Source organism: Zootoca vivipara, chromosome 3 (genome assembly GCF_963506605.1).
Source record: "Zootoca vivipara chromosome 3, rZooViv1.1, whole genome shotgun sequence".
In the NCBI taxonomy this organism is placed as follows: Eukaryota; Metazoa; Chordata; class Lepidosauria; order Squamata; family Lacertidae; genus Zootoca; species Zootoca vivipara.
Window position 1 is genome coordinate 63,801,742 of NC_083278.1, and position 121,896 is coordinate 63,923,637.

Sequence of the window (121,896 nt, forward strand, 5' to 3'; positions counted from 1 at the left end):
CAACAGCAACACCACCAACACAAAGATCTCTAGTTTGAGAAGGAAAAATAGTATCTCCGACCATCAGCAGCAGTCAATATTTTATGAAAATCGGCTGCAAAATCATCATCATCATCAATCAATCAATCAATCAATCATCATCACCCCTGGTTCTTAAAGCATTACTCCTTGGTTCTCGGCTGTTTGAAAATGTGTAACTGTCCAAGGATCTCAAAGCACTGGGTTTAATACCCTTTTGTGAACAACTTTGGGCTATTTCATCTTTAATAGAAGAATCCTAAAAACGTCTACTAGGAAGAAAGTCTGAATGAAAATGGAACTTACTCCCAGGTCACTAGGTATAGGCCTTTAAGGATACTTTCATTCATAACCAGAAAATTATGCTTGAAAAATCAAGAATACCAAGTCCATGACTGCATGTGTCTCCTGAGAAGTCAGTAAATTGAGGCAAGGGATGGATTCAGTTTATTACTTTTTACTATGGTTATTTCTCATTATGCACATGGTAGTTTAAACCAATTAGGTTAATTATACTGCAACGCTGCAACGTTGAAAGGCATAGCTTGCATTACAAAAGCACCATTTCATATTGTTTTCTCTTAATCGTTAAGGCAACCAAGAGAAGACTACAGTTATATACATTCAGGTGTTCCCTTTCAATTACCACATAAACTACCATTAGGATAATTGTCCAAAACCACTATGTGAGTAATCAGTTACCTATGGAGAAAGGTCATTGTGGGGAGCTTGCATTTTATTCCTTTAAAGTGCAGTATTTAACCTGGTCTGTTTCTGTGCAAGGTAGTTTTTTAAAGACCCACTGGTTTCAGTGAGTCAGACTAACCTCAGTACCATCCTATGCATGTCTGCTCAGAGAAGGAAGTCCCATTTTCACTGAAACTTACTTCCACGTAAGTGAGTATAGGATTGCAGCCTGAAGTATATCCTTGAAATCTCCTATTGTAAAGAAGGGGATTTAAAAGCCACAGTCCCACACATACCTCCTGGGGGGGGGGAAACCCCATTGACTCTGCAAGGCTTACATTCAAGTACTGTAAACCTCTGCAGAAAATTGTGCTGAAAAGCAGTTTACTTTGTTTGGCACTGTTCAAATGTTACAAACGTGCAGGCAATTTATCCATATTTATGCAGAAGTTTTGTCTTTTTATCTTTGTTGACAAGGCCCCCTTCCTGACCAATTTCCCCACTCCTCTTGCCTTCATCACTTTGGGAGCATATAGCTAATGTTCCTTTCCTACGGAAGGGTTTTGGCTGTGAGGAAACCCTCACTGCTTGGCATGGGACCATGAAGTTTGTCGTTGGAGAGGATATAAGTGTGCACATAGGATTACAGCAGTGGAGCCTGATCCTATGTGTGTTTGCTTGAAAACAAGGCTACCTGAATTCAATGAAGCAGACACCTAGTAAGTTGATAGAGGATTGTGGCTCTACTCTCACTTCAGGTCCACTAGCTAGTTCCAATCCCTGACACATTTAGCCAGGTGGACACATTCCCAATTTTGGAGAAGGGCAGTACCTTAGTGGTAGAGAATCTATGCATGCAGGAACTCCCAGGTTCAATCCCTGCCATCACCAGATGGGACCAAGATGAATGTTTCCTGTTTGAAAGGAAGAGCCAGTCAGTGTCTGACTCAGTAAAAGGCAGCTTCCTATGTTCCCATGGGTGTAGTCGGGGGGGGGGGGCAGCTGCCCTCCCTAAATCAAGTAAACCAATAAAATTACTTAACTAACTGAGGTTCTGCCCCCCCCCCCAACATGAAGCCAGCAGCCACCCCAACATAAATCCTGGCTACGCCCATGTCTGTTCCTATTATGTTCACATAGCTGAAGGCTGTACAAATGTGTAACTGACAGCAGGTTGCCCTACACTAGTGTTTCCCAAACTTGAGCCTTGAGCTGTTTTTGGATTACAACTCCCATCATCTCCAGCTACCGTAGCAGGACCAGTGGTCATGGATGATGGGAATTGTAGTCCAATAACAGCTGGAGACCCAAGTTTGAGAAACACTGCCCTACACTGTTAACTTAAGCATTATTGTTTTAATTTCTATAAAAAGCTCCTTTCTTGGGTTGTGTCTATAATATTCAAGGGGAAAACATTTATCAACGAAAAAACATGCTTCTGAGGCAGCACGTGGCTCAATAACATATGTTAATTTTACTTTTTCTCTCTGGCTCTTATCTGATTATCCTAATTTTCACTATTTCCAAGCTTCAGAGGGAGAGTGCCCTCATCACTTACGTAGACGAGGTATGCATATGTATACAACATGCCTGAAATGGAAAGAGGAAAGGGAAATGAATGGGGAGTGATTGCAGAGGTGAGAAGGCTGGTTTGCAAAGTTGCCTTCTCACAGCAGAAGCCCAGTTTGACTATAAAAGTTCCTGACTATGTGTGCAACATATTTCCCTGGGGAGGGTATTCAGGGGGTATGTGGCCACCCTAGAAAAGGCCCAGTCGCTGGAATTCACCAAACTAATAGATCTTACAGGTATGTAAACCAGAGAAAAGGGCTTCAGAGCAGAGGTGTAGCGCTTTTTTCTGGCCCCCAAGACTCTTCACCCACTGTGTGTATGTGCCAGAGATGTCCGTTGCTGAGACAGTAACTTCAACATAGAAGTCTAGCACTTTGTAATAACCTAGGTAGACTGGTAGGATACATTTCAGTGTTTCGCCAAGGTGTCTTTATACCCAGTGTCACATTGGACAACACAGCAGCTTATAAAAACCCAGCTGTTTGAGTCAGGTAACTTGAAGTGAAGCACCACTTCAACAGAGTCGCCTTTTGAGAATAGCTCTGTATTGGAAAAAGTCCGACTTGGCGCTATTGGCCTTGTTATCTAAGGAAAAGGAAACAGGCGGGTGCCTTGACATCTTGCTAGCTGGATCTTGTTTTCTTTCTTTCTTTCTTACTTGCTTTAAGTATTACCAGCTGGTAATCAAAGGTCCACAGAAGTTTTATAGCAAAAGTCCTCTGCTTTTAAAAATGTAAAACCAATTCTCTTACTCTGGCCAAGCTACATTTACCATGTATAACAAAACTTCCCAGAATAGGCCATGTGGTTCCCTCTAGATTTGCTAGATGTTGCTGAACTCCAAGGCCCTTCAGCCCCAGCCAGCAGGGCCAATGATCGGAGATGCACTCCAACAACATCTGGAGGGCACCAGATTGGGTATCCTGGTCTAGACAATGTGTTGAACAGCTCCTTAAAAAGCAATGTGTCACTCTTTTCAGAAGTGAACTTTACATTAAAAATTTGCCAGCACCACCTGGATAACAATAGCAGGGATGGGCAGGCACCTAAGCCTAATATTTAGTTGTCAGGCCTTGATAGTGCAACTTTTAAGAGAGCCAGTGTGGTGTAGTGGTTAAGAGTGGTGGACTCGTAATCTAGTGAATCGGGTTCGCTTCCCCGCTCCTCCACATGCAGCTGCTGGGTGACCTTGGCTTGGGCTAGTCACACTTCTGTGAAGTCTCTCAGCCTCACTCACCTCACAGAGTGATTGTTGTGGGGGAGGAAAGGAAAGGAGATTGTTAGCTGCTTTGAGACTCCTTAGGGTAGTGATAAAGTGGGATATCAAATCCAAACTCCTCTTCTTCTTCTAAGAAAAGCTTGTCCCACCAGTTTAGTTCTATCATAGGAAAGGCTATAGCAGTGATGTAGTACAAAGCACCCAGAGGGCACCAGGATAGCAAGGGCTGGCATAATGATTTGTACAAAAAAAGAGAGAGAAAAACCCTACCTGCACTCAGACTGAGTGTACTCATTCAGGAAATTAAATCCTTCCAGCTCATGTGCCGATAGAAATTCAGCCTGAACTGGATCCTGCAGAGCAGAGCAGAGAGCAAGAAAGCCAGCAGTGGGGCAATAATATTTGCACAAGCAAATGTGTGGTGATACTGTGGTGGGCATGCCATGCCAGGCCTTCCTTTGTGTGGGACCTATGTGAGCAGCACATTGCAAAGGTTTAATTTTATCCATTTTCTCCCGCCTCTCTCTAAAACTTTAGGTGGCAATCTTACACCTTTTTAATATATATAAAAAATACTTGATTCATGTGCTAAGCAACAATTAACAAAAACAAAATATCAGGGGGGAAAGAATCAGAGCATGAGACCCAACCATAGAGTGTCTAGCACAGGGGTCGGGAAACCTGCAATCCTGTTGGGATACAACTTTCATCATCTCCTGCCATTAACCACAGGCCGGCCCATCCATGAGGCAACATGAAGCAACCACTTGAGGCGCAGGACCTGCAGGGGCAGCAGGTCCTGATGTAAATTGTTATTCAAGGCCACCCATGAGGTGAGGTGACCACCTCAGGTAGCAGGATTCACCAGGCCAGCAGATCCCAATGTTGACCCCCCCATTCCTGATCTACATTCCCTCACCCCTTATTCTCACGTCAGGGAGGGGGTGCATTTTGGGGTCAAAATTGTCAATAATTCAGGGAGGGGGTGCATTTTGGGGGTCAAAATTGACCACTCTGGCTGGGGTTGATGGGAGTTGTAGCTCAACAACATCTGGAGAGCCACAGGTCCCCCATTCCTGCTCTAGCCTCAAAGTTTTTCACAAATCAGTTAGCTTTATTGTAATAACAAGCAATAATAATAATAATAATAATTTCAAAACAAACAAATAGGAGAGCCTTGCACTGCTTTTGAAAGATTAAAAAGGAGGTACAACACTGAACTTAAGAAAATTCACCTTTGCTCTGGAGCCATTCTAATCTCATGGAACCGGGCCCATTCTGCATGGTTCCAATATTTTCATCGGCATATTGCTGCCGACCATTCAGTGTATGATAGAAACCTGAATACTTGGATTTATTTCTATTGATAAGGAACTAGGAAGCTGCCCTATACTCTTCCATGTAGCTCAACACTGTCCGTGTGGCAGTAGCTCTCAAGTCTTTCAGGCCCACCTATCAATGTGGGGGATTGAACATGGGATGTATGTAAAGCACTGAGTTGGAGTCCTCACTCTCCTTGTCTGCTTGTTTATCCCTAAAGTCTCAGGCACTGTCTTTTTCTCCCCATCCTGCTACTTAAACTGAAGTGAAAAGAAACAGGAATGGAACCTGGGTTTTATGCACTGTACAGTTAAGTCCACTCCTCCACTTAGGAAACTACCTTGTACCAGGTCAGACTATTTGTCCATCAAGCCAAGTTACAGGCAGCAATGTTCTAGTGTCTATGTCGGGTCTTTACATCTAATGGATTGAATCTGGGAACTTCTGCATATAACGCATGTGCTAGGGCCCCTCCCACCTTTTTTCTAGAAGCAAAGTACTTTGAGTTTGTCAAGTTGCATGTAAACATGAATTGCAAGCTATGTACAGCTGTTTGCCTTCCAAGTTGTTATAGCATAAGTACCAAACGCTGTGTATCCAAATCTGTATCTATGTCTATATTTCTAGCCAATGGTTCAGATATTGCCAGTATACAATGAATGAGAATGATGGCTTCACAAACCTGCTTGACCATCAATCCAACAGAGAAAATAAATGTACCTCCACATGCCAAGTAGCTAATGTGAGAAATGAAGCCATTACCTCATGTGCTAGGAACACAGCATGTTGCACAGGATGATTACTGTAGTGATGGAGTCTGTGTTGCAACTCTGTAAATACAGGGAGGTAGCCTGAATATTCACTGAATAATTCAGCAGACTGAGCAAACCTGTAGAAGAATTTGATGGATATCATTAAGATTTTGGATAAATCTTTTCTGGAGCCATGTTAATGGCTTCATTTGGAGTTAAGCCTTCATCACTACAGCATAAGCTGTCCATAAGATTAATAGATGCCAAAGCACACTTAATTGGAAACGGATTGCCTTAACAGAGTTAACTAGGAGTATAGTAAGCTCCCATGTCCCAAGTCATATCATTGATCTTTCTAGCTCAGAATTGTTTCTCACTGACTAACACAGGCACTTAGCAGGAGATGCATGCAACACTAATGCTCTAGCACTAATAAGGGCTCTTCCACACTTCCGCTTGTCCTGTACAGTCATACCTCGGTTTAAGTATGCCTCGGTTTGAGTATTTTCAGTTTAAGTACTCTGCGGACCTGTCTGGAACGGATTAATCCACTTTCCATTACTTTCAATGGGAAAGTTCGCTTCAGGTTAAGTACGCTTCAGGTTAAGTACGGACTTCTGGAACCAATTACACTCATACATCGGGTTAAGTACACTTCAGTTTAAGTACTCCACAGACCGTCTGGAACGGATTAATCCACTTTCCATTACTTTCAATGGGAAAGTTCGCTTCAGGTTAAGTACAGACTTCTGGAACCAATTGTGTTTGTAAACCAAGGTACCACTGTATTTAGAAAGCACAAGTCCAAGTGGTTTTCTGCTTGTCTGGCCCTTTCTACGTATGAGTCCCAGTGGTTTTGCCTTTGTCTCACTGCTTTTCCCCAGAAAACCCGCTCTTTAGAGGTAAATCTGAACAAATGGCAATCTGCGAAAAACTGTATTGATGTTTGGTCCGATTCAGTGCTAAAGATCGTGTTATCCCAGGGAAAGACAGTGGAGCATATGGTGGTGTGGCTCAGCTACAACACTTCCCCAACACATACTGCCCTTCCTCATCCTGGAAATAATAGGCTTACCTGGGGGTTAGCCCCATTGAACTCAGTGAGACTGACTTATGAGTAGACCTGCAAACTATTGCAGTTCTTCACTGCCAACTGATCCAGGGTACTATGCTCCTGGAGCTGAAGCAACATCAAAAATTCACTTTCAGCAGTACTGTCAGAAGGGGTGGGGGGGTGGGAATGAGTGATCATTACCTCCAACCCAAATTAACAATGTAGTTTATATGCTTTAAGAAATGCATTCAATAAAAAGCTTAGATTAATGGATGTGGACCAAATATAATGATGGCCTGAGCTCATTAGTGAGCTATTCCATCAGTTTCAATGCTGCTGATTTGTAAACAAGACCTTTGGACAGTGCTTAATTGGCAAAGTGGGCCTGTAAGCCACGTCCTCAAAGGGCTACTTAGTATGTTTTAGTAAAAGGCAGACAATTTATTTGATGTAGAGCCTGAATCGCATTGACGTGGTTAACATGCAGAATGAAAATAACAGATAGAAGATGTTTGATTTCAAACCAAGGAAGCAATGTGCAGCCACTGCCAATCAGCTGACTTGCAAATGCAACTCCTGCTTTTGGCAGGAATCAGCTTCACTCAGGTCTTGGGAGATCCAATTGGGACCTCCTGAGCAGAACCATTCCTAGCAGGGCTTGCATTAACTTACACCTTTAGTTGTCTTGTCACCCAACAATCCATCCACTTCCGTAGCTAGTACCCCACTTCTTCTTTTTAATTATTTTCGAATTATTGAGTGTTTATTTGTTTTTAGTAATATGCACCTCAATTTGTTTCCATCCCTTATTTTCTGCTTGCACACGTGTGGATAAGATTTCCATTTTCTAAAGTGCTAATCATGAGGGTGAAAGAGGAGAGCGCAAAATATGGTCTGAAGCTCAACATCAAAAAAACCAAGATCATGGCCACTGGTCCCATCACCTCCTGGCAAATAGAAGGGGAAGAAATGGAGGCAGTGAGAGATTTTACTTTCTTGGGCTCCTTGATCACTGCAGATGGTGACAGCAGTCACGAAATTAAAAGACGCCTGCTTCTTGGGAGAAAAGCAATGACAAACCTAGATAGCATCTTAAAAAGCAGAGGCATCACCTTGCCTACAAAGGTCTGTATAGTTAAAGCTATGATTTTCCCAGTAGTGATGTATGGAAGTGAGAGCCGAAGAATTGATGCTTTTGAATTATGGTGCTGGAGGAGACTCTTGAGAGTCCCATGGACTGCAAGAAGATCAAACCTATCCATTCTTAAAGAAATCAGCCCTGAGTGCTCACTGGAAGGACAGATCGTGAAGCTGAGGCTCCAATACTTTGGCCACCTCATGAGAAGAGAAGAATCCTTGGGAAAGACCCTGATGTTGGGAAAGATTGAGGGCACTAGGAGAAGGGGATGACAGAGGAGGAGATGGTTAGACAGTGTTCTCGAAGCTACGAACATGAGTTTGACCAAACTGCGGGAGGCAGTGCAAGACAGGAGTACCTGGCGTGCTATGGTCCATGGGGTCACGAAGAGTCGGACACGACTAAACAACTAAACAACAACAATCATGATAATAATGACAATAACAATAACCACCTCAGGAAACTTGAGGTATTATAAGTTTTGCCTTTCCCCACATATCAAGAGCATGTGCTTCTGCTCTTTCTTAGAAGCCTTTAGGTACAGAGAACAGGAGGAAGTAATTTTGCCATCTGAGCACATCTCCAGGGTCACTCCCTCTCCTCTCCTCAATTATCATGTAATCTGCTGAGTCACAATGGTAGGGAGTTAAGGCTAGAATTAAGCGGGTGATGTCACACCCTTCGGTCCTGAAGGATTTCAATAGTGTATGGAAGCACTTGGTTCCCTAGTCTTTCAGCCATCATCATCAACACCAAGAAAGCATCAAAGATATCTACAGTTTTAAAATCACAAACAGCAGTTGCAACAAATCAGACCATGCATGCAGCTTTGTGGAAAATATCTTAACCATTCATCACAAGCCAATCCCTTTATGTCAGCTGAATGCCAGTTAGGAGTCAGTGCATGTAGCATTTTCAATAGTTTTGTTTATATCATTTTTATTGTAAAATTGCTTTGTAGGGATGCCTTTAAGATCTGGGTATCCCATCAGGTCCACTGGCTTTGTTGTTTTTCATTTGGCTAATACTGTAGCTGTACACAACTCTCCCAGATTTGGAGATACTGCAAGCTCATCTCTAACTTGTTTTTGGATCGCCAAAGAAGAAGACGGTCTGGGGCATAAAAAGAAAATACATTTCTATATTTGAGCTGTTGTGGTTTCAGAATATATTCATATTTTGCTGTGTCAGTAAACATTTAGCTTCAGAGACTTAAGTATTTGAGGTTCCTATAGGCTAGGAAACCTCAGGCCAGGGGCCAAATGAGGCCCTCCAGGTCTCTCTATCTCAGGCATCCCCAAACTGCGGCCCTCCAGATGTTTTGGCCTACAACTCCCATGATCCCTAGCTAACAGGATCAATGGTCGGGGAAGATGGGAATTGTAGTCCAAAACATCTGGAGGGCCAAAGTTTGGGGATGCCTGCTCTATCTGGACCCCAGGACTCTGCTCAAGCTACATTTCATGTCTAGGCGGCACCTCTAGCTCACCCTGATCTGCATCCATCTCAAGTGCTTTTGCATGGCTTTGAACAATGAATCTTTTAGAGGCATGCTTCACCCTACCTCCTCAAGTGGCTTCCATTATAATAAAGTGGAATGCACTCTAGTATTAACAAACCCTCACAACTAAAAGGACAGAGAAATCTTCATACAGTCATGTGAGGGAATGAACCACAAAAGACAACAATCTATATATTAAAAAAATGTAAAAATCGTGAAACTGCAGGTTCCACTTTTCTCCGTAACCGCTTGACCGATCGTCCTGAAATTTTGACACAACGATCCAGGCCTCTCCCTGTGCGTTGTTGGGGACAAAAATCCCTCAAATCACACACCTGGGCAGGTATAGACCTGGATTTCCATCAAGTCAAACAGTGCCCTCAAGTGGTGTTATACCCTCCTCCACCCCTCCCTTCCTGTGAAATCTAAGCCACACCCACAAACCAAATGACATCATCCACCAAGCAACTGAAACCACCAAGGCGGCCATTATCAGACCCCTAAGACTCTGCCAGGCTCCTAGGGAGAGGACAAGTGCATGGATCACAGGACGCAGCACGGCCTTTGATTTATGTAGGCCCCTGTACGGCAAGGGTTTTTTACTTTACCATTTAGCACCACTACACCCCCCAAAAAAAATCCCCCACAAAAGAACCAACATTGCCAAGTGGAGGTAGAGGCCTGCCTGGGGGTGGGTGAGGGCCGAATAGGGAGCAAGGATACGTAATGGGTCAGAACAGGGTGGGGGGGAGACACAGGGATGAAACCTGCCATCTCCACAGTATCTCGCCTCAACTCAGGAGGACTCTGAGGCTCAGAGGGATCTGAAGGGGGGCTATTACCCTCCATTTCACATATACTACGACTGAATGCAACCCTCTGCGTCTTTTTCAAAAACATCAACCACGTCCTCAGATATTTGCAGTGCCCAATCCCCCCCCCATTTACAATCCCCTACCTTACCCTTGCCACTTCCTGGGATTTTTATGGAACTGAACAACTTGGGTGCTTCAGAACGCGCCTTCTGTTGCCAGGCCCTTGCAGGGCCTGGGCCAGGTAGATAATGTGGCCCTGTTTTTAACCTGTTACTTTTTTCATTTTACTGATGTTGAATATGCTGACCGAGGCCCCCTTTGGATTCGGAGGCCCACGCCAAGTGGCCCATATGACCCCCCCTCCTTCTGTCTGGGCCTGTCTGTTGCTACGGGGCTATGGGGCTTCGCTATTTGATCCCCCCCGTCAGGATTTTTTAAGTAGTTCTCTGCGTCCCAGGGCACATCATCACCCCCGATCCTTAATCTAAATATATAGAAATGTTCACAATGCATGCGCAGGGGCCAATGTATGGAGATACAGGGGGGAGGGAACAACAGAGGGCTCAGACAAAAGTTAATACTGTGAAATGGAACCCAGAAACTGACATTTCCTTCTCCAAGGGTGGGGGCCAATGTAGGAAGATACTGGGGGTAGGGGCCAACACTCCCCAAGGACAACACAAGGCTCAGACAAAAGTGCATGCTGGGAAATAGAACCTAGAAGCTGACAGTTCCTTCTCCAAGGGTGGGGGCCAAGGTATGGAGATACATGGGGGAGGGGCCAACACTCCCCAGGGACAACAGAGGGAAGGGTATCCTACCGAAACACTGGGATTAGCTGGGGTGGAGGGAGGAGGGGCAGGATACGTCATGGATCGGGACAGGCGGGGGGGATCACCGGAAAGAACCACAGCAACGCGTGGCCAGGTCAGCTAGTGTTCCAATAATAATAATAATAATAATAATAATAATAATTTATTATTCATACCCCACCCATCTGGCGGTTATATCTTTATAAGATGTGCAGAAGTTGGAATTTAGGCCACAACTTATCTTCATGGTTGTTGTTTTTTTAAGCATTTAGGGCTATGTGGCATGTGACCAGTCTAATAAAAATCAAAGCTATAAGGCCACAAGATCTAAGGGGAAAGTCTTTACATTGTGAGCTTAAAAAGTATAAAGGACTTAACACAAGCAGCAAGCATGGTGATTAACCTTGTGTAATAAGGATTACATAAATAGGCACCAAGTTAAGTCAATGAAACTGAGTGGGTATAAGTGCTTCCAACATGCTTGTAAGTGTTCATGGAGCAAGATTGTACTGTTAGCCAGGAGGAAAAGAACCATATTTGCTAATATGAAAAGGCACGATTAATAAATCACAAAAGCTGGCACAAGAAGACTATACCTGCATATACTGAATTAAAACAATTGAGTCACAGCAATTCCCCACTAGCTCCAACAGGACAGCTCCACTGTGACTAACCCTATCCTCAGTCTGCACTCAGCCAGCCCCGCCTTTCCAAGTTGCAACCAGTCTAGAGGGTGGTAGCACTACCTGTCACTCCCCTTCTTAGTTTCAGTGTTCATGGAATCATAGAATTGTAGCGTTAGAAGGGACCCCAATGGTTATCTAGTCCAACCACCTGCAATTCAGGATTCTTTTGCCCAACATGGGACTCAAACCTACAACCCTGAGATTAAGAATCTTATGCTCTACTGACTCAGTAAAGAGGAGGATGGAGACAAAGCTATAATTATTTGGCTCCGCCTATTTGGCTCTACTTTTATCTATTGTTGAATTCCCTGCCTTTGGCCCCACCAATGAGCACCAGCCACCACTGAATATGCACTCAGTGAAACATGAATGAGCTTCAACTAATTCATAGTACAGTACTTGCATGAGATAAACTGATGTTAGTAAAGAAATCAATTTATACTACTAAATGAAGAGATGAATTTGATTAATATGGATTTAAAAATCCTGCCAATTTCTGCTCATATGTTAATCATATCCTTGTTGTAAGCTTTCTATTAAAACATCCAAAACTCTAGGCAATTCTATTTGTATTAATACTCTGAGGCTGCAATCTTTTACACATCTGCCTGGGAGTAAGTCACACTGAACTAAGTGGGGTTTACTTCTAAGTAAACATGTATAGGATAGTAATGTAAAATGCTGCATTTTGGTTCAGATGCTCATTTTAAAGACAGCTTTTCCTAGCATATGACTATATGAAGCTGCCTTGTATTGTTTCAAGTGATGGGTCTATCTCTAACCCTAACCCCTAATGGCCCAATAAAGAATTAAGAGAAGAAACACAAATAGATACAAATGTTTTTAAGGCAACAATTTAATAATACATTGCAATTATGTGCCATAATTGAAGACAGGAGTGCCTGGCGTGCTATGGTCCATGGGGTCACGAAGAGTCGGACACGACTAAACGACTAAACAACAACATGTGCCATAAATGTCTCAAACAGCTATCCCATGAGGACAGAACTGGCCCTAAGTAGCCATTTTTATAGGTATATTAAATCTTGTTTTGCTGTAATTATTTATAAAAGGTGCATTAAAAAAAATAAGGATGCTCCCCCAGAATATTGTTATAGATCTTGGGTAACAGAGAGTGGGGGTGCAAGGACACCCATAACTGCTAGAGTTAATGAATGTTATAAATTAATAAATGGTAGAATTTAGATAATATTTGGAGTATTGAAGGGGAGATGAGAGGCCATTGGAAAAATACAGGCTAAGCTACCTTCTTAGGCCAGGCTTCACTTGAGATAGAAGTCATTAAGCCTGACAAAATGTGTTGATGGCGCATCACAGGGAATCCTTGGGTCTGTGCCAGCAGAGGTTGCCAAGGTTATGCTGAGCAATGACGTGTTACAGGAAAGTTGTCACCTTTTAAAACTAGGCTTGGAATAGTGGGGAGAATGGGACAAGTGGGCAGAAGGGGAGGAGTTGCTTGGCAAAGGGTTTTCTGGGAAGGAGGGGGCATTGGAAAGGCCTGGAATCAATGACCCTCAGGGTCACTTCCCACTCTACAAATCTATGATTCTATGAAGTGAGGGGAACTTCATGCAGGGGGCCGTGGGCACACCAGAGGTGGATTTGGGGGAGTGTGACTGGTTTGGCTGCACTGGGGGCCGAGCTGAGAGGGCACCACAGGGGGTGCCGCAGCAATGACAAACTATGGAAGGCGAAAGGTGGGAATTTTGGTGTCACACATGGCACTGCTGAAATTTCAAAGCCCAAACTCTGCCACTGGGGCAGATACCACGAGGGCTGGCTGGAGACAAGTGGGGCAGAAAGCTATGAAGGACATGCTCCTCTAGATGTGAATGCTGTAAACTCTTCAGTCCTTTCATCTGCACCTAGGTTGCAAATATGTGTTAATAAACCATATTTCTTAAAAACATACCGTAATAGTCTCTGAGCATCCTGATTCCCAACGGAATCTCCTGGATCTTGCTGCTGCTCAGCAGATTTGGGGTGTGTGTGTGTGTGTGTGTGCAACATTTGTAACAATATAAATTTAAGTGTCTGTGTTTCTTTTTTCATTGTGAACACTGCTACTCCCCAGTGCAGTGAGTGACCTACTTTTATGACATTTTATTAATTTTTTGAAGGTGTGCACTCTTGTATAGTGTGGGAAAGAGCACATTTGCTAGCTTTGAAAAGCAGACTGTGTGTGTCCATGGCAGGAAGGCAAGAACAGCTATCCCTGGGAGAGAGGAACCTCAGGTCTGGGAGTGAAATGTAACCCTCCAATCCTCTCTGCCTGGCCCTTGGGACCCTCCCCAGCCACACCCTCTTTCCCCAGGCCACACCCCTCAATGGCCTTACTTCAAATAATCCTTGAACTCTGGAAAGGCATTTTGCTCATCTGGATGGGGGATAGAGAGGGGTGTGTGATATTTAGAACCGAGCCTATTGCACAAAAGTAACCCTATTGCTTGTGATGGTTTTTACATTCCTGTATCCCACTTTGATGTTTTACAACAGGGTGGTATAAATACTTTCATAAATCAAAATAATAAATGAAGGTAAGACTTATATTCATTGCTCTGCCAACACCTGGGATGTGGCCCTCCAGAAAGTTGTCCAGAAGAGAATGTTGCCCTCTGGCCAAACTTCCCACCCCTGAGAAAATAGATGGGATAGCAGGATTTCTCCCTTATAAAAAACGATTGGCTTTTAACTTTGGGCAGTGCTTTTCAGCATCCTCTTACCAGCCAGAAATTATTCAGCTGGTCTAGTTTCCCCATTCATCTGGCTAGGAAACTACACCTGTTAAATAATTTCTGGCTATTACACGGAGAAACCATAATGAGTAAGTGAGGAGAAAAACTAACAACTTTACGTTGAGACGGGCAAAGGTGAACAGCTTAATTCCGGAAGTGAGTTACATTGGTTTCAATGGGAGGATTGCACGCTAGTTGGGGAGGTTTTTAGAAAATGAATGAAAGAAAGATACTGTAGAAGCAAAAGTTGTCGGGCTAAAACAGGGGTCAGCAAACTGTTTCAGCAGGGGGGGCCCGGTCCACTGCCTCTCAGACCTTGTGGGGGGCCGGACTATATTTTTTTGGGGGGGGAAACGAATTCTTATGCCCCACAAATAGCCCAGAGATGCATTTCAAATAAAAGCACACATTCTACTCATGTAAAAACACGCTGATTCCCGGACCGTCCGCGGGCTGGATTTAGAAGGCGATTGGGCCGGATCCTGCCCCCGGGCCTTCGTTTGCCTACCCATTGGCTAAAACAAGGGCTCGCTGCGCGTATTAACAGTGGCCGGGCTGTTGGCGGTTTTGTTTTTGTTTTGATTTCTGCGGCGCCTGCGATTCGCTCTTCTCGTTGGCTTTGCTCGACAGCCAAGTGACGAACTCCGCGCCCTCCCTCCTCCCTCGAGGGAAACTCCAGCTGCAGCCCGAGGAGAAGCCAGGCCTCCCTCCGCGAGGAGGGGCCAAGCCCTCGAAGGCGAGCGCCGGAGAGGAGTTTTCCTAGCGGCCTCACGAGGAACTCCGGCTTTCTTCCTACGCGAGAGAGGGAGGAGGCAGTCGGGGAGGAGAGGAGGCTGAGGCGGCTGCTGCAGTTACTGCCGCCCGCCTCTAAAGCGCGCCCACTCGGGTTCCTCAGCAGTCGCCGGAGCAGCGCACTGAGGTGGGACGAACCGCTTGGCACCTCGGAATGAATTAAGGAGCGGGAGCCGGGAGCCGCTTTCCTCGCCTGCTGCGCCTGGATTTCGCAGCCTCGGCTAGCCGGGCTCCGAAGCGGCGGAGTCTGGGCGACCCTCGCGCCTGCTCGGAGCTGCCGCCCGCCTCTCCAGTAAGAGCCGCCGCTTTGTTTCTCTCCCCTCTCCACGCCCCGGACTTCTCGGAGTGGGCGAGAGAGTCTGGCGAGCTTTCCTTCTTCTTCGGGCTCCCTGCCTCCTTCCCTTTAAATCTCTTTATCGCCGAAACCGGCGGGCGGGGGGGTAGCAGTGGAAGGTCGCGCGCGGGTGATCTGGCGCCACCTGATTCTCCCTCGCTCGCCCACCCCTCTCTTTTTGGTTAAATGTCCTGCGCGCGAGGTATGTTGTATCATGATCGCCCCATTGTTTCATGACTTGCGGAGACTCTACTGTATATTGTTCCCTCGGCTGCTTTGAAAGGGGAGGGGGGCTCTGTTGGAGAAGGGGGCCGAACATGGATGTACTTGAGGAAAGCTCATACCTATGACAAACTTAGTTGGTCTCTAAGGTGCTACTGGAATGATTTTTTGTTTGTTTCGACCACGTCAGACCAACACGGCTACCTACCTGTAACTAGTACTTGAGGAGTATAGCTGATGGGGGCGAGCGACTGGGGAAGCCCCTCTTTCTGTATATACCTGAGGTTCCCCCCCCCTCGTTCTTCTCTCTCCCCCGAAAGCAACAGCATCATTCCTTCCTTTAGGTTCCCAGGAACCCTGTGGCTTATCAGTTTGGAAACAGTACATCCCGCTAAAGAGGTGAACGGTAAAAGTCAATCTGCACACGCCCATGTAAAGTGCTCTCAGGTTGCAGGCAGAAACAAAAAGCTGGGCTAGTTCAGAAAGTGCCCATAGTATCCTTATCTGTTGTTACCTGAAAGGACTTGGCAACAGACACTGTACAGCAGCAAAGGAGGGGTGTTTTTAAAGCTCTTGTAACTCTTTCTTTCTTTCTTTCTTTCTTTTCTCTCTCTCTCTCTCCCTCTTTCTCTCTGTGTGCGTGTGTGTGCCTGCTGCTCTCCCATTACAGCATACATATTTTTCCTGCATGGAATTGCATTGGCATTGGGCTGTGTGTGTAAATTTATTTTAAAGCTGCCTCTCTGGCACTGGAGGTGGCTTGTGTATCTGAATAATGTGGGGTTTGTTTGGTTTTTGTCTGTCTTACATCCATCCATTGCAAAGCTTACACTTAGCTACACTGGGTGTCTGAAGTTAGTGTGCATGGCTAAATAGACAGGTGTGCATTCCTGACCTATGACTGCTTACATGGCTGTGCACATCTCACCCATACACATCTGTATGTTGAATGTTCCATATGAAGTAGCTGTAAGAGAAAGAACCCTGGATGTTTGTAGAGTCAGATCTCTGGGCAAATGTTATATTTTTGATAACACCTCCCTTTCTCTTTGTTCTTATTGGAATGAGCCTTTTTAAAAATATGCTTAGGTGGCATGGGGGAATAAATACCTGGTGGTTTGCAGCTTTGTTGGATTTCTGACATCTGAGGAGAAAGACTTGCTGCTACTTAAAACAATGCTAGCCCTCTTCTTGAAAGCAACTGCTATTCCAGGTGGCATGTAGACAGATTCTCTGATTTCTTTCTGTTAAGCACGCAGCCAGTGGAAACTTCTCAATAAAAGTGTTTCACTTCTAGTTAAGGGATTTCTCCATGCACACTAGAGGATTGTTAGAATAAACTCCACTCAGTTGGTTATTATATCTTCTGATGAACAACACCCATTAATTTGTCTAGACTGCATAAGCTGTTTTCTTCCTCTTGTAACAATTGCTCCTGTTTTTTCTTTTTCTTAAAAAATGGTTTTATGTGGTATGTGTTCTACACAGAACTCATTTACTTTTTCATAGGACTTGCTATGTGATGTGAGCTATGGACAGTTAATTTGGGACAGTGCTTTCTTTTGATGAAGAAATCACGTTGGAATCCTATTCAGTAGCATATTACAAATACCCTGTTTCTCATATTTTATGACATACCCATAAAATAAGCCATAGCAGGATTTTTAAGCATTCAAGGAATATAAGCCATACCCCGAAAATAAGGCATAGTTATAGGCGCAGCAGCAATGCTGGCCGCGGCAGGAGGAGGAGGAGGTAAAAAATAAGACATCCCTTGAAAATAAGCCATAGTGTGTTTTTTTGAGGAAAAAATAAATATAAGACGTGTCTTATAATATGAGAAACACTGGTAGTCATCTTTGTAACATTTCTTACTCCATAAAAGTGACATCTTGGTTGCTGATATTTGTTGTTACTCTAAAACTGCATCTAAACTTGGTGTTATTGCTCATTTGAAAAAGTACGGGAAGTTAATGAAGTGGTTTATCAGTCACTAGCTTATTTAACTAGGTCTACCACCTTCACAACTGGCTCTCTTGGTTCAGTTTGTACTAGGTCATGTTTTCACTAGGATTGTAAACTTTTTAATGAGACAGGCCCTTGAGCTTTTAACCACTAATTGAAGGTGCAAAATCGAAATAGTTTTTTTTTGTCCTAGAGTTTCACAGATGAGAAAAGCAGATTATGTTGAATTTCTGAGTTTCAAACTGCAGTGGGGGTGATATGCTCGTTGGGAGGTAGGAGAGGTTTTTTAAAAAGAGATTTTTGACATGTATCAACGCAGCAGTAAGTAAGCATCCCATCAGTGCAAAGGTAACTTCTTGTGCAACAGTATTCCCCCCCCCCGACCTTCTCCCTCCCTAAATCTGCTCTGGAAGTTAGGGGGGAAACCCAGAACAGATTTAGAGGCTGCATGGGGGGGGGGTGAAGAGGCAAGAAAATCCCTCTGCAGAAGTGAACATCCTTGAACTAATAAAATGCTTAGCATTGCATTGGATCGAAGCCATTGTGTTTTTAAGTGAAGTCAATTCTTAGGAAGAGTTATACCAAGAGAGCAAAGGAAGACCGTTGGTGCTGTCTTCCCTTGAATTGTGCTGCATTTCCACACTGATAGTTTTATATAGCAGTTCCTGAAACATGGTGCACTTTACAAGTGTTACCTCTCTCATTCTCACAGAACTGCGATACATGTAGTTGTCAGTGCTATTCTGTCTCATATAGAGCTACAGGTGGTTTTGGATGTCACGCTGAAGCATGGAAAAATGGGAGTCATGAACACACCCACCTTTTGTCCTTCTGGTGACTGCTTATAGGAGGGGCAGTACATGCAAGGCATTGTGTGAGACATGGTGCCTAAATGCATGAGGGCTATTCATCTTAGTGTGGAGATGATATGCTACTGTGCTGAGCAAGTGCAATTCAGTATTTAAATGGGCAAGCAGGAAGGTGGTTGACCTTTGGTACAAATGTCACCTTATGAACTCACTCTGCAGCCATTTTAGAAGCCATAACGAACACCATTTCAGATAAAATCACAGCGGACTTTGCTTCCAAACTCTGCCATTTTGTCCTTACCCACTACCACTTCAAATTTGGTGATGACCTGTTCCTCCAGTTTGGTGGCACAGCAATGGGCATCTGCATGGCCCCACAAGATGCCAACATCTTCATGGACGATTTAGAACAATGTTTCCTAAACTCCTACCCACTCAAACCTCTCTTGCACCTGCGATACATTGATATTTTTATTATCTGGACACATGGTCAACAGACCCTGGACACCTTCCACCAGACATTCAATGACTTTCACCCCACCATCAACCTAACAATGAACCAATCTATGCAAGAAATAATTTTTTTTGGACACTACTATAGTAAGCCAACTGACCGACAAACATATCTACATGCTTCTAGCTACCATCCCAAACATACCAAACAATCCATTGTATACAGCCAGGCCCTACGTTACAGCCGCATCTGTTCCAACTCTACAGACAGAGACTTTCACCTAAGAGATCTACAGCAACCCTTTTTAGAACTAAAATATCCACCCGATGAAGTTAAACAACAGATCCAGACTTGATACCCAGAGAGAACTTGCTGCAAGACAGACCCCAAAAGGAAAATAACAGAACACCACTAGTGTTCCCAAGTTAAAACAGTTCAGCGCATCATCAGAGATCTACAACCTCTCCTAGACAATGACAGTTCTCTTTCTCAAGCTATGGGAGGAAGACCTTTCATTGCCTACAGATAGCCACCCAATCTTAACTTAATACAACCACCAGACTTAATATGGACACTGGTACCAGAGCCTGCAATAAACCCAGATGCCAACTTTGCTGCCACATACACCCGGACAATACCGTTACTGGCCCCAACAACATCCAACATACCATCTCAGGACTATTTAATTGCTCATCTTCTAACATTGTGTATGCCATCAAATGCCAACAGTGCCCTTCAGCTCTCTATATTGGTCAAACAGGTTAAGCCCTATGCCAAAGGATAAATGGACATAAATCTGACATCAGGAATTACAAGACAGAGAAACTAATAGGAGAACACTTCAATCTCCCAGGACATTCTATACAAGATCTCAAAGTAGCTGTCTTATTACAAAAGAATTTCAGAAATTGCTGAATTGCAACTTATTACCAAACTTAAAACCATGGAGAGACCTGGTCTGAAAAGAGACATTGGAGTCTTATCTCATTATACATGATAATGCTATTTTTAGCCATCTCACCCATTGCTTTTTCCTGTAAGACAGGCATGTCAAACACGCGGCCCTCCAGATGTTTTGGACTACAATTCCCATCTTCCCCAACCACTGGTCCTGTTAGCTAGGGATCATGGGAGTTGTAGGTCAAAACATCTGGAGGGCCGCATGTTTGACATGCCTGCTGTAAGACCAATAGCAGTCATTAACAGTCGTCAACAGGTTTACCACACCTATCAGCCAATCACCCATTCCCATCAACCTTCTGAGTAATACCCCTCCCCACCCTCTCACTATATATAAGGGTCTGGTGATGTCTGTTTCAGTGTATCTGAAGAAGTGTGCATGCACACGAAAGCTAATTCCAATGACAAACTTAGCTGGTCTCTAAGGTGCTACTGGAAGGAATTTTATTATTTTGTTTCGACTACGGCAGACAAACATGGCTACCTACCTGTAACTAGCACTATCTCAGTGTTGGCTCATAATCGTAGTCTAGCAACACCTGGAGGGCTACAGGTTGCCCATACCAAACTAAAAATAAGATACAGCAGCAAAGTACAGCTTGATTTGGGATTCCAATTATGATTTAGAGTTCTGCTGTGGTCTGCAGTAACCACAGTTTGCTTGTTTCAGACGCAACAGCAAACTATAGTTATGTGAATCAGGAAATGACAGACAGAATTGGAGTGTACAGGGGGAAGTTGGGAGGAGGAGAGTACACAGGTATAAAGTTTCTTTATGATGAACGATAATGGTTTGGCTTTGATATCTGAACTGGATTAACTTATATGGCTTGTTTCTATCTGGAAAAAATCTATTTTGCTAAGTGGTACCTAGAAGATTATGAGCAATTTGGAAAAATGCTATTAAATGTCAACTGTTACTTCGTATTATATATGCCCTTTTAAGTTGTGTTTTTCTAAAAATATTTTTCTGAATCGCATAGAACAAAAGACATTTCCCCTTTGGATATTATGTCAGAGGCATGACTTGCTTTTACATCCGGTTTCCTTGCATTAACATTCAAGGCTATTGTGTGACACATGATACTTTTCATGCTATCTCCTAGTGAGCTCATAGCAAAGGTGTGATTTAAGTCTCTCAGGCTACTGACTGTGGCCAATGGATAATACTGTCTCTTCCCACTCACCCCTCATAGCAAAGTGGTATAAATAATTCCTAGCAATGGTCTTGTATAGAAATAGCACAATCAGAGCGTGGGTTGGATGACAGTTGAGGCACTTAACACAGCCATATAGATACAAATGAGATGACAAAGTATACATATATTTGTAGAAAAAAATGTAAGCTCTAAGCCCTACAGTCAGAAACCGGAAAGACTAAAGAATTGAGGTGATGATGGAGTGATGCCAACAGATTTCAGTTTAGTTGGCTGAGGTGCTTTTGTTGGAGGTTAAAGCTGTAATCCTAAACTCACTAACCTGGGAGTAAGCCCCATTGAGTTCAATGGAGTTTAGTCCCAAATAGACATGTACAGGATTGCATAGTAAATAATCCTTTCTGTTGAAGCACAAGTTGTAAAATGTGGAACTGGAGACTAATAAACCCTCATTCCTGGGTTTCAACTCATGTTGAATATTATTTACAGCATTTCTGTTCTGCCTTCTAACAAAAAGTTGCCCAAACAATTCACAAAGTACATATGTTTGAAACTATAGAGGGTAAAAAGTAGAACCAAGAAATGAAATAAAGCTCGGTTAAAACAGTATTGGACTAAAACCATCAACAGTGCTCTATGGGGATCTGGCTTCAGGTACCAGGCCTGTTGGCAGACCAACTCTGTGTTACAAAGATTTATGCAAATGTGACATGAAGGCTGGCAGCATTAACCCCACCAAATGGGAATCCCTCGCAGATGACCTCAGTGCCTGGAGACAGCAGTGACCAGAGGAGGAATGACCACTGGGAGGAAGTCAGAAAGAAGAAATGCCATGGTACACCTGCATCAGCACAACCGGACACCTTCATCTGCCTCAGCTGCAACAAAACATGTCTCTCCCATATTGGACTCAACAGCCACCACAGGCACTGTGACTCCCCAACAACTTGACTTTACCCTCAAAGGTGCAGCCGTCCATTGTTTCCTGAGACAGATGGACACCAGCTCAACTCAATATTTGCAAAGGATTGGAGTGTTAGTTGCTTTTCCATTGACTACTCACAGTTATCCCTCTGCCTGCAGCTTCCATTCCATTCCCAGCACTGTCCCAATCCCAGGAATATTTTTTGTTGAAAACACAAGGCACTGCAGAGGGAAATTGGAAGCAAGAAAGCTCCATTCCTCAACTATGAACTCTGTCCCATTAATGGAAGTTAAGATTCAAACTGCTGTTTTTCAGTAGCAATAGAGGCCTAGCTGCTCTACTCAGCTCTTCCCATGAATGCTGTTTTGCTCAGTTTTTATAATAATAATAAATAGAAATATATATTTATAAATGTGATCAAAATAATAATTGAAAATATAACATTTTAGAATAAAATAGCAGTGTTAGAAGAAGTCTTCATCTAATGCCTTCCTTCCGTTTTCAGAGTGAACAGCCTTTACTGATTAAGGCTTGTGGTTCAAATTTCCACAACTGCTTGTGGTCCTGGCCTCTAGCTAAATTTATAATGGAATCCTGTTTGCTTGTAGTAAAGCTAAATCTGGAAATAGCAGCTATGGGATATATAAGTAATTGTGTTTGGAAAGGCGAAGTATAGGGCTGCCTTTAAACTTTACAATTTACATTTTAATATTTTTTTCTGACCCCCAGTAGTCCTAAATTAATATAGCACCATATGTTCAGTTAGCTTGACTGGTAAAGAAGTACTAGAATATTTTTTACATTGTGTGTCTCTCTCTCTGTGTGAATTATATATATTCATATACTATACCAGCATCTTCACATAGCACAAATATTTGTTCTTATGGATGTCTAAACAGATTTTTAAAGCTGGAAGTCTGCATGGAAAATTTAATCTTTGTCTTAATTTTAGGAGCCAATTCATACAACCACAGTCTGAGTTTATTTTGAGTAACTCCCTTGTTGCCAGCTGAGATTTGAAATGTGAAGGCAGCGAGGCAGCTGTCATGGTGCACTACCTTAAGCATGAATGCTGATTTAACGATAGGATGGCTCCTTTAAATATAATTCACCAAAGAAGCAGGATAAGCCAAAAATAACTCTAAAACGTGGTTATGTGTACTGTCCCTGTGGGCTGATCTTGATGCAGTTGGAAAAGTAAAACCGTACAATCCGTCTGGATTGATGCCACACTGGAGTATGATTGGGAATATATGAATGGATATTCCTTGCAAAAGTAGCATACTAGTAAACAAGTCTAGCTTACCTTCTTCAGATGTGTTAGTTTACTGTACATTGCTTGCTATTTATGTGATGGAATAGTCAATCACAAGTGATTCCACAATTCAGATTCTGGTGGTACAGTCCTTGGAAGGCTATGCCATGCTCCTTTTCTGAATGTGTATGCAGTAAGCTAGGGTTGCCATATTTCAAACAGTGAAAATCCGGACAGAAAAGTTGCAAATTTGCAAAAAAAAGTGACATTTTTGAACTATCGCTAAGAAAATTCACCAAAACCACATTGCCAACATGGGTTGTCATATGTCCAGATTTTCCTGGTCATTTTTACAATTTCCACTTCTGACTGCAGTATTCCAGATATGTCCGGGAAATTCCGGACGTATGGCAACCCTAAGTAAGCCCATAACTTATGTGGATTCAGCTTGATGTGTATGGCAATAAAAAAGAAAGAAATTAGAAAGGGGGCAGGGTCTCGGGAAAAATGACTTTGGAAATCCCACTCTCCATTAGCCCAATGGGTTTTGACTGTATACAATTTTGGCTTCAGGTGCCATCCCCGGAACATAACCCTCACGTAGGTTGCAGGCCTGCCATATCAGTTCGAAGCCTCTGACTTCAGGCAGGAGATTAACTTATACAGTATTTTAGAACTACCAAGTTAAAAGTTTAATTCTGATCACTTACCTTTGAAGGCATATGAAAAACACAGGTTCTGAGATGGATAGGTTGGTTCTCTGTCAATATTGCTAGCATCTTTACACTCATAATTGTATTTTTCTGTTGGGCAGACTGCTTTGAAGTCAACAAGACATATATATATATATATAAAGTAATTTAATACATGGCTGTTGCACATGGTTCTATTTATTTTAATGATGCTTCCAGAGAATCTCAGCCAGACACTGCTGGAAGAAAGTTGGCTATAGTATTTTCCTTTGGTTAGCATGGAGGAACCCTGCTTTTATCTGAGAAGCCCTGACCTGAAAGTTCTAAATAAAACTAAAAATGCATGACATCTCCCTACATGCAGAAGTGGTTTTCAGTATGTGAAACCTGCTAAGTTTTATTGGGCCTTGTGGAAGTTTCCTGGATGCTTTCCAAAAATGGAATTGGGCAAGGGAATTATGGTTTCTGTGGAATCATGACCTTTGAAGCTGACTTTTATAGTGAGTCCAAACTCTCAAGCAGCCACTAGGTCCAATGGAAGACATTTTGCTGCCTATGAAGAAGGACAAGAAGCTGTGTGCTCCATTCCATGTACAAAAGCTTACTGGACTGGCAGTCCAGGAGTGCAGGGCAGACCACATGGCATATAGTTCTGGCTGCTGCACCTTACTCTGTTCAATGGTAGGGCTGGTGCTGACAGCTGTTATCCAATGTTTTAGGCAGAGATAAATCTTTCCAAGCCCTGCTATCTGAGACTGAATCTGGGATCTTGGCCATGTAATACTTGTGTTCAATTATTGAGCTGTGGGCCTTTTAATAAATTTCTATATTGCCTTTCATCTGAAGATTACAAGGCATTTTACAATATAAAACACAAAAATACATACCATAATGACAAACCAAGACAATAGCACCCCTCACACAGTTTAAAAGGCCATAGATTGTTTAATTAACCTTGGGCTAATTTAACCCAGAGCCTTGGGAAAGGAGGAATGCTTTTGCCTGGTGCCTATGTAATGAAGGTGCCAGGCAGTCCTCCCTGGGAAAAGCATCCCACAAGTGGAGAACCAGCACAGAAAATCCTGCTCTCATGTTGCTGCCCTCCAGACCTCTCGTGGAGAAGGCACACATAGAAGAGTGTTGGATGATGATCACAGGGTCTTGAGGTGGTTCATATGGAGAGTTGTAGTCCTGTGAGCAGGTTGAGGCTTTATAGATCAAAAGCAGCACTTTGAACTGGGCCCAGAAACTAATTGGCAGCCAGTGCAGTTGGGCCAGGATTGCCGCCACATGCTCAAATCATCGCAACCTGAATTATGCACCAGCTGAAGTTTCTGAACCATCTTTAGAGGCAGCCCCCACATACAATGCATTGCAGTAATCTAACCTAGAGCAGGCATCCCCAAACTTCAGCCCTCCAGATGTTTTGGACTACAATTCCCATCTTCCCCAACCACTGGTCCTGTTAGCTAGGGATCATGGGAGTTGTAGGCCAAAACATCTGGAGGGCCGCAGTTTGGGGATGCCTGACCTAGAGGTTACCAGAGGATGGATAGACAACAGAAGTTATGCTATCCCTATCCAGATAGGAGCGCAACTGGGCCACCAGCCCAAAGCTAATGGCAAGCACTCTGAACCACCAAGGTGCCACCTGAGCTTCAAGTGACACCAATGGATCCAGAAGTACCTTCAAGCTGTGCACCACCCACTCCTTCAGAGGGAGTATAATCCCATCAAAGCAGGCAACCTCCCATCCATCCGGTTTAGGGAACCACCCTAAGGTGTAGGATTGAGCTTCAGTTCATTGGCTCTCATCCAGTCCATTACTGAGGCAAGACAATGGTCCAGCAAATCCTCTGCAGCACCACCTGCAGATGTAAAGGAGAAGTAGAGCTGTGTGTCCTCAACACATTGCTGATCATGGACTCCAAAACTCTGGATAACCCCACTCAGAGGTTTCATGTTGATGTTAAATAACATAAGGGATAAAACTGAGGAACCCCACATTGAAGGCTCCATGGGGCCAAAGAGCTCTCTCCAAGCATCACCCTCTGGAAATGACCATCCAAGTGTCCCGTTGTAAGCAAAAGCAATATACTTTGCCTTTTGAGCCATGCTTCCCTGGCTTGCTGCAGGAAAAAAGTCATTAATGGAAACAGTTGATAGCTGTACTATTAATAGCTGCCGTTTTCAAGTAATTCTTATTGCAAATGAATGTAGCTGTATCTTTTGGATATGTCCCTTTTTTCCAATTTTAATTCATGGCAAAAGCTTCAGTGAATGCATATTTTATTGGTAAACGGGAGACGATGTTGTACTTTGGAGCTCATTACAGGCTTGCTTCTATTGTTCAATCGAAACCAAATGTTGAAACAATTTTATACTGGTATACTATAGCCAGAAACTAGATTGGAATGTTGATTTGATACACTGACATCACATCTGTTAGGAGAGGTTTCAGATTCAGGAAGATATTGTAAATTGGCTAGGATTCAGAAAACATATGATGGTTTTTTGGGAGGTCTTGGCTTGATTACTTTTTAGATCACGAAGGGAGGAAATTATGGCAGTCTGGGATTGAATGACTTGTGATGAAGTTTTTAAAAATGTACATTCCTTTTGGCAAACATGAAATGTGCAGTCCACAGTTTTGGCCCTCATTGCCACAATAGGAGGAATGCAAACATATGCCTTTGATTGAGGATGCTTTAGTGTGAACTCTGAACTTGAACATGCTGTTGGCATCATGAACACATCCCCCTGTTGTAAGCCCTGTTATTTTCAGTGGGGCCTTTAACTCTGGGTCAGCTTGGGAACTGGGCTGCTGAACCTTTTGAATGCAGCACCCTTTTCTTTAAGAAGTAATATGATTGCTAGCAGTCAAGAAATAAAAGATTTGAATTGCCAAATGTTTGACAGTAGAATTTATTTTTTCACATCTCTGGCTCTTTGCGAGGGAAGCATGAGATGCCAAAGGTTCTGCATTGACTACTTGGACGTTACCAGATAACCATTTGCCAACTTATATTTAAACAGCTCTGTCTCTTGTGTTTAAATTTCTTTTTGTTTATAGGTTCTTAAAAAAAAGACATCTAGACACTGGTATTGGGCTTCTCTTCCACTTTAAATTCTAGTATTGATCTTCAGCTCCCAGATACTGCTGGTTCCTGTGCTTTCAGATTGATTAATGCTCTTTGTGAAATGTATATATAGCTATAGATTCCCAATTATAAATGTAAATTAAATACTGTGAGTGAGTATGCTACATTCTCACTGGTAGCAAAGCTCATGGAGAAAAGCTGAGGCACAGATAGCCCATTCCATTCAAGGAGGGGCTTTGGAGAAGGGAATTTCTAAAGGTCTCAGAAAGTTTTCCTGCTTATTGTCAAAAAAGGAAGGAGGACTGTGCATACATAACTTGCTTGTGTGCTTCCCAGAAGCATGGTCACCATTGGTGCCGGGTTCACCTTTTGCTCTCTTTCTTTCCTGGAGAATTGTCCTTCCTCACTATATACATGTACAGAGAGTTTTTCTTCCATGTATGAGATTAGAAGTATAAATACTCCAGAAAGTCTTAATAGTGTGTTTCATTGAAATTCTCCCATGGCTTGCTTTTGCTGTAGGGTTGATGGTTTTGGCTAGTTTTTTTAAAAAAGAAGTATGAAAGGATGTGTTGTTGCTAGGTGTTGTATAGCTTTCTGGTGAGAGGGGGGGAAAAACCCCTAAATACTGTAATTTGCCATTTCCTTCAAAGGAAGAGAATATTTCATGTCATTGGGTGTTTTGAAACCACTCCCCCCCACACCTATTTATGGTTTGGGAAGAACCAAAGCATATACAGTGAAAGATCAGTAGAGGCTGTTTATTCTGACAAGGGAATGGCCATTGGGAATATCTTCCTGGTCTGAAAACTTAGTGATGTGTAGGAAGCCTTTGTAATGTTCCAATCTAGTAAAATGCCTGCAGTATTTTGCCATGCAGGAAATCAATTGCAGCTGGATGCACAGAGTTTCCACTCCAAGTATATGAACACACCTTTTAGTGTTCTACTAAAAACGTTTTTTCTTTATCCAGGGCCTTACCTTGAAAAGTGACTTGGAAGACTGAGTGGGACACACACACACACACACACTAGAGTCTTGTTTCTTAAAAGTTGCTGCCTTTAAAAGAAACTATGTTATTTTGGCAACGTGGTATTTGGGATTCAAAACGCGTGTGAAGCCTAGGAGACGTGTGAAGCCTTTCTTTTAAAGGCAGCCCTTTGTGACTAATGAGGACCTCTATATCTGCATCTGTCTTGGGATCCTAGTTCAAGTACTGATGCTTCCTGTAGATATTGTGGCCCTAGGAAACATCTAAATGCAGGAAATAACCATCCCAATGCATTAGGTTAGGCATGTTCAGGCTTTGGATCTACTTTTGTTTTTTACTAGAATCAGCCAGAGCCAAGTTACAAACGCTGTGGCTCAGGGACAAATCAAATTCCTATTCATATTTACAAGAGTCCTCTTTCTCCTTGGTATTAAAACCCATGAGCCACAAACTGAGTTAACCTGCACATACCGGTATGCATACAAATCCATATGGGGTAAGTAACTGCATATTAGAGAATTTTCTTATTTAGGAAAGGGGAAACCCATTTTGTTTTAATGGGTTGGAAATTCTTGCTGATATACTCCAAATCATATAGTGATCTGCCATTAGCTCCAGATCTCTCTTCTGCCTCTCCAACTTTGGGTTATGTTATGTTAGGGCTGTGATCCTATGCACGCATGACTGATTATTATTGTGGAATTTATCTTTCAGTTACAGAACAAACACTGTCCATCTTTGCATACATTTTATTTTGTGTTACTAAATCTCCTGAGCTTGGATAAATACGCAATTTTTGTGAGTCCCAAATTTGGAAAAAACCAAACAATACTTACAGGCACACTCTCTAAAAAAACATAGCATACATAGCTCTAACAATGGATTATATACTGTATATTATTGCTGATTTTAATAAAGTATTTCAATATCTTATTTTTGACAATCCTCTCCAAATAGTTCATCAAAGGGTCTCCTGGGATCTTTCATCCCATAATTGGAACCAGATGATGTTCAAAAATTTCTTAATGTTTTTGCATTATTGGAAGAGATGGATTAAGTTGGCAGCATGTTCCCCATGTCTTCAACAAGCATCTGTAACCAAATTATATTTCTTGTTTAGTTGATAGGATATCATACACCATTTGTATAGGCATCTTCAAACTGTGTTCTGTTAGGTTCACAGTTGTCAAGGAGCTTGAGATGTCAATGCCAGTTGCCAAATAGTTTATATCAGAACCCCTAGATCTTGCTCTCACATGTTTTTCTGTAAAAGCTCACTTTTTTCCTACAACAAGAAGACAATGTTGTCATTGCCAGATTTGTCCTGTACTCCATTGTTCAAAGCCCATCGTTATACACGCTTGCTCAGAAATAAATTTGTAGAAGCTCCTTCCCCTGATTAGAGTGGTCCTTGTTCAGATATCAATCTAAGCCATGGTTTAGTATTACGTGCTTCATGTACTCCTCATTCAGCACGGCTGTGAAATAAGCCAGGATCAGTGGCTTGAGCTTCTGGCTTCTTAACAAAGCATAGTTTTTTACTAGAGTTCCTCCAGTTTGGACATAATGAGAAACTTTAGATAGTTTAAAGGTGGACGCTTCCAGTATCCTTAGAGCTGCTGAGACTTGCTGCTGCTCATATCCATAGCAATGAGTTAAACCATGGTTTGGTGTCACTTCCAAACCAGGCCTAAGTGTAGTTGTGATGGTAGATGTATAATCTTCTCTTGGATTATAGCAGCATTTCTAGGGGAGCACCTACATTCCATCTTAATCTGTCCTTCATATGACCTTCTTACAGCTATTCCAGTGGAAGACATATGGGCATACAGTAAACAGCCTCTTTCCCTCTTATTAGCTGTTCTTACAGTTGGAATCTGTTCTTCAGCAGAAGCTGTAACCAGTGTTAGAAACTGGGATAGAAAAGCTAGGAGCCAAGTAGCTTCTGGGATCTGGGTTGTAGGCGCCAAAACAGAATGTCTAGCCACCATTTGTGGGGGGTGGGGTCAGCACATTTTATTTATTATTTTGAATTAATATGCAATTCACATTAGAGACACATTGTTAATATCACATTTTTTCAGAAATTGTTAATACATGTTTAATTTGGTGTTTATAATAAAAAATATTGGTACCATACTTCAGTTTTCAAAACACTGTACTCTTTATTGTTAAATTCCTTAACATACAGTGGTAGGTACCTCGACTTACGAAGGCAATCCGTTCTGCGGCGCTCTTCGTAAGTCGAAACCTTCGGATGTCGAAGCGTCCATTTTGCGCATGTGCGAAGCGCGATTTTGTGCTTTGCAGAGACCGCACACGCCGCTTCTGCGCAGGCACGGCAAAAATACTTCTGGGTTTGCCGACTTCGTAAGTCGAAACCTTCGGAAGTCGAGGTACCACTGTACTGTCTATCCTTAGCATATACTTCAAAGCACATTAATTTCAGTAATTCTTGAGTGTCAGCCAGGCACAAAAATGGCACCCAGACTTTTGGACTTTTCACAAATGGGGAATCTTTGGGTGCAAAATGTGCCTGGCACCCTGCTAATTTTGAACCCTGGCTGTAACTTATTTGCCGTTAGGCCTTCTTATGCCTTAAAAATGTGTTGAGAACTAAAATATATGATGGCGTTGGAGGTTCTTTTTAAGCCTGTCATAATGGTTTTAATAATGAAAGTGAGAATTCAACTATGTTTACAGCCTTAGTTATAACCATTTTCATTCCCAGATTTTTGGTGGCGCAGTACAGAAGTTAAATTAATGCCTTCCATAACTTACATCTGGTGAGAATTAGTGCAGTCATACTATCCTTTGGATGAGAAGGTTTATCATTGTAATTAATCACACATTTCATGGAAGTTCTGAAACCCTTTAGCTAGGAATTCTGCAGAAATAATACACTTAATAATATCCACATCTCTCCAACCACTTTATTTTACTACTGTGTGGTGTAAATTAAATACAACTTGTTTACAACTTGTTGTTTTTATGCTAATTATTTGACAGTATTTTACTTTACCATCTAAGGTTGCTGCTGCATACCCTTAAGTATTATGGGTCCGCCGTTCACATGAGCAGAGTTCAGCTCACAGAAAGGGGCAAGGAAGTGTTTTTTGCTTATTCCCCCTGCAGTCTCTGAAAACCTTCTCCAGAAGATTGAAGGACCCTTTGTAAGAGCATGGGAGGTGGTGATGAGGGCTGCTGGGGAAGAGGGAATTTGTAAAAACTCAGCTTCTTTTCCCCCATACATGAGTAGCAGCTTCTGCTGAGTCACAAGTTCTTGTACAAATGAAAGGAGCCCTTCTCTGGATCCAAACCAATATTTGTATTTTGCCAGGAAGTGTATTTTAATTACAGCCTGGCTATGGCTGATGGGAACTATGCTTTCCATATTTATTTATTTATTTATTTATTTACTTTTACTTATAGACTACCCCTTATACAAAATTCCAGAGCAGTAGACATGGGGGAATTGTGTGTTTTACAACCATACCATAGATCTAAATATAATCTTTAAATATAATACTTGTGTGGAGCTTGAAATTAGTAATCTCAGTTGAACAGACAACTTACCGTAGTAGGGAGTCCCATAATGTTTCGGTTGTTGGAGTGGGTGGGTGTACGCGCATTGTGCCTTAAGCAGCCTCAGACAACTCCTAACAGATGTGAGTGGACAGTGGAATTGCACACTTTCACCATATCCAGTACTCCTTCATTTCAAAGCTAAATCCCAATGGATGTCACAACTTTATACCGGACACAGACTTGTACAGGCAGCAACTACTTTAGAGGTGTCTGATATGTGTGTGACTGCGCACAGACGCATCACGCCAAACCTGGAAGTAGCCTGAAAATGCCACACGAAGGGGTGGGGCAAGGGCAGAACAGGGTGTTTGTAGACTTTTCCAATAGTGTTTCAAATATATGTGATTTCACTTAAATGCGGGTGCCTTAATGTAACACCTGCGTAAACTGGGAGTTGCCGGCAATAATAAATATTTCTTCTGTTGATTTCGGGGGTAACACCAGTTGCCCCACCCCTATTGACTTTAGGACTGAGTTGTAAAAGCTTCAATAAATTATGTAGAGCATGGATTAAAAGGCATATATTGGACAAAACAGGCATGTGGGTTCTCAAAATGAAATATTTATATAAAAAAGAGGCTTTTTGCTTTTCTTTGGTAAGTGATGGGTATCTCTGTGTAATTGAATTAATAATAGGTCTGAAAAGCACCATCCCCCAAAATAGCTAGAAGTGTTAAAGAGTGCTTATGGCAAAGCATTTACTACCAACCTTAAATTGTCCCTTTAAAAAAAAAAATAACTCTGGCTTCTTTCTGTAGAAGTAAATCAAAAATCAGTTGTGTTTTGAGTAAAATGGATTTTTCTCTGTGGTTGTTACAGATCTTTCAGTGGTTTAAATTTGAATTGTAATTATGAGTAGAGCTACCATATTAGCCACAATTATTCAGTCAAATTCCTGTTAGAAAACATGCCAAACTAGAATTCTGGTGGTTTTTAAAATTATATTTCTCTTGTACCAAATGTGGAAGAAAGAAATCATGACTGCCTTTGCAAGTGAATATTTGCTTTGGAAAATAATACATAGCTCCACAGAGGCAAACACTACTCAGTTTTGGGGTTCCCAATGTTGGGTCGTTCCAACTATCTTCTGATAGAAGCAATTGGATTCTTGTATCCATGGCTTGTTAAACTGAGATAAACATCAACCCTTTGCCCATGCACCCAACCCCTTTGCTGTTCTCTTCATGGTGCACTTCAATAATACAAGAAATAAATTGTGGTTTCCCATTTCTGCTGAACAAGATGACTATGGTGACCAACTCTGAAACAAGCCAGAATCTTAAAACTTCAAACTGTGGCTTAAGATCATGGCTTGTTCTGAAGCTGGTGGTTTTAGTTTCCTGGTTTGGAGAAATGGGAAACTGTGGTTAATTAAGACTTTCTGATTTCATTCTTCTAATTAATAAAGCACTTGCTTGGCAAAATGGCTCCCTAAGTGGTTTAGAAGTAAAAAACAGATTATTAAAAATATAGCTATGGTGCATATATACAGTGTGTATATTCTGAGAAGGCCAGTGATGTATGAATGAGGCCATTGGCTGCACTGGCCCTTCATAAGCTGTTGGATTTCTAAATCCACTGTTTTCTGTTTTTTATATATATAAAAAATACTATTAGTTCAATAGGCTTTTGTACCGGTAGTAGGGCATAGCTTGACATGCCATAGCCTGACATACTAGTTCTAAAAAAAAGAAAGGCAAAATAAACCACAGGGCATGCCAAATATCTGGATCGCAGCCAGCTGCTGAGTACAAATGGAAAGGCCAACACCTTAAGTCTCACTTTATTTTTGTGGGAAATTATTGAAGTTTTGGATAGAGTAGTTCCTTCAGAGGTTGGGGAAAGGACAGGAGTCTGACCCAATGGGCTGTCAATTCGAAAGCCCTGCTGGGGCAAGGACAGAATTGGTGTGTGTGTGTGGCTTTTTCTAGTCACTTGCCTTTTTGTTGCTGGTTCTTCTTTTAAATGTTTGGTTAATTTTTTTTTTGTTCCAGTGGCAGGGAAAATAGCTACACCAGCTCCAAGGCTGGCATAGCCCCCCATTGCCTATTCCATAAACATGTTTGGGGGATGAGGGGCCTATTGATTCAGCAGATCCAAAGCACCCCCTAATCCGCCCTGTCATTCCCTGGAACACCCACTTTTTGACCTTAGGACACAAGGGAGATCAGCAACCATGGTGGAACTTGGAGCCTCTCTGAGGAGGCCTCCAACTATGGTCCACAGCAGGCATCCCCAAACTGCTTCCCTCCAGATGTTTTGGCCTACAACTTCCATGATCCCTAGCTAACAGGACCAGTGATTAGGGATGGTGGGAATTGTAGTCCAAAACATCCGGAGGGCCGAAGTTTGGGGGTGCCTGGTCCACAGCATCCAACAGCCACCTGCTCTTTTCAGGAGTTTAGGATTCCAACCCCTGAGCTGAAATTGGATCTATTGCCATGGTCTGAGAACATGCAATGCAGTCACATTGTTGAAGCTAAGCAGGTCTGGAATCCTGCCATTGTCTGTGTGGGAGACCTTCTGGGAACGCCACATAGTTCTAGGAACTATTCTAGGAACCTCACAGTTCTAGGAAGGCAAGACATAATTGTACAGCTCCTAACTCAGGCATCCCCAAACTTCGGCCCTCCAGATGTTTTGGACTTCAATCCCCATCATCCCTGACCACTGGTCCTGTTAGCTAGGGATCATGGGAGTTGTAGGCCAAAACATCTGGAGGGCCGCAGTTTGGGGATGCCTGTCCTAACTGTTCTGATCTTACATTTTTGCAGTTAGTATTTTATTGTAGCTGTTCTTCCTTGAGTCAGTGTAAAACAGTTTTAAGGAAAAAGATAACTTCGCTAAGACATGGTAGTTGTAGGGAAAGAGATTGCTCTCTTCCTGTGACATTTTCTATTGTCTACATTTTCTATTTCAAATGACCAGGGAAATGTGTACACTTCCTTTTGTGTCTAATAGATAGAGATTCTTAATTAGCGACTGCTTGTATTTGCTGACATAAAGGAAATGAATGGACATTTGTGATTATTGCACATCTGTTGTTTTGTGTTAAGTATCCTGTATGCTGGTGAAACTGTCTTCAATATCCCCCCCCCACACACACACACATAGTAAAGGTGAAATGGAGGCATATGTTTGCTTTGTCATAACAGTTACAGATATGGCTACAGACATAAATGAATTACTTAACTCATTTCCCTCAAGCTAGTCACAAAATTGTATATTGTATCATGCGTATCACTGAAAGCATCTTCTGTAGTTACAGTTGCATAGTCTGCATTTTTGAGTTGTAGTTCTATGCAGTAATTGTACTCTTCTCTTCTTCTTCAAAAACCTTTGATGCAGAGTCCTAGCAATGTCTGCTCAGACTTAAATCTTACTTACTCACTGGAAAGTGGGGTAAGGATTGCAGCCTAATCCACAACATAAGGGATATTTGTAAATTTGTCTAGATGTGCACTGAGCATGACTTGCTTGCCTTATGCATAAACTTGCATTAGTGAAGAAGAAATGACCAGTCCATCATTTTAATGGTAGGTTTATTGTAGCTGTGAGAGACAGAATAACAACAGGAAAAACCCCAGAAACCCAGAAGACAAAAGTCAGAGATTGATGTGCATTATAATGAGTGAAATAAGTATTTGATCCCCTATCAACCAGCCAGATGTCAGGCTACCTGGTATCTTCACTGTATGTAATGAGCTGAGATTAGAAGCACCTGCTGTAAGGCAGAGGTCTTACCTGTAAACCCAGCTCATTACAGTACCTGTACAAAAGACACCTGTCAAAAGAAGCAATCAATCCAGCAGATTCCAAAGTAGCCATCATGACCAAGACCAGGCATCCCCAAACTTTGCCCTCCAGATGTTTTGGGACTACAATCCCCACCATCCCCGACTACTGGTCCTGTTGGCTAGGGATGATGGGAGTTGTAGTCCCAAAACATCTGGAGGGCCGAGTTTGGGGGTGCCTGACCAAGACCAAAGAGCTGTCCAAGGATGTCAGGGACAAGATTGTAGACCTGCACAAGGCTGGACTGGGCTACAAGACTATTGCCAAGCAGCTTTGTGAGAAGGTGACAACAGTTGGTGCAATAATTCACAAATGGAAGAAACACAAAATAACTGTCAACCTCCCTCGGTCTGGGGCTCCATGCAAGATCTCATATCGTGGAGTTTCAATGATCATGAGAACGGTGATGAAGAAGCCCAGAACTACACAGCGGGAACTTGTCTATGATCTCAGGGCAGCTGGGACCATAGTCACCATGAAAACGGTTGGTAACACACTACGCCATGAAGGACTGAGATCTTTGGAATCACAGGCAATTATTGGCATCTCTAATAAACCCTTTGCAGGGTCTTGGATGTGCACCCACAAAATCCCCCTTACTTCCAAGGTCTTTGTTGTTCATTAGAATAGAATAAGCAGAGCTGCTACCTCTACTGTGGAGTAACCTAGAACCTGTACAAGTATACCAAAGCATATACTGGGCTGCTGATCAAGTTGACCAGATGTAAACAAGTACCAATCAGGTAGTACTACTAGCTACTGAAATTAATAGTGACTTGTTGAGCAGCAGCATTTTATATCTGAATGCCTTAACAACTATACTTGTGCTAAGAAAATGCTGCTTGTCTCTGTTTCTCCTACAAAAGTACATGGAACGATTTCAACATGCATGGAATACTTGGCTTAAATGTTGTGATGTGGATCTTTAAAGTAGAGGAAATGAAATACAAACCTTTTTAAAAACAGGGACTAAATGCTATTTATCAGTAGAAGTATCACTTTTGGAGGAGGAGAAACTAAACATCTGGCTTCCCTCTGGAAAAAATATATTTTTCCTTTGACCCTTTGTAAAAATAAATATTTTTCTAGTAGTTTTTATTTTGAAGGAGTTGAGCATTCAGCCTAATCAAAGGAATGCCACTATTGTCAAAGCTGTTGTTTGTTTAGGCTTTGTTTTGCTTTTAAGATTGCGCCAGCAACAGTGGAATTTCCACAGAAAATGCAAACTTCATTTTTTACTTATTTTAAGTGTCAGTTTCCAAAACTGCTATTAAATACTGGGCAAAGGAGACTGCGGCACTACCGTATAACACCTGTAAGAATCCTCTAAACATATATCTCATGGTAAATGATTCACCTCTATTGCACCTCTGAAGAGTGCATGTGGAATTTTCTGACCTGTAGAAGAGATGGTTGTTAATCTGACTAGGAATCTCTTTAGCAGAAAGTACTGTACAGTATAAAAGTCAGAGTGGTTTTATTCCTGAGACATATTACATCTGTTGACCATTTGTGTGGAAAGCTACACCAAAGTGTTCTAGAGGCAGGATTGCAGCAGAGAGCTGTGGTACCTGACTGAACTTTGATGATTTGCGACCACAAATTTCTAAGCTGACAGCTGTTGTGAATCAGCTGGTGTTCATGCACGTAGTAAATACAACAACCATTCACAAATTCCATGGAAAATGACAAATGCCATGGCCAAGATATATGCTCATTCCCGTGTTCAGTAGCGGAGAAAGGTGGGGGCGGTTGCGGCGGTCCGCTCCAAGTGCCATCCCTGGGGGGGGGGGTGACATAGCCACAGGCAGTGCCCCCCTGGGACACACGCCGCCACCAGTGCACCCCCCTGGGATGCATGGCGGTGGCGCACCCCTGCAGGCAGCTATCCCCACCCTTGCAGACAGCTCCATAGGCTGGAGCAGCTAGCTCTGCCTCTGCCTGCATTGTGCCATCTAATGACTTGGTCCATATTTTCTGATACATCATAGGAGGATTATAGAATCATCAAATTGTAGAGTTGGAAGGGACAATTAGGGTCATCTAGTCCAACCCCTTGCAATGCAGGAATCTTTTGCCCAATGTGGGGCTTGAACGCATGACCCTGAGATTAAGAGTCTCATGCTTTGCATATTCTAATTGGCCCTCTGAATTATTTAGTAAAGTTCATCAAACTTGATGTGAACTTCAATACAGCATCTTGACTTTGCACTGGGAACTTTGAAAAGCACATGCAGATGCTCCATAGGCAAGTTGTGCCTATAAAAATATGCCCCTGAGCTCACTTGTACCACAAGGAGTGCAAAATATTCATTAAATAATTTTAATATGTAAACTGAAAGATAGCAAAAACTTTAAGTTTATTTTGCCTTTAAAAAATGAAAATCTGAAATATTATAATTGTTGCATTTAATGGGTTTGAAATGAGCACATTCACATTTTTTCCCCTTGCCAAGTAGGAAATGGATCTTGCTTTTATCTTAGCAGATGATTAAAGACCTCTACATAGGATAAGCTTGGGAAAATGACAGCTTTTGGCTGAATGGCTACCTTCCACATTATAGTTCATCACTGTGGCTCTTAGCAATCTGCAGATTCAGCAGAAAGGCACCCGCAAGCCACAGTTGCAATGGAGACTGAACTCTGTACGTTACAACAGTCTATTTTGCTATCTTCCCTCTTGGTATGGATGGAAGCATGGACTCTGGCAAAGTTCTGCGGAGTCAACAGAATGTTTTCCCCCCCTCTAGACCTGCAAAGTTTTGTGAGAAATTCTAATCTGTGAGAAATTCTGAATGAAGTGTGGCCTTTCCTTATTTGTGTTTTCTGGCAACATAATGTGTTCCCACCTCTTGGGTTATAGTATATGTGTGTGGGGGGGGGGTTCCCCTCACCCAACTGGTTCCTTGGCTCAAGACTGCTGTTCCTGATGACCTAGTTTTAGCTGTACACATGAGTCATCATCTGTAAAGGGGACCTCCCTTGAAGTGCGCTGGCAGGAGTACATGGATTGTTTATTAATATAGTATTGCATTACATAATGTGTTCATAGCCCATTGCTGTGTTTTTTTGTAACTTTATTCAGTTAGACGTGGTTAGAAGTATTGCAGTCAAAGAACTTTTACTAGACCACATTTGCCCTGTGTCTTTGTATAGCACTTGAGGAAAAAAATCTCAGAGTGCCCATGTGCTGGCAAAGGCCTAAGTACAATACAGGTCCTTTAAAAATGCATAATTTTTTGGGAATGAGGAAGGGTTTACAGAATTTGCAGCATGTGGGGCTTTAGAATTTGCCGCTAAAGGAATACTGGCTAATAGACATAAAGGCAACAGTCCATTTCAAATGATTCATCAAAGTGTCTGGTTGCCTTTCCTAACTATCTGTGGGTGACAAATGTACTCAGTACTGATGAGCTGGCTTTGAACTGGCCATGTTGATATCAGCCTAAAAAGATTTTTGGCAGTTGACTCTTGCTGTGCACATGTCCAACCTCAATTTTAGGCTCACTATTTTTCTTTAAAATGTTTAGAAAAAAACAAGCTGGTTCTAAATTAGCCACTTAAAATGCAGCCTGCTTTGCCATTTAATAATATATTCAGATTTGGTAAAGAAAGTTTGGACAGGTGGTGCCAGACAGTGTACTCAGGTAGTGTACTCAAGAAGGTGCACTCATGCTTATGTTTAAGTGAATTAGTGTATATGCAAATAAACACAGGTAGTGGTTTTTTTTAACACACAAACACACCTGGAGAACTGGCATTTCTGAATAGCTTGCTGTTTGTATGTGTTCTTTAGTCCTTTTTTTAAAACCAGAAACCTGTAGGGTTTCTCTTCTAAGAGAACTGTTTCTTGTAAAGAATTTGTTCGAAAGCTGACATGTGCCAGCCAGTGAAGGTGCACAGGAGTCTTCATACCATTTTGAATATGGTGGTGTAGGGCACCGTGACCTTTCTGGCATCTATCCCCTAAACTCTTTTTGCCCAGTAGGCATGACTCATTCTATTCTTTGTATAATGTGGAAGCACACCAGTAACAAAAGTCTGTCTGTCTGTCTGTCAGGCCTTGTTTGATTTGCTTTCATTTTATCAGTATCTGCTCAACTATACTGCAGAGAATAGCTGAGGGCATTGTTTCATGAAATGCCTTCTGACTGACACAGGCAGAGCTGGGAATTGTGGTGAGATCAGACTGAACCATTGGCTTTACCTCCGCTTTCTTACTTAACAATATGAGGCTGTATTGTGCAGGGTGAGGGGTGTTTTGGTCCTCCAAATGTTGTTTGACTTCAGTCCCCATCTGCTTTAGTCAGCATGGTCAGTGGTTGGGGGATGATGGAAGCTGGGGTCTAAAAACATCTGGAGGGCCTAAGTAATTTACTGGTTTCAATGTCTGGGTTGTTCATAACACCATTCTCCAGGATGCCTTTCATATTTCTACCTGCAGATCTACTCCTGGACTGAATGCTATAAGTTCGGCAAACTGAAATTAAACTTCCTGCTTTGGTTCAAATAAAATAGGTTGCACTGGGTATACATGGTTTGGTAGCACATTAAGTAACCTTGGAAGATTATTAAAAGGCTATTTATGCTGACTTCATTGGGATAACAAAAGTGTTAACTACCTTAGGTTGTTAGGTAGAATTCATGAGTCAGCAGCATTGCCACATTGCAATGTTACAATGATCTGCTTGCAAGGTTTAAATAGACTTTTGCTCATGCATAACCAAAAGGAATGCCAAGCCAAACATTACCCCATTTCCTCATTCTCTCCTTGCCAATACAAATTATAGTTGTAAAATTTTGCCCTTGTGTAAAGTTCAGTTGTTTGTGTGCTGCAGGTCTTAAATTGTCTTCAGAGTGAGTGTTTTTCCATGTATGAGCATCTCTCAGTAAGCTCCTTTGCATTTAATGTGAGACCTTAAATTGAAACAGCTACTGGAATGGGTCAGGCTGGCTAAACATTCAAATCTTATGCATTTGGACTGCCCACGTAATTATTTTTCATGCACTTACATTGGAAACTGTTTTATTCATTACACCCATTATCTGTTGTGGAATATCTTTTCCTCCTAAGTGTAGAAAAGCAGTCTGGGAAAGAGTTGTATTGATCAGAGTGACCTCCAGGGAAAAGAGTTTAGAACTTTTCCCGATATATTTTGTAGAATCCATTATCTGCTTAGAAAAAAAGAAAAAAAAAGCTACCAAAAGACTACTGTATTGTGCTTGTCTGCTACGCAATGGTTTGTTTTACCATTTCGCTGCAGCCCTTACAGCAGGTGTGACTCACCTGTGGCCCTGCAGGTGTTCCTGGGCAAGAACTCCCATCCCACCTGACTTTTAGTCATGCAGGGTGATGGGAGTGTGTGTGTCTCTGTGTGTTTGTTCAACAGGCATGTTTTGTTTAAACATTTCTTACGATGAAATCTGTAGAAACATTCAAAGGTGCCTGCAGTCTTTTTTTCTGGCAGTTTTCTCATCTTTTCATTCCTTTTGTTTTGCCTTACCGAACATGCTGTGTGATCAGGACTCCCTCTAGTGACAAAGGCTATGTGACTTCATGGGCAGCTTGATGAAAACCTCTCTACAAATCTGCATGTGACGTGATGAACTCAGATTTGATTTAGATATTTGTTTCATTTTTGTATATGCATCCATTCTCAATTATCAGTAGACGGGGGGCGGGGGAAGCATATCCTGTGATACACATAATAGCTATTGTATTTGTAGTTTAGTCTGAAGAAAATATTAGAGATGTATTTTTAGACAGGGCAGATCCCATTTAGACTGAGAATATAATGAACCATATAACAAAGTACTTTCAGTATAAAATACCAGTGTCTCCATCATTATATGCTAATCATGGTCCCTACTACAGTAATTCTTTGTGTGTTCATGATAATGGAGGATTCTTTTCTTAACCAGTCAAATCGAGTTAAGAATTGTTAAGAATATGATGCCTTAGCACAGGGGTCGGCAACATGCAGCCCATGGGCCGGATGTGGCCCACGAGCCACCCCTGAATCGAGCTGCCCGCTTGGTGAGTCCCCTGCGTGCTGCGCTAAACTGGCACAGCACAGTGCAGGGACTCGCTGGGCAGTGCTGGAAATCGCATCTGCGCATGTCCAGACGTCAAAAATCACTTCTGAGCCGGTGTTTTTTTTGGCATCTGGGCATGTGCAGAAGCAATTTCTTGCAACATGGACATGTGCAGATGTAATTTCCGGTGTCATGCTGCTCCAGTCCGGCCCACAGACAATCTCCGTGGGAGTGATCTGGCCCATGGCCGGTAAACCTTGCCAAACCCTGCCTTAGCATACGTAATCATGAAAACACAGTTTTGATATTTCTGTGAAGTGCTTGGAATGAAGTAGCTTGGTTTAACAAAGTTCACTGAATTAGTTGAGTGATCTTTGAACTACCGGTACATGTAGAAGTACAGGGGCAGTGCATCCCATTTTGCCACTTGAGGTGAAATGGGAGGTGCCGCCCTGTGCCACGCTGCCTTCACCAAAACCTCTCTTCCAAAGCAGCACTAATAGCAGATTCTGGCACAGCCTCGTGAAATCTTCGCAAGATCTCGCAAAAATTCAGCGGCAATCGGAGCTGATGCCTGCATTTTTAAAGGGGGTACTCCATGGTATGCAGTATCGGCACCTCTTTTTGTTGTTGTTATAAATTGTGGCACTTACAGTAACAACTTCATGGTGAATACCGGCACCTATTTTTCTATAAAAAAAGCACTGCCTAAGACATCTGCTTCAAGGACCCAGGTGGCGCTGTGGGTTAAACCACAGAGTCTAGGGCTTGCTGATCAGAAGGTCGGCGGTTAGAATCCCTGCAACGGGGTGAGCTCCTGTTGCTAGGTCCCAGCTCCTGCCCACCTAGTAGTTTGAAAGCACATCAAAGTGCAAGTAGATAAATAGGTACTCTACAGCAGGAAGGTAAACGACATTTCCGTGTGCTGCTCTGGTTCGCCAGAAGCAGCTTTGTCATGCTGGCCACATGACCTGGAAGCTGTCTGCGGACAAACGCCAGCTCCCTCGGCCTATAGAGCGAGATGAGCGCCACAACCCCAGAGTCGGACACAACTGGACCTGATGGTCAGGGGCCCCTTTACCTTTAAGACATCTGCTTCACCCTGCCTCGTGGGTGTGCTGGCCCTGTAGAAGCCGTTTCCATAATGGTTGGGTGAACAAAATGCAAATTAAGTTTGTATCAGCATTGAACTTCTAATGATTTCTCATTCATCTTCAAGTTCATTCTCTTGCATGTGCCCCCCCCCCCCGGTAGACTTTTGGGACCTTAGGCTTAAGGACTGCAATAGTTGGGGAAAATAAGCAATTCACATTCCACTGTTATCGTTTTAATATTTATATTTCTGCCCTTTAAAATTTAACACAACAAAGTGGTATATCATTCAAAAAGCCACAGTTCCATTACACAACCTGCAGTGGAAAAGGAACGTTAGAAATCAGGACAGAAGTGCTAGCATTATAACCAGCAAAACTAATGCAACAATGCAGCCCCGAAATGTGTCTAACCAATATGATATTAACTAGCACAGCTCATTCTTGTGGTAGCATACAAGCAGGGAAGGTTTTTAATAAATCACTTCAGTTCTGTTGTGACTGAGTGCTTCTTGTAACATGATGCTTTCATGGCCAAGTAGTGTACTGTTAGCAAAGAAAGATTAATTGAAGTTTGAGAAAATTGCTACTTGACATTGTTTTCACATCTCTCTAAAATTAGTCATGGAAGTTGGCAAGGGTGAAGATGATATTCTAAGGTTTCATGATACTTAATAGGCCACTTAAGTTAAAAACAAACAAACCCAACATACTCATTCGGCTTTTCCCATTCTACAGCTAAAAGTCCAAAATGATCACTTACCGTACAATGCTTTGTGTCTCATTTTGTTCTTCTGTAGGGCTTATTCCCAGAAATGTGTGCAAATACGGTAGCAATCCTCCTCTGCGGTTTGGTTGATGAAGCAAGTATTAATCCATTTTAAGTAATTGAAGTAATATTTCTAGTTGGTTGGGGCTGGGGTGAGGTTTTGTTACTTGCTTGAAGATACCAATTATGTCCTTGTATCAGAGGCAAAACTCTTATGTCCACTTACAGAAGGAATCTTATCAGTGGAACAGAGAGAAAGGTAATTTTCAATATTGCAGCACCCAGCTCCCCCCTTAAATTGACTCTGTTTGGTTCCAGTTGTATGGACGGTATGAGGACCAGAAAGCTGAAGTTGAATCCCACTAAGTTTGAGGCTCAGTGAGCAGGTGGTTCTCTTGTCTCAGGTTTCACTGTCTCTGAGAGAGGAGGTGCATAACTTGGAGGTGCTCCAGCTATGCTACATGAGGACCAGGTGGCCTTGGTGGCTCAGAGTGCCTTTTACCAGCTTCAGGGATAGACTGGCCATGGCAGTCCATGTTCTGAATTGGGTTGTTGCAATGCATTGTAAGTGGGGCCGACCTTAAAGATGACCCAGAAGCAGGGCTGGCCCACACATTAGACAAGGTGAGGTGACCACTTCAGGCAGCAGGATCCACAGGGACAACAGATCCTGAAGCTTCAACTAATGCAGAATGTGGCTGCCAGAATGTTAAGTGGTGTGGCTTGAGAGGATTATATTAAATTGATGCAAAATAAAAAAATTCCTTCAGTAGCACCTTAAAGACCAACTAAGTTTATATTTTGGTATGAGCTTTCATGTGCATGCACACGAAAGCTCATACCAAAATATAAACTTAGTTGGTCTTTAAGGTGCTACTGAAGGAATTTTTTTATTTTGCTTCGACTCAGACCAACACGGCTACCTACCTGTAATTAAATTGATGCTGAGGGATATGCACTGACATTTGCTTCTGTTTTATGGTTGTATCTATGGTCTCATTGCTATTTTTGGCCTTATTTTGTACATCACCCTGATGTACAAGCGAGGTTATGATATATTTTAACAGTGAAGCAAATAGCGGGGAAATGGCTGGGATTAAATTATTCTGCTTGGCATTCATCTGGATGTCTTGAGGTTGATGCTGTGCAGACAAGAACAATTCCTATTGAACTTGGTAGGACTTACTTAGCTAGAGAGAGAATGGAGAGGTGTGTGCTTTATTTTTCAAAAATGATTTTACTGTTTTGACTTGAAGGCCCTAGCAGGCATAGGCAAACTCCGGCCCTCCAGATGTTTGGGACTACAATTCCTATCATCCCTAGCTAACAGGACCAGTAGTCAGGGATGATGGGAATTGTAGTCCCAAGCATCTGGAGGGCCAGAGTTTGCCTATGCCTGCCCTAAAGGGTTTGCCAGATATTTTCATTCATCTTTGATTTACTGGCTAGTGTTCCCTAGTAGGACTTCTCTGTTGAATTTTTAAGTTAACTTGCACCCTCAAAAACCCCTTTTCAATTATATGGGCCTTTGTATTCCTTAAATGAGGATGGCTAATTCATGGAGCTCCTGTTGTTCTTGGGACTCACTCCCACCAGTCCCAGCCAGCATGGCTAGCATGGCCAGTGGTCAGGCCCTGGACTGGTGCCCAAAGTGGCCAACAGCTGGTGATGGGACTGGTCAGGGATGATGGGAGTTGTAGTCAGACAATGTCTGGATGCCCCAGGTTCCCTATTCCTGCTCTAAGGGAAATGTTTTCCCAAACTGTTGGTACTTTACTCAAGCTGAACGACACATGATAGGGTCGTTTGTTATTTGTTAGCTTTGTTTGCCCTTTTGCTGAAGTGTTTTATAGGATGTGTGTGAATTAACTTGTAACAGTATCCTGAACTTATAGAAAAGTGTCCCCCTGCTGGCTTTGGTATGAGAACAGTTTTCTTTCTTTATGTCCCTCAGGTTTCACTGAATTGGTCTCGGCTGAGATGCCAGATAAAACACCAGAGGGTAAAGAAACCTTATCCAGGAATGAAGGTCGGTATTGTTTTTCTCTTGAGAAATCTTGTTCTTTCATTTTCTCAGAATACATATTGTAGGAAATATAATAGCAATCTTTTTTTTTGTGAAACTATCATCTCAAATGTAGTGTTTCTCCCCTTCCCTGCTTATTTTAGGCATGATTATATAGAAATGTTTCATTTCTGAAAAGTTTGTGGTGAGGGAAAGTGAGAGAGATGATTCAAACAATGTTTGGGTGGCTAGGGACATGTTAGGTTCCTGTCTTTATGGTGTGTGTGTGTGATTTGGTGACTTGGTAATTTTTATGTGTTGGGTAAGTACAGTGGTACCTCGAATGGAATCCATTATGGATTCCGTTCGACTTCCAAAATGTTTGGAAACCAAGGCGTGGCTTCCAATTGGCTGCAGGAAGTTGCAGAAGCTGCATTGGATTTTCGGGTTCCAAAGAACATTCGCAAACCGGAACACTCACTTCCGGGTTTGTGGCATTCGGGAACCAATATGTTCGAGTCGCAAGGTGTTCGTCAACCAAGTTACGACTGTATAATAAATAGCCAAAGCAAAGTAAGGCCTAAGCTCTGCATTTTCCATGTTAATCTGGAGTTTGTTGTTTTGCTTCCTAATTTTGGTAAAGATAATTAGAACATAAGAAGAGCCTGCTGGGTCAGGCTAATGGCCCCTCTGGTCCTGCATCCTGTTCTCACAGTGGCCAACCAGAAGCCTATGGGAAACCTGCAGGCAGGATCCGAGCAAAAGAGCACTCTCCCCTTCTGTGGTTTCCACAACCAGTGTTCAGAAGCATTACTACTGCCAACCATGACTTAGTAGTAATGACTTGATCAGCCAGTCCATCTTTTTCCTCAATAAGGCAGTTTGCCTTAGAGTGATACTAACCATTCCCTTGGGTGTTTTATAGCTATTGATGTGCTGTATTGACATTTGTAGGAGCCTGACGAAGTGTTACCCATTAACCGAAGCTAATGGTTATCTGGTAATGTCAGTCATCTGTTTGGGGTTCTGTGCTGCTATCACTTATCCTTTTCTGAAGATAGCCAAACAAGGAATTAATTGTGTTTCAGATTTTTATTGCCCTGCGGACTTTGTCCTTCATGTGAAGTTACAGCTTAGAACTCCGGACAGTGCTTCAAAAATAGAAGAGGATGCTGTTATGATGAGGGAAGAGTCTCTAAAAGCTATTTTTTGAACTCTCCAGAAAAATGAGCAGTGAAGCTTCTTTTTCTTGCAATGCAAGTTGCTTCAATGACATGTGTTGATATTTAATATTTCAGCATAGAAACTCATAAATATGCAATTAGTTTCCTTGCCTGCTGAATATTGTAAATTCACTAGTTGCTAGGAACTAGCCTGAAAGCAGCCAGTATCTTCCACAGTGTTGGTTTGCTTATCTTGTGTGCTGCTACAGTTTGTAGGATTTAATGAACTTCTTGGTTCATTTCAATGTCCTATCAGCCTCCACCACGCCTCCTACTACATAGATGTGCATAAAAATATAGCTCCAATTGTCTTTTAATGTTGTAACCCGCTTTGAGACATTAGGGTGAATTATTATTATTATTATTATTATTATTATTTAGCGAGGCGAAGACAGTAGCACTTAACACATGTGTATTGGCACACTTTCCTAAAGTTTAAACAAAGCAAGGTTAGGCATTGCAGCTCCACCATGTCAAAATGCTACCAGCTGCCATTGCATATGCATGTAAACAAACAATAAACAGAAGTGAACGAAAGAAAATAGAGTCTTGTGATTACTTTACTAAAAATTGGCAGATAGTTTGTTCATCTTCTCTCCCACCAAGCTCTTTTTGTCAACAAAGATTACCCATGAATGTTGTGGTCTACTTTCTTTCACCAAAGCAGTGGTGTTTTGTGTTTTGTGTTTGTGTTTTTGTGTAATAATACCATCAGTACAGGTGCTCCCCAGGGGTGTGTACTTTCCCCACTGCTTTTTTCTCTATAAACAAATGACTGCACCTCAACTGATCCATCAGTTAAGATCTTGAAATTTGCGAATGATACAACAGTCATTGGGCTCATCCGGGAGGATGATGAATCTGCAAATAGGCGGGAAGTAGATCATCTTGTCTCGTGGTACAGCAGGAATAACTTGGTGCTAAATGCCCAAAAGACAGTGGAAATGATAATTGATTGGAGAAGGCATCCTCCCATCTTGTTGCCAATCTCCATGCTTGGTAACATGGTTGTAGTGGTAGAGTCCTTTAAGTTCTTGGGCTCTATGATGTCTCAAAAATTGGCCAGATAACATCAATATTATTATTAAAAAGGTACACCATGAGTTTATCAGCATTTTAACAGAAGCTTGTGGGCTGCATACAAAAACCTTGGATTTAGGAAGGAATTACCTGCCACTCAGAAGCTAAAGCTGTATGTTTGCACCTGTAGTGCAAAGGTTATGGAAAATTTGATTACCAAGGTAATTTGGGTAGTATAAGGTTGGCACAAAATCGAAAATGCTATGGGATGGAAATCCAATTCTAAGCTGCTACTTATTATCAATTTATGACATAGCTTTTACAGGGAAATCTTTTTGCAGCTTGGCCCTCTTTTTAGCTTCTCTTTGAGTAGCAGGCTCTATTACAGCAGGAAATCCTGACCTGCTTTCCTGGTATGGTTTGTCACCAGGCTGTTTCCTTCGCAGCTGGCTAGTTTGTGGGATGTAGTAACCTAACAAGGCATTTGTATTCTCCTGGTGAGCCAGATAAGTTGTTCACATTATTTTGAAGACCGCTTCCCCTAGATTTTGCAAGGCATCTGTATAAACCATCATTTTTAGCACCTCTTCCTGGACAGCTGTAGGAGACAAATTTATCCAGACTCTGTATTCCTTTTTTTTATCTTCCTTTGTGTGTGTATCCAAATAAAAGGGCTTGGTTCATGATAATTTATAACACAAAGAGATTGCTGCAAATGGAGAATAAAATTCTTATGTAGATAAAAAACTTAAGAAGTCACGTTTTAAACTTATAATAATTCAAATGACAATGCAGAGGATAGTAAATGTGTCTGTTTGATGATAACTTCTGCCTTCTCTATTGCTTCTGTTGAATTATGTCTATACAGGCTGAGCCAGATGTCTGTACACTGTAAGGAGGAGTAGATTAAGTTGTCACACAGCATCTAACATATTTCCATCCCCCCCCCCGAGTGGGTTGTAATGGGACACTCTGGACCACCGGAGTAGCTAATCTTCCCTGCTCAGCAGGATCCTTTGACATGAGTAATATTACTACAACCCTCCACACCATCCTCTAAATACAAAAAAAGTTTCGAAGTCACTCTGGGAGGGGGGGACTTTTTATCATGACACGCTGTTAAAAATTGTAGCTCAGGTATGGCTTATATATTCCATTTTGATCTCCTTGGTGCAAGAGTCCTTTTGTGATACTTCCATAGAAACTCTATCCCACTAGGGTGGCTTACTATAATTCAGAATCAACAATATCATAAAATATAACAAAAGGCATTGATAAACCATGATTATTTATAGCAGATACTTGAATAAATGCATATCTAAATAATAATGCCTTTCCCTACTGCCAAAAGACATCTAGAGAGGGGACATCCACACTTCATGGAGCAAAATGTCCCACAATATGGATGCAGCCATTAACATGGCTACATCTCATAGAAGGACCTCTCCAGATATTAGGGAACAAACAGGATGGTATGGGTGATCATTCAGCTATCCTGGACTGAAGGTAATTGCCAAAATTTTGAGTTGTGTCTGGAAAAAATGGTAGTGGGCACAGAGATTGCAGGTGTAACATGGTCCTATAGATGAGCTTGCTGCTGCATTCTGGATCAAGTGCATCTTCTAAAGATTTTTCTAAAGTAGCCCCATATAGAGCACATTGCACTAATCTGATCTTGATTTAACCTCTCTTTCTTCTTAATTGTAGGCAGATCTGACTTTCTTGGAACTGGCCACTTTTGCTACCAGGTCATCCAGATAGAAAACTGAGTCTAGGAACACTTTCAAACTGTGAACCTGATTTTTCAAGATGTGTTTATATGTGTGCATTCTCATCCAAACCAGGCAGAATTCTTGTTCCAAAGCCATCTCCCTCCTCATCGGGAGCATGTGTGTCTTGTGTAGATTCAACTTCAGTTTCCTAGTGCTCATCCAGCTCATTAATGCCTCCAGGTTTTAGTTCAGAACCTCAACAGCTTCCTTTGTATTAGGTTGAAAAGTTTAAAAGTGCTACACGTGACCTGCATATAGATGACAATGAACACCTTGAATTATTCTTCCTGTGCAGAAGATGTTAAATAACATGGGCCAGAATCTGTTGAGTTTTAAATATGAATGGTGAAGGCAGAGAGACAGACATCTTTAACAACTATTCTCAAAAATTGGGCCTCTCTTTCCCTGCAGGTTGTCCAGCGTTCAAGCTCAGAGTTAAAACTTGGGTCCCCAGCTGTTTTTGGACTACAATTCCCACCATCCTTGACCACTGGTCCTGCTAGCTAGGGATGGTGGGAGTTGTGAAACAGTTCAGAAACAGTTGGAGACCCAAGTTTGGGAAACACTGCTTGAGCATCTTCTAGAGCTGATGTAAAACTTAGTTTTGTTGAAATGAGTACATAATGGCCTCTTGCTCCTGGAACACTGTCATAACATGTCCAGATATCAAGGTCTCCAGAAATTTATTACTATTGTTGCTATTACTTCCAGGGCAGGTAAGTGAGCAGCTGGGAAGGAACTGGGCAGGGAGAAAGGGTTCCTTTTCTGGATAAATTTACAATCTACATTGAAGAACAACTCATGAGGCAGTCATAAGCATTGCAAGTTGTTATTTTTTTCAAATCTGAAAAGTATTGGCTTTGGTGCTCTTACCCCTCCTTTGGTCTGATTGTAGAAATTACTCCCACTATACGGTAATTGTAGAGAGGTCATTTTTCAAGCTAATCCATCCATATACATTGCTTAAGAAGAGGCATTTGGGCTGCTATCTTAAAGCCACCGTTCGAAACTCCCATTGTTCTAGGCGCATTTTGTGACAAGGAATTTCATTAGTGCGAGCCATTTCTGAGCTTTGGGCACAGTACTGCACCTAAGATTTCAGATTGAAACTGCATAGTGGAAGGAAAGGAGGACCTTTTTCTGCTTCCCCACTTCCAGCTACTCTCTGAAGACTGGAGAAGAGACCCTCTTCTAGGAATATTAGTGGGGTGGGCAGGGGAAGCATGGCTTTATTTTTTTTGCGGTCTTCAGATGAGGACTAGACAATGTGAAAAATGAATATAAAATTTTAGCTGCAGTTCATTCATTTTCAGCTTTGTATCCTTGTTATAAAAAAGTGGGCCTAGACATTCCGTTGTTGCACCCATAACCCAGGCTTAAGGTGGCATTTAGCTCCTAGCTTTCATATCTCAATTTCCAACACCGCTTGGAATATTTGTGAAAGTAAAAAACAAGTTGAATGTGAAAATCTTGTGGCAGGTATTTTTGGCTTCAGCTGTCTTTGAATGTGCTACAGTTGAAGGAATATCAGAACTCTATAGTATTTGGTGCACCCTAGATTGAACCAATTTGTAATTTAAGTATTTGTGAATATAATACAAAACAAATATTTACCCGGTTTACATCATGAAGTCTTACTGGTTATGCCCTGATGCATGAAAACAAGTGTTGGGCCCTAACCTTTCAAATCTGCTCAAGAAAGTGAGTTGGCTAAAAGTAGAAAGTAACACCATCTTCCGTAGGTTTGTTGCCAAGTTGGATTATTTGCCATGCATTTGAAGTCCTGCGGAGAATATTAATGACTCTTTTAAAATGGATCTTTCAAAACACAATGGTTACCATGAGTCTGGGTTGGCTGGTGTCCAGCTGGAGTTCAGCTTTCCAGTCAGCTGTGATCTAATACTCCTTTTAATCACGCCTGTAAAATTTGAATGGCCTGTGAGTTTTAAGGTGTGTGAGACTTTATAATACACACACACACTCTCTCTCTCTCTCTCACACACACACACAAAAATGTGTGTGTATTATGTAATCTCTGTTGGATGGGTGGTGGGACTGAAATATTCAGTGTTCTGAAGAATTTCTTTAAAATCCTAAACAACATGCACCATAAATCATAGTGTGTAATATATAAGCACATTTGGGATCTATAACAAAATGTTGCATTGTGGAGAGGTCTCCTGTATGTACAAAGTTTCAGTCACCTTTTCCCAGCATACTCCTTCCCCTCTTCCCTCCCCCTGGATATCCATTTTGCCTTTCCAGCAGTCTGGCACAGGCAGTATTCCACAGCCACTAATTGTGCTCAGACGTTGGGGGTGTATTCAGACACAAGCCTATTTGCGTGAGTTTTCCGTGAAAGTTAGCCCTTCCTTCCTTCCTTATCTTAAGCTTAGTTAAAATCCCTCCCCATGCTAGACTGAAGTGCTGTTGGTGGTTAAGTATTGAGAGAAGTTGCCTGATTTGCTTTATTTTTGGCCTCAAACATTATATGATTTTTTTAATTTTAAATAGCTGTATGAAAATCCACTCTCTCACCTGCTAAGCAGATCTATTCTTTTGTTCTTACTGTAAGAATCATAGAATTGTAGTGCTGGAATTGACCCTGAGGATCATCTAGTCCCCTGCAATGCAGGAATGTGCAGCTGTCCCACATGGGAATCGAACCTGCGACCTTGGTGCTATCAGCACCATGCTCTAACCCAGTGTTTCCCAACCTTGTGCCTCCAGCTGTTTTCGGACTACAATTCCCATCATTCCTGACCACTGGTCTTGCTAGCTAGGGATGATGGGAGTTGTAGTCCCAAAACATCTGGAGGCACAAGGTTGGGAAACACTGCTCTAACCAACTGAGCTGTCCAGTATAAATATTAAATAAGAAAAGAGTTTTTAAAGGGGCTTGTTAGCAAATACTGCGATCTAGAGTACATTAATATATTTGGAGTTTTATGTACCAGTTGTATTGGGTGCTTGCCTGTTATTTATAGATGATAATGTTTTTTGGTAGGAGGCATGAATCCTTAAATCACTCTGGTATCACATGCTGATATCAATGCCAGCACACGGGTTTGGCAAATGGATTATTGCTAGTGAAAGGTACTAAATATATGTCAGATGATACATATGTCAAAGTGCAATGCTAAATGCGGTTTTCTAAAAATAGCCATGAATTTACTATGTTGTTTACCCTTCTTAGCAGCAATTTGGATTTGTATATATGTGGCTAAAAATAGCAGTCACTGGTGAAAGCTTCCACGTGTTGTAGATTCTGACTCTCCTCACATGTTTACAGAATTCCTATGCAGAAGGCACCTCTGAAAAAAATATTGTGTGACTAGTCTGTAAATGATGTGATAATCTGATTACTGTACTACATATGCTGATGGCTTGTTTGTTTTTTGTTGTGGACATGGAGAGGGAAGCTGTAAGCACCAATCTGTGAAATACCAACAATAGCATTGTTCTCTTCATTAAACAGCCTTCTACGAACAAATTTTGTAATGTGCGATGCAGCCCTGAGAGTTTCATGTATTGCAGTTAGCTGCCAATTGTTACTCTAAAGGCTAGTGTAATTCAGCCCGTTCAGTAAACGCGCTAGAGGAGCGGCGGGGCCGCGGCCTTCCCTCCCTTTAGCAGTGGGCGCTCTGCTGAGCCCAGCTGGGCAGCGGGCGCCTGGGAGAAGCTTGTTTTGGCAACGGCAGCACAGGGGGGTGCCGGCTGGCCCTCCCTCGGCCGCCGCTTCCTCAAGGGCGCTCCACTGAGCCCAGCTGGGCAGCGGGCGCCCAGGAGAAGGCCGCGATTCGGCCTGTTTTGGCGCCGCAGCCACAGAAAGAGGCCGAATCGCGGCCTTCTCCTGGGCGCCCGCTGCCCAGCTGGGCTCAGCGGAGCGCCCCAACGAAGCGGCTAAACGGTAGGCAGAGGTGGGGGGGAAGAGAGCATGTGTGTGTGTGCGTCCTGTCTCTCCGTCCAATCCCTGTGTCCGTGGGGCACATGCACAGTAGCGCAAACCCAGGGACACACGGAATACTGGGCGCAGAGGCACTTGCACTTTATTATATAGGATAGGATAACCAAATAGATATGATATTCAACAAATTATAGGAGGCTAAGCACTTTATAGGTTCCCTTAAACAAAACTAAATAGCACAGCTCATGTGTTTTCACCTGTTACACATCATGGGTGATTTGGAAATTTGTTATGCAGCTCTGTTGTTTGGAATTCTTTGCTCCAAATAAGGATTTTTGCTGGATAAAATTGCTACCACATGGAGGTGTTTTTAAAAAGTTTATTTTGACATATAGTCAATTCTACCATAGAGAACAATTTTTAAATTGTTGGATGTCCCACTTTCCTCATTGCCAGGTTTATATATATATATACATATGTTTGTAGGGTTTCTTTATTTTCCATTCTGCTTTATTTCTGAGTGGAAAATGAAATGCAAACAAAATGGAAAAGAATTATATACAAAGTGTTGTTAGCTGCTCAAATAAACATTTGTGATTTGCTTATTTTAGGAAGGTTTATCAGAATCCTTTAACCTTTAGCTTAGGGGTATGGAAGCTGCTGCCCTCAGGCCAAAAAGGGCTTTGCTATTGTATATTAAATTGCATCTCCTTTCTCTGCAAATATTACTAAATTAAAATCAAAGCAGAGGTGAAAGTGTCTCGGCAAAGAGGCAGATCCACATTCCTCACATAATGCAAAAAAAAAGTTATGGATTTTGCAATTGCATGCAGTTTTTCAGTATGCAATTGCATGTAAATTTTGAAGCTTTGGATAGCTTTAACACAGGACTGACAGTTCATCTTGTGCATTGTTGGTGTTTGCATTCCTTTGCTGAGATTACTTAGTTCATTTTGCATTGTCAGGACAGATAAAAGTGCTTTTTGTTTTAAAAACATCAGATAAATAAATAACAGAAGTTGAAACTTCACTGGATTTACTAAGAATTTAATACATTCGTACCTTGGAAGTCAAACAGCTTAGTTCCCGAGCGTTTCGGCTCCTGAACATTGCAAACCCTGAAGTGACTGTTCTGGTTTGCGAACTATTTTTGGAAGCCAAACATCGGCAGGGCTTCCGATTGGCTGCAGGAGCCGTGCTTTGGTTTTCAAATGTTTTGGAAGTTGAACGGACTTCCGGAATGGATTCCATTCAAATTCCAGGTACGACTGTATATGCTTCTATTTCCCTCTTCCCAACCTTTTTTTTCACTGAAAAACGAAAACAAAAAACGGGAAAATGTTTTCATATTACCTCATTGAAGCACATAATTGTCTTAAAAAACAACAACTAAGGATTCTTTTAAAATAACAGCAACATTAGCCTTCAGTAGCCTTTTAGTGTCCATATACTGTAACATGGCGAAATTTAATATTACTGGAAAAAGCCTTTGGTGACTGCCAAAATACTAATTTAGCCCCTTTTTGACAAAGGAAGAAGGAATGTTGTAACATATTTCCTTGTATTAAAAGAAAAACTTTTCAGAAGACATATCAAGTGTGTTTTAAATAAATTCTGTCTTTCTCAATTTCAAGACAAGTGGTAACGTTTGAACTTGTTTCATTCCCTTAGCTATACACATAGTAGTTAAATGAATAAATGCCAATTGCTCTGGAAAGAAGACCCCATAAGGCCTGATAAACCCTAAATTTAGAGAGATTACTAGAAGGAAATAGTTGTGTTAAGCTTCACTTTTTTTAATTGGCTCCCTGTAGTTTGAATTAGCTTAAAGGGGGGAAATTGTTGCTTGCTGACAAAGTAGGAAGGCAGCCAGCTTTGATGTTTTATAAGCAATAAAATATTAATAGAAAAGCATATGTTCTTTCTGTGAGATTGGTCAAACAACTAAACTCTTACTTCTTCAGCAAATCAGGCTTGGAGGTATAGTTGCTATTATGTTAAATTTCAAATTTAAGGTGAACTGGCAAGCTGATATAGCAAACCATAGAGCTGGGAACCTCAGAAAATCTCCATGCTGGATCCCCCCCCCAAATAAGAGCTTCAAGGTACATCCAGTGCTTTAAGTAATTGACAACTGTAAGACTTAAAATTTACTAGCTTTTTTTTAAACAACAACAACAGCAACTAATTGTAGTCCTTTAACTTGGGCTTTGGGTTTGTTTGTGTGTGATAGGGAATATGTATTCCATTCGTGCAGTTTACTATTGGGATGAGCGGAGTTCTTTTTCTGCCAAACTATATTTGCAGCTCAATTCTCATCCCACTTGAGGGAGAATAAGGAAAATAAAGTAGATGGTGGCATACCAGTTGGGTTGCTGTAAGACATAGAATCATAGAATAATGCAGAAGTCGGATCCTGTACCCATAGTATTAACTAGTTCATATTTATTTGAAGCTCTCTTTTTTGCAGTAAGGTGTGAACTGGGTCTTATAGCAGAAAAACTGTGACGGGAGGTGCTGTAAATAGAAAGCACCTAAGATTCTTATTCCTCCCCCCCCCCCCAGTCCTCTGGCGCACACATTTGCATGGAGGTACATATAGTTGGTTGCCAATAACATGACAACTTTTCTTGGTGCCATGTTACTCATACCCTCCAAGTGCCCCTATTTCCAGGGAAAGTCCTGGAAGTATGAAAGCCATCCCAGCTTCTGATTTGGTCCCAAAACATCCCTATTTTTCCTGCTGAGCTTGGGGTGGAGAATGAGCAGGCACTTGTTCTGAGCAATGGCAGCAGTAGTGGCTGTGACACACTGGCTCTGAGAAGCAGGCAGAGGGCAGGGGCACCCTGGGCGGGAAGAAAGGAAGAGTCTTTACACACACACACACACACACACACACACACACAGAGAGAGAGAGAGAGAGAGAGAGAGAGAGAGAGAGAGAGAGAGAGAGAGAGAGAGAGAGAGAGAGAGAGAGCTTTTTTTCTTTAAAAATGTTTAGGGTACTCTCATTTTCCTACTCATATTGAAATATGAGGCCAAAGTTAGATTCACAAAATGTTTAGGGGTACCCCCAGAAAAAAACTTGCCCCTTTCTAAAAATTATTTATTGGTTTGTGTTTTTCTTTTGGCAAATCTACCAATGAATAAAATAAAATCAGAGTTAAGGGGTTTTCAGGAACATGAAGGGTGTTGGTGCCATGGCCCATTGGTGTGGTGGTGGTGGTGGAAATGCTCTGGTTGAGGGATAAAAAATGAGGGGTCAAGGAGGGTCAGTTTGGGAGGGGAGTGAGAAATGTCCCTATTTTCATCTGAGGAATGTTTTTTGGGGGTATATACTCTATTACTGGACCCAACAATGCATTCATCCGAAATAATGCAGAGGTGTGCCGTAACAGCTGCATACACACAGACCAGCTTCCTGAGGCTGGGAGGTGAATGGGATTCTCTCCGTGAGACCAGTATTATTGAAGGCTAGATCCCTCAGTCCAGATCCCTTGGACATAAGTATGTATCTATGTTTAAGTTGGCATTAACTGCTATGATCCAACTTTTATCTAAAAGATTGGGACCAGCACAAGAGGGAAGTAATATTTCAGATTAGAGATGACTGGGAGACTTCAAGATGGGTCTTCGTTGCTTCTCTTCATGTTATTTCAATATTTGTGACTCAAGGGAAGTATTAGTACTGTACGTGTGAACTGGAGGTACTAAATCAAACCTGATAACAGTTCTTTGGAAATCTTCATCTTTTGTTACTTTTAGTTCCTATGGAGACAACACAAACAAAAATATTAGCATCTGCTTTCATCTATCACTTGAGGTATAAAGTTCAGCTTCTTTTGCTACATCTTGACTATGCAAGTTGATGCTTATTTTTCAATTGAACTTGCGAATTCTGGCAAGTTTCCTTTATTCTGGAGGCATTTAATTATTGTGTTTGGCGGACCGACTTTGATACATGGAATAAACTAGAATTCCAGTTCAAAGATTCAGAGCTAGAAGTATTTTAGCCATCTGCCAAAAAGCAAAATTATTTGCTGCTTTATATTTCAGCCTTGGGAAATACAATTGTTACAACTATTCATTTAGGGTATTGGTTTCAGTTGTAATAGATATTACAAGAGTTCTGGCTCCTTTAAAACTCAGACGTTGTGCATTGCATTCTGGTTCCTTTGAAATCTTATATCTAAAAGTTAAATGGATATTCTGAAGCCTCAATGAAGAAATTTTACTTTGTCCTATTGCTTGCTGAGGGTGGCCGAAAGGCTGTTTTGAAAATGGCATAACAAGGTATAAAACATATCCCCCATTTTTCTTCCAAGGATCTCAAAGTGATGAACACAGTTCCCCCCTTCCCCAGTTTTGTCCTCACAACAACCCTGAAGTAGGTACACCTAAGACTCCCTAAGAACATAAGAGCCTGCTGGATTAGGTCAGTGGTCCATCTTGTCCAGCATCCTGTTCTCACAGTGGTCAACCAGTGCACAAGAGCACTCCCCCCTCTTGTGGTTTCCAGAAACTGGCATTCAGAAGCCAACCGCCTCCAACCATGGAGGCACAGCATAGCCATCGTGCCTAGTACTCACTGAAAATCAGTGGGCAGCATACAGGGTCAAAAGGTTGTTGCACATCTTATCTGAATGAGCTGAGATATGATTGGCTGAACATGGCCATTCAATAGCCCAGGGATGGGAAACTTGTGAGTCTCCAGATGTTACATACCAGCTCTCATCAGCTTCAGCCAACATGACCAAGAGTAGGAGCTGGTGGGAGTTGTTGTTCATCAACATCTGGAAAATTACATGCTCCCACCCCTGCAACAAGTAACAGTAAGACTTATATTTTGATGGTAGTCCTTGTTGGTAATAGTCGTGTGCTTAGGGTCACTATGAAGGCTGCCGAAAGCCTTCTCATGTTAAGGAAATAGTGCTGTCATCAAGACCAGGCATCTTTTTGAGGTCATATCAAGGTTTAAGAAAGGCTCCTGTGACAAGTCATTGAGGAAACCTCGGTGGTAATGGCTTTTACATCTGATTTATTTTCCTTTAATTCTAATTGCATCTTGCATTCACACGATTGGACAAAGATTACTCCGAACAGTAAAAGAAAGTATGGAGATAGACTATTTGCCTTTGTTTTGTTCTAATAATACATTTGTCCATCATTTTAGGTAATGGATTGAAAATTTGAAAGAATAAGTAAACACCAGTTTTAAATCAACTAAAGTGATAGCTGAATGGCAGTGTGTTGTGTTCTACCTTTTCAGACTAAAGAACCTGAATCTATGGTATGAATCAAAATGGGATCAGTCATATTAATCTCCTAATTGAGTATTTTAAAGAATTGTCTGGTGTCACTCCTCAAACAACAATCCTTCCTGGACTGGATTTGTCATTAATCTTTCATCACAATGTAGCATGTAATGATGCAATATATTTTTATTCGCCAAGGAACTTCCCCTTGACCTCAGCTTGAAGTTAGTTGATATTTTCAAGTATCATGCCTATTTATTATACCACCCAAATAGCACTGAGTAGAGCTGTTCTGTGTGCTTGCTTTTTACATTTTAGGCCATGCAAAGTTCAAGTTAAAATAATTACAGAATATATCTGAGAACTGAGGAAAGAAAAATGTGATGGTCTTAACATTCCAGCACAGGATTGTGCTGGGACATCCACATGATTCTTATCTAAAGTCATCACTTTTTTTTCTTTCTCAACAAAATAGCCCTGAATGTAATATCCAAACATTTCTCTATCTTTTGGTTACTTTTGTAATAATTCTATCAAATATGTTTAGCCTAAACACTGGTGGCTTTTTTAGTTTGAACACAGAAAGTTTATTTTGTGATTAAAGAAAATAGCATCCCACCCTTCTCTTCCTGGTTTAAGTACACTATTGTGACACTTGCTAAGCTTCGTTAAAAGTCAAGATTAAGGGTATAATTTTAGAGAATCCTATTCCTCTCTATGGGACCTAGGTGGCACTGTGGGTTAAACCACAGAGTCTAGGGCTTGCTGATCAGAAGGTTGGCGGTTCGAATCCCTGTGTGAGCTCCCGTTGCTCCTGCCCACCTAGCAGTTCGAAAGCACATCAAAGTGCAAGTAGATAAATAGGGACCGCTCTGGCGGGAAGGTAAACGGCATTTCAAGCAGCTTTGTCATGCTGGCCACATGACCTGGAAGCTGTCTGCGGACAAACACTGGCTCCCTCGGCCTATAGAGCGAGATGAGCGCCGCAACCCCCGAGTCGGACACGACTGGACCTGATGGTCAGGGGGGCCTTTACCTTTACCTTTATTCCTCTCTATACAGTGGTGTCAACTTGAAAATTGAGGGCCCCACGTATAATTGATCACAAGATGCAGCACACTCACACCATTTGAATGGCAATGCCCATCAACTTAGGGGGGCAGCCCCCTCAAATATTTTATGGAGGGGCAATGGGACCCCAGCCCACAGGAGTTGGCTGATGTTGTGAAAATATACTATCTGGTTGTCACAAGTTTTTTGGGCACCCTGGGCAGATTTGGAATTCGGAGATTGTGACATTGGCAGCAGTCACCAAACAAAATGTTTAGACTACAATTCCCCTCAGCCCCAGGCAATATGGCCAGCAACATTTGGAGAGCACCAGACTGGGCAAGGCTGACTTAGTCTAACACTCTCTAAAAAGTTACGATTGACCTGCCACCTAAAGGCAGCTATTTATCTCCCCACTTTTCCCGCAAATGTAACAAGCAAAAGAACTTTAAAATAAACTTGTGTCTTATGACCAGTTTGCTGAAACTTGGAAACTTTCTTCAAGTCTCAGTGCCGAACTTTATATTTCATCTATACTCAATAAATTTGAGTTTTACAAGATTTCTTCTTCTTTGACTCACGTGGCATATAGAACATTAAATCACAGCAATTTAATATGTTGGAAACTAACCTAAACTCACATTTCCTAAAACCTTCTACAGAATTCTTTCAGTGTGACAGCAGTTAAGATAAAAGTTAACAGGGAAATTACACAGATAATTCTTCCAAGAAGAATAAAGCTGAGTATCCTAAAATATAGATAGAGCTAAGCAATGAAATGTACAACTGTAAAACATATGAAAGGAAAGCTGTTCCACTGTGATTTATATTGTAAAACCATATATTTATTAGGTTTGTGTCTTTCCTTGTTAAGGGAAAGGGAGCTCATTTTATTACCACAGCATACCTTATTTACATTGTGTATATAAAGGACTGTGGTTTATGTCAGACTGAAACAAGTGGTTTTCCATAAATTGCAATATATGTAAAATATAAAGATTTCTTTGATGGTTGATACTGTTGATCTTTGATTATGGAACTTCCCCTTGGTCAGTTCCTGAAACAGGAGAAATGCCTGAGAAATGTCTTTAGCTTTATTATCTTAATTCTCTTCCCCTGTTTTACTCATGTTGCTGCTGGTGAGAGCATATTTGATATCTCTCTCTGTGTGTGTGGTTTTATTTTTAAGAGTAGCCCACATGCTCAAACATTGACAGAATGCTCAGGTCATAATATTGACTATATTAGAGCTGGGCTAAGTGATTCGTCACATAGACCTCCTTACATTTCCTTTTTAGAGTTTGCATTGAAAGCCTGGCGATGGGATGAGGGTTCTCGCTCTTCCTTATTGTAAAGAACGAGAGTGCTGCAGAGCTGCAGGCTTAGAAGAATTTTCCCGGCAGGCTCTTTCCCCCTTTTAAGCTTTCCACTACTTTTTGAGGCCTGCAGTGATGGCTGGTTGCCAGTAGTGGTATCAAAAAAACTGCAGCTTTAAAAATCAAACCGGAGGGTGGCTCTTAGCCACTTGTTAATCTTGTGTTGAACACCTTTCAGTGAATTGCCATTTAGGCTGGTTCTTTCGGAGAATTCATTAGCGATCCTGTGGGTGCTCTCTCTCTCTCTCTCTCTCTCTCTCTCTCTCTCTCTCTCTCTCTCTCTCATCGGTATGTGAATGTGGTGTTGTTTGTTTTTGCCTCACTTTGCAGATGCATTTCTAGGCAGCTGCATCTCTCTGTATAAAATGCCCAAGAGCAGCCTTAAGCCAATTTGCAGAATGGACAATTGATTTAATGGAGTGTGGGTAGGCTTACCCATCCAGTCCTGTGAAAAATGAGCTTGTTTGTTGCAGAGGAAGCATCTGTAGGGTAAGCAATTCTTTTCTTGTACTTCCTTTGATTCTTGTTAACTCTCCTCTGAGTCTGTTTTCTCCTCTTATGCCTCTTTACACGTACTGTCTTGCATTCTTTTAACTGTGTATCTTAAGCACGTTTGAAAGGATTTTGCTCAAAAATGAATATAACTGCATTTTGTGAGCTTCAGCTTTATTATGCCTTTTCATAGCTTGCTTTCTTCTGATTGCCAAAAGCCTTCAGTCCTGGACTTGCTTCCTTGGAAACAAGTCCCATTTAACTTGCATGGATTAGGATGTCAATATATGGAAACAATGTCCTATTGCTTGTAATATTTATAAATTCAAAAAGGTTATAAATACACTGCAGCAGCTTTGCTTTTGCTTTTATCATACGTGTGTGTGTGTGTGTGTGTGTGTGTGTGTGTGTGTGTGTGTGTTATAGAGTCAACAATCTAAGAAAATAGATTAGGGGTTTGGGGTGACCAAAGCTTAGAAAATAAACCTGATAAATGTCCAGAAATAAGCATTTCAGTCTTCAGATAACAGCATCTTGGAAGTTTCTTCCAAAGGAGTTAGATATCCTTGGAGATAAAGGCAGCCATCTCATAATGACAATTCCTTTTAGTTGAAAACTATGTAAAATATTTTTAGGGTGGTATCACTGTTCTTTGGCTTGTGGCATTGAATGGAATAGCCCAAGTCTACAATCTAAGTGCAAGGCAGAGGCGGGGGCTCAACATTCAGTTGCTCCCTTTGATCCCACATTTGCTTCTGCACCACCCAGTCTGCAAAAGGCAGACTAGTGAGGCTGAATGGCAAGTGACTTGCCCAAGGTCACAAACTTGAGGCAGAGTGAGATCTGAGCTTTCTGAAACTCCCAACCTTCCAAATCCGTTCGCCTTCAACTAACTTAGCTAAAAACATTCAAATCTCATTCAGCTCCTCTAACCCCGCTCAGTTAATTTCAAGAGGCGGATGTTCATTCTGCCCGGCCTTCCAAAAGAGAGAAGCCACCTCTTACCTCCTGCTTAGGGAGGATAGGTGTCCATTTTCCTCTTCCTTTACCTGATGAACTTGGTAAAGAGGAAAGAAGGGCAATCCCCCCCCCAAAAAAAACCCTTAGCCTGCCACCACGATATTTTCCTCCACTGTGTTTCTCAGTGCAGTTGTCTCAGGACAGACAGAGGTGAACCCTTTTCACACTTTGTTCTGCATCAGCATCAGGGTCTTAGATCCTGACTGTCATCTTGAGGTCAGAATGGCTAATGTCAAAATAATGACTTTGCTTCATGCTCCCATTTTGGCACAGTGTACTATAAATAGGAGCTGCCATATGTAAAGGATACAAACCTATGGAAATGCAGATGTTCATAATTTTCATCATTTATGGATTTAGGGAAAGCATTTAAATTGGTGGTGGTTGTGGTGGTAGTAGTACAGTAGAAGTAATACAAAAAAACAAACAAAAACCCAAACAAACCCTAACAATCTCCATGAGTTTGGTTTCACAAAACTACTTATGTTTACAATGTCCCATTAAGGTTAATGTCCTTTACCAATAATATTAAAGAGACATTTGAATTTTTATCAAGCTTTGTGTGTACCGTATATGGAAATAATCACTCTGAAATTATCATTTTTAGATGGCAGTTCTCAGGAATGAAGGTAACAAGAAGCAGATGGAGCACACATTCCATGACAGTTTGTGCTGCTAATAAATTCTGACCAAAGCCAAGGGCTATGGAATTACAAATTGATCCGTAATCCTTTTTGTCTGGTGCTTTCCACAATCCTTGCAACTATAATAGGGTGCCATTTTTTGCTTCCAGACAAAGCATTCCCCACTAGATGCAAGGTTACAAGATTTTGAATGCTGCATTCCAAACTCTATTGTTGATTAATTAGTGAGTTGTCTCCACTGCTTGTGTGAGTGAAAGGCAGCTTGCAAAACTGATTTTTCTCTTCCTCCCCTGTAATCCCCCCCCATAACTCTCTCCAGAGGATATGGGGTCCCTCCTGAACAGGTGAGGGAGAAGGTTTAAAAATTAAGAGAGGGCTCTTGTTTTAGCATGATCTCTGCTACATACGGTATATACCTTTTACATACACATCTGATCAAAATCTCTCTTGCTGTGGGTACTCCACACTTTGTGTTTGTTGTGCTGAACAGTTAAAGCAATATACATACAGTACAATGTATGTATTCCCTCATTAGTTTGTATAATTAAATGTAACAGTTGGATACAGTTACAGGCTTTACTGAACTTGATCTGTGGCTTTGTATCTGCATTGTCTATCTATGCAGTCACAGCTTAGCTGGCTTATTTCACTGCCAAAGAGGCAAGCTCTTTTTTTTTAATGTACAACAGCTAGACTCTTTGTGAATTGCTGCTGGAAAAAATGCAAACCTGAAGTCTGCTGTATAAATGATTCTGTTTTTAATGCATGTGTTCATTCTGCTCACTACTCTTGCATTTATTTATTTTTTAAAAAATAATCTTTACCTAGTACCAAAGCAAAAAAGTTGAATTTTAAAATTATATGCCAATTTCTTTTGGCGGGTCTGGGACCCAATGAGTCTGTATAAGCAGTTTCAAACATAGGTTTGCCAGACTCAATAGAGGACAGGACTTCTGTGCCTTTAATTGCCCTGCTCTCTTTTGAGTCTGGAAACCTTAAAGAGAAACCAGCAGACCCTTTGCTTGGAAATTAAACAAAGGGTCTGCTGGTTTCTCTTTAAGGTTTCCAGACTCAAAAGAGAGCAGGGCAATTAAAGGCACAGAAATCCTGTCCTCTATTGAGTCTGGCAACCCTATCCAAACATCCAGCCAGCCTTAGATTTGTGTTTCCTAAGCTTAAGTATATGGCATGACAAACTGCTTTAGAAACATAAGGTACTTTAAAGAACAGTTTGTTATATGGCATGAGATGGGGGGTGGGTAGGCAAAACTATTTAATAGTACCAGTAAGTAAATCTTTGGATTCTGGCCCAGATATTTTGTATATATCATTTGCATAGAGAGAGTTTTAAAAGATAAAAATTTGCATGGAAAACTTGGAATAGGCCAAGCCTAGGCATTCCTTGTCCTTTTAAATAAAAAGGAGAATTGAAGTGGGGTGGTACTGGTTAACAGCTGCTTTCAGAGAAACACTGATTTTCCACCAAGCATGCCAGCTAATAGCTCTTATGAGAGGGTTATGCTTAGTGCAATAATAACCAGTCTAGTGGCCTCCCAGAGACTCGCCATGCTCTGGGGTTCATTCAGTAGTGAATGTGCCACATTGTTCAGCAATGAAACGTCTGCACAGGCTAAGAGTTACTGACGTTTTGTTTCCTTTTAAAAGTTGAGAAGTAGCAATTATCTCATTTCTTCAGTGATGTAACCAGAATTAGCATTACTACTTCTGGAAGGAGGCTGATACCAGTGTGAAAACTCTTCATGCCAGAATGATGTGTTATAATAATAATTTATAATAATAATTTATTATTTGTACCCCGCCCATCCAGCTGGGTTTCCCCAGCTACTCCGGGCGGCTTCCAACAAAGATTAAAATACATTAAAATGTCACACATTAAAAACTTACCTAAACAGGGCTGCCTTTAGGTATTTTCTAAATGTCAGGTAGTTGTTTATCTCTTTGACATCTGATGGGAGGGCATTCCACAGGGCGGGCGCCACTACCGAGAAGGCCCTCTGCCTGGTTCCCTGTAGCTTTGCTTCTCACAGTGAAGGAACCGCCAGAAGGCCCTCGGTGCTGGACCTCAGTGTCCAGGCAGAACGATGGGGGTGGAGATGCTCCTTCAGGTATACTGTTGAGCTTTTTGTGGGGAGAAGGACAAAAGTTGTGGAGCTTTCTTTAGGGGGAGAGACCATAGTTGTTGAGCTATTTTTAGGCAGAGAGATCAGATCAGAGTTGTTGATTGACCAGGGCTGTCCCTGGTCGATCCTGGTCGATCAACAACTCTGATCTGATCTCTTTACCTAAAAAACAGCTCAACAACTATGGATGAACAGTGTTCAACATTCAGTGTCTTTTGTCAAGCAGATAGTCTGGGACATCCCCATTTTTCTTTTGAAAATTGATCATTGCATAATTAAAGAGTTGGCCTATATAGGCGACTTGTTTCCATAGCAACTAAAGGTAAGAAATGTCATTTGGAAGGAGTAACATCAGCATAACATACAGTACATTGTGAATTTAAAAATCCCTCTTTCTTTTTGCAAAACTATTCATTCATTTGACATGAAAACTGGTGGGGTATATAAGGTGGGCATCAAGGTAGCGGAAACCCAAATTTGTGCATAAATGTGGAGTAGTCATCCCTCATTACAAGCTCCATTTCTGCCTTCACCATCACAGATGACATTTCTGTGCCACCACTAACCCTCTCAGTGTTAAGTTTGAGACAAGAAGGAAAGAGAATATGCTTGCAATGCAAGATTGAACCTCAGTACTGATCAGGTCATAAATTAGTTACAAATTGCAAAACAGAGGTAAATTTCTAGTTTATTGAGTTAATCCAGGATAGTCCATTACTTCAGATAAGGGGGAAGGAAGCTTTGTGTCTGCTGCTCCTGAATGTAACTCATGCTAATAGATAAATATACTGTACTCTGAAAGTTCCTAATTATGGACCCTTCAGTTACAAAAAAATAGAATCAACAATGTAAAGTGAAAAAGGTGTAGTGTTTTATAGCTGCGGGGAAATTTCTGATGCTTACCATGCTATGTCCCTGCTGTGCACGCATAATGAGAGCAGCTTGACCTTTCTGTGTGGTCAGTGTTTTTGCTGTTATTCATTTGTGTTGGAGACTTTTGTGTGGAAGGCTTTCTTGTGCCCCCATGGGGTAGGGAAAGATCATGGTGGAATGCAGCAAAGCCCTGTGCCACTTGAATGTATTCATGAACGTTTAGGGCAGTTGCATTTAAAAATGGCAATTTTGCCATTGCCTCTTAAACTATTTTCACACAGTTGGCTGCTTTATGCCTAAGACAATAAATACAGCAGTTATATTTAAATCCATTCGAACTAGACAATGTTCTTCATTGTAGATTTTATAGGCATTAGCCAGTTTAACACAGTGCTGTTGGAAACAACTTTAAGCAAGTGGGCAGGCAGTGGCAGTGGTGGTTGGGGGGGGGGGACTCCTCTTCCTTACTCCACTGCTGCCAACCCATTGACTTAGAGGAGAACTGCTTCAAACAGCAGTTCTGCTAAAGGCTTTAAGCCTTACTTCCCAGCTGATGAGCAGGGATTAAATTGGGCTGCCTTGGCTGCATGATCCTTTTCCTTGCTGGGAGCAATGCCCATTGCCAGTGCAGGATTAAATGGTGCCTTCACACCTATCAGTTGGCATCACCAGTGACAGCTGGTGGGTGTGTTTTTAGGAAATGGCCTTGCGGGTCAATTTTGTCCCATGAGTTGGAGTTTCCCCACTCCTGATTTAACTAGGAGTCCACCAATTTTCTTGGGAGAAAGCTTCAAGGAGTCAGACATGCTTTCGAACTGCTTACCTTACTTTATTTCAAACCTTAGAAAAATAGTATCCTAATATATTTTACCTGATCAATTAATAAAGCATTGTAAATAACCTATAATGGTATATATTATCCAGGAACTTGCCATTCCCAAACATTGTTTGTTGAGACCCAAGTTCCAGTAATGTTACCATATTCCAAATCATCTCATATCTATGTAGGATTAGGAAAATCTTTACCCTACGGTTATATAGCCTCCTTCTAAGAATTCATTCTTTCCATACATAGTTGCCAAGTACCCTGTTTTCCCCGGGAAACCCCCGTTTTTTCTTACCTTTTCCTGGCGGTCCCCCATATCACTTCGTCTCCCGTTATTCTCCCTTATATTCTCCTGCCGGTGGCCATTTTTTTCCTTCTGATTTGCCCATCTATGGGCACCGAAAATGGCCGGCGCCTGCTTTGAAAGTCATGACTACGCATGTCTGGAAGTGCGTAGATGCGACTTTCGAAGCCGGCGCCGGCCATTTTCGGTGCCCATAGATGGGCAAAGCTACACCAGAAGTTGCATCTATGCAACTTCCGGTGTCACGCGGCTGCCAATCCCGGATTCTGCAGTCCGGGACTTGGCAGGTATGTTTCCATATGCTTATCCATCATCTGTATTTGGACTAACTGGAGGAGAATTAGTAATGTGTGTGGAAGGAGGGTGTATTCTACATAAACATAACAAGTCAACATCTTTTCCAAATCTTCTCTCAGGGGGAGTGGGGAATACTTTGAAAACGGAGTTGACCTAAGTGCTGGTGGGTTGAAAAGCTTGTAAGGTAAGGAATTAGGCTGGAGGCAAGGCTTCAAGCCCAGCTGTTAATTAAAAGTGCAAACTAATCCAAAGGAGTCAACCAGTTTTGGTTGTCATTGGTAACTGGGCATTACTGGTGGTTGCCACAAAGCCTTCACATCTTTTATAATTCCAGAATGTGGTGAGGAGGGGATTCAGGGAAGGAGTTAGTTTCACTTCATCTGGGTTTTGCTTTGTTTTGAGACAAGTAGTGATCCTTCACCTCAAGTCAGAATTGGTTTAGTATATTATGTGGGAAGGAAGACATGTCTCTGTGTTCTGAATTTAGGGGCAGGCTAAAGCTGGACTTGAACTGCCATAAAGTTGTGGAATAATCTTGTTTGGAAGAGTCATTTGCTTTGTCTTCATGTACAGTTATCTCTGAAGTGCAGTTAATTGAATGGGAAAGTAAGAATAGCAAAGTCTAGGTGACAGGCCATTTAACTGTTTAGCACATGGGTAGGCAACCTAAGGCCCGGGAGCCGGATCTGGCCCAATCGCCTTCTAAATCCGGCCCACGGATGGTCCAGCAATCAGCGTGTTTTTACATGAGTAGAATGTGTCCTTTTATTAAAAATGCACCTCTGGGTTATTTGGGGGGCATAGGAATTCATTCATTTCCCCCCAGAAATATATTGTCCGGCCCCCCACAAGGTCTGAGGGACAGTGGACCGGCCATCTGCTGAAAAAGTTTGCTGACCCCCTGGTTTAGCTGGTGAAGAGACAAGCTAGTCTTTGGTACAAATTTTAAAATTTAAATAAAAAGGCTTATCTCTTCAGCAGCAGAAGTGATAGCTGTGCAGACTTCAAAGAATAGTAGAGTAATAAATGGAACCTCAGTGATGGTGGTTTGGGAGAATTGAATTCCACAGTAGGAAGCTTTTGGGCAAGGGGTGAGTGAGGAAGTCTATTGCAGGAAGTCTGCATTTTTATGAACAGAACCATAATCCAGAGTTTACAAAAATAACAAAAGCATTGTGTAAATAAACCTTTCTAGCATTTCTGTGTTACGATCCTGAGAAAGAAAATCGGGTGACTGACAAAGAACAAACTGGAAATAGATCTTATTGGTGGGAATGTACTCCTAGAATTAGCAGTGGTGTTGTCAGTCTGCTACTAGAAGGATAATTTATTTGCTTGCATAGTGCTTTGGAATATAGTGGAAAAATTGCAGATCACAACTGGAATCATTTTGGCTATAAGGTTGGGTGGGTGGGGTTTTTCAAGCAGTATTCTGTCAAGAATCTTATTAAACTTTTAAAAGTAAGAAAAGAAGCATTTTCTGCAAACTGGAATCAATGTATATCAATGGGTATACAAAACTTGGGTTTTCAGCGTATCAGCAAGATAAAAGCTTTTGTTTTATATAGAAATCTCTGCAGTATGATGTACAGGTTTAAATAATCATTGCACTGCATTGCAGAGGGTTATTAATACATTGCCCTGCACTTTGGGGAAGAAGACAGGATGTCCTCTAGAAGATCCTGAGTCGACTGTAGTTCATTTATGGTTTGTTAAGATTCCTGAAGTAGGAAACTTAATGCTTGCAAATCATTAAATTGAGACCACAATATCCCCCTCAGTCATTTATAGTTGATTTGGATTTAGAAAATGTGTATGTTTTTGAAAGCATGGTCAAAGGGGCACTCAAAAAACCATACATTTCTGAAAATTTCAAACAGACAGCTTTTTAAAATGATAAAAATAAAAATAAAAGAGACTTGCAGCAATAAACAAAACTGAGACCCCATTTGGACAAAATAATATTCTCTTTATAGGATATCCTTTTATAAATGTCCACATCTTCCATTTCCTGCTCTGGCAATTCTATGAATCAGAGGTCGTTACATTTAATAGTACTTAAAGGTAACTTTACTGTAGGTTAAAAAGAAAACTTTTTTGCGAAGTTGCAATAAACCATGTCTATGTGAGAATTTCACATGCTGCCAGTTAAGCTTTTAATGTGAAAACAAAACTACATAAACTGATACTCAGTGTGCTAACTCTGGTCCACAGTGTACCACATGGTAATGGAGATCAGCATAGTTGCTGCAGGGTTTAGACCAGGCATCCCCAAACTTCGGCCCTCCAGATGTTTTGGACTACAATTCCCATCATCCCTGACCACTGGTCCTGTTAGCTAGGGATCATGGGAGTTGTAGGCCAAAAATCTGGAGGGCCGCAGTTTGGGGGTGCCTGGTTTAGACATTGCAGGGTTTAGACATGCTGAATGAGCACACCTGAGCCCTGGCACATACCTTGCAGAAACATGTCCACAGAACAGTTTGAGACAACGTCCCTTATGTGACCAGTGTGCATTGTTTGAAATGTAGTTTTTCAATTTCTCTGATTCATATCTTGTATCAGCTTGAGAGTTTCTAAGGTCAATCACCTAAACCTGAAGTGATGTCATCAGTCATGAGGCCTATCAGGATCAGGCATGGATTGGCAGGCTCAGACAAATGAGGCGGATGAAGGAGAATTGGGGAGGGGTGTTGTAGAAACTGGGGTTAGATGATGGAAGTTATCTTGCTACTATGGAACAGGAAGCAGGAATGCTAGCTCTCCCCTCTGTCCTTCAGACAGAGAGGAGAGCCTCATAGGAGACTAGAGAAGGCCCCAATCAGCTGCTGGCGGTGGGTGGGTGGGTATAAAGTAGAAGGCAGCAAAGGTGAATGCAGCCTTGTCACCAAGGACTGATATAGCCAAGGCAAGATAATAGGGTTTTTGATTTACAAACCAGTATGACATACTCACATTCTCTTAATACTTAAGGCATAGATAATATGTATGAAGTGATGTTTGAGTATGCACTTTTGCTTAAAAAAACATCAAAAAACAAAACATTGCTGGGTCAGACCAAGGTCCAGCATATTTTGAAATCAATATGTGATAGTTGGTTTTGTGGGATGGGTTTTAATATGTAGGAGAGGCCATATGCAGGTAAAATACTTATATTTACAGTAGAAACAGTCTTAGCCAGGGGTCAGCAAACTTTTTCAGCCGGGGGCCGGTCCACTGTCCCTCAGACCTTGTGGGGGGCCGGATTATATTTTGGAAAAAAATATGAACGAATTCCTATGCCCCACAAATAACCCAGAGATGCATTTTAAATAAAAGGACACATTCTACTCATGTAAAAACATGCTGATTCCCAGACCGTCCGCGGGCCGGATTTAGAAGGCGATTGGGTCGCATCCGGGTGTCTATTGTCCTGTTCCTGAATTGAATGATGTCATGTTTCATTTAAGGCTCTTAGCGATGCCGACGACTGCATTTGGTGTGGGCAATGAGAAAGTTGTGATTCAGGTTCCTGTGGAGCCTTTTGTGCATTAGGGTTTCGATAGCCGAAAGCTGACTCATGCAGTATTTCTACCAAAGGAGCTGAATAGGCGAGTGAGACCATCTCATTTTACCTTAGTGCTGGAGTGAGGTGATTTGGGGGAACTGCTGCAGTTGGAGAATGCATTTATCTTCTATTACACACAGGTAGGTTGCAAGTTGTGCGAGGGAGCGTAAGGGGGAGAGAGAGAGAGAAGCTTGTCCGTTCACTGCGTAAGGAGCACTGAAGACATTCCACAGTGGTGAGATACCGTTGCAGAGGACTTGCCTTTGGAACAGTGCTTGGGGACTCAAACGTGTTGTACGTTATGACAGAAGACTGTGTGATAGAGCCGGGTGGCTTATTTGAGCTTGGGAAACAAAAGGCAAACTGGTGGCTGAGTTTGTAGTTGCCTATGGGAATTTGGGGGTCTTTTGAAATGAGCCCATCATATGAAGTGCTTCATTGGCTGCAGGTTTTGCAGTTCTTGAATGGGTTGTTGAATATTTCTGGAGTGTGCTGAATTTGCTTTGTATGCTGTAATGAATACAGTTTTAGTGGCCCTGCTTGAAGACTGTGGAAGATGGTTGTGGTTTGTTTGTTCTTTACTACGTTGCAGCTAAGCTGTCCATGCTGCCTATGCAAAGTGCTGTTTGATGTCATCTGTGTTCGGGACAGAGTGCCGTATCTGTGTGGGAAGTTTCTGTGCCAGTAACATTTTGTCAAATTTCTGGACCAAAGAGCTTAGAGCACCTGTGAGTGTGTGCGCACTTTAAGGTGGTCAAGCTCTGGAGCATGTCGTCCTTACCTTTCAAATAAAATTTGATTACAACTTTTTACAAGCAACCTTTCTTGTGCAGCAGCATGACCTTAATTGCTTAATAGCTCCCTAATTAAATTATTAAGAATGGAAATAGTTCAGATTAACATTTGATTTCATATGGAATAAATGATAATTATTTAGTGGTATAATGCTGATTATGTGGATAATAATTTTAAAATTGAGTGGCCGACAGCATGAATCGTGTGCTTTAATGTGGGGTGCAGATGTTCCCATGTAGTTTCAGCTATTAGCATAAGGAATACAATTGGGTGTGAAGTCTCAAATGTGGCACTGTTAGATTTATCAAGCTACATGATTTTGACCTTTGAAACTGTCAGAAATAAAAGCTCTTTCAGCGATTGCTGTAAACATAACCATTGAAAGCATCAGCATCTCCTAAAATGCATAAAGGGACCCCTGAGCATTAAGTCCAGTCGCGGACGACTCTGGGGTTGCGCCGCTCATCTCACTTTAGTGGCCGAGGGAGCCAGCGTACAGCTTCTGGGTCATGTGGCCAGCATGACAAAGCCGCTTCTGGCAAACCAGAGCAGTGCACGGAAAGGCCATTTACCTTCCCGCCGGAGTGGTACCCATTTATCTACTTGCACTTTGACGTGCTTTTGAACTGCTAGGTTGGCAGGAGCTGGGACCGAGCAACGGGAGCTCACCCTGTCATGGGGATTGCCGACCTTCTGATCAGCAAGCTCTAGGCTCTGTGGTTTAACCCACAGTGCCACCCCTCATAATGAACGGCAAAAACCTGAATATGGCATGCTTGATATCAAAACCTCATGTAGGTTAATATTGGACTATCAACCATGGGAAACTTATTTTTTTCATATTTGATCTTGCAACATACAGTTTCTAGTACTAAAGTTACCTGTGAGTGCATTTCCCAGCCTTATATTGTAACACTGTCTCCTTAGTTCACTCTGTGCATTTGTTTGTGTTTAAAGTCTCTTGTTGGCATATCAGCGGTATGTGCCTTCACAGGCAGTAGGCCAGACAGGGTGGGGAGCTTAACTACATTTGTGGAAAGGTATGGGCAAGAAAGGGATCATGTTGCTGAAACACATTTATCTGCGAGTGTTGATAAACATGCAATTAGCCCTCTTTCCATTGCTTAGCTTGCACAAACCAAACCAAAGCCCTGTCAGTTGTAGATCTATGAAAGCAAATAGAGCTGGCATTCTTCCCCCTGCCCCAGTGCACAATAAAAGGGTGAAAATGGATTTAATGCTTGATATAGACCTGTTTCCCAAAATGCAGTCCTCTTGTTACCCACCTCCACTCCAGTATTATTTTGTCAGATTTACCCCAATACTTCCTTGCCTCTACAACTGGCAGCCAGTGATATGGAGCAGGGTGGCAGAATTTGGGAAAATGAAATGTTAAGCCTAACCAAATCTTATAAAGTAGGACAATTTGCTTGACACAGACAGCCATTTTCTGCAGCAACCACATGTCAAGGACCTTGGGTATTTCCACTGAAATATGTTTTCTGCAGAGGTATGTACCACAGGATTACAGTGTTTAAAGGAATCTCATAGATCATAAAATGCAGCATCCTGTTCTTTTAGTCTAATGTTTATTAGAATTCTGAGGGACGCGGGTGGCGCTTTGGGTTAAACCACAGAGCCTAGGGCTTGCTGATCAGAAGATCGGCAGTTTGAATCCCCGCAACGGGGTGAGCTCCCGTTGATCTGTCCCTGCTCCTGCCCACCTAAAAGTTCGAAAGCACATCGAAGTGCAAGTAGATAAATAGGTACCGCTACAGCGGGAAGGTAAACGGTGTTTCCGTGTGCTGCTCTGGTTTGCCAGAAGCGGCTTTGTCATGCTGGTCACAAGACCTGGAAGCTGTACGCCGGCTCCCTCGGCCAATAACACAAGATGAGTGCCGCAACCCCAGAGTCGGTCACAGGTCAGAGGTCCCTTTACCTTTTTTATTAGAATTCTAGATCTCCTTAAAGACTCACATTGGCAACAATTTATAACTGTAACATTATTTTTTGTAGCAAGTGTTGCCTCTATCCATTACCATTTGGCAGCAGACCTGGATATCCACGTGAACTAAGAATTTCAGTGTCACTTACTGCTTTCCCTTTGGCCAAGTCGCCCCTACTTAAAGGCCTCTAAGATATGACAAAAGAAAGGACCATTGCAGTATGCAGAAGGCCCCAGGCTAAATCCCTAGCATCTCCAGTTAAATGGTTGGGTTGCAGGGAATGGACTTCTGCCTGTGGCATTAGAAAGATGCTGCCAATCACAGTAGACAACACTGAGCTACTTGACTAAATACTCTGGTCTGGCCTGACATAAGCAAGTTTCCTTTGCTACTATGACCTTGAGAGTCATCTTATCCAACCCCCTGCAATGCAGGAATCTCAACTGGATCATGCATGAACGATAGCCATCCAACTTCAGCTTAAAAACCTCCAAGGAAGGAGAGTCACCACCTCTTATTGGTGTCTGTTCCACTGTTGAACATCTCTTACCGTCAGAAAGTTCTTCCTGGTGTTTAGTCTGAATCTCATTTCTTGTAACTTGAATCCATTGGTTCAGGACCTACCCTCCAGAGCTTGCTCCATCCTCTATGTGACAGCACTTTAGATATTTAAAGATGGCTATCATATTTTCTCCCAGTCTTCTCTTTTCCAGGCTAAACATACCCTATTCCCTCAGCTGTTCTTCATAAGGCTTGGTTTCCAGCCTCTTTATCATCTTGGTTGCCCTGCTCTGCACACATTCCAGCTTGTTAATATCCTTAAATTGTGGTGCCTAGAACTGAACACAATACTCCAGGTATGGTCTGACCAAGGCAAAATAGAGTGGTACTATTGCTTCCCTTGATTGGGACACTATATTTCTGTTGATGCAGCCTAGAATAGCTTTCCCCCACTGCTGCATCACACTGGTGACACATATTAAGCTTGTGGTCTACTAAGACCTCTAGATCCTGTTCACATGTACTACTGGCAAGCCATGTGTCCCCCAGTATATTTGTGCAGCCTAAGTGTAGAACCTTACATTTGTCCTTATTGAAATTCATTTTGTTAGTTTTGACCCACTTCTCCAATCTGTTAAGGTCATCTTTAATGCAGCATTGGTTACCCCTCCCAGTTTGGTGTCATCTGCAAGTTCGATGAACATCTCCTCAATACCTGTTAGTCTTAAATTTTTTAGACACAGCTTTGTAATATTCAAATCCCATGAATTTGGCTGCAGAGCTTTCATGCTCTTAAACCAGTGATGGGGAACCTGTGGCCCTCCAGATGTTGCTATATAGTATACCTTCCACCACCCTTGACCATTCACCATGCTAGCTGATGAGAGCTGGAGTCCAGCAACATCTGCAGGTCTCAGGTTCTCCATCCCTGTCCTAAACCCTGGGTCAAGGTCCTCTAACTTGAAGGCTTTTAAGAGCAGAGCACATTACAACTTAATTAAAGCTAAGTGGTTATAAAAAAATGATCAAGATCTCACATTGCATAATATCTTCCTTTTTGCTTGAATTGCCTTAAATTTGGCCCCCTCTGAGGATTCTTTGCTTCTTTTTCTGTAGTTTATATTACTGAACTGTGCTGTGTTGACAAAGTAAACATGACTTACTAGTTCATTCAGGTTATCTGTAAGTGAGACAGCATATCAGTGAAACAGGAAGAAAGACTACAAAGTGATTGAAAGAAACAGGAACTCTTTCTGCCTCAGCTAAGGCAGCTAATCAGGTGTCCTTTGTCACAGATTTTAAGTTATACGTCTTTGTGATAAATTAACGGAAGACTTTCCCAGTTATCTTATTTATCCAGGTTTCAAGCCAGTCTAAATCTGCAGTGTATTTTTATTCTGGTTTTAGTGGTGTTTTTAATGCTGATAACACACATAAATATTTCTTTATCAGAAACCAAGGAAGATTACTCCTTTTTCACTGAAGCTGCATATACTAATTTTTGTAATAATTTTAATTGCTAATCACAAACACATTATATTTGTATTATTTCTTGGGCAGAGAGAGAGAGAGAGAGAGAGAGAGAGAGAGAGAGAGAGAGAGAGAGAGAGAGAGAGAGAGAGAGAGAGAGAGAGAGCTGTGCAAGAGTGCAATGGTGAGGCTTAATGGATCATCATAGCCACAGCCATCCTTCTACAGCTTTACTGCTAGCACCAGCCAGGGCAGAGTGTGGAGAACAGAGACTGCTCTGCCAGGGCCGCCTCAAGCAAGTCGGGCGCCCTGGCGCTGAGGCACGGAGATCGCTCCCCCGCCCGCACAGTGCGACTTCTGCGCGGCTTCGCTGCAAGCACCCCCCCTGCCGGCCCGGCACCCTGGCGCCCCGCGCCACCGGGACCTTACCTAGAGCCGGGCCTGTGCTTTGCTGTGCCAGCTCCCAGTCTAGTGCAGCAAAGGGACTCAGATCACTTCTATTGCTTGATTGCATATGGGCAGATCCTGTGCTGGATCAGCCCTTCTCTGAAAACACTTCATTTCAGTGGTAGTGTCTTCCTAATACCTCCAAACCCACTCCAATATGGTGGATCAGGGTTTTTGCTTACTCAGTTGCAGTAAAAAATGAGAAAGTGTTGCCCGCACCTTAAAGTCTTCACAAATTTATTATTTAAGTACATATATTCCTCTTCTCCCTCCCCTTTTAAATTAAAGTATGAAAACCTAATGAATTTGTAATGTCACTGTGAACAGGCTAAGCAATTGCTTACACATGTAAAATAGAAGATATGCCCAGTAAATAGTATGCTAAGAGATCTTCAGCTGTCTAATTTGAGTGTTCCTTCTCCAAACAAGAGGGGTGGAATATAATCTCATCCTCATATAGAAAGATAAAACTTAAATCTGAAAGCTCTCCTGTCCGCATACAGTATCAAGAAGGAAAGAGAGAGAAAAAGAGTATAGTACAGTGGAAAACATACAAGGCGGTTCTACAAACCAGTTTATAACAGTTACTAGCCCACCAAATGTTTCACTTGCTTATTCGCCAACTTACTGAAGCTTCCCTTACCTGTAAGGCAGTGGTGTCCAAACTTTTTTCAAAGAGGGCCATATTTGATGAAGTAAAGAGCCGTGAGGGCCGACCACAGTTGTTAACCTGTTTTTAGGATTGAAGTTGTTGGGCTTTTTTTTTTACTATTGAAGTTTTTGAGCTTTTTTTTTTTAAAAAAAGATTGAAGTTCTTGAGGGTTTTTTTTTAGGATTTTACCCCAGGAAATAAACTGCCACAGGGGCCAGATGAAACCGACTGGTGGGCCGCATTTGGCCCGTGAAACGGAATTTGGACATGCCTGCTGTAAGGTATGCTTTCTCAGTACAAGTAATCAGTCAAATGGCTGTTTATATAGGCCTGAAGGAAGTGTCTAGGGAGAGACTCTAGGGAAGTTGGTTTATTATAGTAAATTGGGACTGTGAGTGATGATTTCAAATAGCTGTCAAAGGTAAGCAGGTTGGAGTCTCCCTTTTTTGGGAGGAGACTCAATGATAATGACACTTTATAACAAAGGCTTTGTTTCTTTTTCCTCCCCTTAAAGATGGCTACCATTTGCCTCTTGCCGTGCTGCCTCCTGTGATGGTAGGCACGACCCCCAAGACAACAGGGGAGAGCCTGCACAGAGAAGACGGACACTTCCACTACTGTGGGATTAAGACCATGGAACTGTCAGACAGTGACCGTCCTGTTAGCTTCAGCTCCACCTCATCTTCTGCATCCTCCAGGGATAGCCACTGTTCCTTTGGCAGCAGAACAACACTCGTTTCAAACAATCACCTGGGCTTATTCAACCAGGATAAGGAAACAGGGGCCATAAAGCTAGAGCTGAGCCCGGCCCAACGATTTTCCAGCAAGGAGCTGAGTAAAAACAACCCCCCAAAGGAGCAGACCTCTGACGGAAGTCTTGGGAGAAGGCCAAGTATGCCACGGAGAGCTGAATCTAAGGAAAGTAGCAGAAACTGTGTCATGTCCTTGATTGCTGAGCCTCCAAGCCCAAAGCTCCTGTACGTTGACAGAGTGGTCCAAGAAATCCTGGAGACAGAGAGGACGTATGTGCAGGATTTAAAAAGTATTATGAAGGTAAGTGGATCACTCTTAAACTCTAATGGGATAGACAATGTGCAAAATAAATCCTCTTGCAAACAATACCAAGAGCATGTGGCTTTATTGCAAGTCTTGCACTAAATTGGTATGCTGTGGTGGGCAGCTCAGCCAGCTTTCTGTGCATGAATAAATGCTCTGTCAGTTATGCTATTGGGGCAGCAGCATAATTCCTATCTGTAGAGGCGTCTTCCTGGACAGGCAATATGAATTGCTGGTAGTAGCTCCAGTAGTAGCGTTTTACAAAAATCATTCATTGTTTGCTAGATATTTTCTCTTGGATAGTTTTGCCCCCCAATCCATTTCTCTTTGTCATTAGGGTTTATAAAACGGCTCCTGTTCCAATGTTCATGGAATCGCTCGTGAATCCGGTATCTGTAATTTCCTTTGAATCGCTACTGTTTCTCTAAAATGGTACTTGGTATTCAGAGCTGTTTTCTGCTATCATCACCCACAGCAAAGATGTTGGGATGTTCACACACACCATGTTTTCCTCATTATGTGGAGCTAGTGAAAGGTGCTCCTACTTTTAGGTGCAGCAGTGGGCCTCCAGCCACAAGGAAATTGTAAACCTTGAGTGGCCAAGGGAGATGGAACTCTACCAGTGACTAGAAACATCCCGCCTCTGCTGAGTATTAATACCACACTTATCACATCCAGTTCTCTCTATGATCAAACAAATGTGGAATTTGAATGTTCTTTTTGGTAGAATGTGGAATTCTTGAATGTGTGACCAGCTCTTCCAAATGTTCCCCTGTCCATGCTCCTAGGTGAACTATATTTTATTTATTGCTTTGTCAGTTTTGGCCTCCTGTCCAGTGCAGACACAAATCATAGAGACAAACACATAATCTGGAAATCTTATAATGTGTAGCTTCGGGCAATTCTCTCTGTTAAGTACATCACTAATCCGGAAAAGAAAATACTAGTCTGATGATGACACAAAAAAGCAGACAGCAAAGCAAAAAAGATTATCAAGGTTTGATATACAAAGGCATGTTTTCTTTTAAAAAATTAATTCCGAGAAACAAGTCTTTTCCTGCACAGTTGCATTAGGTTCTTTAACTGCTGGTTTATAGTAAAAATCACCTATACGGAAGGCATTTTAAAGGTTCTTAAACCAGAATTAAATAAAACTGCTAAAGGAAGCAATTGTTATGTGCAACATACTTGTCCTGCATAGATCTGAATAGGGTTTAGAAATTTCAATACAGGTGCTAACCCAGTTTTCAAATCTTCTTATTTTCACAATAAAAACAGTGTTTACTAACTTATAGAACATAAAATAACTGCCAGTTTTTCAGTTGGAAACATGAGCGCATGTTAAGAGATACCATTGGTAACCTCCAGTGCTGAATATTGGAGAATTTTGTTTTTGAAATAATACTATATTTGGTTTAAGCTGCAATCTTACATTCCCTTCCCAAGTAGCCCTGAGAAAGGGGTACAATGCTTCTCTGCCAGTGGAGAGGGAGGCTCACAGGCACTACTATTTCTGGAAGACGCCGCCTTATCCAAATTATGGGAATTTCTGCTGGTTTTGATGCCCTTCTGGCAGTGTTGCAGCATGCAGGGGACAAAACATCCTGCAGCAGCTCATCAAGGCTTAGGGCAGCTTAGACACGTTTGAATTACAGGGGTCTGTATCCTTCAGGGCTCACAATTTGGCTTTGCTCTCTCCTTCCCACTTTGACCTTTCAGTTCCCCTTCTGTCTCTTTTTAAACAGTGGGGAGGCTGCAAAAGGAAAGAGGCAGGTGAAGCTTGAATGGGTGACCTTCTGTGTCCTAAACAATATCACCAATTCCTCCCGCAATTTTAGTGCTTCCTGCTAAGATTAATTTATGTAATTGTAGATTCATTTCTCACTAGCTTTCTACTCAGAAGTGACTCTCAATTTACTCTAAAACTATATTTTAGTTAAACCACAGAGCCTAGGGCTTCCTGATCACAAGATCGGCGGTTTGAATCCCCGCGACGGGGTGAGCTCCCGTTGCTCAGTCCCTGCTCCTGCCAACCTAGCAGTTTGAAAGCATGCAGTGCAAGTAGATAAATAGGTACCACTCCGGCAGGAAGGTAAACCGTGTTTCTGTGTGCTGCTCTGGTTTGCCAGAAGCGACTTAGTCATGCTGGCCACATGACTCGGAAGCTGTACGCCGGCTCCCTCAGCCAGTAAAGCGAGATGTGTGCCGCAACCCCAGAGTCGTCCGCGACTGGACCTAACGGTCAGGGGTCCCTTTACCTTTACCTATATTTTCTTGAGATTCTAATGGAAGGTAGGAACATATTTGGCATAAAGGAAGGGTCATAATTTTAGAACTGGTTTATTACAGATTTCCATGAGAATTAAATACACCTTTTGGTGGTATCCCTTTTCTGCCCCTTCTTATTTTTGAGGAGTAGTTAAGAATTGGAGTAGCTATAAGCATGCTCAGATAGAGACTGGGAAGAACATAGTGTCTCGAGCTTTTGTACATGAGCTGAGATTTTTGAAACGTTCCTCAGTTACTGATGTTGAAGACACCACGTGGCTTTTAAAAGGCCATGTCTGAAAAAAACGTTGCAATGACTGTTCTTGCTTTCTAGCTGTTAGCTGATGCCCCTGCTGAGGAGTTTTAGTAAATGTGGCATGTGGGTAGTGCCTTACATGGTTGCCAATATTAACGGCGGTCTCACTACACGATTCCTCTTGTTTTGGGGCTTCTTTCCCTCTGACTTCCTAAAAGAGTACAACTCTACTCCCTTTTTTCTATGCTGTCTCATATTTGGGGTCAATTATCATTCTTAGGAATTTACTTTGTCCATGCAGCATGCTTTATCCCAGAAAGTAGTCTCTAGAGCAAGCAAAAATGCAGGGCAGTGTCTGCCCTGTGGCAATCAGCTTGACTTTGTCAGAAGCAGCTAAAATGTTAGAGGCTTTACCTTCGCTTTGGCCTCCTGGGAAGGCAGTCATGAACATGCTTAGCTTTATGACAAGTGGTATAATCATCTAGTAGCTAATTAGAAGTAAGATGGCATTCTCCATGGTGTGATTAAAGAATTTCATATCACCTGGAAAAGGAAGGACTGCTTATTGTGGCCACGGAATCCTGTCTCCCAGCTCACATTTTCTCTCTGAACATATACACAGTTCAAAAGACTAGGTGCACACTTGAATAATGATGCCCTTCAAAGTCACAGGCCCATTACAACATATGCAGAGGTAGGCATTACTGTTTTTCAAGGGCAGTTGAGCCTTAAAAAAAAAATTTGCTGACAAGGTTGTATGAAATCTGTCGGACGGAGAAGCAAACACAGATTGATAGGTATATCCTCTAGCACAGGGGTTCACAGACTACGGCCCGTGGGCCGGATGCGGCCCAATTGGCCTCCCAATCCGGCCCGCGGTGACCCCTGCCGTCCGCTGCTGCCGCTCGCTCTTACGGCACGCAGCACGGCGGCGCTCTTCCGGGTCAGAAAAAAGCACCGAAAATCATTTGTGCGCATGCGTATGGGCCTCTCCTGACCCAGAAGAGGTCATTTCCGGTGCACTTCCGGGTTGGGGGAGGCCCATACGCATGCGCACAAACGATTTCCGGCGCTTTTTCCGACCTGGAAGCGCGCCACCGCACCAGTAAGTGTGTGCACGCATGCGCACGGGCGCGCACTTCCCCCGCCCTCCGGCCCAAAGCCAGGTAAGTCTGGGGACCCCTGCTCTAGCAGTACTAGACTCAGGTGTTCCATTTGCCCTGTGTTCCATGAATTGTGTGGTGTTGTTTTTAAGACAGCTTAGAAAATTTAAGACGAACCCCATTCATTCTTAACCGAGATTTTGAACTGTTTCAAAACCTGGTTTCAAAGTTTGGTGCGCTCATGGCTTAGGGGTGGCTAATCTTAGAAGCTGCTGGCAGCTCCCTTTGTTCCTAACCATCCTGGCTGGGGCTGATGGGATCCCAGCAATGTTTGGGAGAGCCCCAGGTTAGCAATTTCTGCCATAGCCCTATTCAAGCATTAAAGGGGTGCTATGATGAGGGAGAGAGTGAATGTAGTCATTGACCTCCAACACTGAGGTGTCCCTGCCACCCAACCAAGCCACCTCCCACATGTTAGAGGGTGAGGGTCTTCAGCAAGGACCCTGCTATACTCATGGGGTACTCCTTGCTCATGCAGGGATTTAAATACAGCAGGCTCCCCACAGGACACCCTCTGCAATGCAGAGTAGCAGTGACTGAAAGGGGCATAACCTGCTAGTGCAGGAATGAGGAAACACCAGCCTGTCAGTCAGTCTCTGCCTACCATGTTGTTTCCGCACAGTGATGTCAGCCAATGGAGAACAGGGTTTAATCCTGCATTGGCTGTATGCCCTTGAAGTGTTAGTGATGATTAACATTGATGACCATATGATTCTTAGACATCATTACAAGTTGTGTTCCAATGTAATTTTACTGCTCAGTGATTAGGTTGGTGTGTAGCTGTCGGGGTGGGGGGTGAGCTTGGAGTATTGCTCCAGGTCAAGCACCACTGGGGAGGAGATAGCTGCATCATTCCAGATCTTGGGTGTTTTTCCGTTTCTGCCTCGGTTGGCAGAAACTCAGCAAAACTGGATCTTTGTGACACACACACACACACACACACACACACACACACACACCATGGATGTACACCAATAGTCAAAAGTAACTATGCCAGTTTCTTAATCCTGACCATTGGAGAATATTTCAAAGTTGCCTGTAATAGCTCAAAGCTGATTTGAACAGCTGGGTGGGATGCCGCCGCACAAATTGGTATGTAATTCTTCAGCAATATAAATGAAGGCTCTACAGATCCTCCCTTAATCTTTTTTTATACACCTTCTGAGTGGAAAAGACAGTTCGCTGGCACTGCTAACTGTATTGAGCTATAGAATTGCCCCAGAAGATTAACACTATTGTGCTTGCTGCTCTTGTTAGCAATGAATGGATCACTCAACCAAATGGTTGGTTGGCTGACTAGCAAGCACTATTGTGTATGCAAATCAAAATAGACAAAAGGGTGAGAGTTAATCTGTTTCAGCTTTTGGAAATCTCTGATTCTTTTATTAGGAAGGAAGGGAAGAGAATGTTAAATGCAATATACAGGACAACTGGTTAGCCCCCCCAAAAAAAGTTATTCCTCTAACAAAACTAAATGGTGCTGCTACTTTAGAGAAACATAAATAAAAAGAGTGTAAGTTTGGTGGCAATAGGGTTCTAATGATTTTATCTTATTGTAAGCAGGTTGCTGCTTGTATGATTGTCAACTAGCCATTTTGCACAACTGTTTTCTTCTTGATAACCCTGTGCAGGACGTGCCCAGAAGGGTCTAGAATACATCATGGAGACCTCCTTATGAATTACCATTGCAAAATACAAAATCTGACTTCCAACTTGTAATTGCTGTGGGTTAGTGTAGCTCCCCAGCTTGCCATGTACCCACAGTAGGAAACCTTGGTTGGAATGCTTTCCAAAGAGTAGTATCCCCATGGGTTAAAAATTCAAGAGATATTTTCCTTTTTCCACATATAATTCCTGGGTATCTGACATTGTTATGGTTATGTTCTGAACCTTTCAAGTGGATACGGAAGTATGGGCTGGGTCAAGAAGCATGGTTTTTCTTCTCTGTAGGACGTAAATTATGGTTAAATGGATTTTATAGATGGGATAGCAAATAACAAGTGTGACATTAAGGATTGTTGAGTATTCAAGATGAATTGCCATCACCTTCTTAAATTTACTAAATCACCTTGAAAAGTACGGTAGGTAGAAGCTATTCAGTATTGTTCTGTTTTTTTATGATTGAAAGGGTCATTAATACAGTCATACCTCGTTTTGCAGCTGGGATCCAATCCGGAGCCCTAGCCACTAGCCGAAAAGGACACAGGGCAAAGGGCCGTCCTGCGCATGCACGCACGCAGAGCAGTTTGTGCTTCTGCACACGCACGAGTGGCAAACCCGGAAGTAACCCGTTCCAGTACTTCCGGGTTTGCTGCGGACGTTCACCGGGATGGATGCTAGACAAGGCGGATGTTTGTGGAGGTATTACTGTAATAGGAGGTTGGACTAATCCTGGCTGACTCTCAGTGACTTACAATCATCATCATGAGCAGCAGCCAATAGCTTGGGTTATCACAGAATTGTAGAGTTGGAAGAGGCCCCAAGGGTCATCTAGTCCAACCCTCTACAATGCAGGAATCCAACCTTTGCTGTAAAAACACCAAGGAAGGAGAATCCACAACCTCCTGAGGGAGTCCGTTCCAGTGTTGAACAGCTCTTACTGTCAGAAAGTTCTTCCTGGTGTTTAGTCGGAATCTCCTTCCTTATAACTTGAATCCATTGGTCCAGGTCCTAGCTTCCAGAGCAGGAGAAAACAAGCTTACTCCATCCCCACCCCACCTCCATGTGACAGACCTTTAGATATTTGAAGATAGCTATCATAGCTCCTCTCAGTCTCCTCTTTTCCAGGCTAAACATACCCAGCTCCCTCAACCGTTTCTCATAAGGCTTGGTTTCCAAACATCATATTGGTTGCCATCCTCTGCGCACATTCCAGCTTGTCAGTATCCTTCTTAAACTGGTCCGGACACAGTATTCTAGGTGTGGTCTGACCAAAGCAGAATAAAGTGTTACTATTACTTCCCTTGACCTGGACACTATACATCTATTGATGCAGCCTAGAATAGCATTAAGTAGCTTTTGTTTGCTGCTGCAACACACTGTTGATGCATTTTAAGCTTGTGGTCAACTAAGACCCCTAGATCCTTTTCACATGTACTGTACTACGGACAAGCCAGGTGTCCCCCATCTTATATTTGTGCAGCTGGTTCTTCCTGCCTAAGTGTAGAACCTTACATTTGTCCCTATTGAAATTCAATTTGTTAGTTTGGTTATTTCAAGTGCATTTGATTTGAATCCGATTAAGCTGTCCTGATCATGGCTATTGATTTATATTTGTGTGACTGCACAACCGTTGCAAAAACATCTGTAGTAGTAAGCATTATGTTAAGGTTTTCTTCTAGCAAAACTAGCCTAGGATAACACTTTATTTGTAAGTTACAGGTAGGTAGCCGTGTTGGTCTGATGCAGTCAAAACAAAATTAAAAAATCCTTCCAGTAGCACCTTAGAAACCAACTAAATTTGTCATAGTGCATGCACACGAAAGCTCATACCTATGACAAACTTAGTTGCTCTCTAAGGTGCTACCGGAAGGATTTTTTAATTTTGTTTTGACTTTATTTGCAAGTTTGTGTTGCTTTGGTTCTCTGCCTCCTGACATTAGCATCTCACTAGGAAATGATCTGTTTTTGCTCTTATAACATGCTTTATTTACCGTAAATTTGAAACTTTAAAATAACTTTAAAATACTGAGGAAAGAGGCTAGCTGTATAGAAATAAAGCCTGATCTTTTGTAACCCTGCATATTTTTTCACAAAGCAGGAAAAGGCTTTTAATCTTTAGTCTTCCAAAAATGCTTAAACCAAGCCCATTCTTGAACTATTTTATATATGCATAAATATTGAAAAACACAGAATTGTTTTTTTCCATGTCTGAGAAAGTGATCAAAATTGCGCATCTATTGCCTCTTGCTAAACCTGTTTCTCAATTCAGGTAAGCACCGTTTATATAGCAAGTGATAAATGTGTTAATAATCTAGTTAATTCCCATATTCTGTTTCTGTGACTGAAGTGTCTTTGTTGATACAGCTTTGTTGATGTGTGAGACACAGTAATCTTTTAACAGGCTTTCTTCTCAGTGCTATGAATAGTAAATGATCTGATGTCTTCACTATTACATGGCTGAGAAAATAGCATGGGAAAGCCACAGTCCTTTTCTCACATTGATTTTTTTTGTATGCCTTATATTATGCTTCCCCACAGTGTATGCCCAAACCTTTCCTACATCTGGGGCTTACACCTATGAACTCAGACATTCCCATGTTTATCATGCTGTTTCGACTATAGAACAGAGGTCCCTAACCTTTTGATGCCCAGGGAGCATATTTGACAATCTAAGAAACTAAGAAATACTCATTTCAAAACTAGTGATGCTAAGACACTCCCCCTCACACACAGAAAAAAAATGGCAAAACACCTATGCTTCCCCCCCAAAATAAATAAAACACAAAAAGATAGCATTTCTCCTTTATCTTCTCCAGAAACAGAATTGAATGTTTTGCTGTAATTTCAGGGAGACAATAAGACTTGGCTCTGATAGCTTTAATAAAGATTCATAGACCATTTCATTATGACAGTTGCCAGCTATGCAATTAGGGAGTTTCCAGCCTTTTTATTATGGCTTCATATGCTTGCAGCTGCTGTGACATTGTTTGCCACTGTAGTTTTGTTTGACCTTAAAGGGTCAAAGAATCCTTAAACAGAAAACAAAACCAGAATCTTGGTTGCATAGCTTTGATCATTTTACTTCAGAGACTCACTGTGAGATCAATTTTATTTCTAAATGACATTTCTGTTTCTAGGTTGAGTTTGCAGAGCTCTTAAATGACCAGGCATAACATGATGCAACGATGCATCTCTGAGGACCGGGCTGTTGTTGTTTTGCTTCCATCTGCTGTATTACACTTCATGATCATGCACAAGTTGACTTGTTCCTTCTCTTGTCACACTCTATCCCAACCCTCACAACCTACTGCCTGCTAAGAGTTTTCCAACAACTTTTTTTCAGCCCCTGTCAGCATGACTAGTGGTTATGACTTGTAGGAATCATAGTCCAAAAAACTAGTGACCTAGCCTGCTCTTGAGATGGATCTCATATAGACCATAGATATTGGTTCCTCCAGACCCTTCCATGCACATCGCTCACCAACTCTGCATCATACACTCCTTGAGTGCTTTTGCTTGGCTGCAATTTGTCCATGAACTCTGATGATACCGTTTGCTTACCTGGATAGAGAATGGAGAGGGGTGGGTGGGTAGAAACTAGCCTACTTTATGAAGGTAACATTTACATTAATTACTCTGCCTTTTGCCTCTGCCCTGGACCTGCCTACCACTGACATGTGGCCCTCAGAAAGTTGTCCAGAAGGGAATATGGCCCTTGGGCTAAAGAAGTTTCCCCTGCCAATAGGGTATAAGTTGCATCTCTCTGCAGAGCACACAGATGTGTGGACCTGTGCACAGGTGTACTATGTAATCCTATTCCCCAGACATACCTGAAAGATGCACAGGGAACCCTTCCAATCAACTGTTCGGTAGGGAAGCATCCAGAGGGCCTCACAAGTAGCTCTGTATCATGTGAGGTGAACTGCAGACTGGGAAAAGGGGATATTGAAGTTCTGTTAGAAGAAATAACACACTCTCCTTTAACCCTGTTGATGCAGTTATTTATTTTTTGCCCATTTCCTGCCCAGTGTTTATTGTGCAATGTAAAGCTTTTATCGTTCTCTGAAGATTATTTTGTAGTGTTACATGGTGACATTATCTTGTGGCTAACCAGAAGTCTGGGGGGCAGGAATCAGAATTTAGGTAGACTAGTTCAGTAATTTCGCTTACAAATACTTGTCCAAAACTATTGATAGTTGTGCCAAATATCCAACAGATAACTTGACTAGCCTGCTTTTAAAGCAATCATTATGTACTTTGGTGATACAGATATTATGTATTGCAATATATTGTGTGTTTCATTATGTATCAGTGCAACATAGGCATCTGTATTCTCATGATATTTTAGTGTGGTTTAGTCAAAGTAGTGCTCTCCCATTATTGTTGGACTCCAACTCACATAAGCAATCGTCAGCATCGCCAAGGGACAGAAATGATAGGAAAACATCACTTGGAGGGACCTCATTAGCTACTTCTGCTTTTATTCTTTTTCACATCAAACAGTGTTTGTTCTTACAAAAGCAAATTATGAACTGCTTTAAAGTAGTAAGGTTTCTATATAGGTTTTAACCACTTTTTAAAAACTGGTTACTGTGGATTTGTAGTTGTTAGGGCAGGCCCAGTTTGTTACATCTCATTCTGTTGAATGCAAATATGTGTTAGAAATTACAGCTGGGAATGAGCTTTTCCTGTTTTGTACTCATTTTTTCCACCCTTTTGACCCAGGTTGCAGTGTGTGTGTGTGTGTGTGTGTGTGTGTGTGTGTGTGTGTGTAGCAATCCTTTCTGCTTCATGAAGCCTCTTAAGTATCTGCTCCAAGGGAGACTGTGAGTGAAAACAAAAGGTCACACACAGTTTTGGGAAGCCCCCGGGACATTGTTATAATGACTTAATGCAAAAACATATTTTAAGAGAACAGATTTAATGATGAGGTCATAAGTTAATGGAGGCTGGATGGAATGGAATGTAGAGGTGTAGATCATGTATGCCAGAATGTTTAATGTCATGGAGCTTCCTTGTTGTAAAGCCCCCAGTGTGTAGATATAAAATTGCATTTTGGTTAGATGATGCTCTTCGATGCTGGAAGTCAAAACTTGCTTATATGTGGGCAGAACTGGTTAAGAACTCATGTCATCTTTATGTGCTGTTCTTGGTGCTACAATATTTTGATTTGCTTGCTTGTTTAAACAATCAAATTATTTAGAAAAGTAAACCTATTGTGAACATGCCCAGTGATTTTTCTCAAATAAGTTTCCCCTTTGTTTTTATCTGATTCTCTCATGTGGGTTTTGGAATTCCGTTACTATATAACAAGATCCTCATGGTGTAGCTGACATTTCCCAGAATCCCTTGAATTTGGTGCTATGGAATGTTGTGTTGCCATTGGTAAAATGCCACCACACGTTGTCTAAACCCTCAGGCTCAGGATCATGTCAGGGTTTTGTTAACATGGTTCCAGCTGTTCTCACTCTTAGTTTATTGTTTTCCTTCCTCCTGCAGAGTTTCTTTATAAATGTTATGGAAGCACACTAGGCCTTTTGTTGTTGTCTTAAATAGTAGTTTTAATGCTAGTTCACACAGGTATCTGATTATCATAATATCAAGGGATGACTTGTACATATTCTGATGGCTTCAATTTCTAACATCAGTGAGAGAGCAAAGCCTCCCGAAGCAGTATTTTTCAATGGAGTCAATTTGCACACTAAAACCCCACTACCACCATAGATTTAAAACAATGCGATACCACTTTAAACAATCATGGCTCCCCCCAAATAATTATGGGAGCTGTAGGTGGGTATGGGTCCTGAGAGCTGTTAGGAGACCCTTGTTCCTCTCATAGAGCTGTCATTCCAGAGTTCCCCGTGAAGAGGGACTGATTGTTAAACCCAGTGCATTTCCTGGGGGTACGCATACCCCAAAAGATTTTGTGAATCTAAGTTTGGCCTCATTGAGGGGCAGTATTTTAATATGAGTAGGGAAATGAGAGTACCCCTAAACATTTTTACGGGGGGGAAACATTGGTTAAACCACTCTTGGAACTGCAGTTCTGGAAGGGCCTGTCTGGTAACCTGCAAATCACTGATTTAAAGTAAGTCTTTCCCAATTGGTTGATAGCTCTCTTGTTCGTGTGACCTAAAATGTAATCTCCACAAATAGCATACAAATGAATCTTCTCTGCAATATGTTCCCGAGTACATGCAGTTTCTCATTAGTACACCAGGTGGGGGCTGCAGAAGAAGAGAGACCTTGTTCCTTATAAACTGGGAACCAGGACGTTTATATTGCATTTACTGTATATTGTGTTTGGGAGTTTTAAAGGTGCTTTTTCAATAGCTCTGAAATATGGTAATACTTTTCCAGGTCTCCTCTTATCTGTATGAAGTGCATGTGCTTCAGTGATGATACTTTATGTTGTTTTTAAAAGAAACCCTGCTTAATATAGGAAGATGTCATTGACCTTATTGAGTAATTAATGGAGATAATTCAGCTGTCACTGTGGATGAAATCTGAATACGTTTGCAGCTTGAAAAACATGCAGTGCACAGTCTGAGCAGCAAAGTATTCAGTCTTTGGGTTTATTCCTTTGGTATTGGTGAACAGATAAGTATTGTTATTTTCCATAATGGAAGGACTGTTCAGTGTGGCGCTACTGAAGGGATTAGTGTAATATAAAGTGAAATTGATCTGGAGCAGACTCCTCTTCCACAATTAAAGATCGTTCCATTTACTGAGGAACAAAAGAGCAGACATATTTAAGACAACCCTTTTCATTTATTTCATAGGATTACCTTGATTGTATCACTGACCAATCCAAGCTCTCTTTGGGGATGGAGGAACAATCAGCTTTGTTTGGAAACATAAAAGATATCTACCATTTCAACAGGTGAGTAAATATTTGACTTAAATGAAAACATATATGAGGACCACAAATCAAAGCTTTTGTTCATTCGTGCACTCCCCCCAACAGATTAAATATTAAAGTAATACTAAAATAGGGGGGTTGGTGCTTCAGACCAAAGTCCTCCCAAAGGTATCTGTGCTGTGAAAATAAATGCTAGCACAAGACATTCACGGGAGTTCCCACTGCCATTGGAATAAGTGCCGTTGGAATAAGCCCTACCTATGCATGGGTAGAGACTGCTGGAGGAGACTCTTGAGAGTCCCATGGACTGCAAGAAGATCAAACCTATCCATTCTGAAGGAAATCAGCCCTGAGTGCTCCCTGGAAGGACAGATCGTGAAGCTGAGGCTCCAATACTTTGGCCACCTCATGAGAAGAGAAGAATCCTTGGAAAAGACCCTGATGTTGGGAAAGATTGAGGGCACTAGGAGAAGGGGACGACAGAGGACAAGATGGTTGGACAGTGTTCTCGAAGCTACGAACATGAGTTTGACCAAACTGCGGGAGGCAGTGCAAGACAGGAGTGCCTGGCGTGCTATGGTCCATGGGGTCACGAAGAGTCGGACACGACTAAACGACTAAACAACAACAACATGCATGGGTACGGATTGAGACATGTTTTAAACAAGAAGTAGAGCTGGGTATCATCCGCATACTAGTGAACAACCAGCCCAAATCCCCTGGTGATCCCTCTCAATGGCTTCGTATAGATGTTGAAAAGCATGAGGGAGGATAAGTGTCACGGTCCGGTCGGCGGGCGTCAGGCCCAGAAGCAAGATGGTGGTGTAGAAGCAGGAACAGGTGCAGGGCTGAGGGTCCAGCAGCAGGCAGTTGCAGGGTCAAGGAGCAAGGCGAAGGTCCAAGGGTCAAGGAGCAAGGCGAAGGCTCAAGACGTCGGCAAGGCAAGGGTCCACGGAGCAAGGATCAAGACGTCGGCAAGGCAAGGGTCCATGGAGCAAGGATCAAGACGTCGGCAAGGCAAGGGTCCACGGAGCAAGGATCAAGATGTCGGCAAGGCAAGGGTCCACGGAGCAAGGATCAAGACGTTGGCAAGGCAAGGGTCCAAGGAGCAAGGATCAAGAGGCCAAATGCAACCAGGCAGGGATAGCGTTGCTGTGGCCAAGAGCTGAAGGGAAATGCTGGGCTTTTATCCCTCCCAGCTCCTGCCACCAGGTGCAGTGAGATCTCAAGTGGCCTCACCTGGGTGACTACTCCTTGCCTCTCCAGCACAAGCTGAGGATTTCACCTGTGTGGCCACGCCTTGCTTCTCCAGCACAAGCTGAGGCATGCCCCAGTCCTGCAAAGCACTACAGGCCCCAGAGCCTGACTCCTGCCCATACTCCTGACAATAAGAAGCTGAATACCCAGTCATTACTTCGTCAGATTTTGTGCTGTTGTTGAAGATAGCATAAAGTACACATTCCTCCATAGTTGGTTCCCAAAACAGTTCAGTGTGTGCACATGCACTTGTTCGCCCACAAACACTACCAGGGTCGGCCCTACGGCTAGGCTGGGTGGCGCAGGGCGCCACGGCGCTGGCCCCCCAGGTGGAGCGCCTCGCAGCTGCGCCCGCCTGCCGGCCGCTCCGCCTTGCAGCAGCGCCCTCAGCAGCAGCGCCTATGCCCGCCCACCGCACAGCAGCGCCCTCGGCAGCCACGTTGTGCGCTGAGCCCGCCCGCTGCGCTGGAAAACGGGGTGGTGGGGGGCGCTGGAGGGATCCATCGCGCCAGGTGCCAGAGGTGCTTAAGACGGCCCTGAACACTACCCTTCTAGTTCAGAGATTAAGCATCTGATGATGTAGCTTTGTATTACAATAGTGCTCCATGTTCATATTTAGCTTATGTAATTAAAGAGCGATGGAATACAGGGTCAAAGATCTAATATGGGTTTTAGTGTAAAGTGCTGCTGGCACAGATAACTGTTATCTTGCATCAAGAGTCGGCCAGCATAGGGTTCCGCCCCTTCTTTTAAAATGTATGCCCCTTTTAAAAACATTTTAGTCGTTTCTGCAGACATGCAATATTGAGCGATTTCTCCACTTTGACCTATTGGCTTCTTGTCAAGAAAAGCCTTTGCTAAGTAGTGCCAGGCAATGCATACAAACATGAAATTTATATTAAAAGATAAAGACGTGTAAAGAATGGCTCTCTAAGTGGTTTTGGCTGCTAGACTTTTTACTGCATTTCTCTCTCTTTTTCAGTTTTTGGCAGCCTGAAGTTCACTAGGCACAGCACAGACTTGTCAAGGCATTTGAAAAATGACAGTCAGCTTTGGATTATTAATTCTTTGAAGCCACTTGCTATTCTCCATTTGTAAAATTTAACATTCTGCCTGGACTGGGAGAAAAGGAGTGATTCCCTCCCTTTACTGTTTTGTAATGTCTTGATCCTATTGGGATGCAAGGACCTAATAATATTTTTACAAACAGCCCCCCTCCCCAATACCATGCAACTCTTTCAGGAAAGGGTAATTGTAAGCAGGAACAGGAAGTACAGAGCTGTGGGCACCAAGCACAGAGATTAAATAGGCCATGACTTAAATAAAGAAATGTGGGAACGAGAACATAGCTAATGAGACAAAGTGTGAAGGGATGCCGGGAACCCACTCAAATGAGATGATCAAGGATAACTAGCCAAGATGCCCCTTGGCACAACTGTACTGACTGTTTAAGCTAAAGCCATTTTCCTCCTCTTGTAAAGAACATACTGTGAGGCGAGGTAGGTTCCTCACTGGAGTTGCTGATTGACATTATTTTTCACAACTGAAAGCAGCATTCCCTCTCATAAGCCGTTGTGTAGCTGTGGAATGCTTGGCCATTCCGTGTCTCACTGGGATGAATCTGCCATTCATCTCCTAGCCAATATATAGCAACTTATATGCAACCTGCATACAATAAGACTTGGATTGTTTTCACAGTCACCTAGGGCAAAGTTCCCTTGAAGTCGGTGGAACATATTTCTGAATAACCATGGTTAGGATCACATGCCAAAGGTTAGGCTAAATATGATACACAGAGACATATGTTTCTTTCTTCCACAGTCAGGCCCGGCTCTAGGGGTAGTCTCGGTGGCGCAGGGTGCCAGGCCGGCAGGGGGGCGCTGCGCGCTGCGCCTGCCCACCAGGGCGGGGGCGCCGGAGCGATCTCTGCACCATGACGCCAGGGCGCCCGACCGGCTTGAGTCCACAGTCAAATCAAAACAGTTGGGGTGGAGATAAAGCACAACTGTGTGCACTGTATTAGTCTGTAATGGATGTTGCAAGCCTATGCCTGCTCCGTAGCAACAACCTCACTGATCTCAAAGGGCCTGCTAAGTCAAATGCAAAGAATCAGGTTTTTAACTGTAAATTTAGTTACTGATGGACACTTTTGATATTTCCTCCCCACAGCAGACTAATGAGACTGTGGCAATCCTGATTATCTTTGGTGCCTCTAAATCTGCTGTAAAGTTTATAAACGTACCCTGCTAATTATCCACTCAGTTTTGTTTAAAAATAAGCATGCATCCACTTACAGCAACAATTAATGTCAAAATCTATTTGGCTACCAGCGTGTCAAAAGTTAAAAGAACAGCCAGCACGTGAGAGCCTGCTTATAAACACAGCAGGGCAGGGTTGTTTGAGCGTATGGCCTGCTTCAGGAAATCATTTTATACTTTGCTGTCTCTCCCCCACCTTTCCAAAATAGTGTACCGGTAAGCAGTGCAATGACTTATGTTTTTTTTCTCCTTGTTGTGATTCAAGGGTTTTTGTACACAGTTGAGAAGGGAGTAGCAACCGAGGTGGCTAGAGAGAGAATCCTTCCTTAATATACAGCAGCACGATGTGCATGGATCACTGTGCTTGTGCATGGAAGGCCTGCCTAGTGCTGCTCTTCATGCACCTTCTGCATGTTTGTGTTGCCCCTTCCATTCAAGGTTTTTTTTAAGCTACATAATACTCTGTGTGAAAGAGAGAGATAGAGATGCAGAAAGGTGCACAGCAATGTTTGTAAAAGAGCCGCACTATGGAGGCGCAGGGGCAGAGGAAGGGGTGTGTGGTGGGTATGGGCAGGCCCAGGTATGCCCAAACGGTCCACCCGCTGCCTGCCCCCCAGCTGTAGGGCGGCTGAGTGGGAGGAGGCAGGCAGACTCCAGAGGCCCCGTGGTGCACCCCGCTCCTATGGGTGGCTTGTCCCGCCCTGCCCCTGGGCACGCCCGAGCGGCTTCCTCCACCACTGTGGAGGCGCGCAAGTTCCATGCTCCCACTTTCTTGTAGTCAGTACAGACAAGAACCGGCTGTCTTTTAATGGAAGACAGAACTGGAGGTAGAGGCAAGAGTACAAGGAAAATGGTGAAGGCATGTTGGGCAAACAAAGGCAAATGCTGCATAATTTATTGATAGGGTAAGAATAAAGGTTGGAAGTGTTGGAATATTAGTAACCCCAATAACTAATGAGGACTTAGCCCTATAGCAAGGCATACTATTAATCAGTCTACTTTATTTCAAATATTATGTCAAGTGCAATGCTTATTTTGATTGTAGATGGTATATATCAGTGTGTGGTTCTCCATATTTTTATTTTAAAAATGCAATATCTTTCTTTCTTTCTTTCTTTCTTTCTTTCTTTCTTTCTTTCTTTCTTTCTTTCTTTCTGTCAACTAGTGAACTTCTGCAAGATTTGGAAAACTGTGAAAATGATCCTGTAGCTATAGCAGAATGTTTTGTTTCTAAGGTGAGTAATACTGCTTTCCTCTTGATATTGATCTGAGCTATAGCATATTACAGCCTCTTTGAATATAAAACTCAGGGTGATTCAGTCTATTCCCAAATGTCTGCAACTGAGTTAGCTGTGTAGTAAAGTTTTTCAAAGTTAAAAGAAATATTTTTATGGACATTAAAATATATTATTTCCTTCCCTCCCTAAATATTTCTGAACAGATCAAGAACTATGAAAACATTTTGAGACCATTTCCTTTTCCCTCACAGATCACTACCAGGACAGACTTATTGAATTGATTAAGAGCTGTACAATTGTACATCTGTGTCTCAGATCAGTACAGCTTTTGCTAAATTCTTGTAGATTATTACATTTAAAGGAAGAAAAGCAAATGTGACTCATCTCTTTGGGCTAAAGCTATATTTATCATCTTTAATATTTTCTTCTAGAACTGTCATAAAATAGACTGAGAACACATTTGTCAAAAGGATTTTTTTAAAAAAAATCCACAGTTGCATGCCGTGTTCTGTTAGTAATTCTAATTATTGTGGTGTGTGACATAATCTCACATTTACTATAAAACTCTGATATAAGAAACCTTTTTGAGTAAACAGGAAGAAATTAGGTTCACATATAAAGGACTATCTCTAATGCCCCTCTTCCCCACAACCTTTGAAGTGGCGGTGGTGGGTGGGAATTTCTCTCAAGACATGTGGACTGTTTGTACATTTCTGCTATTGCATATATGGTATCCCATGGGATGAGTAATGAGTTACATGAGTGATTTTGTTAACACTTTTTTTTTGCAAAGATTACACATAATTATCCAGCTCCTATAATTCATATTTGATTATCCAATGTGCCAGTTTTGCACATGGACTAGAAACCACATTCTGCTTCAGAGAATGGTGGATGAAGTCACCAGTATTCTACATGGTGCTATTCTCAGCTGTTTCTTGTATTTGGTGTAGGATTATTATTAATTTTTTTACTGTGACTGCTCATGTTTTATATTATGGACGTGGGTGGCGCTGTGGTCTAAACTACTGAGTCTCTTGGGCTTGCCGATCAGAAGGTCAGCGGTTCGAATCCCCGTTACTCTGTCCCAGCTCCCGTTACTCTGTCCCAGCTCCTGCCAACCTAGCAGTTCGAAAGCACACCACTGCAAGTAGATAGTTACTGCTGCGGCGGGAAGGTGAATGGTATTTCCGTGCGCTCTGGTTTCCATCATGGTGTTCTGTTGCGCCAGAAGTGGTTTAGTCATGCTGGCCACATGACCCGGAAAGCTGTCTGTGGACAAACGCTGGCTCCCTTGGCCTGAAAGCGAGATGAGTACCACAACCCCAAAGTCGCCTTTGACTGGGGTCCTTTGACTGGGGTCCTTTACCATATATTGTTGTTGTTGTTTAGTCATTTAGTCGTCTCCAACTCTTCGTGACCCCATGGACCATAGCACGCCAGGCACTCCATTATCCTATATAATAAAGTGCAAGTGTCTCTGCGTCCAGTATTCCCTGTGTCCCTGGGTTTGCGCTACTGTGCATGTGCCCCACGGACACAGGGATTGGACGCAGAGACTTGGAACGCACACTCACGTGTGTGCTCTCCCCACCCCCCACCCCTCTGCCAACCGCTGCTTCCTTTGCCGCCACTGCAGGAAGAGGCCAAATCGCGGCCTTCTCCTGGGCGCCCGCTGCCCTGCTGGGCTCAGCGGAGCGCCCCGACGAAGCGGCAGCCGTGGGAGGGGCCAACCGCCCCCCCACGCGCCGCCGCCAAACGAGGCCGAATCACGGCCTTCTCCTGGGCGCCCGCCGGCCAGCTGGGCTCAGCGGAGCGCCCCGACGAAGCGGCGGCCGTGGGAGGGGCCAGCCGGCCCCCCATGCGCCACCGCCAAAAGAGGCCGAATCGCGGCCTTCTCCTGGGCGCCCGCTAGCCAGCTGGGCTCAACGGAGCACCCAGACGAGGCGGCGACCATGGGAGGGGCCAATCGGCCCCCCCACGCGCCGCCACCGCCAAAAAAGGCTGAATGCTCTAGCGCCCGTTTATTAAACGGGATGAATGACACTAGTATATATATAATGGTAAGAGCATTCCATTTCATCTAGGGTGAAATTAGTTCTATGGTTCCTGAACATGCTCTGTAGGTACATAGGGCGATCCTTAGCTGAAGCTGAACAGGTCAAGGTCTGATCTGGACCAAGGTGCAGCTATGTAATTTTAGACCCTGTACTTCATGTCCTTATGGGGTCCTGCTTTACGCTGCCATGTTGCAACATCAGTTGTGAAACATATAGTTAACACTTCTTTTCTTCTTGCCTCCTCCACCTGATTCAGCCATGCCATAGTTTACAATTGCAGCTGGTGAGGATGAAGAAGTAGAAAGTAGGAAATGAGGTCAGCAACCCTAAGAGTATCCTGAGGAAGGTCAGCACGGGTTAGGTTAGAAAGGGCAGTCTAGGAAATTTGGACGTTCCCCTCTCTATCTCCTTTTTTCCATGCATCAAGTTTTGGTATAATTCAAGACTTTATGTCCCAGTCACATCAGGAAGTTTACTTTCTTGGTTGGTGGTGGGACTTGGCCAGGGCTCTCCTTACTGTGTTGCAAATATCCTGACAAATGCCAGCTAGTTTTGAAACTTGAAGCTCTGCAGCATAAATGTTTTCATTATCTGAAGAAGTGTGCATGCACACGAAAGCTCATACCAAAATAAAAACTTAGTTGGTCGTTAAGGTGCTACTGAAGGAATTTTTTAATAAATGTTTTCAGTTCAGTCTGGATTTTGCTTCAGGTTTCAAGTGACGAATGCATTATTGCATTTCAGAAGAATTGTACGGTACTTATTTTCTTAAAGTGTGGATATGGTTAGTTTTCTTGGCTTTGTGATTGGAACATCCTTTTTCATTCTTTCTTCTTATCAGCTGTAGTTGGCTGAGGCATTTGAACTAACAGTACTGTGCTTTAAGAGAGGCAAATGCCCATACTTTTGACTCTGGTCCATGGGCTTTATGTCTTTTAGCTTCAGAAATAAGAGGACATCAGAAGGGGAAAGTTTAAGGAAGTTGTGAGCTGGCTGCATCTGTTTCGCATCCTCCCCTCTCCCATTCACCCCCTCTTTATTATTATTTTTTTACAAGAGAGATTTTATTTGTCATGTTAAACTCCACACAGTAGAATCATCTGGAAATATATATTTACGCCTAAAAATAAAATATACACAGATTTCTATGTTTTAAGTATTGCATGAATTTAACACTTTCCTGGTCTACAGTATTTTCGGCTTTCTGCTGGCCATGTTGCTGAGCTCTTGCTGAACATCAAAGGATCTTGCTACAAGTTCAGGAATACATTATAGTAATGCAAACTAGAAGTGCAGGTTTGATGGAACTTAGAAGGGTCTCAACATACAGCCTATCCTCCCCCCAACTCATAACATTATGATCTAATAACTGTGAAATCCGAGCACAATTATTGTAAGCTAGACTGCTATCTTCTGCTTTTTCATACTTTCTTCCTTTTTAAATTCTTATTTACAGTTTGGGTATAATTTTAATATTGAATTCTGCATTTGAGAAGCCATTGGTAGGCCCCTGCCCCATTACATGTGATAACTAGAATGTGACTGGATTTCACCAGTGAATTACAGACTGTAACGTCTCTGTTGCAGATTGTGGTTTCATTTGATTACTAGTTCTTTGTAGGTGCAGGTTTCTGCTATAGCTGGAGTTGTTTTTAAAAGCATGTGTATGTCATAGGCTGTGATGTAAGCTTATTGTGTGTCATGCCAATGAAGATAGCTGTAAGTCTTCCCATCTTAAATAAAAGATAAAATATCAGCAGAGGCTCAGCTGTAATCTTCCATAATTATTGGGTGGATTGTCACTGGATAGCATTTTAAGCAGGATAAGGAGTTTTTACTAATCCTAAAAGGGAAAAAGGCAGGTAGCTTATGTTTTACCACACACTTATCACTCACTTTATCACAAACTGTGAAACACTCCAGAAATCCTTATCACCATCCCCCAATCAGAACAAGACTGAGCAACAGGTGATAACATGGCCTTCAGGCATTGACTGCCCTAAACAAATACAAGATGTGAACTGGGGGCTCATGGGTTAAGCCAATTGCACTTATGACAGCCCTTTCCCTCATTTGTGAAGATGAGAATGAGCTTGCTGTAACTGCAGTCATCTTATTTGCATGTTACAACCTCCACGTGAATGTATGTTGAAGTTGGTGCAGAGCAAAATAGTTTGCATGAAATAGACCAGGCATGTCCAACAGGTAGATCGTGATCTACTAGTAGATCACTGGACATCTGTGGTAGATCAGTGGCTTCCCCCAAAGAAGCTAAAAAACTTTGGCTCCCCTAAAAAAGCTCAACATCTTTGCCCTGCACCCCTAAAATGACCCGAACCTCCAAAGACAGGGCTTTCCTTCCTAAAAAAAAAAGTTCAATGTTGCTTTCCTCTTCCCTAAAGAAGCTCAACAACTTTTACATGGAACCCCCCCCCTCCAACATGGGCCTTCCTCCTTCCTAAAAAAAAGCACAACAACTTTGACCTGAACCCCCCAAAAAGGGGGTATATGACTCCCAGTTTTTAACTCTGTGAGTAGATCGCAGTCTCTTGGACGTTGGCCACCCCTGAAATAGACCTTACGAACTGCTGAAATTACAGAATTAGTCTGTTTTTGTTTTGTTCTCGAGTCTTCAGGAGCTGCTCCTGGTGTTTGGAACTATGTGAAAACTGCATTAGGTGTGGAATGGGAAATCCTATTCCCTATTCCTGAAGATTATACAGGGGGAAAACCCCAAATGGTGGCATTGTATTTACACTTCCAAATAAGCTTCTGTATAGCACCAATACTTGCCTATGGCAAATAAGAAATGGCTGCAGGGAAACTTGGCACAAGTCAGCTTTGTTGGTTCTTTTTAGATCACACATTTATTTCATTTATGAATTGCAAAATTACAAAGCAGTTAAAAAATAAATAAAAGCATCAACAATAAAAACTTACTTAAAAATCAGTTTCCAATCCAATTCACATGCAGACTGGAATAAAACTCATGAATTACAGTGCATACCTATCAATAGGTAAGAGTAAATGTTGGTTTCAGAATTTCTAGGGAGCTGTAATAAAATCAATATACTAAATCAACTTCCCCCCTTTTCCTTATATTCAGAGTGAAGAGTTCCACATATATACACAGTATTGCACCAATTATCCAAGGTAGGAGTATCTTATTTTTGTGTGTGCTCTTTCCCTTTTATCATTTGAAAGGTGGCGAATAGATGTTATGACCATAATGCTTCAGACTAACATTTAATCCAAAGGGTATGCTTTACTGTTTGTGGATAATATTAGTAGGGCAAAGAGGATGAATGCTTCCTTGCCCGTTAGAAAATGCAAGCAAGTAATTTTATGCTTATTTTAATTTTGTTGCATGGTAATCAGGTATTTTGAAAGTAGGATGCTAAGACTTGTTACTTGTGTGGCATGCATGCATGCCAATCACAAGTTTGTAAACTTCACATAACTTCACATAACACTCCTGTATATCTTGCACAAGAAATGCATAATGCTTGAAGTTGATCCTAAGCAGGCAGTCGCTTGTGGGACCTATCATACATATGCATCCAAATCTGTGGAATTATGTATAATGTAGGATAATGTAGTATAATGTAGGATTCTGAGAGCTGTATTGATTTGCTTTACAGGTCAGTGGCGGTACTTACTGAATGCATGAGGAACAAGTCCCTGGCCAAGTTTTTCAGAGAGAGACAAGAAGCTTTACAACATTCTCTGCCTTTAGGATCTTACCTCTTAAAACCTGTTCAGCGGATACTCAAGTATCACCTTCTTTTGCACGTACGTTGTCATTTTAAGTGTCTCCTCTTTGGATAGCCAACAGGAACCTGGCATGGGGCGGCAGTCCAGATCAGCGGTGTGTTTCACATTGGGCCCTGCAGCTGCTCTTTCAAAATTAAAGTGCCTAGTTTGAAGGAGGCCTGCTGAAGAGTGCAAATAATATAATGTGTAGCTAGGCTTTTGTGCTGCAGTCAAAAAACAAGCAAGCACAAACTTTCTGACGAAAGCTCATATGCCAGAAAGAAATACAGTAACCTAGCCTTCACCCTGACATGCTAGGCTTCTGCAGATGTAGAATTTCCAACCCTTCCTGCCCCTTTCTCCATCTTTCTCCCCTCCTGTGCTTATCAAACAGCTTCTTCCCTGATGCTGCAGCTTCTTTAGAAAACATGCAGTACAGACCTATACATATTTTCATAAAAAGAGTGCAGTGCAGTCCTGTACATCTTTAAATACTGTGTTCATTGGGGCTCTTGCACTAGCTGGCGTGTTTAAAAGTGCAGTTTCAATTCCAGACAAGGGCAGCTGGTGAGGAGGGTGGGCCGGTATGAAGTCATCTAAGCCCAACAAAAAGGGTTTTTTCCCCTTTTTTGCATGCATGCATGGTGGTGGTAGAGAAAGTACATATCTCTTCCTTTCTTTCCCATGATCTTAACAATATTTTCAGAAATCTGGTTTCTTTTTAATAGTTATCATGTGCTTTCAATTAGGAGATTATACCCGTAACTACATTTCAGAGTCCAGAATTTTTAATTTGTAGTGTCTGCCTTAGTCTAATGCTCGGATGTAATTATCAAACTGAGGTTCTGTAGCCAAAAGTACAGTGGAACCTCGGTTTATGAACGCCTCGGTTTACGAATTTTCGGTTTACGAATGCCGTGGACCCATCTGGAACGGATTAATTCACTTTCCATTACTTTCAATGGGAAAGTTCCTTCAGTTTATGAATGCTTCAGTTTATGAACAGACTTCCAGAACCAATTACACCCATGCTTCGGGTTAAGTACGCTTCAGGTTGAGTACTCCGCGGACCGTCTGGAACAGATTAATCCACTTTCCATTACTTTCAATGGGAAAGTTCGCTTCAGTTTATGAACACTTCAGTTTATGAACAGACTTCCGGAACCAATTGTGTTCATAAACCGAGGTACCACTGTAGAGGCAAGAAAGCATACTGAATGACTGACTCATTTCTCTTATTGAATGTTAATAAATTCTGCTTTGATAGCTGCTACTATAACGCTCTGTTAAACCACAGAGCCTCTTGGGCTTGCAGATCAGAAAGTTGGCGGTTTGAATCCCCGCGACAGGGTGAGCTCCCGTTGCTCAGTCCCAGCTCCTGCCAACCTAGCAGTTTGAAAGCACGTCAAAGTGCGAGTAGATAAATAGGTACCGCTACAGCGGGAAGGTAAACGGCGTTTCCGTGTGCTGCTCTTGTTCGCCAAAAGCGGCTTTGTCATGCTGGCCACATGACCTGGAAGCTGTATGCTGGCTCCCTCGGCCAGTAAAGCAAGATGAGCGCCACAACCCCAGAGTCAGTCACGACTGGACCTAATGGTCGGGGTCCCTTTACCTTTACCGTACTATAACGCAGCAGAGTAATGCAGTCGTTGTAAGGATGCCTATATTACTTATGGCTCATGAAATCAAACACAATCCACTAGCCATTTAGGGCAGCCCATCAAAGGCTCAGCAAGCCACCTATTTTTTTGCAGCTTGCTGGAGACTGCAAAAATGGCCAGAATGCCACACACCTGGTACGCCACAATACGTACCTGGTGGGCTTGATCTGTCCCAAATTGTATGTGGTTGCCAGTCTCATCCAGCTTTTCTATCTCCATCCCAGTACATATAACACAGTGCCTTTACATTATCAGGATCCTGGAATCAAGAGGGGTTTGGGAAAAGGGAAAAGAGACATATACAGTGGAGATGGCTATCAGTGGGAAAATGGGGCTGAAGGAAAATCTCTCGCATGGAGGGTAAGGGGTTCTGTGCTGCATATTTTATAGACCAGGGAATTCTGCTGTAGAGACAAAAGAAGTGTGATGCAGTTGGAAGGGGCTAAGTGTCAGATTATTAACCGTAGTTTACCATCAAAACATTTTTGCAGATATCTAGGAGTTGTAAATAGTTCCCTCTTCACTGGCTTATTTTCTAGGAGATAGAAAACCACCTTGACAAGGACACTGAAGGTTACGATGTGGTTTTAGAAGCCATAGATACGATGCAGAGAGTGGCGTGGCATATTAATGACATGAAGAGGAAACATGAACATGCTGTCAGGCTGCAGGTGGGTTGACAAGTTTTCCATATTAGTAGTTTTTATCTTTCTATCTGGATTTTGGTTTATATAGATTGGGCACCAGCATCCTAAATGGCTCTGGTTTTGCTTTCCTGTGCATGGTAACTATAACAACATATTTTAACATATGTTGAATTTGATCTTCCTATATTTTAAAGCATCCCACTCAACCATGGCAACTCCCAATTAATATTGTGTGATGTGTTATCTGTTACATGTGAAAGTACCTTCAAAGTGTGCTTGAGAGGTTCTTCTGAAATCTGTGTCTGTGGAATGTACAAAAGACACAATTGTGCTTGCAAGCTTTCTTTGGAGAGATCAGAACCCAAATGTAAATCTTCCTTCTCTGTCAGAAGATGAAGTTTTGCTTGTACACCCATCCAGTTTCTTTGCGGTCAGTGATTCATTTGTAGTCTTAAAAAAATGTCCACATGGCTTATGGCTGCCCAAAACATCTCACAAATGCGTATTTCCAAGTTGTGGGTCGGTTCAGACGTCATATTGGACTTCTGCTTATTTGAAGAAATCCTTTGGGTGAATCCATTCACATAAGCAATGAAACTCTTAATTTGGGTGAGCACAGATCTCATACGGTGTGGCTTCTATGATATCTGAGACTCTAATGAATATAATTTAAATTGCTGTGGTTAAGCTTTGTGAGTTTCAGGCATACATCTTGCATTGATAATGTAACTAAAGATACTGCAAGGACTACAGATACTGCAAGGACTAATGTGAATTCAAAGAGCAACCATATGCAAACTTACAATAGGTTAACAGGAAGTATACAATTGCAGGCTGGCTGGAAAAGTAGCTAGTACTTTCCACTTCTTGTGTACTTCAAAGACCCTTTGATCACATGTGTTGTTTCTCACATCTTGCCACCATTATAAAACTAACACCCTCCCCTTCTTCCTATTCTTTTCCATATAGTGGCCCATCTATCCCTCTAACGTCCAACCTTATGGCTTGCTAAGAACTCTCTCCTTGTGCCAACCTTCTCTCATGCATCATCTCTAGGGGACCATGTAAGATAATCAGACAACAGTGCAGTGCAAATTGACTGTGTGTCATAAAATACACATCCGCCAACTCTGATATTTAGAAATAGATTTCTGTTTGCCTGTCATATGGCAAATGCCTGTATGTTGCAACGTACCATGAGACAGCTGTAGTATTTCTGTTCATGTAGAACAGGAGAGGCAAACTCTGCCCGGGGACCTGATCCACACACATCCACGCAAATGGTCATAAGCTGCATTAGGGTTCTGAAACCACATGGAGGCCTGCCAGTTTTGGGGTTGGGGGCTTTGCAGCAGTGACTGCATCACAATTCCTGTTGTGGTCCTGCTGCCATTTCTGCTGCCCTGAGCTCTTCCTGTATGTGTGGTGGTGCGTATATGTGTATGAGGGAGAGCAAATGTGAAATGGTTATACCCACTTTGGCCACGCCCACTGCTAGGGTGTGGCCCTTGGAAGGTAGGTCTACAGAGAATGTGGCCCTTGGTTGGCCATCCCTGATGTAGAAGCAATGCTTTTTCACACTGTTGACTAGAGAAGGGGAACATGATAGCGGCTTCATTACACAGCACTTGCCATGTGATATTTCCCAATGTTGTGTTTTAATCTCCTCCCCTTTTTTAGGAGATACAAAGCTTACTCACTAACTGGAAGGGACCGGACCTTGCTAGTTACGGCGAGTTGGTTTTGGAAGGAACATTCCGCATCCAGAGAGCCAAAAATGAGCGCACTCTGTTCCTCTTTGACAAGCTGCTGCTCATTACGAAGAAGCGGGAAGAGACTTTCACCTACAAAGCTCATATCTTGGTAGGTCTGTTTGTACTTGCAGGAGGAGGTTAAGGGAACAAGCAGCCCAAGGGCTGCAAAGGGGAGGAAATGGTCTATTTCAAAATGTCCAAAATATAAATGCCCATTCTGTGCACAAGATCTTCCCCTGACAAGCCTTTCTCTCTGTTGCAGTGTGGCAATCTCATGCTAGTGGAAGTCATACCAAAGGAGCCTCTGAGCTTCAGTGTCTTCCATTACAAAAATCCCAAGATGCAACATACTGTTCAGGTATTTAAATCCATAACATACTGAATGCATTCTTAAACATGTTATTAAGGATATAATTTTCCTGACAGGTATCCCATGTATTGTAACTGAAGTTTGCACCACATAGATAGTACTCCACTTCCAGATTTGTGCAGGAAAACCGGGTCCTATTTCCTATGATCACATTCTATCCAATTGGCCCCTTCCTTCTGGAAGGGGCCAATTGGATAGAATTGCAGGGGGTTGGCCTAGAGGTCCTTTCCAAATCTGTGATTCTGTGAGCATCCCACAGTCGTATTCTCAAACTCTGCTTCCAACTCCACCCCTCAGGTTTCTCTCCTCCTCTGGACTTCTCAAGACAGCCAAACAGCTGATGTATAGATGTAATTATGGATAATAAAGCATGTAATTATTATTTTTTTTAAAGTGTCCCCGGGTTCGTTGAAAAAATCTGGTAACCATACTCTAGCTATAACTTCTTGCATTCTTGCAACTTGTAACAGGCCAAATCACAGCAAGATAAGCGCCTTTGGATTCTTCACTTGAAGAGATTAATTCTTGAAAACCACCCTGCCAAAATCCCAGCTAAGGTAAAATATTAGCAACTGCCTTATTTGTATGTATGTATGTATGTATGTATGTATGTATGTATGTATGTATGTTGTTGTTGTTGTTGTTGTTGTTGTTGTTGTTGTTGTTATACCGCTCTATATATGGAGGTCTCAGGGCAGTTCACAAAACAAAATCAAAATATAAAACCACAAAATATGTAATCAAAATAAAAACAACAACCCGATAACCCCGCCAAGATAATTTTTTTAAGGGCATAGGATGTCTATCAAATCAACCAAAGGCCTGGTTAAACTTTTTTGCCTGGTGCCTTTTTAAGAGTGTGTATATGTTAAAAATAAAATATTTGTATGTTAGTCCTCTGTGATAGATCCATCTGGGTAGCCACATTATGATAAACAGCACATGAATTGCATCCCACCAAGTTCACTTGAATCAGGGCAATTTTGAAACCAATGTTGCCTTTCAGGTTTTAGAAGCGTTGGCGTGGTGGTGCACCAGCCAAGGACCCATAGTCTGGGGGAAGGACCATTGCTGACCTGAGGTGTTAAGCAAGTTCATATAGTTTATGCACAATATTTGTTTTTTGTTTTTTCAGGCCAAGCAAGCAATTCTTGAAATGGATGCTATCTGTAAGTATATTTGCATATAACTATTCATTTGCATTTTAATTTTTTTTAAATTAAAAAACTCGGGGAAATATTTAGTAGACAACTGGATGTATTAATTTTAGCTGTCACAATGTTTTCTGGTTCCGGCTCAGAGCTTTTGAATAAGAACGTGGGTGAGACTTTTAGATACTTTTCCTCTTGTACAATTTCTTTCAGTAAGGTAGATACACTAGCCACAAAGTCACTGGGTAGCCTTCCATGTGTCACAGTGTCTAAACTCAAATCTCTAACATGAGAATAATATTGCTGGCCTATTTTACAGAACTCTTGTAAGGATTACTGAGAATGTACATGACGCACGCTCAGGAAAAGTTGCTGCTACCACCACTGTTTACAGGACCCGTAACGGAGAATCTTTGCTAGTAGCAGTTAATTAAATATTTTCAGACACGGCTGCAGAACAGCAATAGTGTTTGGATGATTGGTGCTGCCGGTGAGCCCCAGTGGGATTGACTCTGCTAGGCAGTTCCCCATTGGCTGATTGTTGGTTACAACAAGTCCCTTTGAAATCTCGCTATCAGTGTCAGTCACCTGACCTTTGAAGTTGTCACCTGACTTCGTAAGGAATTTCAGTAAGATTATATAATATATGACCTATTAGTTTTTGAACTTTATTAAGAACTAGCAAAATTATATGATACGCAATGCTCTACATCCATGTGTATTTATGAAGAGCTTTTACACTCCTTGTTGGGGAGAATTCTACAAGGTGAGGCAGTTTCTCCCTCCAGCATAGAGCTAAGCCACCCCAGTTTTAGGGCTGTAACTGGTTTTGACCCCTTCATGGATCACTACCTTGTCGTGGCGAGGGGGCTTGAATAACTCCAGGAAGCTATGAGTTTTGCCATGCAGGGACACCCAACACGGACAGGTCATAGCCAAGAGTTTAGACTAAATGTGATCCACCTGGAGAAGGAACTGGGAAACCACTCCAGTATTTTTCCAAGAAAACTCCATGGACATAAAAAAGGAGCAGCTTTGAGAAGAAAGTGATGAACTATGCTGTCTTTTCAATTCATTTTTAATATCACCCTTCCAAGGGACTGTTATTATGCATGCAGAATGTCTTCTCCAAAATTGTGTGTGGAGCGAAAGACATTTACATAGCTTGTATGTTGGTAGCCATGGAGGCAGTGAGAGATTTTACTTTCTTGGGCTCCTTGATCACTGCAGATGGTGACAGCAGTCACGAAATTAAAAGACGCCTGCTTCTTGGGAGAAAAGCAATGACAAACGTAGACAGCATCTTAAAAAGCAGAGACATCACCTTGCCGACAAAGGTCCGTATAGTTAAAGCTATGGTTTTCCCAGTAGTGATGTATGGAAGTGAGAGCTGGACCATAAAGAAGGCTGATCGCCGAAGAATTGATGCTTTTGAATTATGGTGCTGGAGGAGACTCTTGAGAGTCCCATGGACTGCAAGAAGATCAAACCTATCCATTCTTAAGGAAATCAGCCCTGAGTGCTCACCGGAAGGACAGATCGTGAAGCTGAGGCTCCAATACTTTGGCCACCTCATGAGAAGAGAAGAATCCTTGGAAAAGACCTTGATGTTGGGAAAGATGGAGGGCATTAGGAGAAGGGGACGACAGAGGACGAGATGGTTGGACAGTGTTCTTGAAGCTACGAACATGAGTTTGACCAAACTGCGGGAGGCAGTGGAAGACAGGAGTGCCTGGCGTGCTATGGTCCATGGGGTCAAGAAGAGTCGGACACGACTAAACGACTAAACAACAACAACAACAACAACATGTTGGTAGCCAAGACATTTCCCAAGCACCCCTCTCAAAGCTATTCACTAATATGAAATAAAACTGAAAAGTATCTGTCAGAGGTTCTTGTGGCTACTCTTGAGTAACGACGCTCCACACCTCCTTGTCTTTAAGGTGTTTTTATTGTGCATATTATTTACAGTGCAAAGAATCTGGAAAACATGTCTGCTTAGTCCGAGTCAGAACCTCGCAATGGCTTCTTCATGTTTCGCGCCCAACATAACAGCTTGGGAACCCCAAAGCGCCTCCCTCTCGCCCTCCGGGGTGCCGTGCGCCTCAATTCAGGCGTCGGGGGGGGGCGTCCTTCTGACTGCTCTCCAGTGGCCAATCCCGTCATTTCCTCCCCAGCTGCTTCCTTCTCTACTTGGTGTTGAGGCTCTCGCATGCTGTCAGAGCTTCTCACCTCCCTCTCTACTTCCTGATTCCTGTAATCTGATCCACTACTGGACTTGCTGCTCTGCGAAGAGCTCAACCTGATGGGGAGCGCTGTTCTCTATAAGCCCTCCCCCTTACAGTATCCTTGGGAACAATCGGGGCATTCTCAAATTGTTCCTAGGTGACTGCAGCCCAGGCATAGGCAAACTTGGCCCTCCAGGTGTTTTTGGACTACAATTCCCATCATCCCTCACCACTGGTTCTGTTAGCTAGGGGTGATGGGAGTTGTAGTCCCAAAACATCTGGAGGGCCGAGTTTGCCTATGCCTGCTCCAGCCTTTAAAACCAAGCCTGCTTCTCTCTGCATTGTCCTATTCTAGGTTTTGTTTGTTAGTTGCACTTCACTGTGATGAAGCTTTGAGAAATGTAATGCTCTAATCTTAAAGTCTTCTCCAAGAGCTCACCTGATGTACATACATATTGTTTCTCTAATTTCTTTATAGATCACCCAGGATTCCATTATAGCCCAGAAGGAGAAATGAAAGCATCGAGTAATTCTAAAGAAGGAATCGCCCCACAGAGGGTGAGAAGGAAGTCAGGTAATAAAATATTTTATTGTGATTTCCTATATGAACCTTCTTTTACAGTCAGGTCATCCGAAATATCCTTGTACTTCCTGGTCCCCCACCATCAGAAAAGTGGTGAGTTGTGCTGTGCCTTTTCAATAGCAGCACCAAGCCCCATGGAAGAGGTAAGGAAACTGTGGTCCTCCAGATGTTAGCAAACTACAACACCCATCATTCCTGACCATTGGCCATGCTGGCTGGAGCTTATGGGAGTTGAAGTTCAACAACGTCTGGAGGCTACATGTTCTCCATCCCTGGTGTAAGCCCTGTTTTGAGAACTTCTTTGCCTGGCACTGACTAACACATATAATTCGGTGTAAAACCAAAGTCCAAAGCAGTCCACTAAGTTTTTCTCGGGTGTTACTGTTTCTCTTTTGGCTGTTGTTGGTTGTAAGGTAAAGGTAAAGGGACCCCTGACCGTTAGGTCCAGTTGCGGACAACTCTGGGATTGCGGCATTCATCTCGCTTTACTGGCCGAGGGAGCTGGCGTACAGCTTCCAGGTCATGTGGCCAGCATGACTAAGCCGCTTCTGGCAAACCAGAGCAGCGCACAGAAACATCGTTTACTTTCCCGCCGGAGCAGTACCTATTTATCTACTTGCACTTTGACGTGCTTTCAAACTGCTAAGTTGGCAGGAGCTGGGACCGAGCAATGGGAGCTCACCCTGTCACAGGGATTCAAACCGCCGACCTTCTGATCGGCAAGCCCAAGGGGCTAAGTGGTTTAACCCACAGCGCCACCTGCGTCCCTGTTGTTGGTTATAGTTGGGATTATTTAGGATACTTTTTATAATATCTTTTAAATCAGGAGACAGCATAAACATTTTGAACAAAAGCACATGTGTTTTTCCCGCAGAACCTTCATCCAGAGCCCATAAAATCATAAAGCCAAGTGGTGAGTTACAGTGTGTCCTGTAGGTGATATTATGCATTAAGTATTACAAATCATATGGCACCTTTGACTGTTTGATTAAGTATATGCAAATAAAAATAAAAAACCTGTTGTCCTGGGGAGGAGTTGAGTCGTGTTCTGTCTCTTGTCAGGGGAGGAATGTCAGATTTGTCAAATATCTGACACACAAAAAGAGCAACCTTCAAAAACCAGCAGGCAAACCTTTCAGTTTTGAATGGCAGGGGGAGTCTTTCACATGGGAGAAATTTATTACAAAAATGTTCAAGCATGCTTGCCTTATCTATTGATGGGGCCCATGTTAAACGCAGTAGTTTGGTTTATAACTTCCATTTTAAAGTCAACTAGTGTTTTAGACTTAAACCTGTTTTCCACAAATGCGGAACATACCGTAATATTTTTACTAAGTGATACTTAAGATTGTTTTGTTTTTGTTTCCCACCAATAATTTCAGAAATGGATCCAGACATGAAAAAGGTAAGCCATATCATTCTCCGCACCCCCAGTGGCTTGAAAGTTATTTTCGAAAAAGTTAGATTTGAAGTACTAAATACTTCTTCTTGTAACTTTAGAACAGTTTGTTTTCCTTTTTCCACTTACGATTGTTATCCATGCCTGCCACCTAGTGGCTGTCATGGTCTTCCCCTTCTCTACCTCCAGTTGTGCACAACTGCAAACAATAAGGTTGGCATACAGCATTTTATTCCTGAGGCAGGAAATCTGAATATTCCCCCACCTTTACAAACCATAACATGCAAACAATCCACCTGGAGGTTTCCCTGTGCAGTCACCATTGACATGAATAGAGCTATGCAATAACATGATCAATTATGTGCCATGCGTCAAACATGTCTGTCTCCCGTTTTGCCCCCCTCAATGGTATCCCAGCTCTGTTACCCTTTGGGTGTCATGGTAGGGCAGTTTTGGAACATAACAAAGGGTGGGGAAAGAGACCAGAGAGACTAAGTAGTGCTGCCTACCACATACTCTCTTGATGCCTCTAAGCCAGAAATTGGCCACCTATGGTTCTCCAGATGTTGTTGGACTACAACTCCCAGCATTCTTGACCATTGGCTGTGGCTGATGGGAACAAGAGCCCAACAACATCTGGAAGATAGCAATATCCCCACTTCTGCACTAAACTTGTGGTCATTTCACTTTCCTTTTGCTGCTCCGTGTTCTGATATTAAGCCACATACATTTCCTATACATCGGTGTGTGTCTACTACTGAGCAATAAAATTTATGTGAGAGATGATTTAAAAAGAGACCAAATACATGATGTGTGGTTTGTGCACATTTATATATGCATATATTTGCATGTTTATGTATATGCATGTGTGTGTGTGTGTTTGAATGTGCTACACACCCACATGAGAATAGCTGCTGACCTAAATATAGCTTTAAACTGATAAGGATGGGACCTGGTGCTTCATATAAATATGTATTTTCCCTCCAAGCGGATCAGTATTGAAGGAACCCTGCTATCTCAGGCTGAAGCCCTCCTCAGTCCTAGGAAAAAGTTTTCACTGAATCACAAAGGACTGGACTCCAATGAAGTGGCCTATAGTAGCGACCAAGAGGATAATGCCCTCACTGGTGTTATGGATCAGACTGATGCTGACGACGAGGAAGAGGCTGAACAGGTAGCCAACTTGCTTTGTGAAATGGAAAGAGGAACAGTACGGTGTGTGTCAGATATGGGTACATAAAGGATGAGAATTACTGGTGCTTGAAGGATTGATTTCTGTTAATTCCAATGTGAACCTACCTGATCCACACTTCCCAGATTGCATGTGTATATTTATACAAAATATACACTTCTGTATATTTGTACAAAATCTTTTTTGCATGATTATTATTTTAAAATAATATTATTTTGAAAAATAGTAATAATTCATTGCATTTTTTATGGAAATTTCTAGAGGCCAAGGGCCATTCTTCTTTTCCCTGTCTGTGCTCTGGCAGGCTTTCTGAGCTTGTAACAAGACTTGCATATATTCCTAGCCGTTGTCCATTTATTTGAAAGGAAAATACCACCACCCAAATACCACCTACATTCATGAAATGTAGGCTTTCAGAATGATGGCATCACAGCTACCATATCAATCAGAAAGCAATTCCAGAATACTCTTCCTGGGGCCCACCATCTACCCTGCAACAAGCAAAATATATGTCCTTTGTCACAAACATTTTGTGTTAGCGCACTGCCTTTTGCTGACCTCTGTCAGCTTAGGAGGCCCCACCAGAGAGTCCTTTCCACTGTAATAATGCAATATCTTGTTGAACACTTGACATTTCTGAGACTTGGCTTTGGCTCAAGGCCTTTCTGTGTAAAGGACTATGTGTCATCTGTAACCCTTCTGTTTTCTGCAGACCACACAACAAAATTCCCAGCAGAAACCAAAAGGAGGCCGTAAAAGGTTAAACAGTCAAGTTGCTGAAAATTTTGAGAAACGAAGAAGTGTGAATCTCAGTAAATGTGAAATTCAGGTACAGTCGTTATGGAAAAGGGGTTTTATAATTTGTCAACTTAATGTATTAAGTGGTGCAAAATAAAATGTCTCCTTTTGCAGGCGTTTCAAAGGAGGTTTTAAGGAGAGAAACATTCAAATTTTGCTTTTAAAAAGCCAGGAAAATAATGCAGTGCACCCCTATCCCTGGTTTCTTGAGAGTAAATCCCACTGACTGTGTTCAAAGGGACTTACTCATTTGTGCAAGCCTAAGGAACCCAGAGGCTCCTGGGTGTTCTGAACCATCTGGAGGAGCCTGCAGACAAATGCTTGTAAATGGCTAGGGTATAGGAGAGGCAGAATGGATGGTTGATGAATGGAGTATGTGTTTGTGCATGGGGTTTGTGTAAGAGATGAATGGATGCTGAAGGGGGGATGATTAAAGGCAGAAAGAGAAGGAAAAGAGGTGGCCCCACCCACTTTTTGTATTTGTTCTGTCCAACACCAATATGTAGCACCTAGCTAGTTTCCCTCAAGGGAATGAGACTTCAACTTCATTTTTTTTTTAAAGAAATTTTTATTGATTTTACAAAACAAAACATACAGTATAACCCTGTCCCTTCGTTTTCCCTCCACACACCGGTCCACTTCTGCCACCAGTAGGACCCGTGTGCTTTAAGAATCAAAGGGGTCCAATTATGAATTGAGTTCTGCTTCCCCCCTCCCTCCTCCCCCCATATCCCCCCCCCCTGCCACTGAGAGAACAGGTAGGGAAGAGTTATGGGGATCTGCATCCCCCAACTCTTTCTTAATCATATTAACAAACCTAAAAGAAAAAGAAAGAAAGAAAAAACAAAAGAAAAAACAGAAGAAAAAAATTGGGAAGAATTCAAACTTCCCAGTTCTTATTATTTTAACATCTTAATTGCGACTCCCTCGGTAGTCTTCCTCATGGTTTTCCAACAAAAACTGATTACTTGTGGCGAATTTTCCAACTCAGTTTCAAATCTTAATCTTATAATATTAACTCAATCCTCCTCCTTTTTCATGCTGTCCCCCCACAGGCCCCCCCCTGCCACAAGAGGTACCTGCAGGGTAACAGCACTTCCAAGGTTCCATTTCCTCCTCACCCATCTGGGCACCCCCTGCCACTGAGTGCCTCAGAATAAGAAGAGGAGGGTGGGCAGCTTTCTGCCTAAACACCTCACTTAACCTGCAATAATTTACAATCACTTAAAAGTTCTTTCCCAACCATTCTTATACTCCCTTAAGGAAACATAACTTTTTTTTCCCTTTCTTTTTACATTCTATTTCCTCTCCCCAAGTCTTTTTCCCCCAATTGGTTCAGCGTTTCCATTGTCAAGCCAAGATTTCGAAAACCGTCTTTCAGAGACCAAAACAATACCTTTTAACTAAAGTTTTTACCCCACACCCATTCTTTCCCAGATCCATCTCCAGACCTTTGCCCCCCTTTGCCCCTGTCCTTCCCATCCCACAAAAACCCCACTCCACATTTTAACCCTTCCAGGATTTTCAATTCCATTAGACTTTAAGTCCCTTTGTCTCTCATCTTCTTGTTCTGCTTGTTTTTCTCCCTTTTGGAGGTCATCTTTTGCTTCATCCCAAACAAATTTGTTATAGTCCAAGTCCTCTTCAAATTGTTTCTTATCACCCACAGTCTCAGAGTCAATAATCTCCAAATTTGAATTAACCTCTAAGTCCTGGACTTGGACTTCAATCTCAACTGGTGGTGAGCTGGGATGTTGCCGTTCCTTGTAAAAATCTTCCCATGACAGCAAGTAGTTCAGCACAGTCTCCTGGAAGGCTCGAGAAAGTTTTGTTTTCATACCTCTCGTAACCGCAGATAAACAGGGTGTAGGGAACAATGGGTACTGGAAAATTCCTTTCTCAGACGATCGACTCCATTTTGGCTGTTCTTTTTCTTAGTTCTTAACTCAGTCCCAAATCCATTCTTACTTCCAATTTAAGTAATTCTTTGACAATTCCAAACAATTTTTCCTGTTCACAGCAGTGCAATCAATCCACCCGGTCTTTTGACAGTTTGGCAGCTTTTGACAGCTGTCAAAACGCTCTTCTCTTTAATACCGCTGTACCTCAAGGGGTGCCGGACTCAGGGGCTGAGATGGTTCCAAAAAGTCTTTTTTCCCTCTCGGGTCCACAGTTTCAAATTCTTTTGTTATTCGGCTTAGGATTTTTTTTTTCCAAACGCCTCCCAGTTTCCCATTAGGAAGAGACCGGTCCGTTTCTTTAAAGTCTCTCCTATTTTCCAATCAGCAAATTTAAGGTCCAAATCAAAGTTCCACTTACTTCTTTAGGAATCTTTAGTTTCAAATCGGAAGAATCCGCCGCTTGCCGGGTCAGGACTCGGAGCTTCGCTTCCCGGAGGCAAGATGTGGCCCAAAATGGCTCCCGCGGTTCAACCCCGCCGGCTCACGATCGCTCTATTGAGCTCTCGGGCGGCAGGGGATCCGCCAAACGGAGCGGCCGCTGGGCTCCTGAGTCATCGGAACTCTCGATCCGATGTTTTTACGGGGAGTCCGCTCGCTCTGCGTACTTCCCCCCCCTCCGAGAAGCCAGGGACCTCGGCACGCGAAAGTCCCTGCGTCCTTCTCACCGCCGCGACGAACCGGAAGTCTCGAGACTTCAACTTCAGTAAAGGGTGCCCTCCTCTTATATGTGATTATGATTCTGCATATTAGTTAGATCATAGACTAATAGTGTGCTCTGTTTCAAAACTTCATAGAATGCAAAGGAGCCTGCAAATGAAGCACCTTCCCAGGTCAACGCAAAGCTTTCCTTTTCCTGCAGTGGAGGTGGTCATCCATCTCGGCAGTTTGCACCGCAAAACAGCTCATTTATGGCAAATATTTTGGGTAGAACAGATGCGGTGAGAAACATCTGGACAGACCACCAGATTCGGCAAGCCCTGTTCCCAAGCAGACGCCCCCCGCAAGAGAACACAGAGGATGAAGATGATTATCAGATGTTTGTACCGTCAGAATCAACGTCCAACTTGGTTTCCATCGCCTGTGAAGAGAGAGGGCCTTCAGGCCGCCCTTGCAGCTGGCACGTAGGACTAGCTCATCAGAGGGACATTTCTAGCTCTAACTCTCATAGAATTGTGAGGAGGGCCAGCAGTGCTGGGGAAAGTAAAACTTCTCCGTCTGGTTCAAGATACAGAAAAAATGACCTTGGTCTGAATGCTACTTGGAATGAAATAAAAAGTTCCAGGAGTGACATGGACAATCTGCAGGTATACCTAGAATCTTCAGAAGAACTTACTATTGATGACATAGATCATGTCTATGACAATATAAGTTTTGAAGATTTGAAACTAATGGGCCTCACTCGGAGGGAAGCGTCTGACCGTGCTCCACAAGGGTCAGCTAGAGACTCACTCTATGAGGCTCAAGACCAAGACATTGCTTTCAATAAAAGGCAGGCACCTCAAAGCAGGACCTCTATTTCTACCAGCAGAAATGAAACTACTCCCAGGAGAGGAACTCCACCTGTAAGCTCTCATGATCTAAGGATCAGTGAGGAAAATATCTATGATACCATAGTCCTCCCAGAGCAATCAGTGACAAATTTCAAATGTGATCGCCTTAAGTGTTCCAAAAAGAGGAGTTTTCTGGGTCTGGAAACAGATTTTGCATGCTGTGACCACCTGCGACAGTTTGTTTCTGAAGAAAGCCTCCATTTCAGTGAAGATGAAAATCCCTATCATTGTGTTCCATTAGATCATGATTATTTGAGCTTAGTGGATAGCTCATCAAACTCTGATTCACACTCTCACAAATCTGCTGCGGACAAATTATCTGAGGAAGTGGATGAAATCTGGAATGACCTGGAGAATTACATCAAGAAGAATGAGGAAAAGACGAGAGACCATGTCCTTGCAGCTTTTCCTGTCTGCAAAGATGACATAGACAACAACACGCCTACTAGAACTACTTGTGAGTTAAATAAAGATGTGGGATATTCACTCCCCCCTCTCTCATTGCCAGAAACACCTGTTTTCCCAAAAGCTTTGCCCAACAAAGTTGCCAGGTTGAGTGAAGCCAACCTCAGATTCGAGGAGGAAGCATCACTATGTAAGGAAACACCATGTAGAGCAAATTCCTTGATGAGTCTCAACAGATCTTCCCTCTCCAATGAGAGAGCTTTTGTAGATAGTCTTTATGAAACTGCCAGTAGTATTCTGTGCAGTGCAAATGCAGAAAGTACTGACAATGAACTGGATGCTGTGGATAAAACAAAGAACCGGGTTTTCACAATGGCCAGACAGTACAGCCAAAAAATTAAGAAGGCAAACCAGCTTTTGAAAGTAAAAAGCCCAGAACAAGAGCAACTTCTGAGCCGGCAACATAAATCAAGGCACAAGGACTTAGCAGCCATTTTGGAAGAGAAGAAACAAGGAGGCCCTGCCATTGGTATGCTGACAATGTTGTTGTTTTAAACCATTCTTACATTGAATACTTTGAATGCCTGTACCTTTGGAGGAGGTGCACACAGGTAACTTAGCAGCCTTTTACAGAGAAACCCCTATTTTGTGGACAGTGTAGGTGTGGGCCTGGTGGAGGCCAACATATACAACCCCACACTCTCCCTCTGTGATCTTAATTGTATATTAGTAAAAGGTAAATGTAAAGGGAGTCTGACCGTTAGGTCCAGTTGCGGGCAACTCTGGGGTTGTGGTGCTCATCTCGCTTTACTGGCCGAGGGAGCCAGCGTACAGTCCAGGTCATGTGGGCAGCATGACTAAGCTGCTTCTGGCGAACCAGAGCAGTGCACAGAAACACCATTTACCTTCCCGCTGGAGCGGTACCTATTTATCTACTTGCACTGTGTGCTTTCGAACTGCTAGGTTAGCAGGAGCAGGGACCGAGCAACGGGAGCTCACCCCATTGCAGGGATTCAAAATGCCGTGTATAGTAGTAATAACATCCAAATAAGGCTCTAATAGAGTGGGGAATGTAGCTAAGGCTACAATCCTATGCATGCTGACTTGTCAGTAAGACCTATTAGAATCAACAGGACTTATTAAAAAGATGCGTCCTTACTACGCTATAAATTTAACTCCCATGTTACAGCCTTTTTATAATATGCAATGCAACTTTGTTTTGACCATTGTGTCCTCTGTCACACTTTTCTTTAGGTGCCAGAATTGCTGAATATTCCCAGCTCTACGATCAGATTGTTTTTCGGGAAACCTCACCCCAAAAGACCAGTTCTCAAGACCCATCAAACATAAGGTATTCCTCACCAGTGTCAACATCTCAGTTAGCTGCGGAATGCTTCAGAGCAGAAGACTGGTTGCACTCAACATACAGTAATGTGGAACTCTCAGATTTCTCTCCCTGGTCGGAAGTCTCACACCTGAAGGGCAGAAGCTCCCCTTCGGAAATGAGCGCAAAGCAGAGACAGTTGCCAGCGGCCTGCTCAGTGCCTTCCCTTCAGACTCCTCTTCGCCCGCACATTCCTGCACAAAGGTGGAGCGCAATTATAAGTCAGCCTAACAAAGAGAACTTGCACCACAGTCAGGTTTTTAACTCTTTAGGAAGACGGGAAAACAATGCAAAGTCACAGATATATAGCAGGTCACAATCATCTTCCTCTATTGTGGCCAGCAAGTCTGGGGATTCAATAAATTATCCACATGAAATGGACAAGAAGCAGCTGCATTCAGACAGGAACTTTCTCTCTGAACACTATAAAGAATGTGTGCCAGGTGCCACCCCAGGACTTGCAGCATGTGATGGAGCAAAGCAGAGCCTTGAGAATTGCTCCAAAATGATTCTGCAGGATTCTCAAAAAATTCTTAGAGTTAACAGAAACTTGCTCTCAAATGCACAAATAGCTACCCAGAACTATTTTTCTAACTTCAAAGACACTGATGATGGAGAAGGGGATGATGATGACTACGTTGAAATAAAATCTGAAGATGAGGGCTCCGATTTAGAGTGTTTCTACAACCAAACAAAACTCTCGGATCCAAACATAAATGTACATTGCGCTGCTTCAGAAACTTGTAGTGACAAAAATATGCCCCTGACTCCTGCTAAGGCATCAGACTCTTTCCTGGCCACATGTAGTGATTCAGATAAATTGAATGATTACCTATGGAGGGTACCATCTCCTAATCAGCAGAACATTGTCCAGTCCTTAAGGGAAAAATTTCAGTGTCTTAGCTCAAGCAGCTTTGCTTGATTTTTTTTTATTCCTAACATTATGCCTTAATGCTGACAAAGTTATAATAGGGCTGCCTGTACTGGTAGTGTACATTGTAGTGTGTATATTTTAACTATCATGTAGTGAGAAATTCAAAGTGACTAGTTTTGCACTGTCAAGTTATTGACTGGCTCTACGTCGCAGGCAGATTTCTGGCTAGCTTTTCCTTGCATCCATTCTTAACAGTGTCCCCTATGCTGAAATCATGGCAATGATTTTATGAGAGCCAGTCATGTAGGCCAGAATTCTGATTTTGTTCTAGGAATGGCATTAATGCTTAAAAGCCGGGAGGCGGGGGGACTGGCTTATTATGTGAAATGTGCAGTGAAATATAAAGAAAGAGTACTCTCAGGTTTACTTGCTTAAAGGACTGCACATATATTTTCATCAAGTGAGGTATGAAATACTGTGATTGGACTGAAGCTTATTGTTGTATTGTCACTTAACTCCAATAGCATTAAGATTCCCTCCTTACGTTTCCGCAGCCCACTTTTCCAAGTAGGTTTGATAAATAAAATGTGCACTTGTGGTACAGACCAAAATGGAATCTGGGGGATCAAGCAGGAAAGCACCTTTCTTCAATTGAAGCCTGCAGGGTAGCTGGAACTCCCTGCTTTGGAAACAATTTCCTGACACTGGTAATTCAAACCTATACATTACTGAAAACAAACTAGAGATGGTTCAGGCCCATTTAGCTTAAAGGAATCCCCCTCCCCCATTTGTTTTAAGTTGGTATCCTTTTATTTCAATACACTACATTCCTTTTTTTTCCTTTTGAGATCATGTTGTCTCCCTTTTATCACATGAAAGTAGTAAGTACTGTAGCCCTAAGCAGGTGTTTAGTACCCATAAATGCCAAACATAGGAAGGAACACTGAGATACCACAAGCCGTTATCACCATCTAAATACTGACACACATGCTGGCCATGTCTTGGCATCCATCTGAATAGGTCCATCTGTATGCAGGTATGGCTCCCTCCCATAGCTGCCAAGTTATCCCCTTTTTAAGGGATTTTCCCTTGTGCTGAATAGGCTTCCTCGCGAGAAAAGGGAAAACTTGGCAGCTATGCTCCCTCCACAGAGCTGATTGATAGCTGTTCCTGGGGCAGGAGCTGTTCACTTGCACATCCATGCTCACATAGCCCAACCTATTAGGCTGATGCTTATCACACATGGGCTGGGAGAACATGAAAGGCACCCATGTCTGTACTTTCTCAATAACCCCTTCACAGATTTAGTACGAGCAGGTACCAAATACCTGAACAGAGTTGACTCTTACTGTTTATGCTGCTGTGTATTATTAGTCTGTCGTCTTATTTTTTGCATAGCTTTAGCCTGGAAGCAGTAGCATTTTTACTTGAAAAGAAATGTGTGCAAACACTCAATGCTTAACCAGTTTTCAGATGAAGGACATATAACAGTGATATAAATGAAATTGAAATGCATTTTGCCAAGGATGGGAGTTCTCTCTTTTCCACTTAAAAGCACTCTACTTTGCTCTAGCACAAGGCCCAGTAGCCCTCATACATTTTAAAATTTCAACAAGTTGCTTTTACAGGCATTTTTTTTTTTTGACAAAATCCTGCAAGTGATGAGTGTATATTCCATTCTACCAAAAACAGATATTGAAAGCTTTGTGGTTTCTGAATTTATCTGAACTTCATGCAACAAATGCTTTTTAATTTTTGAAATACTACTTCAAGAATGTTGGGGTTTTATTTCTGGTTTACCACGATCTCAAAATTTATTATACGTACACAAGTTTGTCCCGCTTTCATAGAAGAGCTGACTGCAATTCAACCTATGTCTAGAAAAATAGATTATGACTAATGTAAGTAAACATTAAATTAGCAAACTTCAATTTTTATTTAATTAAAATGTAAAATAATGTAAATAGTAAAAGAAATTAATTTGAGTGCATTAAAAATAGGCACATTTAGGTTCCTTTGTAACGACAGAGGAATTCTGTTAATCTGATAAAATAATGAGATATATGCTCAATGAAACACATAGCTTTGTAAGAAACAAACAATAATATGTTTGGGGTACTTTTTACATTGCTGGCAGAAAAAACAAACAGCTGAATTCACAATTAGTTGAGCCCTGGAAAATGTTTCCATGAAAACAAGGGCAATACTGGTTTTCAATTCTCAAATGAGCTGCCAACCTAGTACAGTATCTAGTTCATGCTTTGTAGGGAGCTTGACTTACGCTGTCTAACATCTTCAATTGCCATTTCCCCAAAAATACCAGTTAGAAAGAAAACTACTCCCAACAAAAAAAGCAAATCTAGATTTTATAAATACTACAGTTCCTCATGCAAAACTTATGTAGCCAAAGTAGCAAAAGAATACCATTGTTAACGTGGTTTGAACTTGGTAAATGAACAGTTGGAAAGACCATGCATTTTTTTTCCTGGTCACTAATATATATTCCTTCATATTGTAACATGGAAGGTTAAATTCACTTTGTTGCCCAGCCTTCTCAAATGAGAAAATTAAATATATATGTTTTCTGCAGCCTCAGGACAATACAAATGTGAATGGAATCAAAAGCAGCTGTTTATTGGTACACAAAAGGCGAGTTCAGTTGAGGGTCTTCTTCAAGACCACCACCCACATTGTCGGTTAGTTTTACCGTCTGAACTCATTACTTCATTCATGGCAGTGGCTAGCACAGAAGTGTAATGTGAGGGCACAGTAGGGAAATAGCAGCCATTACTAAAGCTGGAACAATAGAGCCAGAGAATTAAGGATGCAGCAGAGGAGTCAATATGACATGTGCTGCAAACTAGATAGGTCATGGCACACTCATCACATTTTAGGTAGATTTTTCTTTTGAAGAGTCGTACCTCTCTTTTGCAACTTTTTGTATCGAACATTTGAAAGGAGGTGTATAATTTTTAACCATGTAACATTGTTTGTAAAATACTCTGGTTTTAATGTATTTCTGTATTATTTGCAAATGTATCAGCATGATTCTACTGAACAGGGTTCAAAATGAAGTCATTCTGGATGGATTCACACTGCATATTTCCTAATTTCTGCAAATCATTTGTTAGCATTTTATTCTACTGGTTAGAGACAACCTCTACATTGCACTTTTTCATGTAAGGAGTCTTTTTTTAAGAAAGATGTAAAAAAAAAATATGTACATGTAGAATATTCTTAAGTAAAGCTTTTTCTCATTTTGTTATGCTTAAAAGCG

At 42.3% G+C, this 121,896-nt stretch overlaps 1 protein-coding gene across 7 annotated transcripts; it reads left to right on the plus strand.

The window, feature by feature from the left end:
• Positions 1 to 15,111: 15,111 nt before the first annotated feature.
• Positions 15,112 to 119,023, plus strand: PLEKHG1 (pleckstrin homology and RhoGEF domain containing G1). 7 transcript variants are annotated; one of them, XM_035108764.2, is made up of 20 exons: positions 15,112 to 15,414; positions 45,221 to 45,295; positions 61,205 to 61,363; positions 77,344 to 77,882; positions 90,017 to 90,117; positions 94,777 to 94,846; positions 100,016 to 100,062; positions 100,551 to 100,701; positions 102,863 to 102,994; positions 104,651 to 104,833; positions 104,987 to 105,082; positions 105,565 to 105,651; positions 106,230 to 106,263; positions 108,952 to 109,047; positions 109,931 to 109,969; positions 110,439 to 110,461; positions 111,444 to 111,629; positions 112,360 to 112,476; positions 115,201 to 116,890; positions 117,616 to 119,023. In XM_035108764.2, exons 4-20 carry the CDS (start codon positions 77,382 to 77,384, stop codon positions 118,665 to 118,667), a joined length of 4,605 nt encoding a protein of 1,534 aa, XP_034964655.2. In that variant the 5' UTR covers positions 15,112 to 15,414; positions 45,221 to 45,295; positions 61,205 to 61,363; positions 77,344 to 77,381; the 3' UTR covers positions 118,668 to 119,023. The 7 variants fall into 7 exon arrangements, with proteins under 7 accessions (XP_034964655.2, XP_034964654.2, XP_060128730.1 ...); XM_035108763.2 differs by lacking the exon at positions 61,205 to 61,363; XM_035108762.2 differs by lacking the exons at positions 15,112 to 15,414; positions 61,205 to 61,363 and adding an exon at positions 15,441 to 15,658.
• The last annotated feature ends 2,873 nt before the right edge of the window (positions 119,024 to 121,896 follow it).

What these genes read in the sequence shown, in the direction of transcription:
- PLEKHG1 (XM_035108762.2), top strand. An exon ending in AGTATCACCTTCTTTTGCAC is followed by an intron (nt 100,702 to 102,862) that starts GTACGTTGTCAT and finishes CTTATTTTCTAG; the next exon opens with GAGATAGAAAACCACCTTGA. An exon ending in TCAGTAAATGTGAAATTCAG is followed by an intron (nt 112,477 to 115,200) that starts GTACAGTCGTTA and finishes AAAACTTCATAG; the next exon opens with AATGCAAAGGAGCCTGCAAA.